The 144,179-nt window shown below is 36.6% G+C and overlaps 1 protein-coding gene across 1 annotated transcript; it reads left to right on the top strand.

Annotated features, from left to right (window-relative positions):
- The first annotated feature begins 33,807 nt into the window (after positions 1–33,807).
- Positions 33,808–68,372, top strand: LOC149548290 (Glycosyl hydrolase superfamily protein). Its single transcript, XM_089792365.1, has 8 exons — positions 33,808–34,174; positions 34,341–34,414; positions 66,208–66,288; positions 66,373–66,457; positions 66,868–66,965; positions 67,060–67,147; positions 67,274–67,661; positions 67,810–68,372. The coding sequence occupies exons 1-8, from the start codon at positions 33,905–33,907 to the stop codon at positions 68,052–68,054; spliced, it is 1,329 nt and encodes a 442-aa protein (XP_089648491.1). The 5' UTR covers positions 33,808–33,904; the 3' UTR covers positions 68,055–68,372.
- Positions 68,373–144,179: the final 75,807 nt, after the last annotated feature.

Genomic DNA, 144,179 nt, shown 5'->3' with positions numbered 1-144,179 from the left:
AAGATCTACGCTTGAGAATTATTACTAACACAATATTGATCCAAAGATTCATAAACATGTACACAATACCATGAAAATGGTCAGTACAAAGAGAAGTGATATTTCTAACAACTTAGATTCGAAAGAAGAGAACCTAAATTGCACGTTCCTTTATTTTTTTTGCACCAAGAACTTGAGAGGAATTTTTTATTACAAAGACAAAATTTGTACACACTTTCCAAATATTATCTTCTGATCAAAATTTTAGCACAGTGTTCCCTTTTTCCAAAGTGCAAAACTTCCCCATTTACAAAACTAAGATGATTCCTTTATGGGCATTAAGTTTAAGAACTACTCCTTCATGTTTAATAACTACTTCCCAAAAATGTGATTTGGATGAGGTTAATTAACCTCTGCAAAAATTAACTTAAATATTACCCAGAATCAAAGTTTGGACTTCTTCAAAAAGAATGTTGAATAATCAATCTTTACCAATCATCTTTTAATCTACAAATCATTTGTCCTAATTACATACTTCATTAATGAACAAATTGTAGACACCTAAATTTGATTACACTACTTTGGTAATCTAATTTAGCCATCTCTAAAGGCATCATTAATTAAATTCTTATTTAATTAATCCTTTGTCATCCCCTAGTTGATTAATTTAATTAATCATCTATATTCCTAATTGATAAATCAAATAATCTATTATTTATCAATTAAATCCTTTTCTCCTATCTAATTCCAAAAATCCCCATTTATTAAATAAATCTATTTGATAAATGAAATCCTCAAATTCAAAAACCCCTAACCTATCTCTAATCCTCCATTTAGCCTAATCCACCCCATCCACCCATACTAACCAAGCTTAGCCACTAACTCACCCACCCTCATTAATGCCATCCACTTGCACATCTCTAACATCCCTAATCTAATCCTAAACCCAAGCCTAATCCACCCCCTAATGTTGTCACATTCCTTAAACAAGTTTAAGACTTTCCTAATCCAAACCAAAGTCTCCCCTCAAAAAAACCCAACCACTAAGTCATGAGTGCTCTTACAAAACATAAAGACTCTTACAAGCCCACTCATGACTCTTACACCCATCTTCCACACTCTTCCCTCTTCCACACTCATTCCTCTTACATCCCTCTTACATACTCAACCCCACTCATCATGACTCTAACCAACCCTTAACCCTACCCTCTCACACTCATCCTCCTTGTGACAAGTGTCACCTTCCCATTGGTGCTAAACAAGCACAATCCATGTGCTCCCCTTTAAGTGCATCTTAGCCCTCCTTAAGCCTTCATCCATCCTTGCATCTAAGCCCTCCATCCCTCTACCCCTTAGCCTATAAATTGAATCCCATCCCAAGCCATTTCATCAACAATCTTTGAGCTAAAGTTATCATGCTATTTTGAGAACCAAAGCCATCAACCATACCCTTATAATGCCAAATTGAGAGCTCACAAAGCTACCAATTTGCCATTACCCATCTCCATTGAAGCAGCTTTTGAGCATCTTGAGCATACATCCACAGCAAAAGGACACATCTACAGAATCAAGAAAGCATGGAGTGTTTTCTCTCGTGAGGTTTGCACTTCTTATTTTCTTTCCTAGTCTAAGCATATATGTGAATTTAGTTTTTGGTTTGTGAATGTTTACTTTATTTGTTAATGTTCTTTGCATACTAATTCTGGTTCTACATTTTGGCACGCCCGGTGGGACCCCACTATGGGTCATTTAATCATCTATTTTCATCTATATGTCATTTTTCTAACCATCTAATGTTTGTTGTTGTTTGAGTGTGTTGTGAGGGTGTTTTGCTTGTTTTTGCAGGTTAAAGAACGTACTTAGGAAGAAGAAATACCATCTAAAATAAAAAATAAAAAATCGCATTTTTTAGCTTTTTTTGGCGCGGTTTTGGCGTCTGCAACCTGTTCTGTCTGCAAAAATCGACTTCTGCGAAAATCTGCGTCTGCGCAAGTCAACATCTGCGAAAATCCGCGTCTGCAAAAATCGACGTCTGCGAAAATTTGCGTCTGCGAAAATCGACATCTCTGCTTGTCACCTGGGTTCTGTGCTGCAAATCTATTTTGTCCTCTTCATATTTTGGCGCCTCTGTAGTTCAGCATCTTCGTATTTTGGCAGACTGTGTTCTCTGCTTGCTTATGTTCCATTTCTGCTTTACTATTTCTGCACTTTGTAGCTAATTAAAAATTAAAAAAAAAATAGTATAAATCAAAATTTGACTTTTAGTGGTTCTGTAGGATTTAGACCGTTTTAAGCATTTTTACGCGTAGAAAAAAACAACAAAAAAAGTTAAAATTTTTTTTCCCATAGTTAAGCTCTCATTTTTGAAGATTTTGGCTAACTAACTAAATTGCTTTTTTTTGTCTCATTGCAGGTTGGAGCACATATGGAACCACTAACCATGCTTCTTGCAGGTTTTCATGTTGCTAAAAAAAATGAACTTGAATGTTTAACCATTTGTCTTTGAATGCATGTTGCTAAAAAAAAAATGAACTTGAATGGTTAAACACATTTTTCATTGAATGAATGTTGCTCAAAAACACATTTTTGAATGTCATGGATTAAAATCAACTTTCTTTGGAATGCATGCTTAAAAAAAAAAAATTCAATCTTGAATGCCAAGGATCAATTAACCATTACAAATCTCTTTTTCACATGCAATCTAGGTAAAGTTGGATTTTTGGACATTTAAGAAACTTTGTTAAGTTAAAATACAAATTTACAAAAATCAATTTGAGTAGTTCCTTGGACTCACCTCTTTTCTAATCACCCATCAAATATTAACCATTGGTTGCAATCTCAGCGCCATTTATGGGGATGGGTCTACTTGAAAAAGGTGTTAAATGTTCCACAATCTAACTCACTCACTTGGTCTTTGAACGTTTGCTTTAACTTTATCAAAATTCTTAAATGGTCAAAACTCTAGATTAAATCGATCACACTTCAATTTTGGGCACTAAAATTGAACAACAACTGACGTGGAGAGCCTCCGGGCGCGCGCTTGAAATCGAATCTCACACACTTTTGTTTTGGGCTTAAAACAAATTCACACTCAATCTTGAATGCCTTAAAGAAAATTAATTGATACTTGACGTGGAGGGCCTCTGGGCGCGCGAGTTTGCTTTTGTTGACCCTAACTCTTCTTATTGTGTGCATTCTTCGATCGATTTACTTTTGTTGGCGCTTCAAGTTGGAATTGAACATTGTCTCTTAAACATGAGTGCTTGCAAAGTCTAGATTAGCACACATAAGAGTCAGTTGGTAAAAGAACAAGCGTGTTTTTTAGCCCAAGGTCATCCGAGTCTTCTCTCCCCTTGTCGTCTTTCGAGGCCATCTTGGGTGCATAAGATTAGGATCCAAAACCTTGTTTCTTTTTTAGGAGGCCTGCTTGAGGATTTCATCACCCCTTGGACGACCTCAACTCCAGCGTTCCGGCGGAGTATAAGAATCAGGAGGTGAATCGAAAGACACCTCTCTTGGGATCAAGATTTTGTCATTCGGGCTAAGCCTCAAGGAACTTTATACCCTTGAGAAGTGAAAGAGGAGAAGTGGGTTACCCCTCCTCTCGGTTGTGTGACATCCTTTTGGTCTCATCTACGGATTTGGGCCTCACGTACCTTGCGTATATCGAGGACTCCCTAGCTAAACCAATTGTCTGCCTTGCAGAAAACCATCTAGGATGTTAATGTGTTTGGAGTGACTGATCGAAACATTTGTAGAACATACACACTCCTTGGCGCAAGTACCACATTCTGAGAACCACAAACTTCTATCTGGGTGTTCCTATCTATTGCTTGTTTTTATTTTACTTGTTGAATGAATGTTTGCCAAACTTGGTCAATCCTAGCTTAGGGCACACTTAGCGTAGTCACTGCCTATTTTGGAAGTTGAACAAGTTGAAGCAAAACAACTGAGATTTTTCCCAAAGCCAAGCAGATTCAGGAATTTATGTCGGAACAACCCAAACCCAAACAGAAGTTTCACAAGGTCAAACTCAAGCCATCTCTAGCATACCAAGAACTTTCAGCCAAGAGAAAAGCAATAACACCAAGCCCACGAATTTTCAAACTCCACAAAGCAGAGGACAAAGCTACCGACGAAGCACTTCAAGAGGCCTGGTTAGAGCGCACCATCAAATTTAGCCAACATCCAGGAGTTAATCCTGCTTATGCCTTACCAACTAGGCATGATTTCTATGATTAGACACCCTTGTTTCTCCACATCTTCTTGGATAAGCTTCACTCTAGAGTCATCTTTGTAGAAAAGCCAGCCATCTTAGGTTATCCCCTTAAGCATTATTAGCTCATCCATCTCATTTAGAATCATACCATCTAGCCAGTAATCAAAATTTTGCATATCTAAGCTTTCAAAATTGTTGTCACCTTGCTAAAAGTTTGCCATTCCTAAAATCTTCCAAATCCACCAATCTCACCAAGGTTATCCCTTTGACATAGCTTTGTCTAGGGTAATCTAGCTTTGTCACTTGTTATCCCTCATCACCTTGAGCTAAAGGTTGGGATTCACAAGTGGTCAATCTCGTGTTCTTCCTAAAGGATCATCAGTCTATCCTTAAGTTGACACAATCACCACCAAGCTTCCACATAGGAAAGCAGACCTTTTGTACTTTGACAACATATCTTTGAAGTTAGAATCCCCAACCCAATCCTCCTTAGGTTTTGTCATATAGCTTTGCCTCAACCTAGGAAATTATTTGCATAGAAAAACCTTCCCCCTTTTGCATCCATCAGCATTATTGCATCTCATCCCTAGGAGCATTTTTTCATGCCACCCGTCACTCGCTTAGCCAAGAAGAAAGAAACAATGGAGCCCTATCATTTAGATCGAACAGCCTCACCCCCCTTGAGCACTCAGCCATCCTTCAGCCCAGAGCCAGCTATGCCATCACCTACTGACATTGAAGCTTTCATGAACCAACCAGGAAATGCAGTATTGGTAAACGCCATTATAGACAAAAACAAAGAGACAATCATGGCTAATTTTCGAAGGGACAATGTAGGAACCTTTGACTTTGGAAGACCCCCTCCATTATCAGATCCATCTCACCCATTGTTTGGGCAGCTACCACCACCCATAGGCTCTTATGATCCAAATTATCCTCAATATATTCCAAAAGAAGAGCCTCCAGCCAATCCATATGACCCAACAGACCCAAACATACCATCATCCACCCAAGTTGAAATCTCCATGCCGCAAGCCAACCCAGCCACCACCACTCCATCCTTGGTTCATACCTCTTCGCTCCAAACCCCCTTTACCCAAAACACCTCACCATTCACCCCCTTCACTATTGCTGCTGCTCCCGAACCTAGCCTTCCCAATCCACCCATCTCCCAAATCAGTGCTAGCATCTTTGGCCAACCTCAGCAATATACAACAGGGATGCCACCCATGGGGCCAAGTAATCAACCTTTCATCGCCCCCAGCTTGTTCACCACAGCCCAAAGCACAATCCCATCATTTCCATTAGGTCTTGGGAGCTCAATACCACCAGCCACAAATCCACAAGCTACTACCTTCACTCCACAAAGCTATCAAAACCCACAAGCTACTGCCAATCTTCTACCAAGCTCCCAAGTGAGCCTAGCTCCCACCACCCCTCTACCAAGCTTCCAAATCCAGCCACAAAGCTATCAAACCCCATCAGTTCCATTCCCAAGCTTTCGATTCCCACCACCTCCACCACCAACTAATCCATTACCTCCAATTACCAACTACTTTTCAATGCCACTTCTAGGAGGTAATCCACCACCCCAGCCAACCACCAATTATTTGCAGATGCCATCCCAAATGGGGGCACAACCCACATACATTGGTCAAACCCCACAAGCCCTCTGATCCTTTCCCCAAGCCTCACAACCATCTTATACCTTACCTCCAAAAAGCAATCCATTTAACCCACAGCCAGCTTATGTTCCTCAATCCCAACCTCAAATCCCATATCAACAGCAAGCCTCGCAGCACATGCAGCAATATGCGCCACCTCCCCCTCAACAACCCGTCATCCACCATGCAGCTGCCCAAACAATGTACAATCTCTATCAGCAAATCCCCCATAACCATCCATATTCAATGGCCCCATCCAGCACATACCTACCTCAAGGCACTCCTACATTGGGGGCACCCCAACCATCACCTATCAATTCAGACTGGGAGCAAATGAAGACAGCCCTGAAAGCCATTCAAGAAGGGAATGATCCAAAGACATTCAAGTTTGAGAATGTGTGTCCTTACCCATTTGACAGAGCCATTACCACAACACCATTTCCCAAACACTTTGAGGTACCTAAATTTGACAAATTCAGAGGAAAAGGAGACCCTGTCACACATATCAAAGAATTTTACATGCATTGCCAGGACGTGGCATACAATGATGTCTTCCTCTTGCGCCTTTTTCCCAAAAGCTTGGCTGGACCAGCTCTTGAATGGTTTTATAGAATCCCCTATGGCACAATTAAGAACTTTGCTGAATTATCTGAGGCATTTGTAGCCCAATATGCCCATCTTGTTGAAACAGAGCTATCAATAGTTGATCTTGTCCACACCAAGCAAAAAGGTGGAGAAAGCCTTGCCGAATACCTGCAAAGATGGCAAACCCTTACCACCCACATATCCTGCACCTTGCCAGAGCGCCATGTGGTGAAAATGTTTATTGATAATGCACATCCCAGCTTGGCTCACCACATGACCATGAACTGTTTGCAGACCTATAAGGATATCAAAGAGAAAGGAATGATCCTTGAGCAAGGACTCATCAAAGATGGTGTGGTAAAGATTTACAAAGAGGCCAACCAAAATCAATCACATTCCAATGACAAGTCTAGGTATTGGAACAAAAACAAGCATGTTGCAACAGATGGGGTTACTGACACCAGACATGTGAATATCATTGGTTCTTCTTGAAACCAGTCTAACCCACCATATCAAACAAACAACCAACAAGCTACCAATTACCAACAACGAAATAACCAAAGCTATCAAAACCACAATACAAGACCCAACTTTCAAGGGTCTAACAATCAAGCTAATGCCATCAATGTAGCTGCAGGGCAAAAGCCCAGATTCCAACCTGCACCTAAAAACTATACACCCCTTGGTGAGCCATTGGATGTTATTTTTGAGAAATTGGCTAAGGAAAACCTTATCAAATTTCCTCCTACCCAGCAAATTGATCCAAGCCAATCCAAAGCTGCATGGTACAAGGACAATGAGTATTGCAAGTTCCATAGGGTAAATGGTCACACCACCCTCAGATGCATGAAACTGAAAGACTATGTGCAAGACCTCATTGATCAGAAGGAAATCACTGTTGGTGCCCAAAACTCTCCCAATGCAGGCTTACAAATTTATCAAAATGCTTTTCCTCCACACAACAACCAAAATCTTGGAAAAGCACCTATCCAAAACAACACCAACAACCGCCAGCCAAACCAACAGCATGGGAAGAACAATGACCACACTTCATCCTATATAGACTATGGTAGCCTTATAGGTTGTATATCTGAGAAAGAGCCTTCAGTCAATGTTATCAATATCCGAGGACCAGACAATGAGTGTGCGGTCACCACTCGAAGAGCGCGATTTAACATCGCAGGCCCACCAGTTTCATCAACACCATCAGCTCCATCAAAAAGCCGGTACAATATCTTGGAACACCTTGGGAACATGCTAGCCCAAATATCCATTTTAGACCTTCTCCGCACTAGTCCTGTGTACAAAGACATCCTTGACAGTGCTCTCATAGAATCCCGTGTCCCTTCTGATATCAATGCTACTGATTTTCGTAATCTTGTTGGACACCTTTCATCCTCATGTGCCCTATCTTTCAAACCCACCGACATACCCGCGGTTGAGCCAGATCACACCCTTCCACTTCGCATAGCCATCATGGTATCCAATTTTGCCGTGAAAAGAGTAATGATAGATAATGGATCAGCCTTGAACATTTGCACCCTAAAATTCATAAAACAAGCTGGGTATACTGAGGCAAATATGATCAGTGAGGTTATCACCATCAAAGCTTATGACAACTTGGAAAGGACCACAGAAGGGACTATTTTGCTACCAATCAAGGTTGGGCCAGTCATTCAAGAGATAGTTTGCCATGTTGTTGATCTAAACCTACCATTTAACATCCTCCTCGGTCGCCCATGGATTCATGCTATGAAGGCCGTTCCATCCACCTACCATCAGTGCATCAAATTTTTGCATCAAGGCACTGAGGTAACCATCCATGTCGATCCAGAACCCTTTGCTTACTGCAATGCAGTTGAAGCTTCATATACAAACCATTGCCCTGGAATAGACATCGGCACAGCCATCGCCAGCTCATCCCACACTTGTAATGACGCAGAAACCATCCTTGCCTCTACCCTATCTACTGTAAAGATCAACAACAAAGGATGTGGAGAATATAGTCTATCAGATGCATTTGCTGTCGGAGCAATTCCACTTGATCCACATACCCATGGACGGCCAACATATCACAAAGCTAAGGAGATTCCACCTCCTCGATACAAACAGTTTGGCCCAACCACCTTTGTGTCCTCAAAAACCCCTCTTCATGAGGAGCTCACTCCAGATATCAACAATTGGCTACATAAGGATGCACCTCCAAGAAATCAAGCGTGTCTTGATCACTTCAGCCAGAAGTATCCCCAACAACATAAGCTTGTCACTGAAAAATGGAACTATCAAGGAGGTGGACTAGGACCAAAAGAAAGGGGCATGCAATGTCCCATCGAAGCACATGATTGGTAAATAAAGTCAGGTCTTGGCTTTGGCATACCCACAACTGGGGGCACCAACGAGAATGGTCACGCTTTTTCGAACATCCACCGCGACCTTGTTGAAATTGGAGACATCCTAAGGAAGTTGAAAAGAGAGCCTACGACGATATCCCAGACCAAATCTTCCTAGGAGACTCTGTTCTCCGAGAACTATCCATCCATCTCATTGACCTACCACTTGCTCATCCACAACTCATAGATTGGGACCAACCAAGTGTCATACATATTGATGAGTTCGCATCAGAGGAAGCGCTTCTAAGATTCATGGGAGCTGAAACTCCTCATAAGAAGACAAATCCAGATTCTGCCTACATCTACAAGCTAGATCCCAAGGGGTATTTTGGAAAAAATCCCCAACCTAGTTTCGATACACCCAAAACTGGAACTAAGGTAAAACCGGGACTAGCTAAGGTAGCAAAGAGAACCCCTCAGCAAGAAAATCTAGAGCCACAAGCAGAACATGAGGATTTAGTATTGCCTCCTCAAGATAATCGACCAGAGGTGTCTTCTATTCTAATAGAGGATACTAGAGAAGTCAACATTGGTTCTTCAGAGATCCCTAGAATTGTTCACATTGCTGCATCCCTATCACAAGACCAAGATGACCTCCTCTTTGAGGTTTTACAAGAGAACATTGGCCGATTTGCATGGTCATATCAGGACATGCCAGGACTTGATCCAAAGCTTGTAGTTCATCATCTTGCAGTTGATCCAAAGATCAAGCCCGTCAGACAAAAGCTTAGAAAAATGCACCCCAAGGTGGCATTACTAGTCAAAGCTGAACTAGAAAGAATGTTAGCTGCTAAGGTTATCCGACCTATCGACTACTCAGAATGGATCTCCAACATGGTCCCTGTCACTAAGCCTTCCGGTGACATCAGAATCTGCACTGATTTTAGAGATCTTAACAAAGCTTGTCCAAAGGATGATTTTCCCTTGCCCAACATAGATATGATTGTAGATCTCACAGCTGGACATGAAATTCTGTCCCTTATGGATGGATTTTCCGGGTATAATCAGATCAAGATTGCAGAAGAGGACCAGCATAAGACAGCATTCACTACCCCTTGGGGAACCTTTTGCTACACCATGATGCCTTTTGGCCTAAAGAATGCTGGGGCTACCTATCAAAGAGCTATGACAGCCATTTTCCATGATCTTATCCATAGCATTTTGGAAGATTATGTGGACGATATCCTAGTCAAATCTCACACCTTCATGGATCATCTTGCTGACCTGGAAAAAGTCTTTGATAGGTTGGCCCAATATCATCTCATGCTAAATCCCAAGAAGTGTGTCTTTGGGGTCACATCTGGCAAGCTTCTAGGCTTCATAGTTTCTAAATGAGGTATAGAGATTGACCCCAAAAAGGTCAAGGCTATCTTAGACATGCCTCCTCCCCAGACACTGCGACAGCTTCGCTCTCTTCAGGGGAAACTTCAATCCGTTCGGCGCTTCATCTCCCAACTTGCAGATAAGTGTACACCATTTTCACACTTGCTAAAGAAGAATGAGAACTTCAAGTGGGATCTTTTATTTCAGCACAGCTTCGATCAGCTCAAGCAGTATCTCACCAATCCCCCTATCTTGGTTCCACCAGTTCCTGATCGTCCCTTGATCTTGTATATATCAGCAACACCTACTGCTCTAGGGGCACTTCTAGCACAACATGATGATTATAGCAGAGAGAGAGCCATCTACTATATCAGTAGAACCCTAGTTGGTTATGAAATCAATTACACTCCTATGGAAAAAGCTTGTTTGGCAGTTGTTTTCTCAACTCAAAAGCTTCGCCACTACATGCTAAGTCATACCATCCAACTAGTCTCCAAGATTGACCCTCTCAAGTATATGCTCTCCAGAACAGCACTTACAGGCCGTTTGGCCAAATGGGTTATGCTACTAAGTGAGTTTGACATCCAGTATGTGGACAGAAAGGCAATCAAAGGGCAAGCTATAGCAGATCACCTAGCTGATGCACCTCTAGTAGATGCATATCCTTTGCTCACAGAATTTCCAGATGAGCATATTTGCCTAATTGAAGAACAGCCCCCATGGAAGCTTTATTTTGATGGCTCATACACCTCTCATGGATCAGGGGCAGGAATATTATTAGTTACACCTCAAGGAGATTACATTCCAAAAGCCTTCAAGCTACAATTCCCTAGCACCAACAATATAGCAGAATATGAAGCTCTTGTAGCAGGATTAAAGATAGCTGCAGAATGGAATATCACCAAGTTACAAGTCTTTGGTGATTCCCAACTCATCATCAAACAAGTCTTAAATGAATATCAAACCAAAGATGAAAAGCTATTACCCTACAAAGAGCTAGTTGATCAGTTGACCCAGCATTTTACAAAGCTTCAGTTTACACAAGTGCCTCGAATGCAGAACAAGGCAGCAGATGCCATGGCCACTATCGGCTCGCTCTTGGAAATTCCCCAAGAAGCTACACAGTATGAGTTTTTAGTTGAGCAGCTCCTCACACCTGCCTATGCGAATGAGGATTCAAACCGTGTTTGTATCTTGGTTGGTCCCCAATCCCCTTGGTACCATGAAATTCACGCTTACCTTAATGATGGTATCATATCCCCTCACCTCACATGTACCCAACGCCAGAACCTCATCCGAAAATCATCCCGCTATGTTATCATAGCCAATACCCTATATCGTCGGGGTTATCACGATACTCTCTCTCGATGTTTAGATGAAAATGAGGCCGCAATGGCATTAAAAGAAGTACATTCCGGACTTTGCAGTGCCCACACGAGTGGTATTGTCCTAGCACGAAAAATCCTTAGAGCAGGCTACTATTGGCCTACCATTGAAGAAGACTCTTGTGACTTTGTCAGAAAGTGTCTCCCATGTCAGCAGCATGCAAATCTTGTGCACGCTCCAGCACAGGATCTATAGCCTATTGCACCACCTTGGCCTTTCGCTTGTTGGGGCCTTGATCTAGTTGGAACTATCACCCCTCTCTCATCTGATGGACATAAATGGATAATAACAGCTACAGACTATTTCACTAAGTGGGTGGAAGCAGTCCCCCTAGTCTCAGCTACAGGAGTTCAAGTCTCCAAGTTCATCTTGTACCACATTGTTTGCCGTTTCGGCATCCCATCCACCATATTCACTGACCATGGAGGTAATTTTGAAAATCTCAACATGGAAGAATTATGCACTTCCCTCCGCATCCATCACCGCTTTTCTAGCCCATATTTCCCACAAGGTAATGGCCAGGCAGAGGCAACTAATAAAACTCTCCTCAAAATCCTAAAGAAAGTTGTCAATGATTCCGGCCGTGATTGGCACCTTCAAATAAATCCGGCTCTATGGGCCTATTGAACTTCCTTCCGTACATCCACAGGCACAACTCCATACTCCCTAGTCTATGGTGCCGAAGCGGTATTACCTATAGAAGTTGAACTTCCCTCACTACGCATATCTTTGCGAGGGCAAATCTCAGATGAAGAATACAGAGTAGCTCGACTCACCCAGCTAGATCTCTTAGACGAGAAGAGACAACAAGCCTATGACCATCTCACAGTCTATCAAACTCGTCTCAAAAGGAATTTCAACAAGAAGGTGCTCCCACGACACTTTCAGCCAGGTGACATGGTCCTCAAAGAAAATATGAAAGTCCAAGCAGATCGAGAAAAGAAAGGCAAGTTTGAACCTACATGGCTTGGTCCCTATGTGGTTACTGCCTCCTTTGGCTCCGGAGCCTATCAATTATCTACACCAGAAGGAGAACTCTTGAATGATCCCACTAACATCATTCACCTCAAGAAGTTCTATGCTTGAAGATCCTTGGTATACCCAGCTTTTGAAAAAATACAAAAAAAAATAGTAAAGAGAAATAAGCGTCCAATGGTGAAAACTTGGCAATTCAAGCGCCTTGGATAGGTACCTTGGTAAAAACCTGGTAATTTAGGCGCCTTGTGTGCTAAAGACTAATCCATTATCTATCACTATCCTATCCCTCATCCATCGACCCACCATCCCATAAAACACCTACTTGTTCCCTTGGTGTTCCAATCAAATATCCAAAATCTGATGGAGCTTGTCAATACCTCCTGTACAGCTTGTAAATCTTGTACCAAAGCTTGTATTATACCTTGTAAATCTTGTACCATACCTTGTATATATCCAAATCTTGTCCAAAGCTTGTACCATATTCCAGCTTGTAAATAATCTTGTACCCTAGCCCGTATCCTATCACATGCACACACAGAATCCCATTTTCCTTAAGCTTTTCACAAACCATCTACCTGTCCACCTATCAACTATTATAGACATCCCATCCTTCACAAACATTTCCATCTCACAAAAAAACAAAACATGAACAAACTTGTACATTTGTAACATATCTTGGTCTATCAGCTTGTATATCCTCTTTAGCTTAGTATCATTGTATCTATCCAGCGTTCGTGTCAGTTTGTCCTTGATCAACATCTTGCACACATCACACACATTGGTTAGCTATTCCAATGCATCCTTTAGCTAGATCTCATGTCACCAAAGTGCTATCCTTCTTAGTTCAGCTTGCCAGATGCATTACTCATCCCGATCCATCAGCTTAGGTGCTCTCCGATAGGTCCTTGCAGGATATAGCTTTCCTCATGTCTAATCTTGGTCCGTTAGTACCTCGTCCTACCCATCTCGTTGGCAAACAGTTCTCTTTTGGATTTTCGCTTTCTTTTGGTTTGGGATCTTCCCTTTTGGGTCTTGAAATATCTTTTCCAAGCAATCTCCTTGTTCCCTCCTCAAGGTTGCCACGATCTTCCATATCATGGTATGCTGCGAATGGGGCAATTAGAGTGTAAGGTCTTGATCAGGTCTTTTGCTTGTTTTCTTTTTTTGCTTGTGGGTTACCTAGTGTCATTTCCACGTTGCTTCCTCTGGGATTCATGTGTGATACTGGAGCAATCCTTGTGTGTTTGTTTTGAGTCAGTTCGTCAGTCCTCTGGACAGTTGGTGAAAAGGCCTTGATGTTCTTGGTAACCTTGGCAATTAACCAACAGTCCTATAGAAAATCTAGTGCTCAACTACATGGTGGTACTTCTCTTTGAAGTACCCCCCCGCTCAAAAAGCTTCAATGGATTCCTTTTATAGCGCTCCGCTCCTCCATCTCCCCCCCCAATCTTGGAAAGTCTTAAGCTTGCTTTACTATTGTGCCTCTGATTTCCCTTTATCATTCTCCCGTAGTGAGAGTTTGAGCTAATTCAGCCCCTTCTCTTCGCCAACCAGCGTCTCAGCTCATCTCAATTTCTTGTACTTTTCAAGAAGTCGTCAAGCCTCATTTCTCTCCCCGCCGCCTTCTTGAGGGGGCATCATCTAAGTCTAGTCTCTCCTCTTCTTATCCGAGACTGGGGCAACATTGTTGCTAAAACATCTTCCTCATGTTGTCTTCATTCAAACTTCTTTGAAATAGTGTTGTCTCGACACTATGTCAAAGAGGGGCAAAATGTAGACACCTAAATTTGATTACACTACTTTGGTAATCTAATTTAGCCATCTCTAAAGGCATCATTAATTAAATTCTTATTTAATTAATCCTTTGTCATCCCCTAGTTGATTAATTTAATTAATCATCTATAGTCCTAATTGATAAATCAAATAATCTATTATTTATCAATTAAATCCTTTTCTCCTATCTAATTCCAAAAATCCCCATTTATTAAATAAATCTATTTGATAAATGAAATCCTCAAATTCAAAAACCCCTAACCTATCTCTAATCCTCCATTTAGCCTAATCCACCCCATCCACCCATACTAACCAAGCTTAGCCACTAACTCACCCACCCTCATTAATGCCATCCACTTGCACATCTCTAACATCCCTAATCTAATCCTAAACCCAAGCCTAATCCACCCCCTAATGTTGTCACATTCCTTAAACAAGTTTAAGACTTTCCTAATCCAAACCAAAGTCTCCCCTCAAAAAAACCCAACCACTAAGTCATGAGTGCTCTTACAAAACATAAAGACTCTTACAAGCCCACTCATGACTCTTACACCCATCTTCCACACTCTTCCCTCTTCCACACTCATTCCTCTTACATCCCTCTTACATACTCAACCCCACTCATCATGACTCTAACCAACCCTTAACCCTACCCTCTCACACTCATCCTCCTTGTGACAAGTGTCACCTTCCCATTGGTGCTAAACAAGCACAATCCATGTGCTCCCCTTTGAGTGCATCTTAGCCCTCCTTAAGCCTTCATCCATCCTTGCATCTAAGCCCTCCATCCCTCTACCCCTTAGCCAATAAATTGAATCCCATCCCAAGCCATTTCATCAACAATCTTTGAGCTAAAGTTACCATGCTATTTTGAGAACCAAAGCCATCAACCATACCCTTATAATGCCAAATTGAGAGCTCACAAAGCTACCAATTTTCCATTACCCATCTCCATTGAAGCAGCTTTTGAGCATCTTGAGCATACATCCACAGCAAAAGGACACATCTACAGAATCAAGAAAGCATGGAGTGTTTTCTCTCGTGAGGTTTGCACTTCTTATTTTCTTTCTTAGTCTAAGCATATATGTGAATTTAGTTTTTGGTTTGTGAATGTTTACTTTATTTGTTAATGTTCTTTGCATACTGATTCTGGTTCTACACAAATAACCATATTTCTATGAAATGATGAGAAACATGAGGCATATGCATGCCCATCATATGATGACTTTATGTTCACCATGTCTCCAATTTGTGTCTATATCTACCAAGTGCATTTTCTTGAAATTCTGAGTATGTACATACATACATACATACATACATATATATATAAGCTATATTGATGTTTTCTCATTCAAATATTTTGCATTACTTTTCTCTTGAGTCTCGCATGAAATATCTCTCATTATTGCTTTGCACTTGTCAAATAACTCACATACTGACTGATTTGTGTCTCCATGCTACTATTTCTTTCTTTGACTAGTATCTGACATACTATAGCTTCTTATTCCCAAACTTAGTGACTTGAGATCACCTTGAGCCATGTTTCTCAAATATTTCTTTCCTACAAGTTGGAGATAAGTCATGGGCTTTTTGTCAAATAGATCACGTGCTTTATATATGCTTCCAACAATTCACACACCTTGTCTTAGCTTACATTAATGCATGCAGGTAATGGTATAGCTCCATGACATGTTTAGTCCCTTTAAACTCATATGGAGTGGTCAAATCATTAGTGAAGCTAGATACCAACTTCCTTCTACCTCTCCATTGAACTCAAATAATGGAACAGTTGTCTATGATGTTTGAATACCTCTTTCAAGGTTCAACATCTTTGTGACATCTATATTGGAACATCTAGTTGTATCAAATTGCATACATGCTCTGTCTTCACTAAAGAATGTTGTTCTTTTATCAATCCTTTTCATGTGGGGTGTCTAAGCATTACAAATGTCCTTCCTTCAATCTCTCCAAGTCAATTTGGTAGGTGAAGGTGCATTGAGCAACTAGGTGTGATTGAAAATTTCAATTCAACCATATCATATTTTCTTCTTAATTGCAAGTGCTAGAAACAATGTATCAATATCCTTTGTAGATGGGCTAGAAGATTTGAATTGATGGCCAACTTGTCTATGATGATTGGGGCATTTTGTCAAATAGTTCCCACACTTTCTCTTTTACATTAGAGAAATGTGCCATCCTAAGAAAAGTCAAACTAACCTAAACATAATTTCATGAGATGGTATGAGGTTTTTTTTTAAAAAATGGGTAGGTTGGGCTGATTATAATGTTGTTGTCCACACAATACATTTTATCAAACACTTTGGATAACTTCCATCTTAACCTTATGTCAAGCATTTTGTTAACTTGTAAATTGTATCCATCCTTATGTCTATTGCACATTGATAGATATACATGCCTTGTTCCACAAGTTGATGGTAATTGATAAGGGTATTTTTTGTGTTTGGCATTAAACCTATCATCTTATGCATATCTGAAACTACTTGCAGCCCATTAAAAGACATGCTTTGACCTGTGGATTTGATTAAATTTTAGATTCCCATTTTCTTTGAGGCACTTTGTAAGATGATCTAGAGGACATTACACAAGATAAATCTTTCATTGATGATCTCACAATCTAGAAAATTTGAGGAGTATTTGATCCAAACACCTAAGTATGTCATTCACTTTCCCATAGTTAACTGAGACACTCGTCCTTTCCTTATCTTGGCACTTGCCTTTGAGATGATTTAGTTCTCAATTCTCATTTTTATTACTTACAAGAGGTTAATTATGGTATTCAAAATACATGTTTTGAGCCTCTAATCTTAACCTTTTTGGATGAGAGGTTCAGGTTAATTGTTCGGAATACATGTTTTGGAAATTTATCTTAACCTCTTTTTGATGGGGACGTTAAGATTTCAAAGTGAAAAACATGTTTTGGACCCCATACATTAGCCTTTTTTAAGGTTAATGGTCAAGGTAATGGTTCAAAATACGTGTTTTGGACTTGAACCTTAACCTTTTTAAAGGTTAATGGTTAATGATTTGATTGAAAATACATATTTCATTATCTTTCATTAACTATTGATAATTTGAGACTCAAGAATGAGATTTCAGAAATTCAAAAGGTAGAACAGAGATAAGAACAAGCCAAAGATATTTAAAGGGCAAAAATGCCTAAAAAGTCAAGGAGAAGAAATCATTTTAACCTTTAAAAAGATGTGCACCCAAGGAATAACCATAGTTTGACATGATGAGGATTTTTATAATTCGAAGTAATTTTGATATTTGGGAAACAAAAAGTGAAAAGGGTGACTAAATTTGCAGACAAGACTATTAGTGTTAATAATAATTATTTACACATTACTTAAGTTTACTTAGGAATTGAGAAATCCATTAAATAAAAGAATTAAATTTAAAGATATAGTTAAAGTTCTAATTGGCATATTTATATTTATTTATTTAAAAATAATTTATTTAGGACTTTCATTTTACTAATAAATTCTAAATAATATTATCAATTGAATTAATAAATATATTATTAAAAATGTCTCATGGATTAATTAATGAGAGAAATAAATTGATTTAATAAATATATTTTAATTAAATTACAAAAAGGTTGCACAAGAAAATTAAAATATAATAAAATAATAAAGGAAAAAAAGGATTTCATGTGATTGCTAAATCAAAGCTCTAATTTGGAAAAAGCTTTTTATTAGAAAATTAGAGCTCATTTCTCCACACACAGGTTTAGAGGGGCTAATTTTTGAGAAGGGGGTTTTCGAAAGAAAAAAGATTCGCTGGCAAGCTCCATGTGTTCATTGTTTTAGCATAAGATCTAGGTAGAATCTTATGAGTTTTGCACAATAGTTCTTTCATTGAAAATATTTGTCTTCTCCATGTTTGATTGAAATTGTTTTAGATTATATTCAAGTTGAAACTCTGGTGTATGAATTTGATTGTTCTTCATTTTCGAAAACTTTTGTTAGCAATTTGATGATTTGAAACCCTTGTTTTATAAGTAGAGATTTGTATTTTGGTTATGATAAGATTTGATAAAAGAAATCAAAATTTGATATGGTTTAAATTCAATTGATTGTTTGTATTATTCCTATAAGATCTAGTATGTAATTTGTTTACACACACACACACGAACACATTGAAATTTACCAATTTAAAATAAATTGGGTTATGTGTTTTTTGTACAAGGGCATGCATTTTGTTTGTTTGTATATATATATATATATATATATATATATATATATATATATATAGTTTGACAAACTTAGTGAAACTTTAAGTTTATTTCTTTTGGGTTCTCTAGCAGGGCGTTACATATGATATCAGAACTCGAGTTTCTACCTTGAAAGCTCTGGGTATATTGAAACGCCACTAGTTGTCAACTAGTTAAACATTATGAGCACAATGCACTATAAATTACATAATTGAAAGCACAATCAATACATATCAATCAAATCTTAAATTGCATTATTCATCAAAATCCATTAAAGGAAATGATTTTCTAATACACAACATAAATTTCTCATTTATTTGCCATTTACTATTTACAATTTATTTTCTATCAATAATTTTGTACTAACAATTAGTACAACAAATTTGATACATATATACAATGTTTTTTTTTTTTTTTTTTGCAAGAAAGGCTCATGAACTAGAGATTGTTAAATATCATTTCAAAAATTCCTTCCACATACTAGCAATGAGCAATTTTTGCTATTGTATAAAAGAAATCACTCTTTTGAAAACAAAACACCTATCAACTCCTAGTTGGAGTAGTCCTGGAATTTGATGGTTAACCTTGCCTATTATGTGAAATTTTAATGATGGTTTGGTCATTTTAGTGCCTTTCATTTTATGTTTTTAGGAAAAACATGATTATTAATTTTTTTAATTAATCAACAATTTAATAAATATTTTAAATTGAAATATTTTATTAATATAATTTATTATATATATTATTCTTAATGAATCAATACAAATAATTATTTTACTACTCTAAAACACGTATTATTATATATAATTGAAACCAGTTAATTTTAAATAGAAATTGTAATGTTTAAATGTAATGCCCCGCCAAAGGATCCAAAGAATTATACTAAGTTTGACAAACAATTTTTTTTTTTTAAATATGAAAGATAAAACCATTCATAACATTTGCGGAAGCAATAGCAACAATTCAAATAAAAATAAACATAACATATATACATAACAGGCTACATTCTTTAAAGATCCCTTAACGTTGTATCACATCTAAATTAACTATTCATCTAACATCCCATTCTTATGAAATAACAATGATACATCCAATGTACTTAAACAATATACAAGTGTCCTTTTCTAATTATATTTTAGTTTAGCTCAGTCATCCACTGTACATATCACAGGGTATGAAAAGCTTAAAAGAATAAACATCCAAGTAAATAAAGTACATCATCATCATCTAATATTAATCCATGATGCAATAACATAAATGAAACCACATATCATACATGATACATAATCACAAAAGATATAAACATCCATCACAAAATATAACCATATATCACAAACATAAATAACTAAGTGCACGGTTTCTCCCAACCGTAAATAGCATCATTAGACCATCATGGATCCTAGCCATCCCTCTGTGCGTAACATTCCAAAGCACTAAAGAGATCATCAGTATTATCATAGTAGGAATGTCACTCCTAAAACATCCTACTAACATGTAAAGTAAAGCATAGGATACCATCATCTAACATATGCAAATCATCAATGTAAGGAACATACCAGCAAATACATCCATCACAAGGTATATCATCTGTCATAATGATCCAAGAACATAATGAAGATAAATATCAATCAAGAATACTTCAGCCATGGTGTCTCGAACGGATCTCAAATGATAAGAGTGAAAAAGACACTACCACTCGACCGCGTGGTACCTAAGTGGTCCACTCCCACCGTGCTAAGGAGATAATCTCAAGTCCCATACAGGCTATCCAAAAACACATAGCACAAATCTCTAGAAGTTCAGGAATCTTAAAAGTATACTAACCCAAAGGTTCCATCACACAAAACTAACATCTAATTCTCAGAGGCACACAATGACATGTAGGAAACCTACTATGCAAGCAGGAAAGTGTCATCGCAATTATCATGTACAAGTTACCCTGATAGTTAGCTAAACTCCACGGGTCCATACTGATCTCATGCGGCCACTAGTATCCTCTCATACTGACGAGGCATACTACGGAATGCACGGTCGCAACCATGCGTTCTCACTACTCCCATCCTAGCCTGTACAAGCGCTCAAGGCATGGGCGAGAACCAAAACAATTATCTTTTTAGGTTCATTTAATCCCCATGTAGTGTGTAAATGTTATCACTTATTAACAAAACTTACAATGAGTTACCCTGGCAGACACTTAGGGCCTTGGCCCCCATTGCAAGCCACTTCCCGACACTACAAGTAGATTACCTACCCTAAGCTCATGGAATCATAAATCACCACAATCCTGTACAAGTGACTGTAAAGAAAATCCAAAAGATAATCCATAAAAATAATCATCAAATAACCATGATAAAAACATCAAAAATTCATAATAAGAAGAATCATCAAATCTCCATGAGCATCTGAAAAAACATCCATAGAAAATCATGACCACAACAGTTCTCTATTGGCAACTGAAGGCATCACTGATAATCATAATAATCATTGGTTCTCAATAACCAAAATATATCTCAAAATAAATCACCATATCCATTGGTTCTTAACAAGCAACTAATAATATCTCAAAATCATACTGATCGAAAATTCCAAAATAGTTGAGTCAAACATGTCACAACATGACATCATCAAGAAATAAATTCACATTTCAGTCCCATCATGGTGACTAGAAAATAAACCAAGGATAACTGATCGATAACTCAAAAATGATTAGTTCAAGTGTTTCATACAAATACATCTCAGCTTCACACATGAAGACTGATGAACAATAACAATCAGTAAACATTTCATAGAGCATACGATCACATTACCATGGTTGAGCTTATAAAGATCGAGACCAAATAAAATCAACATGCCATCACATCTCATAACCTCCGAGCCTCTGGTAACAACCTAGGACTGGTCAACACTAGTTAACCCAAAACCCAAAACAAAAAGCATATAGAATACACGATGCAAACACATGTTTTGGTTTTGCTATATTACATAGTTGAATCAAGTGTAGAGGTTTCCAGTTTTCTGTTTGCAAGTATATTTTCAAGTGTCTTAAGTTTCGTCATTTGACCTACAAGTCAACCCATTTGTTCCCCGATAGCATTATTCTTCCATTAATTAAAAAAAATACTTTAAGAATAACTTAAAGATAAATATTCACTAAACTGATTATCATTGACCTTTAATTGTTCTCTTGATTTAACTATGATCTATATTCTAATTGATTAACTCTTCTTTAAGGTTACTTCAACTTTTCAAGATAATCAAAGATCATTATTCGCTCATAAAAGAACCAATTATCAATCTTCGAATAAGAAGATTATAACTTAATTAAAATGATCAATCTAATCCACTAATTAACTTAGGTGCACAATTCCATGATCCATTAACATTTTAATGGTTAAAACTCAATTAAGTATCTCTAACACTTAAGCCTCTTAATTATAATCATTATTAAATTGTCACTAATAACCGTTAAAATATCTAAGTCATTATTCAAGTTATTAGAATAAAACTTATCAACTTTGATATCAATATTTTTTTTTACAATCTTGTTAAAAGAATTATATCAATTAAATCTCTATTACATAATTTAATTATTAATTAAATCTAATTAACTCTAGTTAATTGATTTAATTAATAGTTGTATAACCATAGCATTGTTCCAATTAATATCAGTTGACTAATAACTAACTAGAATTCTGTATGATAAAAGTCAACTATAATCTAGTACACAAATATTCATATTCATATTTCAATAATAATAACTTGTTAATATTTAATAACAAGCTATGTTGAGAATCTTATCTATAATGACCACATTCGTCATTCTTTTCAAATAACTCTCTATCACACAACTTAATTATTAATATCATGGTTATGATATCAGCTCAATGAATATCAATTGATCAATTATATTTCAAATCCCAAAAACTAATATCTTTTTACAAAACTTTAATCATTAAATAATCTTCACTAGATTAACTCTAATCAGATTAGTTGATAACTAATTAAACCATTTATACTATTATTTATTAATAATTTGTTAGATCCAACCAACATTAATAAATAATAAACTCATCAAACTATATTTCCATAAGCCTCATTAGTTAATATTTAACTAACCTTTAAGGCATATCAATAATTTATAACCAATATAATAATTCAAAACGTAGCTATGTTATAACAATGTTATAATGTAACTATGACTCCTTGTTAATATAATAATTCTTATTTAAATCTAAATCCAATATCATTAAAATTTGAGTCTCTTAATAATCATCATTAAACAGTTTTATAAATTACCACCTCTTAACTATATATTAAATAGTATTTAATATACATTAAATAATTAATATTAAAAGTCATCCATTCTCTATTGAATTCAATATCTCTATCCATCAACTCTATCCACAAACTTTCCATTAAAAATCTCTATTAATTCATTTAGAACATTCTTATTAGTCTTTAGACTAATTAAATAATTATTAAATTCTAATTATATTACTTTGATATATTATTTTTGTGAAGTTTAAGCTTAAAGAACTCTTGGTTATGGAAAATGGAGAAATATTCGTCTTTGAATAAAATAGTCTCAGTACGACGGCCATATCTCCCTAATGAACCGTTGGATCGAGCTGAAATTTAAATATGTTGGAGAGAGCCAAGTTGCGCCAATTCTAACCGGAGCGATCGAATAAATTCAATCACGATAAAAAGTTATGAATGACTGAATTCAGGTTTATCCAAGGGGTAGCGACAAGACAATTTTATGATGAATTAAGAATTTCCTGTTAAAATAATTGTTCTCTAAATTTAACCATAAAAGAGTTTGTTCATATGCATCTAAAAAATATAATTGATAGAAAGATTACATCTAATCATTTGAATTTTCACCATAAAATTTCTATTTTAATTCCAAATCTTGTCTTTCTAATTTAATATAAATTCGAACCCAAACCCGATTAAAATCTAATTTCTTTCTCATTTGGAACTAGGGTTTTTCTATTGTTTTCTTCTCATCCAAATAAAATATCTAGATTCCAATTTCAAATAGTAGATTCAATCACAGAGAGTATTCAGACACATAAAACAGATATGATGAAGACAGGAAGAGAAAGAGTGCAAAGGGAATATAAGAATATCACGAGTGCACCTGGACACTGATGCTAATTTTTCATGCCTCAGAAGTCCATAGAAAATCCCTTCCTTCTTCATCATTCGCAATTCTTTCAAGAATCCAAGCCGATCAAATCCTCCAAGTGATTATAAGTGCTAGAAAGAGCATAGAAGCAAGTAGAAAATATATGAGCATATGAATCTTCTCCCATGCATATAAGCTTTGAAGCTTCTATTTTAGCTTGTAGCTCGTGGCTTCCATTAAGCTTGTAGCTTTCATTAAGCTTTTCATTTAAGCTTCTATGAATGCCTGAATATTAAGAGCTCTCAAGAAACTTTTGGAATGCTTCTTGAAACCATTGAAAGGTGTCACCAACTAAGCATGGGTCTTTTCCAATCCTTTTTGATGAGTCATAGAATTGTAGACACCTTGTGCTTAATTGATGCACTAACCCCCGTGTTGTTGACATATGTTAATTCTCATGCAAGCTTATAACTCTAATTTACTTTACTCTTTCCAATTTAATTTATTTATTTATTAAGTCTCATGCACTAACTTTAATATCTCCACTTTTCAATCTTAATATATTTATATTTTAATCATATGAGATTTAGAATCTTTTAATAATTTAAAATATATTTTCCACTTTTAAATTTTATTTTTCAAAACTTTATTGCTAAAATATTTATTAGCTTTAATAATAATATTATTTAGTCATTTATTTAAAAATGAACTCCAAATATATTATTATTAAAATACATTCCAAATTTAAACTTTTAACTTTTATTTTCAAATTTAATTAATTTCTCAATTAATTAAATAAAATAAATATTAAAATATCATATTAATTTTCTATTTAATTAAACCATTAATTAAAATCTTTTTAATTAGGCTTAATTAATAGAAAATACTCCAAAGACTCACAAAGGTAAAAATATGAAAACTTATCATAGCCAAAATATATACAAATCAAACCAAGGGGATTATATCACGAATTACATCATCTGACACATTCGGAGGGTACTCAACTTAGATACTTGTCCTAATTTTTCAATTAGAACAAATGGCTTAAAGGGTTGGGATTTGGACTTGAGAATTTATCTCCCCTCTCTTATCATTGAGATAATGTGATAGGGTACGCTCATCCTGACAATTCAGAGAAGTCGATACTCGGTACCTACAACCTGCATAAAAACTATCCATGTACAAGCACAATATATACTAAACTAAACAGGCAATGGCAGGAAGTGGTGCATCGTGTAGATCCCGACTAGCAGGTGACTACGACTCCCTTCTTTAACCACATCAGACACACCATACAAAAGCACACACACAAAGCAAACATGCACACCATACACATGCAAGTATGGGGTAAGTATCCATAAGAAAACACATATGATAATAAATCATCTTACTAATCATCATTAATAAATGAAAGCAATGTAATGATTATTATGCATACGTGAAATATAGAGTCTAAGTAATCTCATCACATATCAATTGAATCCATAGCACAATATTTGATAATCTCATAGTAATGTTACTAATCATCAACATGAAACTAGCTCTAAAAGAGTTTAGTAATGATAACAAAATGCGAACCAGGGGTAGGCACTACATTAAAAAAGTTTCTTAAAAGTAAAATATTTAAATTCTAACTATCTAATTTTTTAAAAAAATTATTTGAAATTGGGATACAACAAAATGTAATAATATTTAAACAAATAATATCAAAGGTAAGATGTAATGCCTACCCCTAATCAACTTTTTATATTATATTGTTGAACTCTTTTAGGCTAGCTTTATGATTATATTTTATGATTATCAGTACTTGGTTACCCGATTTGATTAGATATTATTTCATATTCAATTGATATACTGATGAGTTAGTTATTTCATGTGTTCTTGATTATGTTTTTGATGTTGATATATGTATGTTCATATAGTGATTTCATTTATTTCATGATGATAGATGTGTGATTTATATGCAGTTCTATGGTTACTTACCCCATACTTGCATGTATATGGTGTACCTATAGGTTTTACTTTATATATAATGTTTCTGATGTGGTTAACGGAGGGAGTCATATTGACTTGCTAGTCGAGATCTACATGATGCACCACACCCTGCCATCACTTGTTTAGTTTAGAATATATGAGTATGTACATGCATGAATTTTATGCAAATTACAAGTACCATGTATTGACTTCCCTGAATTGCCAAGATGAGTGTGCCTTATCGCAATATCTCAATGGTAAAAGAGGGGATATAATTCTTGAGTCCAAATCCTAACCTTAAGCCAATTGTCCTAGAAAGTAGAACAAGTATTTGAGTTGTTTACCTTTATGAATTCATCAAGTGACGTGAATTTGTGGTTTTGACCCTGGAGTTTGAATTTGTGCTTTGTCTTTCAATTGAATTTTTGTATTTAGTTTTGTGGGTCTATTGTGATTTTCAATTATAATTAAATCAAATTAAAAGAGTATTTAATGATTTAATTTAATGAAAATGTTATAAATGAAATTCAATATTTAATCATATTTAATTAATTGAGAAATTCATTAAATAAAAGAATTAAATTTAAAGATATAGTTAAAGTTCTAACTTTGGTGTATTTATATTTATTTTATTTAATAATATTTTATTTAAGAGTTTCATTTTAATAATAAACTTTAAATAATATTATTAGTTGAATTAATAAGTATATTATTAAAAATGTCTTGTGGATTAATTAATGAGAAAAAGAAATTGATTTAATAAAGATATTTTAATTAAATTACAAAAGGGTTGCACATTAAAATAAAAATATAATAAAATAATAAAGGAAAAAAGGATTTTACGTGATTGTTAAATCAAAGCACTAATTTGGGAAAAGCTCTTTATTAGGAAATTAGAGTTTATTTCTTCACACACAGGTTTAGAGGAGCCAATTTCTGAAAAGAGGGTTTTCGAAAGAAAAAGGATTTGCTTGCGAGCCTCGTGTGTTCGTTGTTTTAGCATCAGATCAAGGTAGGATCTTGTGGGTTTTGCACAATATTTCTTTCATTGAAAATATTTGTCTCCTCTATGTCTAATTGAAATTGTTTCAGATTATATTTGGGTTGAAACTCTTGTGTATGAATTTTATTGTTATTTGTTTTCGAAAACCTCTATTAGCAATTTGATGATTTGAAACCCTTGTTTTATAAGTAGAGATTTATATTTTGGTTCTAATAAGATTTGATAAAAGAAATCAAAATTTGATATGGTTTAAATTTGATTGATCGTTCGTATTAATCCTATAAGATCTAATATGTAATTTGGTTACATACATACATACATAAATGTAATTACTTTGAAATTTACCAATTTAAAATAAATTGGGTTCTACATTTTTTGTATGGGGTTATGCATTTTGTTTGTTCATAATAATATTAAAATATTATATATATAAAGTTTGACAAACTTAGTGAAACTTTAGGTTTATTTCTTTTGGATTCTCTGGTGAGGCGTTACATCTAGTATCAAAGCTCGAGTTTCTACCTTGGGAGCTCTAAGTATATTGAAACACTGCTAGTTGTCAACTAGTTAAATTTAAACAAAACTTAAATAGTTTATGTATCTTTTGCAACTTGAGAACTTTTAACTTTAGACTTGATTTCTTGAACCATAGAAAAAGGAAAAATTTCTATAACTCTTGAGTTGGATTTCAGACATATTTTCTTATGATTGTACTTTAAGGTGGTATGCCTTTGATTGACTATGTGAGCATCTTTGTTATTATTGCTTGCATGTTTTTAGTGGAGTCTTATCCTTCTATAGGGGGAAAGGGTTCAATGGGGCCCACATTTAGAGTGCTTTAGTTTTATCTTTCTTGTAGTCTTCCATGAGTATGCCTTAGTCTAGGGGAGTGGCTATAATGCCTACCCCTAGTTGACTTTTCATAATATATTGCTGAACTCTTTTAGGCCAACTTTATTATTATATTTTATGATTATCAATACTTGGTTATCAAATTTGATTAGATATTATTTCATACTAAGTTGATATATTGATGAGTTACTTAATTATTTCATGTGTTCATGATTATGTTTTCAATGTTGATATATGTATGTTCATATAGTGATTTCATTTATCTCATGATGATAGTTAGATGTGTGATTTATATGTAGTTCTATGGTTGCTTACCCCATAATTGCATGTGTATTGTGTACTTGTATGTTTTACTTTATGTATGACATTTCTAATGTGGTTGAGGGAGGGAGTCGTAATAACCTGCTGGTCAGGATCTACATGATGCACCACTCCCGCCATTTCCTATTTAGTTTAGAATATATGAGTATGAACATGCATGAATTTTATGTAGATTGTAGGTACTTAGCATTGACTTCCCTGAATTGCCAGGATGAGTGTGCCCTATCGTAGTATCTCAATGTTAAAAGAGGGGAGATAATTCTTGAGTCCAAATCCTAACCCTAAGCCAATTGTCCTAAAAAGTAGGACAAGTATCTAAGTTGTTTACCTTTTCGATTTTGTTAAGTGACATGAATTCATGATTTTGACCTTGGAGTTTGAATTTGTGCTTTGTCTTTCAATTGAGTTTTCGTATTCGATTTTATGGGTCTGTTGTGATTTTCAGTTATAATTAAATTAAATTAAAAGAGTATTTAATAAAAATGTTATAAAAAAAATTAATATTTAATCATATTTAATTAATTGAGAAATTAATTAAATAAAAGAATTAAATTTAAAGATATAGTTAAAGTTCTAATTTTGACATATTTATATTTATTTAATTTAATAATAATTTATTTAGGAGTTTCATTTTAATAATAAGCTCTAAATAATATTATTAGTTAAATTAATAAATATATTATTAAAAATTTCTCATGGATTAATTAATGAGAGAAAGAAATTGATTTAATAAAGATATTTTAATTAAATTACAAAAAGGTTGCACATGAAAATCAAAATATAATAAAATAATAAAGGAAAAAAGGATTTCGTGTGATTGCTAGATCGAAGCCCTAATTTGGAGAAAGCTCTTTATTAGGCTATCGAAGCATATTTCTCCACACATAGGTTTGGAGGAGCCAATTTTCGAGAAGAGGGTTTCCAAAAGAAAAAGGATTCGCTTGTAAGCTTTGTGCATTCGTTGTTTTAGCATTAGATCTAGGTAGGATCTTTTGGGTTTTACACAGTAGTTCTTTCATCTAAAATATTTGTCTTATTTGTGTTTGATTGAAATTGTTTCAAATTATATTCGGGTTGAAACCCTTGTGTATGAATTTGATCGTTCTTTATTCTCAGAAAGCTCTGTAAGCAATTTGATGATTTGAAACCCTTGTTTTATAAATATAGATTTGTATTTTGATTCTGATAAGATTTGATAAAAGAAATCAAAATTTGATATGGTTAAAATTTGAATGATTGTTCGTATTATTCCTATCAGATCTAGTATGTAATTTAGTTTTATACACACACACACACATAGGCATATCTGTGTGTGTGTGTGTGTGTGTGTGTGTGTGTGTGAGAGAGAGAGAGAGAGAGAGAGAGAGAGAGATAAAATTACCATTGCAAATAAATTTACTATGACAATTATATATATACATTAAAATAGAATTACTTTGAAAATTTTCAATTTAAAATAAATTGGGTTCTACATTTTTTGTACGGGGGCATGCATTTTGTTTGTTTGTACACACACACACACACACACATATAAAATTACCATAATAAATAAATTTATTGTGACAATTATATATATACATTAGAATAGAATTACTTTGAAAATTATCAATTTAAAATAAATTGGGTTCTGTGTTTTTTGTACGGGGGCATGCATTTTGTGTGTTTGTAATAATAATAATTAAAAAAAAAAGTTTGACAAACTTAGTGAAACTTTAGGTTAATTTATTTTGGGTTTTGTGGCAGGGTGTTACATAAGAACTCCTCTTGACTTTGTGTTCTTCCATATCTAATATACTTCATTTCAATTTACATCATAGATTGACCTAAGGATACTTCATTAATGTATCTAGCACATCTCAACCTAACTTTAATTTTTTAGACATCTTTGATGACATTTTATTTTGAAAATCTTCTTTCACAATCAACATTTGCCATAATTTTATCATATGTGTATAACTTCTATGCAAATATTATTTATTACAGAAGACTCTCCATGCATCTTTTATTTTTTTATATTGGTAAAAAGATTGATTATTTTTTGGATTGGTAAGAGGCCGGAGCCAAATTAATTATTATTATGCATTGCGATTAATTATTATTTTTATTTTTATCAAGCTTGAGTAGACTTGAACCCAAGACCTCCCATATAAGAGGCTCACAATTTACCATTGTGGTGTAGGATATTGCTTGAGTAAAAACATTAATTTTATTAAATAAGAAAGACATTCCATAATTTAAGAGTAACAAATTAAAATTGAAATTATTTGGATGAGGTCCATGTATTGAAACCTCCATCCAAAGAGAAACCCTAGCCTTTATCATCCTTGCAACCTCAATTCAAGATATTTTCCATTGCCATTGTAGTTATAGAGATGTTCCATAATTATTTACAACCGAATTATTATGGAGAACAAACAAAGAAGAAGAAAATAATTAACACTTCCACAAGCAAGCCTGATAAATAGAGATAGTAAAAATATTTTCCACAAGATCTATTGTAATAAAAATGAAAATAAAAAGGCCTCATTTTTCCTTTCTAGTTGAACCTCATCTCACCATTTGCATTGTCAAAATAAAGGGAAATCGTTGCTAAGTTTCTCTTATTCATTGGGACATTCTATTACCCCTTTTCCCCATTTACAAACCAAAATTGTTGGTTCCCCCTACCGCCCTAAAGAGTGAAAACTCACAAGTGCAACCAAAATTGTCATGCTTTCCCTCTCAAACACTAGAGTAGAGAGACAAGCAACCCACATAAAAAAATGGAGAAGTGAAGCAAAACCTTGCTTCATCTAAGGACATGCAAGATGAAATCTTAAATCCTTTCTCTTAACATTGCATTTTTTTTGGCTTTTGGTCAATTTTTTTTCCTATTTATTTTCTTCTTCTAGTCTAGCTCTCTGTAATACAACCAATCATTCCTCATCAACAACAATCTACCCATCCTGAGCTTTTATCTAAGTTATGCTCTTGTCAATGGTGTGTTGCGTGACTAGAAGCTTGAGAATATAGCAAGCCTTTTTTTGCCTCTTTGAACTTTTTATGCCTCAAGTTCTCATCAAATCTCCATAGAACTATAGTGCAATTTGTACCTAGCATTTTTCAATTCCAATTTGCTTCTCTCCCAAATTTATTCCAATTCTAGGGATTGAATCATCTAAAATCTCCTCTAAACCTAATAAAGCATCCTCAAGAACCAAATGGAGCATCATGAACTTAATAATGTCCTTACCTTCTCCAAGTTGTAACACCCATGCTAGAATCATTGAGTAGATGTCTGTGTTGGTGTGATGTCTATTTTCTAAGTAGTAGAACATTTCATCGAGCAACCAATCTAAAATATCCACCAATCAATGATAAGTTAACTTGAACATTTTGTCTACCCTAATTCTTCTTCTATGACTATGAAATGGGTGTTGGATACAATTGTTCAATTGTGTGTTGTCTTTGTCTTTGATGTTACGCAAATGTCATATTAGTTATCAAACAGAGTCTACTGAGCTCAATTGGTCAACAAAGAAAATTACAAAGTCTACCAAGCTCAGTTGGTTAGCAAAGCAAATTCCAGAGTCTACTGAGCATTCCTGAAAGTTACTCTGTGGAAACAATTTTTACTGAGCTCTCTTGGGCATTGAAGGATTTTGTGGTAGAAGTCAGTGGTAACAGAGCTCACAAGGTTATTGAAGGAAAGTCAGTGTTTACTGAGTTCACTCGGTCTCCAAAGGATTTTTCAAAGTTTGCAGTATTCATCGAGCTTCAGTTGGTTAACACTAGAAATCATTTCTAGAGTAGCGTCTACCGAGCAGGGTTGGTCAATGAAGGAGTTCATTGTTTTGGAAAATAAAGTTTAATTATTTCATGTAATGATTGTAGCCGACTGATGTAATGATTATTGATAATTGTAACTTGTAAATGAGCCAACTTGACAATTTGTAAGGTATAAATAAAAGGTCAAGTTGTGAATTCTAAAGTGTAATGAACGAGCATGCAAGTGTGTGAAGAGGAAAGTGTGAGGGAATTTTGAAGAAGGATTAGATATCCTCGAGGAACAACAAAGTTGTATTTGGATCAGAGAGGAGCTACTGAAGTAGAACAGAGATTTGTATCAGCAATTTAGTTGCATCTCATTCAGGTCAACTCGTTGTTACTTTCTCACCATGGTAGCAGTGATTTCTAAATCTCTTAACATAGTTGATTTAACAACCATTTTGTAAATCCTCTAACAAGGTGACAATTTTATTGAATTGTTCTAAAGTCCTCTAGCAAGGCCACTCCTAACAAGGTGATTAAATCCTCTAACAAGGTCACACCTAACAGTGTGTTTTGTAACCTTTAACTAGGTTGGCTCCTAATAGGGCTCATTTTAGAAGAGTGAAAATCAGTAGTTAGTTACTTAGTGGTTTTTCTCATATTTGGTTTTCATATTAAATCTGGTGTCTCATGTGTTCATGTTATTTCTTTTATGCATACATGTTAATCACTGTGAATGTTTAAGTTCTGTTAAAGATAACATACACTGCATCTACTGAGTTACAACATTTTTCTCTATGTTTACTGAGTGACAACATTAACTAGTTTTATAAGACATCTAAGGGATTTGTCGATTTGTTTTTGTGGTAATTGATTCAACCCCCCCTTTTAGTTACTCCATCTATATTTCCAACAATGGGTTCTGCTTCTTTTGACATTGAAGGGTGAAAGTTGATTCCATTTTCAAAGCACCCAAAACACAAACCTCTATTGAACCTTTGCAAATGAAGAGACATAGGGCACACTACAAATTTTTAAGGTGGTGAATGATGTCATGTAATAAATGTATTTTACATCAACGTTGTACTTAAGGGAAATGCAAACCTCTTAGCATCCCCATTTGCATGCTTTATTTATGAGTTGAGAAAGGCATCTTGATGAGGGAAAGAGAGAGTGATTGTTAAGTTGGTTTTTTCTTCCCAACTAACATCAGAAAAATTCTCCATGACAATTTTAGAACTGTTGAGATTTAAAGCCCAGTTTGACATTGTGTTTGCTTCTTTATTACCCGATCTTTTAATATGTGTGATCTTATATTCCTCCAAGGATGATAACTCAATCTTGATTCTGTAGATGTAATTGTGAAGGCGCCAGGCCTCCATGTCACCTTTGATAATGACATTAATAATAATTAGTGAATCACCTTCAACGTGTAGCTTTTTCACCCCTAGTTTTTTTGATGCTCTAATAACCAAAAGAACAACTTTAACTTCATACACATTGTTTGTTCCATCTTGAAGACATTTACCACCACAAGAAATGGGGTCCCCCCTAGCATCTCTAATTATGAATCTTGCCTCCAAAAGGTCCAAAATTCCCTTTAGAAGCACCATCAAAGTTACATTTCCACCACCCTTCTTGGGGTCTTTCCCATTGGATGAACTCCTAAGTTGAGAGGGGAGAAGGATGAACCCCAAAAAACCTATTCAAGGGTAAAAGAGTTTGTGATAATCTAGGTGTGACTCAAACTAGAGTTAGCTCACTATGCCTCACGACTCGTCTTCACACCAACTTGGCTACAAACTCCCCTTTTCCATGCATCTTTTATTTCTCGTTTAATTTATTGTTCCTTCTCTTTGAAGGCATTTTTGAGGCACTTATAAAAATCAATAACAAACATAATAACTATGTGTAAAACATTATTCTATACAATCATTGGAAAAATATATATAATAACTATGTGTAAAACATTATTCTATACAATCATTGGAAAAATATATAAAATAATTTAGAATCTAATAATATAATGGAATTGTTATTTTAAGTCTATGGTTTGATTCAATATGAAGAAAAAAAGAGATCAAAATTGGAGTAAAACTGAGATGCAATTAGTATATTAACCAAAAATAAAAATTCTCGTAAAAAATGAGTGAAATGCAAAAATCTCTCTAAATTCATATATTTTATTTGGAAAAATTCTAATACTAATATATAAATAATTATAAATAAATCATATATGAAAATAGATAAAACAGCAAAGGCAACGATCAAATTTCAGATCCGGTTGCATGTACAAAACAACTTAGCTCCTCAATGTTCATAGTTCCTTTGCCATAACAATGCCAAGGAAACGAGTGAAATCTTCTCACGCTTCTGATCAGCCAGTACACTCGGCTCCCAAATCTCCCATTCGCAAACATAACTCTTCAACCTGTCTTAAACCTCTCGTGGTTGCTATCATCTTTATTTTTGTACTCTTTACCGTGCTGACTTATCATCACCAAGGGCTTCGTCAGAGAATCTCTACTGTCGGCGAGTCAAACTCAGAGCTTTCTGTTTTTGAGCGGGGGATCGTAGGGCCCCATATCTCCTATGAGCAAGTGGTGGCTGTAAGTTCTATCAACGAGTGACTCATTAGTTAGGCTTAATCACAAATAAAAGTTTGTTAATTGATTATGAAGGAATGATTTCTGATTGCATTGGATATTGATGTTGGGTGCTGACGGTTAGGTTTAAAATAAGCTTAAATTGGCCTTTTTTGGCTGAAAATTGCAGGAAGCAGAGAGGTCCTGGATCAATAGGACTCACAGGCACTTCAATTCTATGGTTCTTGCATACGTGACCCCTTGGTTAGTCATTTTTCTTTCTTTATAGCTTAGCATTAGACTAGTAGACTTTTGAACCTGCGATTCATAAGTCCATAACATTAAATAGTAAGCCGAATTGTTTGCTTTTATTTTTATTGAAATGGTTTTAATTATGTTCATGCAAGTCAGCTGTTTATTACTTTATAATTATGTGTACAACACCCAGTTCTCTATGAGCCCACGAATATTCCATCTGTCTTCAGCTTGGAAAGAGGCTGAATTCAGGGTACCGTCTGGTTGTTCTTCTATTGTTTTGGATTACAAATTCCCCTAGATCTTTCCTTGTAGGATCTTCAAAGATACTTTCACATAGCATCTTGAAATGGTTCCATATCCTGACCTTAAGATTATAAAAAGCTGGGAAATCCAGGATGAAATCATTTTGTTTCATCTGCTCCTATGGTATTTAATATATATTTTTCTTTTCTTTTTATTTCTCCTCATGTGTTAACCATTTGTATATCTTATGCCTGATTTTGCGTCAGTTAGTCCTTGCTTGGGGCTGTAAATATATTCTCATCCTGGTTGGGCTGTAAATTACAAATATATGCGCATTCTAGTTGGACTGTAACTATTTTCATTTTTCACGACTATTCTAATTTTTTCTTTAACATGATATTTGATTTGTTTGTTAGCATTTGTGCGTTCTCTGAACATCCCTGACCTCATCCATTTGTTTTTTTGTTTAAAATCTAATCCCAATGCCCCTTCAGAAAGCTATTCTTGTATTATTGCCTTTGGCCGATAGGTCTCCAGGCTTCTGTAGTAGTTTAGTAACAAGGCCATAGCAGCTGTTTCTAAAATGAAAGTGCCCAAGGTCCACTAGTAGTATCTCGTAGTGGAATGAAGGCTTGAATTTAATTTTTTTGTAATTAAATGCTCGGAATCTTTTCTATCAACCTCCATTTCAAAGAACTAATATGTTGCTGGCCCACACCTCACATCAGTAAAGCACCACTGGAGTAACATGTAACCCAAATAAGAGCCTACATCTCTTATTCAGTGTATGCAATTCTCTTCATCTTGGTATTTTATTAGCTCTACATATTTCCTAGCTGAGCTACTTGTGAAAATTCTAGACTGAGGCATTGGTATTCTATTTGTTTTACCACTTCTAGAAGGTTCTTTCAATTTGGAGATTAACCTTTCCTGTTTTAAGGGAGAAGATCAGTATCTTGGTTTTGTTGAGGTTTTACTTACATTCCTATTTTTTGTACAAAATAGTCAGAATAGTATGAAGAGGGGAATTAGAACCCCCAAAGAGCATTGGTTGAGGAACATCGGAGATCATCAAGTATCATTTTTCAGACTAGAAATGGTTAACTCATTGGTGCCATCATTAATCATTGTGAAGGATTGGTACAAAATCTGAAAATCCTCATTGAGGAGTGTTGAGGCTTGGGAGTCTCCATCAGGGTACCCTAAGGTTCACACTTAATACTAGTGAAAAAGCTCATAATATGCATTTGGCCTTTATGGTTGGGTAGCTGGCTCAATGGTAGATTTATATTGATGAGAAAAAGTCGAACTGCACTGTTAGGAAGAAATAGGACCACAATGTGGAGGAGGAACATGTTGAGGCAGAAGTTGAGAGAGATGCCATCTCATAGATCTATTTGTGTCTATACAAGAAGCTGTATCCAAAGGCCATCTAGAGTTGTTAGTCTCTTAAATGTGTTAGATGGAGGTTGTTGGTGTTTCAAAACTACCAAGCAACAAAATACTTGATACCAGGATAATGAAGAGCAACTTAGTCTAAGGGTTAGCTATTTCCTATGTTCAACTAAGAAATTTTCAGATTTGGACCCAATTTCAACAAAATCACAAGGATTTTCTACTCTTCAAGGTTTGCAAAACCAAGGCGAGTGCACTTGAGGGATAAAAGGGCTCACAACTTGATATTATCTTCACACTTTATTCACTCACTGATATTCTTTTACAAAACTTATCCCCTATAGCAGATATTTGGTCACAATTCTTCTCAGATTTATAGATAATTCTGAGTTACAACAGCTTACTACAACATAGAGATTAAATGCAAACAAGTGCTGACCAGCAATTAGATTCTTCATACATTAAAGTAAAATTGATTTGATTTTTGAAACTTTGCTTGATGCAAATCTATGATCTCTTCATATGCAAACTGAATAAATGATCAGTGCCTTATCCATTAGCATTCTGAATCTACCTAGCCATTTTGACCTAATCAATTGCATTACAATCAATATTATCAGCAATTTTCCCTAAACCTCATTCTTATGCATATCCTTTTTACTGACTGGAGATCCTATCATCTCACTGAAGCGTTTAGTTAATTCTTTGAATTAAAAACAATAACAAACTGATATACAACCTATCCTAGTTGCATTAAATTGAATAAACCTTGCTCATACAATCTCAAGATAACTAGCTAATAATAATGGAGACAAGATTAAGAGAAAATAGATATAGGTGTAACTCTCCTTTGTATTAATTTTCATTGAAAATCATTCAACACTGATGTAAAACTCAAAACTATTCTGCACAAGACAATGTGATTTTTCAATGTTAATGTACTCTCAGATTTGCAGGGAAATATACATCACCAAATTAACATCAAGAAAAACTAGACCAAATGCAAGACTAGCAGAATACTAAAAATTACATAAGAGTTTGGACCCTTTCTGTAGCCTTGGGATCTCATTTATATAGCATGAGATGCAACAAGCTTCAAGCTAAGAGAAAAATGACAGCTGTCCTTAAGATAGAAAGATATTACATACAAAGTCACTGTCATAATAAGACAAAAATTTGTGCAACAGAATATTTACATCATGTATCTTCTTTTTGTGGGGCCAATTCTATTGCATCTTTTTGTTGTTGAGGAGTTTCACTTGATGATTGGCCTAGATGTAATTGTTGTTCCTCGGACTGTGTGAACATTTGATTTACCTATGGTGGACCGTGTTCGGATATTTAAAAATTGATTCTAATTCGTGGTTCTCCCTCTAGGTCATCATGCACTATCAAGCCAACAGTTACACTTGATTCCTTTGCTGCCAAATCATCAGTTTGACTAACTGCCTTTGTCATTGCAACAAGCTGATCTTCTTTTGTCTCGTTTGGTGCATCTACTATTTGCAATTCATTTGGATCAATACTACTTTCATCGGTTTCCTCAGCTATCAATTGATTTGATTGGGCAAGATCTGCCATCCATTTGTTAAACAATGAGTCATTTGCCCAGTTAAAATTCAGAATTTCTTGTTATTTCCTCAAGATTTCTTCTCCCAACTTTTCAGTTTCAACAAAATCCCTTTTAAAAGAATTAAAAAATATCTGAAGCTGAACAACTTTTTCAGTTGTTTTAGCAAACCATATGTGGCCCTTTTCACTGATGACTTTATTCAATCTGAAACACATCAATTCATCTAGCTCTTTAGCCCACTCCTCTTTATCTTTCAACTTATCCACGGCCTTGAGTGCATGAGGGAAAAGTTCACAACTTTTCTTTAAGATACTTTGAAAAGTAATTAATGATTCTCCTCTGCAATGCAATCCTCTTGTTTTCACAATCAGAGAGGTTGTTAGTCATGTCAAAGGTCTTCTCTATTTGCTCACAAGAAAGACCAATGACTAAACAACATAAAATCGTGACATCACTGTCTCGGCTGTTCCACTTTCTGACAATTGGCTTCAAAATGTTTTCATTATCTTTTAACTCATTCCAAACATCCATTACTTTTGACAATTGTCCATAGAATATAGGCCATTCAACCCTATCTACCAGATACATGATGGAATCTCTTAATTTATTTTCATATTGGACATCCAATTCAACATGCATTGCCCACAATGTATTCTTTTCTTCCTCAAACTCTTCAGTTGTATATGATTGAGGTTTGTGTGGGGTGGCTGTTATCTCTATAAGGGGGGTTTGACTTGAAAGGTTCAATTAGAGGACGAAAAGGCTAAGTGATCTTGGGTTTGCTAGATTGTCCTTTATACCCCGCCATATTATTTTCAAGCTCAATCCTCTTCTGGACTTCCTTGTTGCAAGCATCTAGAACCTGTTCATACTTTTCTTGTAATTCCAATTTTTGTCTTTTCTCCTTCCTAGCAGTGGCTAATGTGAGGTTAGTTGTTTCAACATTGAATTCTGCTGCCTCTTCATTTGGAGTATCTTCTACCCTCTTTACAATCAAATTTCCAATCAATCCAGTATCATCAGGTTGAGAAAAACTGGTTCCTAATCCTCTTCTTAAAGACCAGATTACTAAAACAACATGATCTTCATTGAACTTAGCACCTCTAAGTCCTTTTCTCACCTTTTCCTCAACACTTAGCTTCTTGGTGATAGTATTGAAAGCCATGGCATCCACAATATCCCAATTGGGCAAAAGCAAAACTCCAGATGATCTTATCATTCTTCTTCCCTCTTCAGGAGTCAAACTTTTGATTTCTTGCATCATTTCATCCTTTATTTGATCTTGTATAGCCGCCCCCTCCATTTTTGAATGCTCAACCTTTCTCTTATCGCATCTTTCTTCAAATTTTTCAATATTAGTTTTCCAAGCAAATTGGTAGAAAGCTTTTGATTTGACAAAACTGTCATCTAAAAAAAGTTCATGACTAGCTTGTTCTACCACAGAGTCTAATTCTTTCCCTCTATAATCAACAACAGTTAACTCAAGGCTAGGCATGGGAGGTTTCTAAAAATTTCCTTCCTCCGGCTCCGCAGCAATAATAAACACTCCCCCTTGAGATCCAAATTGCTCAGTTTGCTCCTTAGTGAGTGGTTCCTCTCCTATATGTAAGGGAGATTGAGAAGGCGTTTAGTCTTCTATTTGTGACATCTGCTTGTCCTCTATTTTCTGCCTCTTAGGCCTTGGCTCTTCAGACCTTTCTCCGAAAACAACACTAGTTGATTCAACTATTTGCTTTCTTTTATCAACTGCTTGCTTTTTGTTCTTGATGATGTTATAACCAGACCTCCTTTGGATGACCAATTGTCCTGGTCTCACTGCAGGAGTAAAAGACAACTTCTTAATTACCTCCCTTGCTCTGTCAAGATAAGTATTGATAAGAAGAGTCTTCTTTTCATTCATTGTATCCATGATCTCTAAGAAGGTGATCATCAACTTGTTCAATCTGTTTGCTGATGTCTTTGCATCTTTCAAAGGGCTATAATCTTTTTCAAAACAATTAATGAATTATAATACCCTAGAGTAGACTCTCCACTTTTCTTTCTTGATTTCTTGTTCTTGGAAGGAGAATTCACTTCTTATTACATTTTCAGGGAATAGAATTGATGCTTACGAGCACTAGTCCTGGCCCTCTATCTGAATATATCAAAAAATCCTTCACTATCATTAAATCGAGCATGGGAGACAACCATTTTGTATGGGTCTAAAATTTTATACAAAAACAACCAACCACCTTTTGTGATTATAAACTGTTGAGCTATTGTGCAAGATGGGAAAATAGAGTCTCTTGACCTACCAGTCAGTTCTGCTTCTTCTAAACCACCTAGTTGCCATAACATCTCAGCTATTCCTACCTTAAGAGTACTTGGTAGGGAAGCGCATGTGGAGTTCCTTGGAATCCATATACCTTGAAAACTATTGACACTGGATATGGTGTAATGTTTGCCCAATTATGGGAAACTTTCAAATTACTAGGGTTATCCATAGGCCTAATGAAATCTAACAATGCTTTGGGTATCCTGGGATTATCTTTTAATAACAAGCTCCTCAGTCTCAAACCCTACAAAACTGGCCTCCTCTGCATCCCAAGTCAAATCTGCACTTCACAATTGGACTGACAGAGATTCTCCATTATGTTCTCTTGTTAACACCATTTCTTTATCAAAGAATGTAACCCCCTTATACAAAAACATGTGCATTAACAAAGGATAAAAACCAAAGCTTTTCTCAATTTTGCCCTTTGCAATTCCAATCAAACCTACATGAATTTCTTCTGCTAGAAAGGATGCAAAATAAAAAATAATATCCACTCCAAAGGAAGAAATCTGCACCATCACATACGTGAACTCTATTGGCACAAATTCTTATTCATCTTCACCGAAAACCTTGCACAAAGCCATATATATATATATATATATATATAGCCCTAGAATTGAAGAACTGTTTCCTAGAAGGCTCTTTGGTTGATGCTGTGATAAAAGTTAAGTTTCCAATTGTGGCTAAGTGTCCTCTTAGTGCTCCTTGCCTAATTTGATCCTTGCAGGACAAGTATTCCTTTTCCAATCCCTAAAAATCAATGACCTCATGATAATCTGTTATAGGATCCATTCCAAAAACATTTTTTTTGTATTTCTTTCGCGGTAACCTTCACTAGGCATTCCCAATCTATTCTCCTTACCATCCTAGCTACATAATCATAATTTCGGGATATAGTAGTGAGGAGGTCTGAATCCATGAAGACTCTGGGAACTACTAACTTGCCTAGGTCAAAATTCTAGATATTTTTGTGGGAGGCAAACAATTTCCTTTTTGAAAACCATTTTTTAAATAATTGTAACCCTGTTTTAGAAGTCATGACATCCCAAATCCAATTTCCCTTGTCAAAGAAGCCATCTGCAACTCGAAGCCTAGGGTTTATGGGAACTAATTTTTTTATTTGGGTGGACTCATTAGTAGATTCACTTAATTGCTCTAAGAAATCATCATGAATATTTCTACTAGCATATTCAACCTTCCCAGAAAAACCCTTCTTTGGAGGCATATTGAAACAAAAATGAGGAGAATACCTGAATTCTTTAATTATATGCAGACAGAGATACTTAGTTGGCCTTTTTGCTTCTTCTTTGAACGCTGCAATGAATCGTTGATGCAAAATTTTTTACGGCTCAACAAAGCAAAATGCTAGGTTCTTCAACAGGTCCAGGCTCCAAGAATTCAAAAAAAACTATTTGCAGGATAAATTTCTCGACCATCTTCATTACATTCCTTGAATTAGCTCGCACGAGAAGCTTTTAATTCCCATAAATGGGTTGCAGAGAAAAAAAGAGTGGCATTCCCCTTTGAGTTTGAAAATGGGCCGTTGATATACAAAAATCTGACGATTAAGAAATGAAACGCACTTTGACTCGGCTTCAACCTTCCAACTTGGCGGTTAATCCAACTGAAATTTGCCATATGTACCCTTTTCTACCTTGATGGCAACTTGCCTACTATTCATTTATGTAACATGACACGTGTCGAGCTCTCGCTATGTCACTTTGGATAAAGGTCGAGCAGTTTCTCTTAGCGACATAACGACAACCTTTAATCTCTTACACATCGGATGATCAAGGATGATACTACAAAACTCCTTTGAAAGTGGGCCACCATGCTACGTGTCAATCTCTTGCTATGTCGCCAAGAGTAAAGACCTTGCAACTCTCGTTGGTGACAAAGTGGCATCCACTGATTAATTTTGCATCTAACGGTAGGAAACACAACAACTATATTATAACTAAGATGGGCCCACCTGACACGTGTCTTTATGTCGCTATGTCACCAAGGGTAAAAACCTTTTAACTTTTTATGGCGACAAAGCGACCTTCGTCGATCTTGAAAAGATCTGACGGTGTGGACCAACATCTCGTCTCTATAAAGTATATCCTTGTGGCAAATGAAAATCTAACATTTGGAAACCCTTTGATGACTTGGAACCTGCGGCATTTTTTGGAAGGGCTGGTCCTGCCATATTCCACTTGTCGAGCTCTCGCTATGTCACTATGGGTAAAGAATAGGCAACTTCTTTGGCGACAAAGTGAGGCTCGTTGATTTACCATCAGATCTACGGTGAAGAACTTGCTTTTGAAACCTTGTGCTTCTTACTGGGTCCTGCAGACAGGTGTCACCTTGTCGCTATGTCGCCAAGGATAAAAACCTTGCAACTTTTGTTGGCGAGCGACAACCTTTGATCTTAAGGAAGATCAAGGGTCATCATGACTTAGCTGATTTTCAAACATAAAACATAACCCACACAATATTGAAACAAAAGCTTGGGTTAAAATTTTAGCGGAAACTTAGGGTAATGTTAGGTAATGCAAACAAATTTAAAAGGTACCCGGGAAAATAAAAAGGGGCGTTCAAATGATTTTTTCCTGCGCATTTCTTTAAAACGCTTACCATGCAAACCTGACTCAAGGGTTTTCTAGGGCAAGATTTAACATTGGAATAACAACATAAAATTAGGGATCTCTCTGGGTCAACAATGATTTAAAAACAAAACCCTAATTTTGAAAAGAAACTGGATTTTCACTAGAATGTTTCAGAAATTTTAAAATGTGAAAAACCAGGCCAACAGAGGTATTTGGAATATATTTATCAGTTTTTTAAAGAGATAATTACTAGTTATAGGAAAACAAAATTTGCAGTCTTCAAGTATTTATATTAAAATTAGCAATTCCAATGCACACATACAATTGACTCGTTCTTGCAATAATATTTTTAGACAAAGATTTCTTTCCAGCTTGCTCAGGTTAAAACTTAAGATAATTGAAATAGGACAATCTTCTTTTTTTAGCATCTAACTTCAAACCAGAAAGAATGCCTGAACACTTACATTTTTCTGGCTTCTACCAAATGGTTGCTATGCTCATTTATGTCGGCTCTTTTCATTGATGAGTCAATTTAGGCAATAAATTTTCAAAGGGCACAACAGTAAATACATCAGCAGAGCATTTTCTCTGATTCAATCTACCAAAATCATTCTTCCCGCACTATATTCTTCTATGAATCGTCCTGCTAGACAGAGGAGTCACTATGATTTATATGTTTAATTGATCTATATCTGTTTTTTGCCCTGTCGAAGACAAAGGCAAAGATCAATCCTCCTGTTAACTGCAATTTCTTGCATACACCTGTATAAGGACTCCTCAGTGCTGTAGAATGTCCCCTGCATGAAATTATGATTTGAGCAGATCCAATTTAGCTGATACAGTTTTCTAAGTTAATTATAATGGTTGAATCTCAGGGAAATTCTCGTAAGGTTTGCATCTCACCAATTGGCACTCCCAAGTTTTTCTCTGAGCAGGCAAGCATCATTTAATGCTGGAAATTGGTGAATTTTTTTGATGCCTATCAGCAACCGAAGGTCCAAACAGATACCTAAATACTAATTTTCTGGCCGGTTAAGGATAATTGCTCTAGCAAGGTTGGTCCAGAATTATTATTAAAAAGAAAAGAAAGAACTTATTTGTTTCTAAATAAAACTCTTAATATTATGTCAGACCAAGAAAAAGACTTTATAAAATATTAATAATTTCATTTATTAAATTTTATCCAGTAGACCTAGGTGACTTTCACAGAAAATTGGGTTATGACACAATTTGCAGGATCAAGGATCCCAAGGGACCTCATATTAGGATTTGTGCTGAAGGATGATGGCCTCCTGAAGGTAAAGGGTTAAACATTGTGGGTTTGGATACTTTAGGAAGTAGAGAGATGGTTGCTTGAGACCCTACAGAGGCTGTAGTATCTCCCTCCGATCTCATAGTAAATGGGGGTACTTGAAGATGAAATGCTCCTTGGTCTCTGGCTCATAGAGGGAGTGAAGACAATTTTTTCTAGGTTAGAAATATGGCGGTGTGCCTCAGTCCATTGTTGCTGCAGACATCCTCAGGCGGTCAAGAGGAAACTTTCAACCATGTTTCCAGTGGCATTAGTGATAGTGAGGAAGACATAAAATAACATCCTCTGCATGGAAGACATGCTTAGCTTCAGGTTGGGTGGCAGAGGAGGGGGGATCGAGGTTGGTTGATGTATTGCTTGTAGATGCTCCTTCTAGTAGATTAGTTGACGTTCTCCTTCAAAAGGATGAGTTGAGGAGGAGCATCCAAGGAATACATGAAAGAAGGTGTTCTATAGATACAGATTCTAGTTGAAAGGAGTGAGCTAGTCACAAAGTGCCAACAATAATAGTGCTGAACTTTAATTTTCCAATTCTTGTATCAGTCATACTAAAGCAGTTAAGTACTTTGTGATCAAGGAGTGACAGTCATTGGAACACCTATTAGTAGGAATAGTAAGTAGTAGCTGTGCTTATATGTTAGCAGAAGAATAAGATATTGGGAAACTGTGAACATTTATAAATAAGATGGTTTCTTTGAGGAATAAGGGATGTTTCCATTTGACGATCACCTTCAAGAAGGATGATGAACATTACGTCAAATATACATCTTCGTTATTCAAGCACCCCATTTTGTATTCAATAGCCATTTAAGAGGGCAGTCAGCATAACTTGCACAATCAAACAAAGTAATAAGTTATAAAACATAGCAACTAGGCTGCCAAACTGCAACCATTTGCTTAAACTGCTTGCTAACAACAATTGAAGCTGCTAGGGTTCATTGATTTACTCCTGATCCTCCTCCTTACAGCCATCACTGCCAGTATTGCCAATGAAATGTGACAGGGCTGGGGTTCATTGACTTACTCTTGATCCTTCCCCTGACATCCATCACTGCCAGCATTGTCAACAGACTGTGGTAGGGCCACTAAGTCCCCCCTATAGGCCAAATTGGGCCATTTTTCCATTGCATAGCTTTGAGTTAGGGTATTGTTTTTTCACAGATTTTTCCATCTGCCCATGTTACCAACCCGAAGGAATATTTTGCATTTATTTCTCATGATTGTTATAACTTGTGAATATGAAGTCAAATTGACAATCTTTTATGAAATTGCTAAACAATCACCAGGAATTAATTTGTAACCTCTGTTTTGAGATAATCAAACCATTTGTTCTGAAAATTGTAGAAATCACTACATTATAAATGGTTGATTTGAGCTTGTCACTTGTACAAATTTCGAAAATTATTCATTATTTTGCTGGGGAGTTGCAAATATAGATTTAATACACATTTTGTTTGCGGCAGGGGGAAAGGACAATTTGTATACTGTTTTATCTTTGTTTTCTTGGTATTCTTTTGCTTATCATGGTTGATCTAGGAATATTGAGCTCCTCATCCCACAGAATAATAATACACGAATGCTAAAAATGGATCAACCGTAGAAGCAAAAGTCTGCAAAAAATCACAATCATACCTGATTAATTGGAAATCATCAATGATGCCAATTGTTTTCCCAAACAGATCATGATTTGTTGGTCAATGATTACCAATAATGTTTTTGTGATTTTTTGGGTCATTAATCAGTTAAAAATTTGCAATTATTCAGCAAAAATAATCCTATACAGTAGTTTTCACAGAGAAGATGCAGACTCTAAAGGACATTCAATATGATGGTCAAGAAAGGGATAAAATTAAAGGTAGGGTTCCATGCATATTCATAAAACCCTAGTCCATGATGGTATTTTTCAGTGTCTTCATTCAAGATTTGTGAGAGAAAAAGTCACATTGAATACGTGATACCTTTCAATGTTTATTGCATTTGCTTAGTCATTTTTTTTAAAGATATAGACAATACCCTTAGATTGATAGTGGGGATCTATTCACTGGTTCTTGAGAGGGACAGAAATCATGGTTCTATTCATAAAGAGTATCCACTGTCTTAAAAGTTAAATAGATTGCTCCAGGTAAGGGTTTCAGCCCCCTTTCAAAATTTTCATACTCCATTTCAAGAGATATTTATGTTTTAAAGGTCTGTGTTATCAATTATCAAATGATTGTTTTGAAGATCAAAGGACTGCCCCATAGGTGAATAAAGAGTGGCTGACTGCTCTAAAAGAGTGATTGACTGTTCTTGAAGAGTTTTTCGTACTGTTTGAAGGTAATGTTCACTGTCTAGAGATAAGATCTGTTCACTGCTAGAAGAAAAAAGAGATCTGAACATATGTTAGGCAATGAATAGACATAGTCATAAAGAGTACCTTTAGTAATATGCATGAGGATATATGTTATCATGACAAAGAGAAGTAATATGCAGGATAAACCTATTGATAATAGAACAGCGGTTCTTGTCAAAAGGTTAAGGCAAATCCGCAATCTAAAGTGTATAACTGATTAAGGTCAATGAAAGTTTCAAGAACAATGATGGGGAAACCATATAATGGGTCAATTTGTAGTCGAGAAGAAATATGCAATCAAATGCAGAATAATGCAATGATACACAATAACTCCAGTACAACACAAGTTTGTGAGACCAATAATATTTTGGAAAGACAGGCATTGAATCTCTGCATTAGATAGCAGCCATCCTCACAGAAAGACTACCAGCTTAGGAAGATCAGAGAAGAAAGAAAATGTAATACATCAGGATCCAAGATTCACTAGTAGAAGTCTTCATGCTTATATACAGTGAGAAACAAGTGAATGGGAGTTTAGACCTTATAGAAAAGTTTAAGTTCTTCTAATTGGATTGTGATGATTAGAGAGAACCACAAGGTAAGGTAGGTACTTAGTGCAGCTTTAGAGTTACTGCTGCAACGAAATGGTGAATCCATTATAGAGAATTCAATGGCTTTTGTACAATCTCTGCTATTCTCTAACATTACTGGGTTGAACTCTATATTTTTTCTATGGAAATGCCCTACAATTAAAAAAAAGTAGTTTTTGTCAGCTTTTCTTTAATTTTTTTACTTTTTTTTGTAAATCCTATTTTCCCTGATTTTTTGCCAATTTTCTCAAAAAACTCTGCACTTTTGGTTTGCCAATTTATTTCTTAAACAATTAATGCTTTTATGGGATCAACTGCTGCAATATAAAAGGTCTTTAGAAAATGTTGAATGATAAACAACTTGAATTTACTAAGGAATTTGAAAAAAATGCTTATAGAAACAAACTATATGAATCCATGAGGTTCATAGGATTGCATGCATTTGATTATTTTTATGTTAAAGTCATTGAGGTCCAATTCCTGCAATTAGAGGCAGATTTGATTGTCATGTCTCCAAATTTTAATCTAATAATTCAATCAATCAATTAATTAATTAATTGGTCCCGAAATTTAAATAATATTATAAAAGGACTTTTAATTAGTTACTTTAATTAATAAATATGAGGCCCAAGTTAATAATATTTGTATTTGTGGTTCCAATTGATTTATGTATATCTCAGAGCCATCTTTTATTTTATTTGTAGGGGTTGCTGTGTCGGTGTTACTTGTAAACCCTTGGGAAGTTTCTTCGTAGGGGTATTTATGACCGGTTGTAGGTAGTTGTTTAGTATGCGATCTTGGATTATTTCTTTGTATTGCAAATTTCTGTTGGAGTTCAGTATTGTTTGCCATTTCGAAAGTGAAAGATTTTCCCTACTTGGCTTTTTGGTTTTTGTGGGATTCAATCCTCACCCTATTCCATTTTGTATTCTTGGCTTGGATATGGTAAGTTTGAGCATTATTTCTATTGCAAATATCATTGTCATCTGGAATATATATTGATTTTGATATATCGTGTTTGTTCTGTGTTTGCATTGATATCTTGGTGATTGGACAACCCTTGCATTATTAATGAAGTATAATCCCTCCAGCCAACCTTTATTCACTCCTCCGCTCTTGAAACTCATCATTCCATATGTTCTTGCACTCTTGTGTACCATCAATCCCTCCATCCTGTATGACCAATAATCCATACAGTCACCTTCTCTCACCCCATATGACAAACTATCCACACTATCACCATGCGACCGGGTACCAGCTCCATATAGCTTCCCTATCTCTCACTGTATGACCTACTTGATCTTATTGTATAGCCTGTTGGTCATCACCATATGACAAACAACTTCCATCATTTGGCAACTGTGCGGCAACCCCAGGTCAATCCTACGTGTTTCCTTCCCTCTCCCGTGCATATGAAACATTACAGTGGTATCAGAGCAGCCGAGATCTCTTTTAGGCCAAGTTTGCCTTCGGGACATTATAGTGGTACCATAGCAATTGCCTTCAGGTTGAGATCCCCTTCGGGCAGAGCTTGCCTTCGGATCATCACCATACGACAGACAACTTCCATTATTTGGCAACTGTGCGACAACCCCAGGTCAATCCTGCGTGTTCCCTTCTCTCTCTTGTGTGTACAAAACATTACAGTGGTATAAGAGCACCCGAGATTTCTTTTAGGTTGAGTTCGCCTTCGGGACATTATAGTGGTATCAGAGCAATTGCCTTTGGGTCAAGATCCCCTTCGGGCAGAGATTGCCTTTGGATTGAGATTGCCTCCAAACAAAGATTCCCTTTAGGCTGAGATTGCCTTCGGGTTGAGATCACTTTCAGGCCGAGTTCGCCTTTGGGACATTACAGTGGTATCAGAGTTGGTGATCTTGCCAGCCTGCTGGGATGATTAAAAGATTTTGGTATTTGGATCACACTATGGTGCCAAACAGCGATGGAGAGTGGTAGTTGAGGGCACTACAAAAGATTGGCAAAGAACTCAGCGAGGGTGTTAATCTTCCATTAGATATACTGGAATCCTCTCGCCGATTAAGTTTTCCTTAAGTCAACCCAAACTTTTGAGACTCAATGACAAGGAGAAAAGGTTGGCAATTGCAGCATGTCTCAGTGAGGTCTTGAGAATTTCGGCTCCTAAAGCACCGTATGATGATAACACCATGATAGAGATATTGCATTTGATAGTTGATAGATTTTAGAATCTTGATAACTTTAGTAGTGACCCTTTTGGTAGGAGATATACAATATTGGAGAATTGTGCAAATGTCAAAGTAAGTAACCTCCTCTTAGATCTTGAATTGCAAAATTTGGTCCATGATATGTTTCATCACTTCTTGGTCACCATTAAGGAAGATCGTGATACCGAGATTTCAATTGCTACGGAGAGTCTTATGATTTCGTGCATTAAAGAGATGGATAAAATATCCCAACCCATCACATCTATGTTATGGGTTGTTCGTGATCTAGAATGTGTCCCCTCTATAGCAACATAGGGATTGGTTAGTAATGTTTTCAAGCATTGTGAAGAAAAACTAATATCTCATTTGCACAAGTGGGAGGAAATGGATGACAACGATAAGGGTGATGCATTATGTGAGGAGAATGAAGGCATGATTACAGGGTTGCTCCAGAAGGGTTTGCTAAATCTTTCTACTATACCAACATGGCGAGAACACCTAAAATATGAAGATGTTAGTTACATGGATCTTGTGAAGACATGGACAGATCAAGTTGTGCCCATCACCGAAGTTGTCCTCAAGGTTGTGCCGATCGTCATGGCACTATCTGTCATGGAGGTTCTATTAGTTGGAGGTTGTGTCCATCATAGAAGTTGTATCTATTGTTGAGGCTCAATCTGTCATCGAGGCTGTGTTCGTCCTCGAGGCTGTGTTCGTCACTGAGGTCGTGTTTGTTGCCAAGGCTATTGTCCGTCACTGAAGCTATGTCCATCACTGTGATCATGTCTGTCGCTAAGGTTGTATGTCCGTCATTGTGACTATATCCATCACCATAGTTGTGTTTGTTGTCATCACCATTGCCGTGTCTACCACTATAGTTGTGTTTTTTTTGTCACCGTCACCATCATTGTGCTTGTCACCATCGCCATGTCTATCATCGTCATTGTGTTTGTTGTCATTATCGCCATTGTGTCCGTTGCCATATCGGTTGTCATGTTCATCACTGTCGTGTCTGTCACCGTCGTTGTGTCCATTATCAACGACGAGGTACTCATGGTCGGGGTTCCCTTTGCTGGGTTACTCTCCGTCGAGGTTCCCTTCACTGAGCTAATCATCGTTGAGGCTCTTGTCGTTGTGACACCCAATTAGAATATATAGTCCACTGATATAACTAAGCAGGGGGGGTGGGGTGAATTAGTTATCCAACTAATATCACAAATTACAATCTTAAACAATCTTTAACCATATGAGTAATGTAAATTGAAACCACAAGAAGATACTCATACACAATAACACTAGATATGTTAACTAGGGAAACCCTTGATCAGAGGGAAAACCCTGGTGGGGATGGTACCCACAAGATGATGTACTACTATAAATATTCTTTGTTAGAGGATAGACCCTATTGGGAGTCTGTTACAAGATTTAGTACATATCATTTTTTGTTAGGAGACTTTGAATCCCTGTTAGGAGATTCCAACCTTGTTAGGAGTTGTGGAAGACAACTGGACCCACTGCCCAAATAGCTTCAAGGGCAAGACCAATGAATCTACTGTCCAAATGATCTCTGTATTATTCCTTGCAGAATAATAGAACTGAATTGTACTTCCTTTGTCTTTGTCCTGTCAATTGGACTTTTGCTCCTTTAGATCTTGTGACTAGATCTCGAACTGCGCATCCAATAATCCCTTGGATCACTTACATGAATTCAATAAGCACTCTACTTCTTTTCGCACTTCGTACTTCAACAATGATCACGATACTTAAACACACACTACAATTAACAAAAACATCTTTCCTTTATACCATATTTTCATAATAATTCCTTGAGTCGGCCTTGAGGCTTTCCCAATTAATTAAAATAAGATAATTAATTAAATTACAATTCCAATAGCACTGTCAGCTCACAATCTATACAAAACTTTACATGTGCAATACTAAGACTTGCGCACTCGCTGACATCATCAACCGAATGTCCTTTATCACTGCCTGATTGTGCATTACTTCATTACATTTGGGATGTAAGATAGACAACAATCATCAGGAACTGCTTTCCCAATACTCTGTCTCTGAATTGCTCTCTATAAATCAAGTACAACTTCCGTACGCCATCGACTTAGACTTTGTGCACTTAACCATGTCATCAGGACACTGTGTTGTACATGTCCATAACTGTGCATGACCAGACAATTAAACCATTGTCCGTATCATCAAGATCTTTGTCTGCTACTTTGTCACTCTTTACAAAAACAATGCTATGTTGACATCAATGACAAACATAGTCATGAGTGCAACATATCAATACTTTCCAATGCTTAGGATACTCCCCCAATGTAGTATCATCAGCATTCAGGCTAACAATCTCCCCCTTTGGCATTGATGAGAATATAGATGAAAATTATCTAAGTTCCAAGAATATCAAGTAGTACTTAGCTGCTGCTTCTGTCCTCATCTCCTACATATTGTCCCCCATACTTTAGGAAGTGTTTTTCATGCATTTTCTCTCCCCCATTGACATCAATGTCAAAGGTGTCAATCTCGATACCAATTGTTAAATACCAATTGTCAATCAACTGCTCCAAGTCATTAACCAGCTCAAGTGTCCAAAGACACTGTTCAATACCAAATACAAAATACCAAGAGTCCTTAATGACTTAGTACATACCGAATACTCCCCCATACAGGAAGCATCACCATTCAGTCTAGTCAAATGATAGTGCTTTGTGCTACTGGATTGATGCACTCTCTGCATCAACTATTTAGAAGTACGCAGGGGCATAACCCTAAGCATACCTCTCAAGTACTCAAATGAATTTTTAGGCAACGGCTTTGTAAAGATATTTGCAATTTGATCCTTAGTACTTACATACTCCAATCTGATCTCCTTTTCTGCTGCTTTCTCTCTCAGCACATGATACTTAATAGATATATGCTTTGTCTTAGAGTGTAATACATAATTCTTAGACATACTTACTATAATGATACTTAATAGATATATGCTTTGTCTTAGAATGCAATACATGATTCTTAGACATACTTACTGTACTTGTGTTATCACAGTAAATGATAATAGGTTCTTTGATCTCAATTCTAATATCCTTTAACATTTGCTTCATCCACATAACCTAATTACAATTATTTGCTGCTACAACATACTCTACCTCAACAATGCTCTGTGAAATGCAATCTTGCTTCTTGCTCAACCAAGAAACCAATCTTCCTCCAAGAAGGAATGCTCCACCACTGGTGCTCTTTCTATCATCCATACGGCCTACCCAATCAGCATCAGTATATGTGCACAGAGTGAAATCACTTGATCTGTCATACCAAATTCCACAATCATATGTCCCTTTCAGATATCTAAATATTCTCTTACTTGCTGCAAAATGATATTCCTTAGGATCAGCTTGGAATCTAGCTACAATCCCAATTGCATTTCCTATATCTGGCCTGGTGTGAGTCAGATATTGCAAACCTCCAATCATTGATCTATACTTCTTCTGCTCTACTGTAGGTGTCTCATCTTTGCTAGATAACTTGTGACCAGTTATCATAGGTGTGCTAACAGGTTTACAACTTTCCAAACCAAATCTTTTCAACACATCTTTTAGATACTTAGCTTGTGAAATGAATATACCACCATTATTCTGCACAATCTGCAAGCCTAGGAAAAACTTCATTTCTCCTATCATGCTCATTTCAAATTCATTTTTCATCTCTTCGGCGAATTTATCACTAGCTTCATCATTACCTCCAAAAATGATGTCTCAACAAATATTACAATGATCAACAAACCATCTTCAATTTCTTTCAGATACAAGTTACTGTCTGCCGTACCTTTAGCAAAACCAAGCTTTGCCAAGTAACTGTCCAACCTCGCATACCAGGTTCTTGGTACTTGCTTTAGACTATAAAGAGCTTTCTTCAATTTGCATACCATGTCTTTATTTTCTGATAAAGGAAATCCTTTAGGCTGCTCAATATAAACCTCTTCTTCTAATTCTCCATTTAGAAAAGCAGATGTTCCTATTCTTGCTACAGGTGCATATGTTTCCTCATAATCAATGCCTTCTTGCTGTGAATAGCCTTTACAAACAAGTCTGGCTTTGCTAACTCCCATGTATCATTCTTTATTATCTAATCCAATTCTTCCTTCATTGCTTGGATCCAACGATTGTCTTTGACTACGTCATTTGTACACTTGGGTTCAACTTGAGATATTAGGCATATCTCCTCATTTACTTTGTTCCTAGTCATGACACCTTTGTCTTTACTTCCAATTATCTGCTCAAGAGGGTGATTCCTTGTCAGATTTATGTTAGGAGTAGGAGTTGACATCTCAACTCTTATCTCTTCTCTAGGTTAAGAACTTTGTTCTCCTCTATGTTCAAAAATTAGCACATCATTCTGCAAGTCATTAACAAAAATCATAAAACACCTTTCACCACAAAATCCTCTTGTTCTAGAGGGACCATTTAGATGATGTACCAATATAAATATTCTTTGTTAGAGGATAGATCCTATTAGGAGTCTGTTACAACATTTAGTACATATCATTTTCTATTAGGAGACTTTGAATCCTTGTTAGGAGATTCCAACCTTGTTAGGAGTTGCGCCAACCCTGTTAGGAGTTGTGGAAGATAGCTGGACTCACTGCCCAAATAACTTCAAGGGCAAGACCAATGAATCCATTGTCCAAATGATCTTTGTATTATTCCTTGTAGAGTAATAAAACTAAATTGTACTTCCTTCCTTTGTCTTTGTCCTATCAATTGGACTTCTGCTCCTTCAGATCTTGTAACCAAATCTCTAACTGCGCATCCAATAATCCCTTGGATCGCTTACAAGAATTCAGTAAGCACTCTGCTCCTTTTTGCACTTTGCACTTCAACAACGATCACAAGACTTAAACACACATTACAATTAAGGAAAACATCTTTCCTTTATACCATATTTTCATAATAATTCTTTGAGTTGGCCTTGAGGCTTTCCCAATTAATTAAAAGAAGATAATTAATTAAATTACGATTCCAATAGCATTGTCAGCTCACAGTGTATACAAAACTTTACACGTATGATACTAAGACTTGCGCACTCACTGACGTCATCAACTGACTGTCCTTTATCACTGCTTGACTGCACATTACTTCATTACATTTGGAATGTAAGATAGACAAAAATCATCAGGAACTGCTTTCCCAATACTCTGTCTTTGAATTGCTCTCTGTAAATCAGGTACAACTTCTGTATGCCATCGACTTAGACTCTTGGCACTCAACCACGTCATCAGGACACTGTGTTGTACATGTCCATAATTGTGCATGTCCAGACAATTAAACCATTGTTCGTATCATCAAGATCTTTGTCTGCTACTCTACCAGTCTTTACAGAAACAATGCTATCTTGACATCAATGACAAACACAGTCATGAATGCAACATATCAATACTTTCCAGTGCTTAGGATACTCCCCCAATGTAGTATCATTAGCATTCAGGCTAACAATCTCCCCCTTTGGCATTGATGAGAATATAGATGAAAAATGTCTACGTTCCAATAATACCAAGTAGTACTCTGCTACTGCTTCTATCCTCATTTCATGCATATTGTCCCCCATACTTTAGGAAGTGTTTTTCATGCATATTCTCTCCCCCATTGGCATCAATGTCAAAGGTGTCAATCTCGATACCAATTGTTAAATGCCAATTGTCAATCAGCTGCTCCAAGTCATTAACCAACTCAAGTGTCCAAAGACACTGTTCAATACCAAATACAAAATACCAAGAGTCCTCAATGACTCAGTACATACCAGACACTCCCCCATACAGGAAGCATCACCATTCAGTCCAGTCAAATAATAGTGCTCTGTGCTACTGGATTGATGCACTCTTTGCATCAACTATTCAGAAGTAGGCAGGGGCATAACCCTAAGCATACCTCTCAAGTACTCAAATGTATCTTTAGGCAACAACTTTGTAAAGATATTTGCAATTTGATCCTTAGTACTTACATACTCCAATCTGATCTCCTTTTTTACTGCTTTCTCTCTCAGCACATGATACTTAATAGATATATGCTTTGTCTTAGAATGCAATACATGATTCCTAGACATACTTACTGTACTCGTGTTATCACAGTAAATGATAACAGGTTCTTTGATCTCAATTCTGATATCCTTCAACATTTGCTTCATCCACGTAACCTAATTATAGTTATATTCTGCTACAACATACTCTACCTCAACAATGCTCTGTGAAATGCAATCTTGCTTCTTGCTCAACCAAGAAACCAATCTTCTTCCAAGAAAGAATGCTCCACCACTGGTGCTCTTTCTATCATCCATACGGCCTACCCAATCAGCATCAGTATATGTGCACAGAGTGAAATCACTTGATCTGTCATACCAAATTCCACAATCAAATGTCCCTTTCAGATATCTAAATATTCTCTTACCTGCTGCAAAAATGATATTCTTTAGGATCAGCTTGGAATCTAGCTACAATCCCAATTGCATTTGCTATATTTGGCCTGGTGTGAGTCAGATACTGAAAACCTCCAATCATTGATCTATACTTCTTATCATAGGTGCGCCAACATATTTACAACTTTTGAAACCAAATCTTTTCAACAAATCTTTTAGATACTTAGCTTGTGAAATGAATATACCACCATTATTCTACACAATTTGCAAGCCTCGGAAAAACTTCATTTCTCCTATCATGCTCATTTCAAATTCAATTCTTCATCTCCTCAGCAAATTTATCACTAGCTTCATCATTACCTCCAAAAATGATGTCTAAACAAATATTACAATGATCAACAAACCATCTTCAATTTCTTTCAGATACAAATTATTGTTTGCCATACCTTTAGTGAAACCAAGCTTTGCCAAGTAACTGTCCAACCTCGCATACCAGGTTCTTGGTACCTGCTTTAGACCATAAAGAGCTTTCTTCAATCTGCATACCATGTCTTTATCTTTTGATAAAGGAAATCCTTTAGGCTACTCAATATAAACCTCTTCTTCTAATTCTCCATTCAGAAAAGTAGCTTTGACATCCATTTGATAAACCTTGAATTTTTTGTTTGCTGCATAAGCCAGGAACATCCTTATAGCTTCCATTCTTGCTACAGGTGCATATGTTTCTTCATAATCAATGCCTTCTTGCTGTGAATAGCCTTTAGAAACAAGTTTGGCTTTGTTTCTCACAACTTCTCCTTGCCCATTCATTTTATTCCTGAAAACCCGTTTTGTTCCTATCACATGCTTGTCTTTTGGTCTAGGAATTAACTCCCATGTATCATTCTTTTATTATGTGATCCAATTCTTCCTTCATTGCTTGGATCCAACGATTGCCTTTGACTGCTTCATCTGCGCACTTGGGTTCAACTTGAGATATCAGGCATATCTCCTCATTTACTTTGTTCCTAGTCATAACACCTTTGTCTTTACTTCCAATTATTTGCTCAAGAGGGTGATTCCTTGTCAGATTTTTGTTAGGAGTAGGAATTGACATCTCAACTCATATCTCTTCTCTAGGTTAAGAACTCTGTTCTCCTCTATGCTCAAAAGTTAGCACATTAGTCTGCAAGTCATTAACAAAAATCATAAAATACCTTTCACCACAGAATCCTCTTGTTCTAGAGGGACCACTTAGATTTATGTGAATGATCTCTAGCTTCTCTGTGGTAGTGAACTTCTTGCTAGGGAATGATACTTTGTTTTGTTTAGCCAAAATACATTCCTTAATACAACATTAGTAGGCTTGACAATCTTAGGCAAATCTCTGACTGCAAAAGTGCTACTAACCTTCACAATGTTATCAAAGTTTGTGTGACAAAATCTTCTATGCCACAACCAACTATTATCCACTTTAGCTACCAAACATGTCATCTCAATTGGATTCAACTGAAATACATTACCTCTGGATCTAGTGCTAGTTCCAATCATGTTACCATCTCTGTCTTTGATAGTGTAGGTCTTCTCAGTAGACTGCAACTGATAACCTTTGTCTATCGACTGTCCAACACTCAACAAGTTATGCTTCAATCCATCAACAACATAGACATCATCAGTGTTAGTTTTACCATTAAGAGTGATTGATCCAATTCCTGTTATATGACAGGTTGCATTATTACCAACTCTAACAATACCTCCATCATGATTCTTCAAGTTAACAAACTTATTGATATCACCAGTCATGTGATGTGAACAACCACTGTCAATTATCCAACTACACTTATTTTCCACTTGGGTATGATAGGTTGCATTATTACCAACTCTAACAATACTTCCATCATGAATCTTCAAGTTAACAAACTTATTCATATCACTAGTCATGTGATGTGAACAACCACTGTCAATTACACTTCTTTTCCACTTGGGTAGCTAGAGCTCTTTCTTCTCTAATTTCTCTATCAAGATCATCTGATAGCCACAAATCCTAATTCATCATCACTCCCACTTTGATCTTTCTCATCAAATTCTTCATCTTCATTTGCATACAAACAATTTCTATCTCTATCTCTTCTAGGGTTAAACTTCCCTTTATACTTTTTCTCTCTTTTAGGAGATTTAGATGCATAATGACCAAATTCATTACAAGTCCAACATTTAAAGATTTTCTTACCATTTTTTTCTCTTCTCACCAGAAGGGCTATTCCTTCCTCAATCTTCTTGTCTTCATCAGCTCTGCTGTTGCTAGCAAAATCTCCATGGGTACTCACACTCCTTGTCAAATTAGGTCGAATGTTTAGGGCACTAAATGCTGTTTCGACTCTTGCAAGTTCACCAGACTGTCTCATATCTGCTTCTGCTGATTGTAATCTTCCAAGTAATGTTTCTTTAGTGAAATCCTTAGTGCAAGCCATTATTGGCTGAATCATCTGTGCTATTGGCTTGAACGGTGCTGTCAAACTTTTCAAGATCTTCCAAATGACTTCATCATCTTCCTTGGTTTCACCATGAGACCAAATACTTGCAACCATTTCTGATATTCTGCCAATATAACTTCTTACAGATTCATCTTCCATCATTCTAGCATCTTGAAATGCGCATATCCAATTCTATAATCTCATTCTTTTTGCATTATCATCACCTTCAAAAGTTGACTCTAAAGCTTTCCAAATTTCATGAGATGTTACAAGTGATTTTACCTGACTGTACTCATTCTCTGGAAATGCTGTTAGTCTCTTGCTCTCATGTTACACATGAATAGATCTCTCTCTTCTTCATTGCAACCTTCAAGCTTTTCTTCTTCAATGATTGTCTTTGAACTTTTTGTCAAGATCCAATATCTTGGACCCATGCACAACAGATGAGTCTTCATCTTCTCCTTCCAACTGTCATGGTTGGCCCCATCAAATCTTGGACTATTCTTCCTGAACATATTCGCCCTTGATCTCCCAAAACTGTTAAGCTTTTCCTTCAAGGACCTAATGCTCTGATACCAATTGTTAGAATATATAGTCCAGTGATATAACTGAGCTGGGGGGGGGGGGGGGGGGGGGTTGCAAATCAATTATCCAAATAATATCACAAATTATGATCTTAAACAATCTTAACCATATGAGTAATGTGATTGAAACCACAATAAGATACTCATACATAATAACACCAAATATGTTGACTAGGGAAACCCTTGATCAGAGGGAAAACCCCAGTGGGCATGGCACCCACAAGATGATGTATTAATATAAATATTCCTTGTTAGATGATAGACCCTATTAGGAGTCTGTTACAACATTTAGTACATATGAGTCCTTGTTAGGAGATTCCAACTCTGTTAGGAGTTGTGGAAAATAGTTAGAACCACTGCCCAAACAGTTTCAAGGGCAAGACCAATGAATCCACTGTCCAAATGATTTCTGTATTATTCCTTGCATAATAATAGAACTGAATTGTACTTCCTTCCTCTGTCTCTATACTGTAAACTAGACTTTTGCTCCTTCAAATCTTGTAACCAGATCTCTGACTGCACATCCAATAATCCCTGAGACGCATTTAGTAAGCACTCTGCTCCTTTTCGCACTTCGCACTTCAACAACGATCACAATACATAAACACACATTACAATTAAGGAAAACATCTTTGCTTTATATCATAATAATTCCTTGAGTCGGCCTTGAGGCTTTCCCAATTAATTAAAATAAGATAATTAATTAAATTACAATTCCAATAGCACTGTTAGCTCACAGTCTATACAAAACTTTACACATGCTATACTAAGATTTGTGCACTCATTGATGTCATCAACTGACTATCCTTTATCATTACTTGACTCCACATTACTTCATTACATTTGGGATGTAAGATAGACAACAATCATCAGGAATTGCTTTCCCAATACTGTCTCTAAACTGCTCTCTGTAAATCAAGTACAACTTCCGTACACCATCGACTTAGACTTTGCGCACTTAACCACATCATGAAGACATTGTGCTGTACATGTCCATAACTGCACATGACCAGACAACCAAACCATTTTCCGTATCATCAAGATCTCTGTCTACTACTTTGCTAGTCTTTACAGAAACAATGCTAGGTTGACATCAATGACAAACACAGTCATGAATGCAACATATCAATACTCTCCAATACTTAGGATACTCCCGCAATGTAGTATCATCAACATTCATGCTAACGCACCCTTCCCCAAGGCTTCTGTCACCGAGGTATCACAGTTGAGCCCCCCTTCACCGACATTCTCATCACTGAGGCTCTCTTTGTCGAAGTTTTGTTTGTCAGGAATATAATAGTGGTCGTTGTGATTGTGTCAATGGCTAAGTTTTTGTTAGCATTGATGTCTGTGTGCATGACCATACCTAAAGAGATTTTTGAGTATAATGACGTGAAAGATTTCATCAATTTGTGTCATTGGGATCCTACTAAAGGGCATGACATTGTATATATCAGAGTGGTGCAACGGACACCTAACAACAATGTGGTACAAGGGAGGTTTGATGACAAGTAACTCATCTCACTTGCATGCTTGGTTTGGGATCTTGGTGTTGACAGCAAAACCAATGTTGAAGTGAACCCCCATAATGCTCTCAGTGTGTAAGATGAGAGCAAGGCTGCTAATCTACAGGAGAGCATGGATAGTAATTTGGAGTCATAAATGGAATCATGAACCTAGAGAATGGGGTGAAGTTTGTTTGTAGGAACTATTGCTACCATTGATTGATGATGCAGTCTATCCTCCAACTGTGCTCAAGGCATGTATAACTGAAATCTTTCTGTGGGAGGGACTTTCGCGTGATAGCAATAGGGTCTGCCTAAGTTATGAGTTTCTAGAAGAGATTGATGAACGTGATGACATTGATGTATTTTATGATTGGCATCTTTGGGATCTTGGTGACTCAGGACATGACAATATTTATATCGGAGTGGCGCAACGAAAGTTTGATGGCAATGTGGTGCTGCAAAGGATTAATGTCATTTCACTCGTCTCGCTTGCACGTTTGATTTGGGACCCTGGAGCTGTTGATCTTTCATCTGATGATGGATTTCTTAAGGGCAAACAATCTTTGGGCAGCGAGAATTTGTCATGTCCCCAAATTTTAATGTAATAATTAAATTAAATTAATTAATGAATTGGTCCTAGAATTTAAATAATACAATAAAATGACCTTTAATTAGTTACTTTAATTAATAAATATGGGGCCCAAGTTAATAATATTTTTATTGTGGTTTCGATTGATTTATGTATATCTCGGAGCCATCTTTTATTTTATTTGTAGGTGTTGCCATGTCGGCATTACTTGTAAACCTTGGGAAGTTTCTCCGTAGGGGTATTTATGACCGGCTATGGGTAGTTGTTTAGTATGCGATTTTAGATTATTGCTTTGTACTGTGAATTCCTGTTGGAGTTCAATATTGTTCGCCATTTTGGAGTGAAAGATCTTCCTTACTTGGCTTTTTGGTTTCGGTGGGATTCAACCCACACCCTAGTCTGTTCTGTATTCTTGGCTCAGATCTGGCAAGTCAAAGCATAATTTTTGTTGCAAATATCATTATCGTTTGGAATATATATTGATTCCGATATATCGTGTTTGTTCTGTGTTTGCATTGATATCTTGGGGATTGGACAACCCCTGTATTATCAATGAAGTATAAAACCTCTAGCCAACCTTCGTTCACTCCTCCGCTCTCGACACTCATCATTCTGTACAGTCCTACACTCCTGTACACCATTAGCCCCTCCATCCTGTATAGCTAATAATGTACGGCCACCTTCACTCACCCCGTACAACAACCTCACCCCATACGGCAGACTATCCACACTGTCACCGTACAGACAACTAGCAACTCTGTACGGCTTCCCTATCTCTCACCATATGACCTACTTGACGTTATCGTACGACCTGCTTGTTATCACCGCACGACTTGTTGGTCATCACCGTACAATAGACAACTTCCATCATTTGGCCACTGTGTGGCAACCCTAGGTCAATCCTGCATGTTTCCCTCCTCTCTTGTGCGTATGGAACATTACAGTGGTATTAGAGCAATTGCCTTTGGGTCGAGATCCCCTTCGGGTCGAGATTGCCTCCAGACAGAGATCCCCTTTGGTCCGAGATTGCCTTCGAGCCGAGATTGCTTTCAAGCTGAGTTCGCCTTCGGGACATTACATTGATCTCGCTTTTTATAGATGTTCCTACCATTTAGGATTGGCTTGCTAGTTCAAATTCCTTTTGTTACAATTGGGAGGATGTGATCTTGACAAGCTAATGATGAACACATCTTCTTTTCCTTATTAAGTGTTTCATTCTCTTTCTGTTCTACTATGGATGCTTTGGGGAAGGATCATAAGATGGCTAGTTTTGAGTTGTTTTCTGATCATTTTTTAAGGAGCAGGCCCAGTAAATTCATATGGAAGCACTTCCTAGTTCTGAGAACCAAGTATTGATGGCTCAACTTTTCAAGGGCAGAGGAAAGAATAAGAATCCTAAGATAAAATTTCCTTAAGGTAGCGAGTCTCTCTCCAAACCAAAGCAGAAGAACAATCAGAAGTTCACTCCAATAAGAATTTATAAGATAAAATTTCCTTTAGGTAGTGAGTCTCTCTCCAAACCAAAGCAGAAGAACAATCAGAAGTTCACTCCTTTTACTTGTTTTGACTCAAGAATCTTCGTCCAAGTCCAAGAAGAAGAAAGGAGATTCTTGCTCTTTTGTGGCAAATTTGGGTATGACTAATTTCATCATTTCAAGAGGCTAGAGGCCTTTGAAGAATCTATGAAGAGACATAATATTTTGATGCCCAAGTCTTCTACACATGCAAAGGGAAAGCTCTTCCTTTGCAGGCTTCGTGTTCATCTATAGATTATTGGATTCCAGATAAAGGCACTACAAGTTGCATCACCAATTCCCATCATCTCATTGATCCTGTTTCCAATAACAGTACTTAGATTGCAGTGGGATACTCTTCGCCAATTCTAGTTTTAGTGACAGGCTCCATTTAGATGCAGGATGGTTCCATTGAGGATGTTTCTTTTGTTCCTGTTAGTTCAGCAAATCTTTTTCCATATATCAGATTAGTCATTCTAGAGATGGAAAAAAAATTGATTTTATTCCCCATGATGTAACTATTTGATGTTTATAGAATCTTGAGAAAGTTGTTGCTACAGGGATAACAGATAATTAGGGCTGTTTGTTCAGGTTTGATGGATTTGAGTCTTCATCAAGCTCATTGCTAGTTACTCATGCAGATGCAATGAGCAGACTTTGTCATGAACGGTTTGGATACGTGAACTTTAGATATCTTCAACAGATGAACAAAAGGACTTGGTGTTTGGTCTTCCTAGGATTTCTTGCATAGAGGGCAATTGTCAAGGTTGTGTTCTTTGTAAATATCACAAGATTCCATTCCCAAGTGCAAGGCCACACATGCTACAACACCCCCAGAGCTGATCCATAGTGATCTTATGTCATTTCCAACTCCACTTTTAGGGGCCAAGTGTTTGCTCATATTTATTGATGATTTCTCAGAATGCACATGGGTGTACTTTTTAAAGTACAAGAGAGGTTCTCAACACTTTTAGGACCTTCAGAGAATCTGCGGAGAAGCAGTTGGATCTTTCTATTTGACAGATTGCATTGATAATGGGGGCAAGTATATAATCAGGCATTTCAGGCTTTTTGTGATGAGAATGGTATTTGTCATCAGTGCATAGTTCCCTATGCTCAATAGAATGGTGTAGTCGAGAGGAAGAGTGAGACTTTATAGGAGATGGCCAATTGTATGATTCAGCTTAGGTCCATGGCTCAAACCTTTTGAGCTTAAGCTATCAATTGTGCAAGTTATTTTTAGAATTGTATGCCTCACAAGGTAGTGCAGAATATGACTCTTAAGGAGGCTTGGTCCCATGTTAATCCTAATGTTTACTTTTTCATATTTTATATAGAATCCCTTTAGGCTTTGTATCTTTATTAATCTCTAAACAACGTGGCCATTCATCTGTCCTGCAAAATGGAGAGCCGCCAATGGATTACTAACATTATTCATACACCATTCCGAGCCAAGAAAAAACCTGTTCAGACTCTCCAATATGCATTTTGAATACAAACACGTGTTTCTCCAAGTAAACCATCCTTCTTATGGGTCTCATATTCATCAATGCTTCCTCACTAGAAAATGAACGACAGTCAAGCATGCTTTGGGCCAAGTTGTTTGCAGTTGCACGTACTGATTTCTAAATATCTAAGACACCATTATAGTCTCCTCCTATATTCCACAATTCTATCTTCTGGTTTGTTGCAAAATTACTCAAATTGTCCCACAGCTCCTTTCCTTTGTTGATATTAGGCCCATATACATTTGACAAATAGGATTTTGCATTACTTAAATGATGAATCCTTTTTAATCCACATGGAACATAACTCAGCTTCAAAAAGTATTTCCTCAAAGCTTTGCTATCCCTTTAAGTTGCTAGCCCCAGCTGAACCATTTGCATCCACTGCACAACACCGACAGGGTTTCCAATTTCTTTGACAAATATTTTTTCTTCAAATCACTGTTAACTTTTGTCTTTTGTAGAAGAATGATGTCTGGTTGCTATCCTATTAGTTGCTTGGGCATTTGACTTTTACAAGAGACATTTAAGCATATGGCATTCCAACTTAAAATGCTTGCTGTTGCTTGGTGAAAGAGCTATTGCCTCTACCTTTGCTAAAGCTAGCCATTGATCATAGAACTCTGTTGATTAGATCTTCCATACTTGTTTTTTGTAATTTACACGTATTAGATTTCCTTCCTCACATGTGGTTTTCTTAATCTGGTAGTTTTCTTATGCAAGAATATGACGAGTGTTGTTATTAATTTCCTCCCCTTTCTCCAAATATCACTTCCCTCCTCTTTTGTAATCAGGATGGGATTATTTGTGAGGGAATTCTCAACTTTTTCTTTTCCCAAACTCGACTCTCTTGCCTTCCCATGTTTTTTGTTGTTAGAGAATTAGACTAAGTCAGTGTTCAGATTGGGGTTCTTTTTCCTGCCTAGTCTCTAGTATTTCTTGTGTGACACCATTTTATGCTAATTGAATTGATAAAACCTTAATTTCGTGCATATCCTTTTCTTTATCGCCTATCCTTCATCTTTTCCCTCAGCATTTGTTACATTTTACTTTTTACCTCTTCTAATGTTTATCTTTTACCTGGTTTTATGCTAGTTTCTTTATAATCCATACTTTTTATCTTTATCAGAACCTATAGATTCTTCATCCTTTTGTCTTGTTTCCGCACACAATTGTAAGCAAGATGACCTATTTTACTATGAGGCAAACATTGAAAGGCAACTACTCATAGTCCAGTTCTTGCTTCAAGATTATCACCAAAGAAGAGAACCTCACTGCTTGCCTAATTGGTTTAGATGAGTTAACCTTCACACAGATTCTGTCAAAAATTGTCAAATCCCTTTCTTTAGGTTGAGTCTGAAGTTGAACTATAAATATGTTTTCCCAAAGAGGTTTTAATTTCTTTCAAAATATCTTTCAACCTATATTCTGTGGGGACCTTATATAATCTGATCCATAATGGCACCTAGCAAATTAACTCTTTGTTTTTTATTATAAACGAATAACCATGTTTTCATATATAATCCCTGCGTTTCCCATAAACCATGGGCCTCCATGAATTGATTTGTTCCTACCTTTCTGTGATTGAAATGTTATTTGAAAGAAATCTTTGGCCAGGAACCTAATTTCTGGGCACTGAGAGCTTCTCCAATGCTGTCCCATTGATAGTTTGATGTGATCTTCTGATGGCTATGTACCTATGTACTTAGCTATTGAAGTCCTCTTTTTAAACCCTCAACTGCATTTGTCATTATATTATTTGCAAAGATGATATTAGGAATGTCCTCTGATATCTGTATCGTCACATTCAATATGTATAATTCCATTGTGTTTCCCTTTCGTTGACGCTCCTCCACTTCATCCTCAATAAAATGATTTTATTTAAAAAGTTAGCCCAACTCTATACCATCATTGATGGGAGAACCAGTCTCCAGTACTTTTGTAATGGAAGAATTTAGATTGTTGTCCAGTTTTTCCATATATTGTGTCCTCTTCACTTCTCTGATTTATCCAACCTCCACCCCCCAGTATTTGCCTCATCCCTTCCCAAATTTCTTGATTTTTCATTATTTCTGCTCAAGGAAATCTTTTGCATGCTTCTGCTGCTGATATTGCCATCCATTGACTTTTATGTTCGACTTGCTTTTCTTGCTGCCTTTGCTTCCACCAAGTATTTTTTTTTTATTCCTTCCTCACATCTCATCACCTTGAACTTGACCTTGCAATAATAGAATAAAGATAATGAAAATATTGAGTCTGTATTTTTACTTTTCACAGTGTTGTGTATTGTAATACTAAATATTTGGAATAAATATGCCTGCATTTGATCAACAGAAGCTTGCCTGAATGAGTATCATAATGTTCTTTGATTGATCATGAATTTGACCCTAATATGCATCAAAGAGTGCTAGTATACGATTCTTGAGCATTCCACTTGATAACATGTTTCCATCTACTAGTCTTGATTCATAGAACTGAACTCTAATAGAATGCCCCAATGATGGGGCCATGCAAATCAAACTATATACCATAGTCCCTGGAAATTGTTTACCTTAGTACCTGGAAACCAATGTCTTGAATAATTTAGGTAGCTTGTGCTATTCTTATTATATTAACTTCCTCATTTCATTGAATCAAAGAAGTTGAATTGGTAGAAATCTTTGAATAACCAGCTTATCGGGTCATTTGTGCAGGAATAGCAAAGGTTATGAAATGGCCAAGAAATTTCGCGCTAAGCTCACGCATGTGTCACCTGTCTGGTACCAATTGAAGAGGTTTTCCTAAACGATGGAGTTGGTTGAATGATTGGCATTTATGCTATGGACATCTCTAATTCTCTGAATGCTGTTGTGTTTCAGAGTTGGGACAGAGCTACAGTTGCTAGGCAGACATGATGCTGATCAGCAGTGGATTGCTGAAGTTCGTAAAGATGGGCATCCTTTGGTATGCCGATCCTGTAATTTTATGCCTTTTCACCGTTGAATTGAATTTCTATAAAAAAAAATCTTCCTGTGGTGTTTTGTTTTTGGATAAATGATATCTTGGGGTTTGTGGCATTTAATTGTTTAAAATGTTTAGTTATATAGTATCTCTTATTCATAGTCCTTCAGTTATCTACCATTTCTAGCTGTTACTAAGTTTGCTGTCCAAAGGGTCTCTAAATTGTTCATGAATGGCATCATTTCTTATCAATCTGTTCTATCTTTTTCACAACATTGCTTTTGAGTTACGTGGAACAGCTTTTTCACTAATTCTTGCATTTTAATTTTTATATTTGATTTTTTAGAATTGAACTTACTTTTGAATTAATGTTTTGTGATGCACTTATGAATCTGGGTGCTAATTGAAAACAGATACTTCCTAGATTTTTATTGGAAGCATCACCTATAGAATTTTTGACAAAGAAAATGCGAAGGAAGCAAGTGATTGATCTTATTGTTTCTGAATGCAAGTAAGTGATTAGCCTCTCCAGGATTGCTTTGACTTCCATTGATATTGAATTCCACTTGGTTTGTCCTTGATGTAATTGTTACCTATGTATTTAGAAACATGGGATTCGATGGTGTGGTCCTTGAGGCATGGTCAGTGTGGACAGCTTATGGCATTCTAAAAGATCCAAGATTACGGAAGATGGTAAAATAATAATGAATCTTAAATTGTTTATTAAAGCTATTAGTGCTTATACTGAGTATTAAATTATACATCTATTCACAGTATTTTCTATGGTAAACGATAGATTTCTTCTTCTCAATATTATAGGCATTACAATTTCTTGAAGAGCTTGGGTCTATGCTGCATTCAACAAAGGTAGAGTACAGGCTTGATAGTAACTTGCAGTTGGTGTTTGTCATATCTCCACCAAATTCAAATCAGAATAATCCTGACATGATTACAGCAACTGATATAGCAAGACTGAGCAACCACGTTGATGGGTTTTCACTTATGACATATGATTTTTCAAGTGTATATCATCCTGGCCCAAATGCTCCACTTAATTGGGCGCAGGCATGTTTGCATTTTTTGCTTCCTGATACAGTGGGAAAACTGCTTAAAAATGGAAAAATGGATATAGAGACCAAGGATAAACTTGCGGGGAAAATCTTAATGGGTATAAATTTCTATGGAAATGATTATGTTCTTGCACAAGGTATCAAAATTACAGACGTTGATTTAGCTAGTTGAATTGTTAAATGGAAAATGTATTTGATCCATCATAGCATGTGTGCCTTTTATCAGTGGAGATCAGAATCACTACACTGCACACTTTCCCTAATTAATTGTGTTTCTGCAAACAGGTGGTGGACCTATCCTGGGTCATGAATATCTTTCACTGCTACGAATTTATAGGCCAAAGTTACATTGGGATAAGCAGAGCATGGAACATTATTTTGATTATGAAGAACATTCAAAGAAGCATAGAGTATTTTACCCATCTTTGGAGTCAATTTCTGTAAGGCTAGAAGAGGCACGAGCATGGGGTGTTGGTTTATCCATCTGGGAAATAGGACAGGGACTGGATTACTTTTTTGATATTCTGTAGTTTCACAAAATTGTCTGCTCATAGTGTTGGCATTGGAGTATGATTTCTGATCTCTTGGGTATCTCTATCAGGGTTTTAATTTCAATCGAAGAAAAATAAATTTAAAAGCAAGGTTCTCTAACTTGCATAAAGTGTAATGATTCAGAATATAGTAGTGTGCAGACATATTTTTAACATAATAAGACTTGGGGTAAGTCATACACCCTTGGCTGTATGTGAGAGATCAATGCACTTAGTGTAAGTTAATTGATCCTTTACAAGTAAAATGTTGTTATGATACGATGACCGGCCATAGTACTAAGAAATAATTTTGAGCAATTGTTGCTGTGATTATTTGTCAGTGCACTTTAAACAATCTGTCACAGGAGGAGGACAGTGGATTCTTTTCAAGATCTCATGCCCATTTGCATGCAACTCATTCTGCTTTTGATGATATAATAGAATAATATTACTAAATAGTATAAAATTGCAAACATGGTGGTTGCCCACCCGCATTGTCCTATGGATGAAAGAAAAATCATTGAATATTTTAAACTAAGTAAATTACTGTCTATATGACAACAACAGGAGACCTACATCTGGAAACTGCAACATCCAGACAATTTTGGCTGAAAGGCATTACAAGAACTTGTAAACACATTTATTGGCTTATAGGAACATGATTCAGTCGGGAGTACACTACATAACTGTGTAAATGTTTTTCCAAGCATCAAAGGCAAGATAAATCTTCAGAACTCGATGTGCTCAATTGCTATGATGTTATTTTTTATCAACAGACTTCTCAATATGTCACAATACTTGATACAGTTATCGGTGCACTTCCTGTCCAATTTCACAACTAAAACAAACAGCTAGTTCATATTTATTGATATAATTCTGTTTCAATGAATCTGGTAAGCAACTTTATGTATGCAAGGAGATAAAGGCAAGCAGATAGCTAATAGATGGATATCCCTCAAAAGACAGCACCATCCGTTCTGATTACAGCTAAACAATTTAGTGAAGCATCGCAGTCTTACAACATTCATGTCTGTGACAATTACCAAACCAGAAACATATTCTATGCGCATCCGTCTGCACTCTACATGTTGGCATTTTCGAGTCCCTCCAAACTCTGAAATAAGCAAAGAAAAGTGCACTGATGCAAGCCCATATATTCTCTAATGATGCAAATACATATTGAGGTGTTCAGCAAATGTTCTCGGATCCCATGGAGATAGTTCTACAAACTGAGGTAGGGTGTAGAACCTATTTACAGGAAAAAGTACATAATATTTTTTAATATCTGCCCAAAAGAAATAGGTGGCCTCTTGGGGTTGTTCGATGTGAATTTTGCTCTCCATGAGAGAAAACCAAAGATTCTTACTGTATTAAGGATAGCTTGTACATTCATAAATTGTTTTTGAGGTCAATGCACAAAACTTTTACATAAATTGTACAGTATGTTGAGAACTCATTATTTCACAACATATGTTTACTAAAGGGTAAATTACTCTCAAAGATGGAGGCCTTTGTCTAATATTCTTAGAGGAGTCGAAAGTAAAGGGAAGAAAACAAAGAATGGTTTGCAAAACTTTCAGACATGATGAACCCTGTTGTTTAGAGAAAGATTGAAGACTATTTTATTTTTTTTGGTTAAAGAGTCAAAAGTTTGAGGAACGTGGCTGATTGAAATGACTTCATTGTTGATGCCACAAGTATCATTGGCATGAAGAGTGAAAAAGGGGGTTGTCATTGATTGGCAACTCGTCGAAGGAAGGAGAAGTTACAAGGTAACATGGTCATCGATTGAAGAATAAACTGATATTTGAATATATGTTATGCCACCATCGACATATAAGTGTGAAGGATAATTGATCCAAATCATTGATGGAGTGAGTCACCATGGACGTGACAAGATAGAAGATCAGTTCGAATGGATTTGGCAGAAGTAAAGAGCAAAATGACAGAAGTAGGCAAGGATGAAGGCTACAAGATAGAAGATCAGTCATAATGGATGTGATAGAAGTAAAGAGAAAAATGGTGGAAGTAGGCAAGGACGAAGGCTACACATAGGCTCACAATTGGATTGGCAGCGCTACCGATCTAGACCCTAGGAGGAGGGGTCATTAGTTTTCTTTGAACAAGTCGAACATGGAATTCAAAATTTGAATTTGAAGTCGAGTGGGATATTTTTGTTATGGGCAACTGTGCCCTGACATCACAGAGTGCATACAAGTGCTCATATTACATTGTGAAAAAGTGTGAAGCAAAAAAGAAGAAGAGAAGTGTGCATAGAAGAACACAAAGATTGTTGCTAACATGGTTGTTGAGAAAGGGTGATTACCAAAAGGGTAACAACAAAAGAGTTGTTCGCAGTGCAAGCTACAGAGAGAGGCAGTTGCAGAAGAGTGATATACTAACATGTTGTTCCAAACAACCAAGGTAAGAAGTGAGATTGAATGACTCAAAAAGTAAACAAGGAGATTAGTGCATCTTTGAGGATATACAATGAAAATTTACAAGGCAAAATAGTGTTATAGTTAGATCACATACATTAGATTGCGTTGTTACCTTTGCATCTAGTTGTATCTCTTAACAAGGCAAGCTTCATTAGTAAGCTTATGTAAATCCTCTAATAAGGTGTCTCTTAGAAGGAGATTTGTAAACCCTCTAATAAGACAACTTTCACATGCTTCTGTAACCCTAACAGGTTATAGACATTCTTAACATGAAGTGTTTCTAGAAGAAATAACTGTAGCTCTTAACTGAGCAACACTTTACATGCATTATAAGGGCAAGTGGTTATATTGTCTCCACTGTGGTTTTCATCCTCTAATTGAGGGTTTCCACATATAAATTTTTGTCTCATTTGATGAATGTTTTTGTTTATAAGCTTTTATTTCACTCCATTTATCATTGCTTTAGTTGTTAAGTGGTTCTTGTTCAATTTGTTTGGAATGGTCAAGGTAGTAACCAATTTAAGAAAAGGTAGTAACCAATTTAAGAATTGGTACTAATTCCTCCCTCCCCCCCCCCAGTATTGGTTAGGACCAACAATTGGTAGTAGAGTACAATCCCTAGTAGTAACAAGTTTGACAGCTTGAGGGAAGATCTAGTGATATCTCTCAGATTACAAAGACAACTTGAAGAAGCACTTGCCACCATTGAAGATTTGAAGGACAATCTTAGGATGTTCTCGACTAAAAGGAAGAAGCTAGTGAGCAAGCTAAGTGAAAGTCAAGAGGTTATTGAACAACTGGAAGAGCATAGCGGTTCTGAAGAGTCTAAAGAAGCCATAATTAACTTGAGAATGAAACTCTGACAGACACCATTGCTCAAATGAGAATTGGGAAAGAAGACATGTTAAGAGAAGTGAGGAAAGCTAAAAATGAGTGAGACAATGTCGTATTAACAAAAGATGAAGCTGAAGTAGTGGTCAGAAGAAAGGATGCACAAAAGACCGAGGAGAGTGGTCATCTTCACATAGAATAGTTCTCGTAGCTTATATATCAGGCACTTAAGCTAACATAAGAGCTAAGGAGTAGAAATGAGTGGAATGAAAAGTATGAGAGCTCAAAGAAAATAGATGAGCAACTAAAAGCCTAAAGGAGAAACAAAAGCATAGCTGATCTTGCTTACAAAGGTGATAACAAGATTGAGAAAGGTGAGACCTTAGGAGAAAAGAACCAGGACAACAGAAAGTTAGGAAGCACATCTCCAAAAGGTAAGAGTATTGCTAAACCCACCTGTTATTATTGTGGTAAGAAATGATGTACATCTAGTGTGTGTTGGTTTAAGCAGAGAACACTTGCTAAACAATGTTTATTGAAGGGTATTGCAATAATTGCCATCTTTACGACCATACAATAGAACAATGTATATCTCATTTTAATGAGAAAATAATAGATGGACATTGTTACTATTGCAACAAGTATGGACATAAAGCAGATGACTGTAGAGCAAGAGCTAGAGACAACCAATTGTCTTTAAAGACAATGAGTCCCACTGGGAGGGGCAGGTTTCCCACACCGGTTTGCACGACCTATGGAAACAATGGCCATCTAGGAACATGATGTAGACTAAGGATGAACCAAAGAAGTTGCATCAGACCATGGAAAAATATTGGAATGACTTGCTACATATGCCAAAAGATTGGTCATCTTGCAAGAGATTGCAAAAGCAATACAAGACCAAACAATAAGTCTCATGTTGGCAAAGGAAAGAGCAGAGCTATTAAGCAACATGAAAATGACTTTGCCAAGACGTGGGTGAAGAAGAGTGAAGTGGTAGAGGCAGTAAAGCTTGATGAGGTCATGTTCTCATCGGTAAATGGTGAGACCTCATAAACAAACTACGTGTAGTGCCTCTTGTGTTTGCAGTCTGTACCTTGCTATATTTTGATTCGAGAAATTGAGATGACCTAAGGGTCAGATGTTATACTTTGATTTCAATATCATAGATGTTAGATTATTATGTTGTTTAGTTGATCATATTTGCATGATGATGCCATTTTGAGATGACAGTATGTTTATGATGATATTTAGTTACCCAATATTTGGACATCACTGATAATGTTAGATGTGGATTTAATACTATGGTGATTTACTTCATTCTTGCTTCGTTATGCTTCATGCGAATGTGAGTGATGTAAATGGATTGTTTTGTATAATTGAATAAATGGTTAAATTAGGTATTTACTGCATTTATTGTTTCAACTATGTTATTTTATGCAATTGCACTTGATCATGTGTTTTAGTGTGCATTATTTATATCCCTAGCAGTGGCACATTGAGTTAGTGATTTAGCTATTCATATTTAACCAATGTCGTCCCTATATGGTTAGCATATCTTATTTAAATGTTTAAATTAAACCTTCCGGTGATTTTATTAAATTCAAACTCATTTGCATTATGTGATTAAACTTGTGAACGTGTTTGTGCATTTATAGGTTCGCATTATCGTGAAAGTTGTTAAGGAAATTTTTGTGATTTTGAGTTTTCAGGCTTTATTTTAATTGATTCTAATTTCTAGCAGCTTTGCCATAGATGAATTCCAATTACTTGGAATACCTTGTTTTCATTTGGGTTGATTAAGGGTTTAATTAGGTTACCTAGTTAATTACCCTAATCAATTATTCACTTGAAAAGTGAATAAGTATCCAAAGATGAACTTAATTCCCCACTTCTCACTTTTGAAAATTACAAATTTGAGAGCTTTTTCCAATATCCTCTTTTGGAGGATTGCGTTTCTGTTTGTTGTGAGAGCTACAGGCATGGGATCTTCGCGAGATCGATCTCGTTGGATCCAGCTCGAGGAGACCTTGCTTTGTTGAGACTTTTGGTAGCTTCCGCGAGATATTTATTTTATCTGGCTAATTCCCATTCTAGCCCTTTTGGCTCTCAAGTAGGGCTCTCTTGTTTTTGTGTTTCAACTCTGTTTCTGCTTTCGTTTTTGATAGTTGTTTGTTAGGAGGTTGAGAACTAGTGTTCCCCTCTGTTTCTGATTACTAGTTTTGCTCGGTTGGTCGGGTATGAATGTTTTTCTATCTTTCGGGATGAGGATTTGGGGTTTCACATTGTTATGTTGGCCGTTTTTGGCCATTTTTGCATATGGTGTCTGAACTTGAATATTATTGGATTTTTGGCTTCTATGCCCAAAGACCAAATCAGTTTTAATTTTGAAGTTTTTGAGTTTTGAATTTTTTACCTCGATTTGTGTGCCACCCAGTTTTCTTGAGTTTTCTTGGTATGATGTTGGTCGTGGACTTGGATCATCCGCATGATGTCAATCCGACCATTGTTGCACTTTTATGTTGCATTGGGATTGTGCCGCATCCGTTCTCTTGAGCTTGGTATTCGGTTGAGTGTTATTTTGCTTGTGTTCTCAACCAGCCTTGTTTTATGATCATCGTGATGGTGATATGCCACACATGAGTACATACACGTGCATTTGTTGGGTGACTTGTGAGGCCCAATCTCCCGGTTGTGTTTCGATTGAGTTTTGTTCATTGGGGTTGGGTTGGGAATATGCATGCCTACAGGCACTCATCATTGTGATGAGCATGAGTATGTAGGGTAGCATGGAGGGGCTTCTCTTGTAACCTTGGTGACTATTTCCTAGAGGGTTGACAGAAAGAAGTTCTAAACAAGTGATAACTAAATAAATTAATTAGGTAATAAATTAAGATAATAAAATGTTGTGAGCACTAGTTAAATCCGAAGACATAGGATGTGCTCCTTTTGTTGGGAAGTGTGAGCTACCAACACTAGCTTGGGCTTTTCGATGCCAAGCTATTTACCCTCCAACGAGTCCCTACATAGTGACCCATAGAGTGTCTAACTAGGACCTGATCCACTTGCATTCTCTCATGATCTTAGTTTCAGTCATCTTTAATGTCTAGTGTGAGTGTGCCATGGGCATTTTCTTTATGTGTGTTTGTGGTTGGATCGTTATCTCCATCAAAATGACAGGAGTGGACCTACGGGTTTCATGTAGTTGGGAGGCATAACTACCTTCACCATTGCTGGGGACCGGTATAAAAAGATAGTCTATTGTTCCAGTGCAGCCGATGCTTGATGTTCACTTGGTATTTCAGTTTATCCAGAGTATGTTTCCTTGTGGTCAATGCTTTCATTGGAATGCTTGAATATCATGTTTAGATGATGTTAGTTTATTTGACACATTCCTTTATTATGATGTTTAACATATGATTAGATGATGTGATTTGAGTAGTTCAAATATCTATTGCTTTACATGTTAGTATGTTAGATTTCCTTATTCTTATGATGTTATTACGCTCTAGCAGTGATGCCCTCATAAGACAACTCTAATTATCTAGTTGGCAGTTTGGGATGTTACACGCGGGGGATGGCCAGTACCTTTGAGGTCTCATGATGCTATCATGATTGGGAGGAACCACACATGAGTTTTTTATGTTTGTTCATTGCAGTGTTTCTTTCAAAACATTTCCTTTATTGTTATGTTTCAGATGGTTAGATGTAGTTTCCATCTTGGAGTTATTGTGTTGGAGTGTCTATGCCTCAATCTATGGATCCGGTACTCATCGGTTGGAGGAAATGTGTTTTCCTATCTTTTCTTCTTTGTTTCCTAGCTTGTTGTGGCGAATCCTCATGTGAGATTGTATTCTTTCCTATGCGAGATTATACTCTCTCCTACGCGAGACTTGGTGTTTTCTTGCATGGCATGTTGCATTTCTTCACGTGCTTCCTGATACTTCCTCGCGCGAGACTTGACATCAGTACAAAGGTTTTTGGTGGCTGGGCCAAGCATTTCTTCGTGTGGGAAGTGTTCCACCTCACAAAAGCTGTGTGATAATCATGCCCAAAGCCTTACTTAGGAATAATATATTCAATCTAAGGATTATTCTCCCCACTATGAGGTGCATTTAATTTGTTAACCCATGGATGTATACTTGAAATGGTCAACACGGTATGTGCACTAGGTTTCTTAAAGAGTCATTATGCTTATGCTACAAGAAAGTAAAATGCAAGGAAAGAACCTACATTAGTGCTACAGGAAATTAACACACTTAACTCTTTACTAAAATGAATGCTAGAAATGCAATTAAATGCTAACTTATATTCCAATTCAGGTTAGTTATGATGGAGAAATGTTTGCAAACAAGCATAATCAAATTAAATCCAAATATTAGAACACACATTCTGATGGTTATATGAAATACTGCATTATATGTATAGTCTTGGAAAAATATGACATACTATCTACCCATAGGTTAACGGTTCTATCTGGACTTAATCATAAATTCAACTAAACATAAGTTCACAAATGTCTTGGCAGTGTTAAAACAGAGTATTTAAAATTATCATAAAATAGAGGCAATAATTAGCCTCATCATTAGCCCCCTAGTAATTTTGATGCTTGTCCTCAAACATTGCATCTTCTAGTCATTGATAGGAAATCTTCAACTTCAGTCCTCCCTCTCCTGCAACTTTTGAAGGTGTAGTAAAATCCTTGTATTGTCTCCCAGACTTCCCTTCTATGGTCCTCCTGAAACCTGTCAAGTTGTTCATAATTGATATCATATAGGAGCCACATGAGCATTGGCGACTGCATTGGTAGTAGGCACCACAGTTCTAGTCTAGTTTGCCTTCCCAACTATATGTATTTTGGAGCTCAGTGAATGATTGCCTCTAAGTTGATAGGACTATGTGGCTTTGATCTTTTGAGTCCTTCAGGTAGTCTCCCCCATTTTCTTTTAACACCACCCATGGCTCTTTGAAAGGTAAAGTAAGGTAGGTTATCATATTCTGCATTTACCTTTGTTCTAGCCTCAAAGATTCATTTTCTTATCTCCTTGTACTCATCCCAATAGGTCAGTTTGAACTAATCCCTAAGGATTTCTTCTGGTTTATCATTCTCGGCTCTTAATGATAGGGCTTTTGTTCTTTCTTCATCTCTGTAATTGTTCAATTGTCTATCATAATTAGCTTCATTATGCATCCAAGACATTAGGGCCTTGAGATGTATATCCCCTATGTAAGGTAAAGAATTCTATTGAGTTTCTACAAGGTTAATGAAATTGTGCACATACAATTCACAAAGTGAATTTTGCTGCCAAGATGGAAGAGTTTGGTATAAACCATAGAATTCTTGAGCTGATTTGAATTTTGCATTTATGTCTTTGAGGGTCAGCATAAGCTAGAATAAAACGAATTGTTCTTTTAAACAAATAGCATAGATCCTAGGTAGTGGTCTGCAAGTAATTATTTGATCAGCCAATTTGAGGGCATGATCCATCTTTTTTTTTTTTTTTTCTCAATCGCTCTCTCAATTTTGCAATTTCTTCACCTTGATATGCTATGACCTTCTTCATCTTCTTTTTCTCCTCTTTCCATGGGGCTGTTGTCAACACATGTTTATTATACAACTAGAAAAGAAGTATTTGTAGGGTAATTGGGCCACTTTCTTCCTCATAGTTATTTTTCTTCCTCTGTTCCCTCCATGATTGTTCTAAGAAATTTGTAAACCATGTTTTCTTGTAGGGAACTAGGCCATTGTTTGAACAAGTTAACTAATGCATTATTGGGGCTTTTTCATCTTTACGGTCTATAGTATCTTGTTGGCTTGCTGGGGAATTATTTTGGCTTTCATTCACCTCAGCTCTACATTCCTCATCAGGGTTTTGAGGAATGTCTAGAATTTTAGGTTGATTGGGGGAATCATCCGGGACAACTTGTACTAGGGATTCTTCATTAGATGGTTTTCTTGAAGTTTCTACTAACACTTTAGAAGTTTGTCCTTTCATTCTAGGGCTTCTTTGCATAGGGGTTTCCTCAAGCACCACAATTTTTGGTGTCTCTTATGTAGCTACTACCTCTTTTCGATGCCTTTGCTGCAGGACCCAACTTTGTTTTCTTTTGCTTTGAGACTGTAGGGTTTTGTTTTTCTGCTACTGAAGCTGAGGTTTCTTCTTGTAATTTTCGTTTCCTCTTTACTCAGGCAGGGGTAGGTACATTGCTCTTTTGAGCAGGTAAAGGCACATTTTCTTGCACATTTCCAGTTTCAGCACCTTGGGTGCTTTGTTTAGTAGTTGCGTCAATGGGGACTGCATTTTCCTCGTTGGGCTGTTCATTAGGGGTAACCTGAGGTTGCAAGGTTTTAAACTAGACAAATTCTACCCATGACATGGTAGAGGCATCCCTAAGAAATCTCTCTATGAGCAATTTGATTAGGGAATGGTGAGGAACAAAGTGGCCCTTCCCTTTCTGTGTTTCCTTAGCACTAATGCATAACATATTGTATAAGAAATTGGGAACATTCATTGAAGAATTATGCCTTACATAACTGAGCAACTTAAAATGATGTGAATGCAAATATGAAAATCTTCCTTCACAGGTAAAATACTTAATAATATGTACAACCAACTCATTGTATGATAGAAAAAGAGACGTTCTTTTGCAACCTTGCTTAGTTATATCCAATGGAGGGTTGGTATGAAAAACTAGGCCCTAGTTGGCCTTGCATCATGTGCATTAGGGTAGTGTTCTCCCACTATTGGTAACCTGATTACTTTTTCTATCCGCTCTTTTGTGGCAATGACTATCAATCCCCATACTATTGCTTCACCTTCCTCAAATGTATGTATAAATTTAGTGGCTGTTTCATCATCAAACTCTATTAGTTTTAAAAAATACCCTAACCAACCACATGCATTAAATCTTCTCACTGCCTCTACATCTGAAAGTAAAACACTATGCTCCACTGGTTCTTGTCGCTGCGATTGTCCTCCCATTTGTGCTTTCCAATTTCAATCTCTACTTTTCTTGCACTATTACCTTCTTCCCTTCTATAAATTCAATATTTCTATAAATTGAATTTGGATCACATCATAGCTTGACAGTGAGAAATTATTCAGGAATAAGGGTACGACACATGACACTTGCATACTATGGCAACTGGGTTTTAATCAATCAAAGAGAATGCACAGATTTGAGGATATTTAATAAATAAATATAAATGTCATTGGGAATTAGTAACCTTCCTTGCCCCCTACGAAATATGGACAAGTGTCCTCACTTGTCATAATTGGCACGAGGTATGGAACTGACATAACATCGCAATAATATATATAATGCAGTAATATATATAACCAACAAAATCTATGTACTATAAATGAATAAAATTTCGAAAAGCTTATACCTGCTAATTGATCATTGCATGTGCCAAAAGGTGGTGAGAGTTGATGGTCAATAGTGACAACATATGCTAGCAAACTCATCGCGTTATTGAAAGCATTGTAAAATGACGACATGGAAGATGGGTGGGTGGTAGAGAAAGAAATGAGATGAGTTGAAAAAAAAGAAATTAGAAAGTGAATGAAGAATTTGAACTTTATGTTGTCATAAAGTGTTTATTATGGGTATGCTTGAAGGAGTTGTTATTGAAGAGCTATAGGTAGGAGTTCGACGCCTTCTGCTGCAAGAAGTGGCTCAGTTGGAAAACTATGCAGTTGGAACTATTGTAGGAACTCATCTTTGGTCTGTGGTTTATGATAGAGGTGTAACCTATGGCCATTTACAAGAAATTTGAAGTGGACATGATCAATCTTAGTCAGCTAGATTGCTCCATTATCAAATACATTTTGAATTTAATAAGGCCCTGGCCATTGAGTCTGCAATTTCCCTGGATTCTCTTAAAACCGAGAATCGTATAGGAGGGCCCAATCTCCCACTTGGAATTGTTTATTACTGATATGCGCATCATGCCACTTCTTTCGCTACTATTGAATGAGCTCTTTTCTTTCTAATGCTATCTTGCACATTTCATCTAGTGAGTTCAAGTGGAGAAGTCTCTCTTGTTGCGCTGCAAGAAGACAACCCCTAGCCCTATAAATTTTAGGTATGGATATATCCCCATAAAATTATAGGGGTCTAGGTGGGCGGAATAATATGTTTGGGGGTGGCCATAGCCCTACCTATACTGATTAACCGAACCATACCTACAAGGTCTCAATTGGTCAGTGATCAACTGTCCAAGCAAGCAATCTCACCATCCAAATAGATATATAGATAGGGGTCCGTCCCTACTATCTATAGGGCTCCCTGAATCTAGGTTTCAATTCCAAAGCAATGTGTAGGGTTTTATGTTCAAATTCAATAAGCAACATTGCTGCTTTGCCATACACAAGTTCAAATGGAGTAAATCTAGTGGTTGTCTTCCATGTAGTTCAGTATGCCCATACAACTTTAGTTAATCTGTTGCTCCAATCCTTCCTATGTATGTGCACTGTCTTAGTGAAAATGACTTCAATTTCTCTGTTGGTGACCTCGGCTTGCCCATTTTCCTAAGGGTGACAAGGATTGGATTTTTGGTGCCTTAGTTGTGTTCTTTCATAACTTCAGTGATCAAGTTTGACTTGAACTAAGCGCCTTGATCTATGACAAGTTCTCTGGGAACTCCATAGTGTGTGAATATTTCTTCATATAAGAATTTAGCTACTTTCTCATCTCTTGCATTTTTCATTGCCATGACTTCCACCCATTTAGTTAAATAATCTGTGCATACTAAGATGTAGGATTTACCATTTGATGGTGGGGCAATTGGACCTATAAAGTCCATGCCCCACTTATCAAAGGGTGTTACAATAATCTGTGGATTGAGTGGCATCTCATATGACTTGGTTGGTCGGCCCATCCTCTGGTATTTGTCACACTTGGTAGTATAATTTGTTGCATCCTTATGTAATGTTGGCCAATAATGTCCAGTAGTAAGTAACTTTAGTGTTGTTCTCTTTCTTGCAAAATGGCCTCCACATGGTTCATCGTGACAGGCATGTAGTATGTCATATATCTCATCCTCTCTGAAACATCTCCTCATGACTTGATTTGGTCTAGTATAGAAGAGATTGTTATCTATCCATGGATAATGAAAATTTTTCTTTGCTACCTTCCTTTTCTCCTTGTGAGAGAAGTGTGGAGGCATTCTATTTGTAGCTAGATAGTTTGCTATGTCTGCATACCATGGTGTATGAGTTGCTATGTGGAACAAGTGCTCATTTGCGAAGGTATCTTCAATTGGAGTTGGATCTTCATTAGCAATGTGCAGTCTAGACAAATAATCAACAACTATGTTGGACTTGCCTGGCTTATCAATAATGGTAATATCAAAATCCTGCAACAACAAGAGCCATCTTGCCAATCTACTCATTATGGTAGGTTTGTTCATTAAGTACCTTATAGCTGAGTGTTTAGTATGAACAAAAATAGGATATCCAATTACATAATATCTGAATTTGTTTAATGCATAGACTACAACTAAAAGTTCTTTTTCAGTTACTATGTAACTCAGTTCAGGACCATGAATGTTTTTACTAATATAGTAGATGGCATTTTCAAGATCAGCAGGCTTTTGTCCTAATACAACTACAACATAGTTTGATGCATCAGTCTGGATATAAAATGGAATTAACCAATCAGGTCCCTTTAAAACTAGTGCCGTAGTGAGGAGTTTTTTAAGCTGCAAGAAGGCTTCATGACATGCGGGTGTCCAATTGAATTCAACTTCTTTAGTCAACAATGTATACAAGAGACTAGCTGTTTTACTAAAATCTTTAATGAAATGTCTATAATAGCCAACATGCCCTAAAAAAGATCTCATGTCCTTTGGTTTTGTAGGCATGGGTAATGTTATAATTACTTCTATCTTAATCGGATCCACTTGTATTCCTACAGCTGATATAAAATGACCAAGCACCACTCCTTCCTACATGAGCATGAAACATTTCTCACTATTGAATGATAGATTATGTTCTTTGCATTGGACAAGAACCTTTTCTAGATTTATCAAGGCATCCTCAAAGGTGACTCCAAATGCTGTGAAATCGTCCATGTATATTAACATGCAATCATGTGATATATTAGCAAAAATGCTAATCACAGCTCTTTGAAATGCCACAGGGGCATTACATAGGCCAAATGAAAAGACAAAATATGCAAAATTACCCCATGGGCATGTAAATGTGGTTTTATCTTGATCTTCAGGAGCTATATTTATTTGATTATAACCACTATACCCATCTAGGAAAGAAAAATATTTCTTACCAGCTAGAGTGTCTAGAACTTGATCAATGAAGGGTAAAGGAAAGTGATCCTTCTTGGTTACCTTATTCAATTCTCTGTAATCTACACAAATCCACCATTTCCCTCCCTTTTTAGGCACTATGACCAAAGGTGAGAGCCATCTACTATTAGATATAGGGTATATAAAACCACCATCAAGCAACTTTTGCAGTTCAGTTTTAACTATTTCTCTGAGTGTTGGATTAACCCTCCTCTGCGGTTGACGAAGTGGTAGGCACCCTTCATTGATATATATTCTCTGAGTGCATAATGTAGGACTTAACCCTTTTATATCCCCATAATCCCATGCAAAAACCTTTTCATGTTTTTGAAGAAGCTTTGTTAATTGTTTCATCTTTTTGGGAGGCAGTTTGTGATTGACATGGAGATTATGACCTTTTGACAACTCAATAGTAGTTGTGAGATCAACCATAGCAGCTTCAGAGATTGGACTTGTATCTAGTTCACATGGTAAAAGCTAATGGATAATATTTGGTTCCTTAGGCAAAGAACAATTCTCATTAAATTCCTCATATGTACTTAATTCCAACATAGAACTATCAGATACATCTTTTTCTACCACACATGTATTAGTAAGAATACTCTGAATTACTAAATCTTCTTTCTGCAACTTCAGAAAAGATTGTGAGTGTAATATCATAAGCTGTGCTATAGAGTTTAACTCTTCTTCTCGATCCCTTAAATCGGGCCATACAAATGTACTTAAATCTGGTTGTGGTTGTGCTAGAGGATACACATTAAATTTCTTTGTTGCCTATCCATTTGATATGGTCATACTCTCTAACCTACAACTTATATTTGCATCAGTTGTAGCTAACCATGGTTGTCCTAAAATGACAGGGTAATCGGATAAATTGACTTTTGGGGATAGAATCATGAAATCTGTAGGGTACTATAGAGAGTCTTGGGTTACTACTATATCTTCTATCATCCCATCAGGTGTGACAATAGAACTATCTACAAGCTGCAAAATTATTGGGGTAGCTCTTAACCCTTCTATATTCAACTTTTTCATAGAATCCTTAGTGATAATATTTATTGCAGCCCCAAGATCAATCAAAGCATTTATAACAAACTAACCATTTATAATCACATTTACAATTGGACTTCCTGGATTAGAGTATTTAAGAATAATCAATTTTCCTAACATAATGTCAGCCAATTGTCCTATAACATGGACTGTAGTTGGGTCCTTTTTCTTTTTCCTAGTTTTTTTCAGACAAGCTTCTCTAATGGCTTTTTCATAAATAAGAACAACTTTAATGGTTTGGAATAAAGGAATTTGAACATGCATGTTCTTTAGCTGATCGATGATGTCAAAGGATTGTTCCTCTATTTGTGCGGTTTTTCTTTATATGAGCTTTTGTGGAAAAGGAGGTTCAATTGCTGTTTGAGTTTGAGCTGAGCTAGTTATATTGGTTGGGTCAACCACTTGTGGCTGAGAAGTTGTGGGTTTTGATGATGCAGGAGTATCTAGTATTTCAGTTATGAGAGGCAGTTTAGGTGCTCGTAGGGTTGTACCAGATCTCAAATGTATATATACAACATTTAGAGCATAAGTAGGGTATTGCTGAGCATCAACATAATACATGGGTTGTTGTGGTTGCTGGTCATTTGGATTTGGCTAAGGTTGTGCAGGCAACTGAGTCTGCTTTTGAGGTCCATAATTTGCAAGTGGTGGCATTAGTGCAGGTTGTTGGACTGGAAGTGGTAATTGTGGATTACGAGTATTTTGGTTAGGCCATTGCTGAGGTCCTCTCCATTGGTTTGTAGACTGCCAATTCCCTTGGGGTGGTTGCCATTGGTTCTGCTGATTCTACCATTGATTATTTTACTTGTTAGATCACTGGTTGTTTTGTTGGTTTGGCCAGGAAGGTTGGGAATTCTAAGGCTATTGAGGCTATTGTGGATTATTTTTCCAAACATCATTCCAATTAGGTTGACTATATTGTGGAGGACCCTGGGTACTACGGTTTTGCCATTGATTACCATATAGATTTGAACTTTGTAAAGGGTCTTGAGGTATACCTTGACGCGAAGCCCATGGCCGACGTTGAGCAACAAAGAATACTTGCTCATCCTCTCCTTCTATCTTGTTGTACTCAGTTGGAAGATGCTGGTTCTCCACGCTAGCAACCAATTTGCACTGACAATCTTTGTTCTGCTTCTGATAGTGTGGACAGTACTAAGCTAATTATGCGTTAGCCTCTACATGCTTCTTCTTTGCAGTCATTGTATCAAGATGTGTAGCAACATGATTTATGATGTCTTGCTTAAAATTCGAGAGTAGATTAGATATCTCGAGCTTTGAAATACCCCGATCGATTCCTTTAGTGGCTATGGTCCGGTGTCCTTTGCCTTTCTTCATAGTTGACCTTGAGTAGTTAAGACATATTTTCTTGAGGTCATCCCAAGAAGATTGATATACATCACCACTAGCCATCAAGCTTATTGCTTCTAGACAATTATCATTCACCCCTCTCAAGAAGACTAGTTTATGTGAATCTTCTGCTAGTACATGCTGGGGGTTCTTCTACAGTGTATACAAGAAGTGTGAAACATAGTCTTCCAATGTTTCATCCTGCTTTTGTGATATTTGTATCATCTCCTTTTGAGTCATTTTCCTTGCAATACTCTTTGTATTTCTCCAAAAAAAGAGTTTGCATTTCATCCCAAGTACCTGCTGCATTGGCTCCTAAGCCCACAAACCATCATAAAGTTGATTCTTTAAGTGTTTCTAGAAACAACTTGACCTTATGGGCATCAGTGTTATAGTCAAAGCTATGACATAGTATGTCAAATTCAAACAAGAAAGTATCAAGATCTTTAGTTGCAAGGCCATAGAACTTTGGAAGAGCAACTGCAGGTATATTTTTGAGATTAGCATTGATTATGAGGCTTGCGAGAGGAAATGAAAAAATAGGTTATGCCATTACTAGAGGTATTTGATTGTGGGGTTGCTACTGAAAAGTAACATTGGGTACTAGATTGTTAACAACAGGTGGATTTGGAGTAGAACTACCAAGAAAGTTGGCCAAAATTTCAGCAAAAGGTTGAAAACCACTTGTGTCCAAGGGTTTTGCTCTAGAGGAAGATTCTGTAGGAAAAACAGGGCTTGCATTTTCAAAAGGCAATTCAACTTATTCTTCAATTTCTTCATTCAAATTAATAGACACCCATCGAAGAAATCTTCCATATTCATCTTGTTGTCTTCCTCTTTGGTGCATGCAATTTAATTCTTCACACTTGTGAAGAGACTTTTAGGACTGCAAATCTTTATGAAAAACTTAACTAAAAAAAAGTATGACCCAAAAAGATGTTTCTAGCTTGATACCATCCTTGACAATGATGCCAAAAATGTTCTGCCTCATAATAGGTGTGTGATAATCATGCCCAAGGCCTTACTTAGAAATAATATATTCAATCTAAGGATTATTCTCCCCACCATGAGGTGCATTTAATTTGTCAACCCAGGGATGTATACTTGAAATGGTCGGCATGGTATGTGCACTAGGTTTCTTAAAAAATCATTATGCTCATGCTGCAAGAAAGTAAAATGCAAGGAAGGAACCTACACTAGTGTTGCAGGAAATTAACACACTTAACTCTTCACTAAAATGAATGCTGGGAATGCAATTAAATGCTAACTTATATTCCAATTCAGACCATCCACTATAACCGTTCTCACAAATGTTGTAGGAACACTCACAAAGTATGATACTCTATGAAGAAACTTACAACTTCTACTTGAAATACTAGAAATGCTAGAAATAAATCTACACTACTCTAGTCTAATCCACCTCCCAAGTGGGCTCCTTGGGTCAGCTTTTGCTAATCTACTAACACAAAATGTAAACCAAGAATTATTTCATTATATTCTAAAATTCCTTACATAAGAACAATACATAAAACTATAAAACAATTCACTATGAGAGTCAACTATTTCTTTTCATAAACTTTCTTTCAACTTTCAAAAACTATCGATCTAATCCCTATAAATAGAGGATCGACACTTATTCTAAAACAAGAAAGAAAAAAAACTGACTACAAATTTGCTAAAGAAAAAGAAGGAAATATAACAGTTCACAGTACAAACAATAAAGTCTAGATAACCAATTCGAAACAATAATTAACACAGAGGGAATATAGCAACTTTTCATCCCTACATTCTTGGAATGATAGCTCCTCCTTTGTAGCAGCTATGTCTCTTGATACCATTATGGTTCTTTTACTGCAACTGGACTTTAATGTTCCTCCTTGAATGCTGTCGAGCATCTCCAGCTTCTTCCTTATCAAGTTAGTTATGATGCTGAAATATTTGCAAACAAGCATAATCAAATTTAATCCAAATATTAGCACACACATTTTGATGGTTATATGAAATATTGCATTATATGCATAATATTGGCAGAATATGACATACTATCTACCCATAGGTTAACTATTCTATCTAGACTTAATCATAAGTTCAACTAAACATAAGTTCAAAAATGTCTTGACAATGTTAAAATAGAGTATTTAAAAGTATCATAAAATAGAGGCAATAATTAGCCTCATTAGGAAGCTACTTCCTCGCATGGCTTAGCGCACTTCCTCATGCAAAATTGTCAATGGTGTTTTCTCGTGTGCAAAATAGGGGGTATCTCCACTATTTTCCAGAGAACACAATTTGGCATTTTGAGTACCCTTTAGGATTGCTTAATTTCCTAAGCTTTAATAGATTGAAAATTATTCATTCTATTGTCATCTTTGGCTTTCGTCTTTCTGTTTGATTGTGTTAGTTTGGTAGTGGTGTTTGGAGATTTGTTGGGTACCGAGATTGTCAGTTAAGTCTTCCATTGTGATCTTATTGATCCTTATATGTTGAGTGTCGTGTACATCCATACTTCTTTAAAAAAAAAAAATCTTGGCTTGCATTGAATCCTTGTTCCAAGGATCTCTAGGTAGGGCATTACTCTTAGCTCCTCAACCTTAGAGGGGTTAGAAAATAAAGGAATGAATCATACATCGATCCCCTAGTCTAAATAGGTAGAACACAAAGTGAAAAGTGAAGATGCTGATTCAACAAGCAACACAACCTATTGATAAAAAAACAAAGGGTGAAAAGTAACTGTTGCAAGGTGGATCAAGAGCATTAATGAAATATGTCTAGTGGTAGGTGAAGCTTTTGCTAACTATTCTTGTAATACCCCAAAATTGGCACATTGCCATGTTAACCAGTTCTGGTCTATTTGATCAACCCTAAAGTCCTATGTCACTAGGCAATTCTCATTACGATTCTCACTACTTGACTTAATTGTTAGATGCAGAAATACCCTAATCTGCATTAATCACACTATTTATTTAATTCCTAAAGTATCGACTCGAATTAGCTACATTAAACCTATTGATTAGATTTAATTTAATTTAAGTGTTTATACTTTGGTTAAATAAAATTATCTCCTAAAGCTAATGTACTAAGGAATTAAATTTATTTAATTTAATAATGTCCTTATCTTAATCGTTGGGTTTAATTACTCAGTTAATTAAAATATACATTTATGAGGTCATATCTCCTTTTATTAAATTAAATAACCTTCTAAATTCTTCTCTTTAGTTCAGGAATGAGAATTCTAAGTGATCTATCTCTCAAATTGGAAAATTCACTTATTTTCACACTCAAGATTTGAGTTAGTTAACCTCACCTACACTAAGAATCTTCCATCCTGACTGGATCTCAGCTTCAATGCTGACCATTCATTCAAGTTGATCTCAACCGTTGATTGATTTAAGGAATTCTATTTAAGAGGCTTCTAATTCCTCATTACAGAGGTTGGTATTTGAATTGTATCGAATTACTGTCGAATTGCATACTCATTTGCTTAATATTCTCATAGCTTTTCTTGCTTAGCACTAATATCATATAGATTAAAATGCGATCATATAGTTTAATTTGCTTTACCTGTTATTAGATTAATTGCATCTCTCATCTAGATTGACTGCATTGTCATATAGCTGCATAAATCCTTTGAACTAAAAGGTCTGGTTGCCTGCTTCTTGGTTTGAGAGCAAAGGCAAAATCATTCTAGTTAGAAGGCAACAGGTCACACTGATTAGATTACTCAGATGAACAATTCAATGTTCATTCTAGGATGATTTCTCAGGTAAAGACTATGTTGAAGTGTGTGTGAGAATTCGAGGCCCACTATTCACATATAAATTTCTGGCACCCAGCGTGGGGTGAAGAAAAATCAATTTTTTTGGCCTCATCTGCTTTGTTTTCTATTATTTTAATGTTTCTGTCAGACACATCTGTATAGATTTATAGATTTTCACATGAGAAATCTCATTTTCACACGAAGATTTGAAGATTTCTCCTCTTTCTTCACACTTGCACGAAAAAGTGCATAATTGCGCGGTTTCTCGCACAGTGCACAACATTTTCTCGTGTGGGCTTGTGCATAATTTCGCACAAAATTTTGCAACAACACATGCAAAATGTAGTTTTTGTAAAATTCAGTTTTTCATTTCATTTGACTAACAATTTTCTCTGAAGCATTTTCTTTTGGATTTTTGGTTTTCTATAGCATAATAGTTGTTTGCAGGTCATTTTGATGAAGACACCTTTATATAAATACTGTAAACACATACTAATTGTGTGATTGCAGGATGATTGCCGAAGAAATGCACATCAAAGACCAATTTTAAACCCACTTTAAACATCATGTCTTCTTTTCGCTTTCCACACATAGTATAATTAGGGCTTGTGAACTTCGTAGGGTGCAAGATAGGGGAATAAGGGAGTATGCTCTTTACCACTTGGAGGTCATGACCAAGGGTAAATCAGAAACCTAGAAGCCTCTAAAAGATGGCATCTGAGGGAGGCAAGCAAGTTAATGGTTCTCTAGTATGAGTCCTCTTCTATGAAGGGATGATGATTTCCTTTTAGGGAATCAAAATCTTGAGAAATGACAAGTTTGGATCGATTAAGCTAACTCGGTGATTAACATGTCTTGCGTGTTTGGGTGAGGTGATGAGGTAGAGGAGTATGCTCTTTCCTCTTGAGGGAAATTAGAAACTCGAACCCTCAGATCCAAACCACCAGTCCGAGTCAACCCTTAGAGGGCTTGCCATAGTGATCCAACCTCCGAGAATGACCCAAGTGAGCAGACTCCTTTTGCCAAAGATTTTAACTCACTATAATAAAGAAGCTTTGTAGAGCGAACAACTCCAAAGCCATATTAACTTCCTCTTCTTCATTCTGATATCGCATATTAAGAAGAGGCTCTGTAAACTGCATTGGCCGGTGCTGGCCCAAGTCTTGCTAGTCAGGTATGTGCACTTATAGATGTTGGTGTGGGTTGTTGGCCTCAACTTCGCTTGTGAAGCCACTAGGGTTTAATGTGAATGGAAGCCAAGTAAAAACCTTTTAGTTAGTTGTTGCCTGGTTTACCTCCGAAAGGTGGCATAATATTTGTTTAAGGAGGGGGAAGAATCTCTCTTGTAGAACTCACCATAGGCATGTACCTAGGCATTGGAAGGTGGTATACACGCTTGAACCTTGCCACAAGGGTGTTCATTCAATGTATATGTTATTGAGCCCTTGGAATACACTAAAAACATAGGTGCCCTCTAGTGGGGCAACATGGCTGTGTGAGGTGAACACATGCACATAAGTTGTGGGACAAAGGCTATGCTTCCTCTACCATTTTTTTGTTATAGGGATAAAGTGTGTTTCTTATCAAGTCTTAAACTTGTCCAAACCTATCTAAACAAACTGAAAGTCAAGACTCCCCCATCCCTCCGAGTTGCTTTGTCCTCAGTTGGATTGTATTCGACTAGTACTTGATTCCTGTGTCTTTCTGAAAAAAAACTTGTGTTGTTCAAAACCAAATGCTATCTAACAACTTGAAAACCAACCTTGCTATCTGTTTAAATTCTGTCAAAACAACCAACAATCTGTCCAGAATAGTCTGAAACCTTCAAAATCCCTTGAAAATCTAGTCTTAGTTGTCAGTTTGTTCCCTATTTTTGTGCTCAATTTTGAGAAATTTCGTGTGAGCACCTTTTGAGTTGGCACTTCTTTGCATGGCCCTATACATGTTTTCATGTGGCCTTGTGCAAATCTCCACATGAGATCTTGCAACCTTGTCCTTTTTCGATTGAATCCTATCTTTTTGTTAGTTTAGCACATCCTCACACAGCTTTGTACAAGTCGTCGCATGAGAAACCTAGTCCAAATTTTCTGTTCTAAGTCTTTGCTTGGTTCTTTGTACTTTCTTGCATAGTTCCCTAGGAATTTTTGTGTGGTACCTTGCCTTAAAATTGTCAAAATTGTTTGTCAGAGCTATCTGTGCTCTAAGTTTGGTCTGTACCTACAACTTGTTACCTCTTTTCTGTTTGCAAATAGTCTCAAACAATGACATCTTTCTTAGCTAATGACTTGTGACCTACACTTCAGCTAGTCTTTTCTTTTAGTTATCTTGTTCTTGTATTTAGTGCTTTTCATACTCAGTGTCACAGTAGTCATAATTTTTGGTTGTTCTAGCCATTACTCAAATGACTCGTACCTTAGTATACAACACTCTTATCTTGCTTTTTTGAGACTATGTTCTAGTGTGGTCCTTGTCTAGGTTTTTCTTTTTGTCCTTGTCTATGACTGTGGCAACAAGAAGCGAAAATGTGTTTTATCCCATTAGACTTAGATGAGGTAGAGCTAGGGGTTGTAATCATGGTAGAGGTTGCTTTCTAGTTCATACACGGTCTATGTCTGGTTCATCTAGTGAGGAGTCTTTATGATCTCCTTCACCTATTAGATCACCTCATGTCTAGAGAACGTTCTCTATTAACTTACAATAGACCAAGAACCCCTTGTATCAAGAGGATCCGAAAACTAGCAAAGGTCCTACATCTCCAAACAACACAACTGAATTCTTATTTAGAGGACCTTGCAATCAAAACATACTGAAACCATTCACATTCCTACAATGGCTAATCATGAACCCGAACATAGTGAACATAGTAGAGACCAAGATCAATACAGAACCAAATGGCATAAGGAAGCTCTCTTTACTGATGAGAATGAAGAAGAGGTAGAAATACTCTTTGAACACATTGAAAAGTGTTTTAAAGACAAAAACTTCCAAAAGATCATGGAAATCCTGCTTAATGAAGAGAAACAGAAATATTTTCTCAAACTTGTCCAAGAGGGAGCCAAGCTACCTCATCACTTTAACGTGGAAACTATCATTACACCTGAAGAGGAAACTAAAACTTCCAAATTGCAAAAACAATTGAAGATCATGCAAGATCAACTAGCCTAAATGATGTGTGATAAAGATAAACCTGCAAAAACATACACTTTAGATGCTCTTTGTCCATTCCCATTTGACAAGAGTATGGACATGCCTCCTTTTTCCAAGAGGAGTTGAGTTACCTAAGTACGACAAATAATTTGGAACTATCGATCCCCAAGATCATTTGTGGGAATTTGGGGCATTGTCTATGAAATTTATGCATAATTAGACATATCTCATGCATCTATTCCTAAGAAGTCTAGGTGGTCAGGCTATGGAGTGGTTTTCACACTTGCCTACTAGTATCAAAATGTTCAATAAGATTGCTAACCTATTTTTCCAATAGTATTCTCACAACATACAACACTCGATTAACATTTGAGACTTGTGAAACCTAAAACATAAAGTTGGGGAACCTTTCCTCACATTCCTTCAGAGATGGAGACAATTTTACACCAAATATTTAAGAAAGATTTCTAAAACGGAAAAGCTTGATATCTTCACTGATAACTTCCTACCTGATTTTGGGTATAGAGTTTAACTTAAAGGTCCACACACCTTTGAAGACATGGTCACACAAGCTATCCGTGTAGAGGAATTCATGGTCAAAAAGGGTGAACTTACCCTTCAAAAGTGCCCAAAACAAGGATCCACCTCTAACAAAGACAAACCCAAGTACGTAAACAAAAATTGAGAGGTTGTAGATGATGGGGTTGTTGACAACATCACTCCTAAACCTGCTAAGGCAGTCTTTAATCTTACAAAATATCTCAAAGCATCCAAAGGTGTTGAGAAACCTTCTTCTAACAATAAGACATTTGTAAACAAACTGAAGAACACCTCTTGGGTCTCCCGCCCAAAACAAGAGTATACACCTCTTGGTGAACCTTTGGTTGTGGTCTATAAGACCTTGCTACAAAACAAGCTCATTTCTCCATTGGACAACTCTCATCCTTACAATCCGCAACCACAACCACCATGGTGGAACGAAACCACATTTTGTGAATATCACCAAAACAAGGGTCACAAAACTAGCAACTGCATAAACTTGCATCACAAATTCCAAGACTTGATTGATGATGGTGACATTTTTGTGGACCGACATAACAAGAACTTGAATCACAAGGATTTCAAGGAGCCATTCCCATCTTTTGAAAAAGGAGAAACCTCAAAATAGAAATCTCACAACAAGATCAAATATATGTACTCTAATGATGATGATGAGATAGTCCACATGGTTGAACTCATGAATGTCGAGTATTGTGATGTCATCACCATCAAGGGCAAACAAGATAAAACTAAACCTAAGACACCACTTGTCTTAAGGGGCCCTTCTTCCAATATATCTGACAATGAACCATCACAATGTCATGCCAACATTGTTACATATTCTCGTACCAAGTTGGTACTTAAAGGTCTTGTGCCTTCTACTCCTGATCTCAAACAACACAAAGACAAACCTCTTGCTAGTCTTGCTGGCAAAGGAACCAAAATCTCAACAAATTCTATGGCTACAAGCTATAGTATGCTCAATCAGTTACAACGAACTAATCCTCAAATCACAATCTTTGAGCTACTCAAAAAGTCGCCTACTCATAGGAAGATTCTTGAAAAAGCACTCACTAAGGCAAACATACCTCAATATCTTGATCCTGAGAGGTTCCAATCTATGGTAGGTCATCTGACCTCACCTTACTATATGTCCTTCTCTGAGGAGGACATCAATTCAATGAGTCATCCGCATAATCAACCTCTACACATTGAGGCTATGATACACCATAAACATGTCTGTCTTGTGCTCATCGATAATGAAGCTAGCTTAAACATTGTCCTTGCTACTCTGCTCAGACAATTGGACTATTCTAAAGAGTCCATTGATTCCTGTCGCAAGATCACTATCAAAGCATATGATGAAGTTGAAGGAAAGTCTTTAGGTCTTGTGGTGTTGCCTCTTCGCATTGGTCCTATAGAAAGGGATGTCACTTGTTAGGTCCTCGACATTCCCGTGGCTTATAATATTCTGCTAGGAAGACCATGGATACATGAGATGCACACTGTGCCATCCACTTACCATCAATGCATAAAATTTCCATTTCATGGCTCTGATGTCACCATACCTACAAGTACTAGCTATGCCTATAACATTCTGAAATTTGTTGAAAAATTTGTGCCTGCTAATAGGGAATCTACGACTATCATGATAATAAGCTGAAGCAAATTGAGCAATCACTCAAGTTGAAGGAAATTGGAATGAGTGAATATCACATGGAACCATTTCTGTCACTGACATCTATTCCTAAGTCTCCTCATCATTATGGGAGACCATCTGAAATGAAGAGACCTTTCGTGTTAACACCTCAAACTGAGTTTGATAGTACTTTTGTCAAGCTACTGTTCCTCTTGAGAAGGAAGCTTAAAACAAAGCTATTACAACATGGATCTACAAAGAGGAGGCTCCAATTGACCTCACCGAATAGTCTCATAAAGTTACTCTCAAGAAGTATGGTCCAGGTCTTAGACTTATGAAATGCTTTGGCTACAAGGGAACTAGTCATATTAGATGCAAAAAAAATAGTTTGATTGATCCTGTCAAAGCTATAGCTCAAAGGAATCAAGATACATCTGGTCTAGGCTCTAAGAAGATTCCCTTCCATCTAAGAAGTAACAAATTCATACCAGAACTTGAGAGTTCATCTAAACATGAGTCACAATGTAAGTTTGATGACCATGAAGACAATGTTATGAGGATCCTTATCCTTATCCAATTCTTGATGATCTAGCTAAATTCTTTACAGAACCAAATGACTTTGTCCCACATGTTAACGCCATGGATGGTGATAGTGATTCTTTTGAGGATACTACTGGTGCACATCATACCCAACAAGAACAAGGAGAGTCTAGTCATGCTTTACACATTGAGTACCTTTGTAAAAATCTAGATGATGGAGAGTTTGTTCCTATCACTGTTGGGGAATTCTATAATCTGTCTCCATGTAGTATAAATTCTTGAGAGTATGAATTTGACTCTCTCAAAAGCAACTACATACAAAGACATAGATCAAGTTCATGTCTATGAAAACCTCCTTGAAGTAGGTGAATAGTCTAGGGTTAGGTTAGATGAGTCCTATCCAACTAGTGCCCTTGAGTCTTCGATTAATGACGTCAGTATTTAGAGGCATTCAAACACACTTGTGGATGAAACTACTCTAGGTCTCAAATTACTTGTCCAAGCATTTAATGATTATACCGTGAATGCAATCGAACCCACCACATCTCTTTCACTCACCTATCCTGAGCTCATAGACTGGAATTCCAATGCATCTAGTGAAGTCCTTACATCCCAGAATGACTATGCTCTTGCCCAATACTTAAATGTTGTCAAACCAATAACGTCTTCCACTAGCAAACAAAGTGTCAACATGATTGAAGTTGACATCAAATATCTTAGTCATACAATCAAAAAGAAAAGAAATAAAAGGTCTAATGGTGAAAACCACATTGTGGCAACGTTGGAACCTAAAAAAGTAAAAATAAAAGACATATTCAAGGGTGAAAACCTCTCTCAGGTGCTTGTGAATGAGATATTTGATGCACACTTCCTAGTCATTTTTAGGAAAGATCATTAGTGTTGATAGAGCCAACAGAGCCGATCAACTTGGGAACAAAGGAACAACCTCACATGATACATCTTGCATAGTTGCTATCTCCATAAGAAAAAGAGGAATTCATTGCTTTCTTCCAAGAGAAAAAGATAAACTTTGCGTGGACATATTCAGACATGCCAAGATTAGACCTTGATCTCAATATGCATCACTTGTCTATTGCACCAGGAGTTAAACCAGTCAAACAGAAACTTAGGAAAATGCATCCTCATGTTGCATTGCTTGTCAAAGTTGAACTAAAGAAGCTCTTGAAAGCTGGTTTCATTTGCGCTATTGATTATGTTGAATGAATATCAAACATTGTTCTAGTCTCCAAGCATGAAAAATTTATTAGAGTCTGTAAAGATTTCTGAGATCTGAACTTAGCATGTTCGATGGATGATTTTCCACTCCCTAACATTGATATGATAGTGGACATGATGACCGGATATGAAATGTACTCACTCATGGATGGTTTTTTCGGTTATAATCAGATCAAAATTGCAATAGAAGATCAGAAAAAGACTACTTTCACTTATGCATGGGGAACTTTCTATTGGAACATGATGCCATTTTGTTTGAAAAATGCTGGTGCTACATATTAGAGGGCAGTCACTACAATTTTCCATGACATGATACATAAAACAATGGAAGACTATGTCGAGCGCAAAACACCACACTCACCTTCAAGATTTGGGACCTATCTTGGGTTGTATGGAGAAATTTAGTCTGAGACTCAATCCCAAGAAATGCGCATTTGGCATAACATTAGGGAAACTACTTGGTTACATTGTGTCTGCAAAAGGAATTGAGGTTGATCCAAAAAAAGTTCAAGCAATCATGGACATGCCTCCACCTCATAATATTAGTCAGATGAGGGGCTTGCAAAGAAGACTCCAATCCATTTACAAATTTATCTCACAGCTGGTGGATAGGTCACAACCTTTTACCAAGACTTTGCATAAAGGTGTGAAATTTAATTGAAGCCAAGATTGCAATTAGAGTCTAACATAGATAAACCAATACCTTGCTAATCCACCAATTTTGATGCCTCCTATTCATGGTAAGCCTCTTATTCTATACATCTTAGCAATAGAGACATCTTTAGGAATCTTGCTAGCTCAAGAAGACAATGACAACAAGGAAAGAACCATCTACTATCTAAGTCGCATGTTGATCTCTTATGAAATGAATTGCAGTATCATTGAGAAAGCTTACTTGGTAGGTCTTTGCTTCCCAAAAGTTGAGACACTATATGCTCACCCAAACTACACGATTGGTTGCTAATATTGATCCATTGGAGTACTTACTCAACAAAGCAGCTCTAATAGGAAGGTTGGCTAAATGGGTCATGATAATAAGCGAGTTTGACACTCAGTATGTTGAATGAAAGGCTATCAAGGGATAGGCAATTGCTGATAAGCTAGCAAAAGCACCAATGCAGAGTCTTCTCCCACTAAACATTGATTTTCTTGATGAATCAATTTTGATGCTCACACATCAAACTTGGATGATGTTCTTTGACGGCTCCTTCACACAACAAGGATCCAGTGCTGGGCTACTATTCATAACACCACAGAGGTATTCACTTCCTAAGGTGTACAAGACCCTGTTTCATTGTACGAACAATATTGTAGAATATGAAGCTCTCATTAATGGCATGAAGATTGTAGTTGAATGGAGAGTCGATTAGTTAAACATGTTTGGTAATTCACAACTCATAATCAACCAGGTCAATGATGTATATTAGACTTTAGATGAGAAATTGATCCCTTATAAATGCATGGTGGATGATTTGAAGAAATGCTTTGTTCATATCACTTTTCAACAGGTTTCTCAAGAAAACAACAAAGTAGCTACTCTTGCTTCCTTGTTACAGATGCCAGAGAATGATTTATGACATGAGGTCTTGGTGGAAACGTTACTCTACCTTGCCGATGATACTCCAAAATCTTAGATAATCTGTTCTATTGTAGGACATAATTCATCCCACTACCACCACATATACTCCTATCTGTGTGACCTAACTATTCCAGACGGTCTAGTCTGGAATGAAAAATGTCACCTTATCTGCAATGCTTCACGGTATGTCATTATTGCTAATGACTTGTTTAGGAGAGGTCTCAATGGAATACTCCTTAGGTGTCTAGAACTCGATGAGTCCAGATGTGTTTTAATTGACGTCTGCGAGGGCATTTTCGGATCTCACTCAAACGGCTTGACACTAGCTCGTAAACTTATGAGAGCTGGTTACTATTGGTTGAATATGGAGCAAGAGGCAATCAAATATGGCAAGGCTTGTAAACAATGCCAGCTCCATGGGAATATGATTCACGCTCTAGCTAGGGAGCTAATTCCATCTATCACATTTTGGCCATTCCATCAATGGGCCTTCGATCTTGTGGGTTGGATTCACCCATCTTCTTAAAATGGACAGAAGTTCATTATTATAGCTACAGACTACTTCACTAAGTGGGTGGAGGTAGTCCCTCTCTATAGAAAATGGAAAAACTATAGCTCTATTCAACATGAATTACATCATATGCAGGTATGGTGTACCTTCCTCCATTATTACTGACAATGGAGGATAGTTTAAAAACAAATATCTTAAGGAGTTATGCAAAAAGTTTAGAATCATGCAACACTGATCTTCTATCTATTGCCCCCAAGGTAATGGCCAAGCAAAGGCTTCCATCAAGGTGATCCTTAAGATCTTTAAGATCTTGTATCTCACAGTTAGTAAATCTGGAAGGGACTGGCACCTTTAGATTAATCCAGCTTTATGGGCTTATAGAACAAGTATCAAAACTCCAATGGGTACAATGCCCTTTTCTTTGGTCTATGGAGCGGATGTTGTGCTCCCAATTGAGGTTGAGATTCCTACTCTGAGAATCTCCATGAAGGGCCTCATTACTAACGATGACTACAAAATATCTCAGCTTCAAGAGCTAGTATTGTTTGATGAACTTGGACAAGTGGCGTGTGATCATCTTTGAGCTTATTAGCAGTGTATGTCCAGAAGTTACAATAAGAAAGTTAAGCCATGTGACTTCTAATTGGGTGATCTTGTTCTGAGAGAAAACCTTAAGAATAAGCTAGAATAGGTACAAAAAGGGAAGTTTGAACCCAACTAGCTTGGTCCCTACATAGTCACTATAGTGTTTGGATCTAGTGCTTACCAACTTTCTACAGTCGAGTTAGAGGTGCTCAAGGAGCCCATCAACACTCTTCACCTGAAGCTGTTTTACAACTGATCTAGTTTTAAAAGCTCTTAATATATATCTAAATGACCTAAAAAAAATCTAAAATTTGCAAAAGTCCTGAAAAAAATCATTACTTTGGTGAAAACCTAACAATAGGTGCTTTGGTAATACTAAAAACATTTGAAAAATAAAAAAATACAAAAAAATCAAAAAAGAGAAAAGTACAAAAAAATTGAAAAATTGGAAAATTACAAAAAAAATTGAAAAAAAAAAAGTACCATTGATGAAAACTTGGTAAACAGGCATCATGGTAGCAAAAAAAAAAATTTCTACCAAGAAGGTGAAAACGTGGTAAATAGTCGCTTCTTGTTTCAAATGCTATATCTTGCAGCACAACCTTCTAGCTTCATATACAGTTGCTTTCCTACTTCAGTTTCCTACTTTCGCTCATGTATTCATGGATTGAATCTTGTTATAACTTGGTGGCAACACCCTACAGTGTCATAGGAATCTCTTGCTACAGTCACCAGTTGTTCTAACTATGTCTACCTACTATCACTATAGTCACTTTTCAAGATTCCTCTCATGGACGATCCCCCACAATAGTCACCAGTTGTTCTAACTACGTCTGCCTACTATCACTAGTGTCACTTTTTGAGATTCCTCTCATGGATGATCTTCTACAATAGTCACCAGTTGTTTTTGTACACTTGAAAGTGTCCCACTCTAAACCCTTCTATCCAAATGATTCCATGAGTTTGGAATGCTTAGATGCCAGCTTAGAGCTCCCTATCCACGAAGTGCAAGAGAGTGTATTTCAAGTTCAAGAGCTCTCAGTTGAGCCTTAGAAATACTCTTCTTGCTAGTAAACCATGCAATGGGAGGTTCCAAGGACAAGATGCAAGAATGCAAATGTCTCAAGGAGTTCCTCAAGAATGCAATGCAAGTATGGAAACTAAGCTAAGATGATAATGCAAAATGCAGCTATGCTAAAACATGTGTGAGAGTGTTACAATCCAACTATTAGACTATATGATTTAAGCTACATGTAAAAATGAAAGCTAAGCTAAGCTAGAATGCCATGGATGAGAGAATGTAGACAAGAAAGATAAGTTCTCCACAAAGCTCCAAAGAAACTTGTTAGAAAACCTCCAACATAACAATACTCAAAAGATGGATGCTTTGAGGAGGAAAACCTGCAGCATAACAAATCTCAAAAAGTGAACCCAAGAATGATCCATCTTTTGAGTATTACTTAGGATAGCATAGTCAAACTATAGGTTATAATCAAATAAATTGATTATTAGCAATTTGGTCTAAGTAAATGATTAAATTAATCTAGCCAAAATGCTGAGAAGGGGGCTAATAGTCTAGACAACCATTTTTAGATGATTACATTTGCCCCTCTTTGACTAATGTGTGATCGATCTGGGAACACATTTTGTCAAAGAAAATAGCAGCCAAGTAGGCATCAATAGAAATAGATATCTGATTCTGAAGAATGAAATGCATAAATAGATAGCAAGTCCTAAATGCACAGCCTGATAGCGGTAGTACTGAACACTAGGAAGATGATATTAGGATCCGAAAAGAATTCTAACACCTAGCAAAGAAAATAGATCGAGAGCAACTGGTAAGGTCAAACAAATGCTCCTAAGAAATAGATAGCTATAACAATCAGCAATAGCGTATTTCTGCCCCCTTGGGATCGAAATCGAAATGAGGTAAGAGGATGCATAAACTAGCTAGACACGAGAAAATCAAGATATAGCAATGTCTGATATGAAAAATAAATGATTAGAGCCCAAGAATGACTATAAGAAAGTGATAAAATGCCCCAGTTTGACTAGAGTTGACCATGAAGGATATAGCATAAAAATTAGGTCAAAACGAGTAGAAAGGTGATTTTAGACATGAAACAATGAATTGAAGTAGATATGAAGTATGGAAATCATGAAGACATAAAGAAATGAAGATGCCCCAGTGATGATTCAGAGATTAGACCTCAAAAGGTCAGCTAACTACTCAAAAGAAAGTAGAATTTTAAAAGACAATTTTGACCATCAAGATGAACTCGAATTTGGATTTCGATCTCGAAAATGAATCCAGGACGTCAAAATTATTTAAGAGGTCAAAACTTTATATAATGTGATGATAAGATAGAAAAGAGATGAAGCGAAAGATTAAGAAGGTAAAAAGACATGAACAAGAAGAAAGTAAAGAAATATATGAAAGGAGTTAGCCGATATGTTTGCGAAAAGATGAAGAGAGAACTCTCCCCATATGCAAGAATGCAAGACTAAGCTAGAAAATGAACCTAAAATGCAAGATAATATGAAAAGTGGTTTACCAACAAGAAGTGCATAACATTTAGACTCTTAATTTCATCATTGAGCATTTATTAGGGACGTCATGAGATCATACAACCATCACTAGTATAACCATGAGGATATGAATATGATCGATATCAAATAGGTATGTGGAAATCCAATCTAAGCATCAGAGACATGTAAGTCAAGATAACTACGAGATTAGATTCCTTAAGTTTAATTTAGCAAGATTACACTTGTATAAGCACCAGGATAACCCCCGAGTGCAGTCTTGCGAAATAGTCAAGGATGATACATTTGTAAGTCAAAATGTTGAATAGGTCAAGCATAAATGCTTACCACACTATAGACAAACAAAGTATACCCACAAGTAGAAATCAAGAAAACATGCCCCATGCCCCAAGTCTTCTAGTCAATGACATCCTTGAAAGACTATTAGGGATGGAGCATAAAGAAATCGTCATAGACAACACGCAAAGTAGATAAAGATCAACATAGCTCAGTTGTTTAAGTGTTAAAGTGCGTGTGTGTAAGTCACTTGGCCATTTCTTCGAGACTTGATTCTTATAGTGAGAAATATCGCAACATCAGGGATTGTAGGTAAACTTATCTGAAAAGTGTTGAAAAACACTTGATGTCAAGGTGGGGGAAGTGTTGAGAAACACTAGTTTGTGAGTTGTCAAAGAAACCCTGATGCACAAGAATACCTCAATAGGCTAAGCAGCGGTGTCCCTGAGACAAGGACAAGAAACAATCCAAGCTAGGAAATGTGTAGCGAAGTAGGTGATTGAGACTGATAGATATAGGTGCAAGGGTTTCAAGTAGTGCCTGTTTCTAGGTTTTCACCACTTGACAAATTTTTTCAGGACTTTTTTTCAATTTTTTTTTATTTTAAATTTTTATTTTAAATTTTTTGGTGATACATCAAAGTGCCTATTGCTAGGTTTTCACTGAGATGATCATTTTTTCTGGGCATTTTCTGATTTTTAGGATTTTTTTCAGCATCGTATATAATTTTTTTTTTTAAAATTTTTTTTAGAATAATTTAGAGATTACTAGTTCTCAAGAAAGATCACATCATTTTCTCCCAATGTTTGGGAAGGTATAGGACATGATGGAGAAACAAGCTAGTGGATAACCAGAGATGGATAAGAAAGGAATATGAAGCAAGTGAAAGTGATCCTTAAGGACACACTCCTCAAGAGTACCCAAGCTAGGGAAAGATAGCCATATAAAGTAGTTTTTGGATAAGCAATGGAAGAAATGAGCAAGATAGCGTGTAGGATAAGCGGTGAAGCCAACAAGTGCGATAACATATAAGATAAGTGATGGAATCCAATGAGTAAGATAGCATGAAAGCATGCAATCCAAGAGAGTAGACATGTCAAGAAGCCTATGAGAACCATGTTTTATTTATTGTGATTAAGACTCAGGGGTCAACTAGATAGGATAGTAATGGGATAGAGCAATAAGAATAAAGCTCAAGATAGAGGCTATGAGTGAATGGGAGAGCACAATATAAAATCTCATGGATAAGATAGCCAATATGCAAAGATAACTCAACATTGTCAAGATCAAAGATAGAAGAGGGGATAGATGGATGATGGAAGAATTATGCATGATGCATGTTTGCCAAGTTTTCATCATGATACTTATCCAAGGTACCACAAGATGTAGTTTTCACCATAGGATGGATTTATTTCTCTTTACTTTTGCTACCAAAGTGCCACAAGAAGTGGTTTTCACCAAAGCACATTTTCATTTTATTTTTATTTTTATTTTTTTCATTTTTTTCATTTTTAGAAAGAGCTCAAGCTTTTTGAATGTAGATAGTGCTCCTATAGGAAAGATAAGTCATGATAAGCCAAGACCATAGAAAGGTATGCTCAAAGATGTTGATAGAGTGATGAAAGAGAAATGGTAGTAGGAAGAATATATTGAGGATAAGAGTTCATGTATAGAAAATAAGTGTAAGCTTTAGAGGATTTCATGAGGGTAGTTGAAATATTGGGCAAGATCAACATTGACACACACCTTGAAGGATATTGGAACAATGGAGGAATCATGGATGAAATAGCTTGAGATTTAGATGTATGAGGTGGTAGAAGAGATTTGGAAAAAAGTGGAGTGGAAGGCTTTGGAATATTTTTAGGAAGATTTTTGGAAGAAGATGGAATGGAAGCCTTTGGAAGCTTGAATCTCAACTTTGAAGTATTTTCAATATTCAAGTCTTCTTAAAGAGACTTGGGAATCCATATAGCTTTAGGTTTTCCTTTAGATACTTCAAAACACATTTCTTCAATAATGGGTTTACGAACCCATATTTTTTTTGATTTAGCTTTTTTAATAGTGGACCTTTGCGGTCTTTTTTGTGCATTCTCCTTCTTAGCATTCAGAAGTCGATTAGATGGGACATAGTGATCTTTCTTTTTCAATGGATTCTTGTGTTTATTCTCACTTCCAAAGGATTTTGGATTTGTTGATGAATAAGGATAATATGTCTGGTTTAGATGTACAGATGGGTGAAAAGTCATCAAAGATGAGTGTCTTTGTTGATCTTGAGGTATTATAGGAGAGCTAGGGAATGAGCTAGTTGTGAATGTAGGAGATGGAGGAACATAAGGCCCCAATATGGATGGAAGGTTTGAATGCTTTAGCTTAGATGGATAAGGATCAAGGATAGATTTAAAAGATGCAAAGGGATAGTGGGAAGGGATATCAACATCTTTAGAGTGAGCAACATGGTCAAAGCCATCAATAGACTCATGAGTACCTTTGGTAGGAACAACATTTTTAATAGAAGTACTTGAAGCTTGAGCACAATTTTGAAGTGGAACATGAGGGGATGCTTTGATCTTGACAAGTAGCTTTGGATAGCATATGAATAGAACTTTTCTCATAATTTTCAGTAAGCTCAAGGGAGATAATGGAAGTGGTATCTTCATCATACTTAGGAGGTGGACAAGATATAGGATATGTGGGGGAAAAATCTTGAAAGAGATGAAAGGGTGCTTGATCTTGATCTTTATTGACATTTATAGTTCTTTCTTTTTGAGAGTCCTCTTGACATGGAGCCACTTCTAAGGACAAGGGAGAATGAAGAGTGAATGAAGTAGTGCATGGATTAGGCATAGTAGTGCATGAAGGTTGAGGATATTTAGGATTAGTAGCATGGAAAAGGTTTGCAGCCAAGTGAAGGTTAGCTTGAGTTTCTTTTAGAGGTAGCCCTTGAGGGTACGCATATTGCATATGGAAAGCACTAGGTTTTTTTATTTTTATGGAGGCATGTTGGAAAGCTTTGAAGTGTTGGGAGATGCATGAGTGTTGGAAGAAGTGGAGGTATCAAGGAAACCATCACTAGACATAGGTTCATTAATATGATCTTTCTCAAGAAAAGTATCCTCATCACATGAATCATTAGAGGTATCTATAATTCCATTATCAATAAGATCTTGGATTTTATGTTTTAGGTCAATGCAATCCAAAGTATTATGCTCATTATGTCGATGATAAGCACAATAGATATCCAAGAATGGGTTTCCATATGAGCTAGACTTAGGTAACATGATGACCTTATTGCCAAGAAGTTTTTGCAAAGTGTCATCATAATAATCTTCCAAGGGAGCAAAAGTTCTATTAGAAGTATGTCTAGAGTCCTTTTTCTGTTTCTCAAGTGAATGGTATGCATCCATGTCTTCATCATTAGCTTTGTCAAAGATAGGTCCATCATGAAATTTTAGCATAGGCTCAAAGGAGGTATCACTTGCTTGTTCTCTAAAGAGGTCTTTAGATCTAGAAGATGAAGACATTTGATGTCTTGAAGTAGAGCATGTAGACCTAGAAGAAGAGGATGACCTCAAAGAAGGTGACTCACATGCATGTAAATACCTTAAGGAAGATTCATGTAATGATGCAATCTTCTTCTCTAACCTTTTCTCAAGTTTAGACTTCATTTCTGTCATTCGCTTAGAGAGATGAAGGTAAGAAAGATCATTTGTCTCTTCTAGTTCTTTGTATTGCACATATAGATCTTGAAACTCTTTAGTGACATGAAGGATATCATGATCATCTAGATATGGTTGAGGTTTGGTAGCACAAACTTTGAATTCCATAGTGGTAGATAGATAATCAAGCATGAAGGAGACTAGAGGAAGCTAATAAGGTGACACAAGATAACTTGATGTCCAAACTAGAGAGGTAGATTATTCACTTGCCAATATAATAAAGATAGAGTAAAGTGACTTGTCAAGAAAGTGTCCAAGTTACTTATGACACTAGTGACTCAAGTCAAGAGCTAGGCAAGAAGCCAAATAGCCAAGTAGATAGAGCAAGTGGGGTAACAAGTGAACAACTTTGCCAACCCAAGAGTGTAGTCAAGAAATCAAGGTAACCATTTTAGCAAAAGGATAACTAGCAAGTAGACATAGACCATGAAGACAAAAAGACCAAGAGCACTAAGACCAAAGAGCCACTTTAATCATGTTCAAGAACTAGAGACATAGAAAATAAAAATCAAATGATGAGACTCCTCTTAGCAAGCAACACAAGAAAAATGTTAAGACTTGATGTTTTGACTTGGTTGACAAAGTTTGACATAGTTGATAGCATAGCAAGTTTTATGTTCAAAAACAATTTCTTTCCAAGCAAGATAGTGACACATGGAGTAGTCTTCAAACAATCAAGGAAGTGAAAAAGCAACCTTGCATGATACAAGCATATTTGAGGTCTCAAAAGAAATCCCTAAAATTATCGTCATGTGTATGTTCAAAAGATTTTCACAGGTATACCACATTCGAGAATACATCAGCAATATCTACCTAAAGGACATGGTTCATTACTCAACAACTTGGCTCACACTTGATGCTCCTTCACCTCACACCAAGTGGTTGCCCACAAGAGATATTGGCTTTGTCATGGAAATGCCATAAGCATAACCAAGGGAACACAGATGGTGAGTGTAAAATCTTGGGGTGATTTGGGTAGTTCACTAGGATCAATCCTTGCACCAAGAAGTTGAGCGGCTAAAAAAGGTAGTTACTAACTTAGGGTGTTTAGATAGGGCTTCCGTTCATAGTGTTCCTCTTGCTCTCAATTGTGGGACACCTCACCTTGCAATGAGTAACCGATCTTGCGAGCACAAGAGTACCTTAAGAATTCTTGCCTAGTGATCTCCCTATGGTCAAAATTCCATAAGCGATCACATTAGGTGAAGACAAACACTACATCTACCAAGGTTTTGTGTCTTTCATAGCTTTGAGTTTATAGTGGGTTGGAAGAGCCAGGTAATCTGCTTGTCCCTACTTGGGTCGTTCCTCTCAGGTTGTCCAAGAGCATGCCCTTTAAAGGATTCTAAACCACACAAAGAGTGGATCAAGTTTTGGAACACAAGATTTCTAATTCAGCACAAGGGTGAAGAGCATACTCTCTTATTCCAATCATTTTCTTCCAAAAATGCCAAAAAGATTCAATTGCCTCTTACTCTTGAAACCAAATGGTAAGTCAAGATTTTTGATTCACCACAAGGGTGAAGAGCATACTCTCCTATCACCAAAAGATCCCAATCGTAAGTTTTAATGTGCCTAAAAAACAACTAGTATATGCTGCACTTGTAAAAGTAAAGAACAAGCAAAATTGGGTTTTTATGCATTGGGCAGCCCTGCAAAAAATCGTTAGTAGCCCTTGTGCATTTGAAGCTTTGACATGCGTTCTTTTTATTCAATGTTTGAATTTTTTCACAAGGATGGCAACCTAAAATCACAACTTGTTAGAACCAATAGTTAGTGTGATATATCATAAAAGTCTGGAATAAAAAGTGGTTAGTTGCCTCAAAAATCCAATTTATCTTCCAATCAAGTGCATGCAAAGAAAGTGCAAGTTAATCACAAATGCTCTCATTTTTACTCTTTGATTTTGAACTAGTTAACAAGATTGGACTTGTTTGCTATGATTTTGGACCCAAAAATAGAAATGAGAAGAAAAGACCCCTGCTAAAAATCTGAGGGCTTTCCTAAAATACAAAAAATTCAAAAAAACTCTTCATTTGTGCTCTAGAGACCCATTTTGTCAAAACAGGCCAGATTTATCAAAGTGAGTTTTTGATCCCTAATACGACCTCAAAAGTCAAAACACAAAGAAAGTACCTCCCTTAGAATTCAAAAAACTTTCTGAAAATGTAAGTTTTTCCAAAAAATACGCTGGTTTGCGATCAGAAATGACTTTTTATGAAAAATAAAGAAAAAATCGCAACTTCTGCAAATCATGTCAAAATGCTCTGAAAATTGGATTGAGATATGTTGGACACATACCGAACTTTCCAAAAAAAATTTAGAACCAAACTCCAAGCGGTTTAAAAGATATGATCAAATATTTAAACCAACTAGATTTTTGGCCTTCAAACCAATCTACTTATGGGTTTTCCTTAAAACCAAAGTGATAATTCTACAAAAGCACTTGATTAGATCCAATATGCTGCTGTAAAAAAACTAGAGATAAGAAATGAAAGCAAATGGAGCTAGAAACTTGATTCATGCCCCATGCTGGGCGCCAAAAATGTACACTCGAAAGTGTCCCACTCTAAACCCTTCTATCCAAATGATTCTATGAGTTTGGAATGCTTGGATGCCGGCTTAGAGCTCCCTATCCATGGAGTGCAAGAGATTATAGTTCAAGAATAAGAAGACTCTCAGATGAGCCTTAGAGATACCCTTCTTGCTAGTAAACTATGCAATGGGAGGTTCCAAAGACAAGATGTAAGAATGCAAATGTCCCAAGGAGTTCCTCAAGGATGCAATGTAAATAACGATTCAGCTAGAATGAATATGAAAAGTGCAGCTATCCTAAGCATGGATGAGAATGTTACAATCCAAATATTAAGCTATGTGAGATAGATTATTGCAAAATAGAAGCTAAACTAACATGCAACATGAATCTAAGCTAAAATGCTATGGTATGAGAGAATGTAGACAAGAAATAAAAGTTCTCCACAAAGCTCCAAAAAAATCTGTTAGAAAACTTGCAGCATAACAATACTTAAAAGATGGATGATTTGAGGGGGAAAGCTCTCTCCCTTTTAAAGTCGTATGAACAGTGGAGATCAAGATGAAGATGGTGGATGATCAACAATGGAATTTAAAAAGAGGAGTGATCCATGTGCACACACAAATTAACCAATAGAATATAAGTTGACTTGTCATATAAGACAAAAGTCACAAAGCATTTTCTTTTAATTGCAAAATAGAAAAAGGACTTTATGTGTGCACTTTAAGTGGGTTAGAAGAATGTGGTCTTTTATTTAATTAAAAGGGGACATGTTCTTTTAATCAAATAATGAACTTAGGATAACATAGTCAAACTATAGGTTATAATCAAATAAATTGATTATTAGCAATTTAGTCTAGGTAAATGATTAAATTAAGTTAGCCAAAATGCTGAGAAGGGGGCTAATAGTCTAGATGACCATTTTTAGGTGATTACATTTGCCCCTCTTTGACTAATGTGTGATCGATCTGGGAACACCTTATGTCAAATAAAATAGAAGTCAAGTAGGCAACAATAGAAATAGATATTTGATTCTGAAGAATGAAATGCAGAAATAGATAGCAAGTCCTGAATGCACAGCCTGATAGCGGTAGTACTGAACACTAGGAAAATGATGTTAGGATCCGAAAAAAATTCTAACACCTAGCAAAGAGAATAGATCGAGAGCAAATGATAAGGTCAAACAAATGCTCCTAAGAAATAGATAGCTGTAACAATCAACAATAGAGTATTTCTCACTATAAAAATGGCCAAGTGACTCACACTCGAAAGTATTACTTAGGATAGAAATTAGCGATAGAGTATTACAATCCAGCTATTAGACTATATGATTTAAGCTACATTTAAAAATGAAAGCTAAGCTAAGCTAGAATGCTATGGATGAGAAAATGTAGACAAGAAAGAGAAGTTCTCCCCAAAGCTCCAAAGAAATCTATTAGAAAAACTGCAGCATAACAATACTCAAAAGATAGATGCTTTGAAGGGGAAAGCTCTCTCCCTTTTAAAGTCGTACAGACGGTAGAGATCAAGATGAAGATGGTGGATGATCAACGGTGAAATTTGAAAAGAGGAGTGATCCATGTGCACACACAAGTCAAGCAATAGAATATATGTTGACTTGTCATATAAGACAAAAGTCACAAAGCCTTTTCTTTTAATTGAAAAATAGAAAAAGGACTTTATGTGTGCACTTTAAGTGGGTTAGAAGAATGGAGTCTTTTATTTAATTAAAAGGGGACATGTTCTTTTAATCAAATAATGAACTTAGGATAGCATAGTCAAACTATAGGTTATAATCAAATTGATTGATTATTAGCAATTTGGTCTAGGTAAATGATTTAATTAATTTAGCCAAAATGTTGAGAAGGGAGCTAATAATCTAGATGGCCATTTTTAGGTGATTACAATTCTAACTGTGTTTGCCTACTATTTCTAGTGTTACTTTTTGAAATTCTTCTCAAGGAAGATCTCTCTCACGACAATCACCAATTTGTTCTAGCTATGTCTATCTACTGTTGCTCAGTCTCATACTAAAGTTCTTCTTACTGAACATTACTCTTTGACTTCAGTCACCAATTGTTCTAACTGTGTCTATCTACTGTTGTCACCCTACTGAAGAGATTTCTTTCATCCTTATTTTGGACATTGACACTTGACATCAATCCTATAACACAAAAATTAACTTAAAACAATAAATTTGTGTAGATACGTTGAGCTTTTCTTTGCTTGTTTTGCTTTCACTTTATTATGTCTCTTTGAGCAACTCGATGATGTCTCTCTCGACTAGAGAAGCGGGGACTGGGCGAATGATCTTTTCTTTTCTTTCTATTTGTGGTTTAGTTCCAATGATCTAGAGCGTCCATATAAGAGGAGTGTCCACTATAAGAGCCTCCATCTCATATTGGATGGCCATGTGTACCTCAACTCTTGTAATATGGACTCTTCATTGAGGTTGGTTCTTCTCCTTGCTTGTTGGAGTGAATTCTCTATGCTATAGTAAATACTTATACTCGTCCTGCTAAGTGAACGTATGGGTCACTACGAGTATACATAGCACACTTCTGTCTCAGGTTATGAATGCAAGGGTTGTTGCAGACATAAAACTTATTGATAACTTAGCATATGAAGAATCCCTCATGTGTCTGGTGTGTCTGCATGCAAGAAACATTTTGGCCATCCTAGCATTTATGCTTTGCTGCTTATGTTAACTTTTTGCTATAGTAAAAGGGACAAATGTTTTGGTAATTCTGGCTTCTTGTGCCTCAAATGCTTACATTTAATCTCGAAAAATCTAGAACATGTGTCATATTCATATTTCTATGATTGCAATGTCAATGGGAATTGTATGACTTGTAGGATTTTTCTATAGGCTCAATGATGATAATATTTGAAGCTTGATAACCAGACCTAGGGTTGCATCTAGCCTAGGAACTGCATCTAATATTGGCTTGCATTACATAAGTACATGGTTCGATGACTAATTCACTTACATCCTTTGTGATGAGGGATTATTGGCTCCATCAAAGTATCATGTTTCTTCATGGCTACACAAGTGTTTGGTACTTTGGTTCGTCCTCTTGCTCGTCAATGAATACTTGTCACTATCAACAAAAATAGGGAACACTACATGAGATATTAGTGCATCAATATTTTTTGCATTTCATATATAATTTCATAATCCTTCTCATCTACACTACATTCATACATCAAATCAAAATTGCATCCATACATCACATCATATTTGCATTTCATAATCATAGCATAAACATCTCAAGTACAATAAGTTGTAAAGACAAAAAGTGATACATGCAAATAGTACTTGACTCATAATCTCATATTTATATATATCAAAAAGTGTACATCTTTGCAAAATTGTATGCTACTTGAGTGTTGTCGATCAAAAAATGGTGCAAAATGGTGCTGGCACACCAATGGATACAGAGCTAGATCAAAATCAGAATAAAAAAGCATCGAACTTTCTCCTTCCCCCTCACCTCCCAATGGTGGAGGAGGAGGTGGAGGCATATTCAGTCTTGCTTTAGGGTGTGCACCTCCTGACTCTCATGCATATCATGAAAATCTAGGAACCTACTTTGCCTCATCTAGCACAATTGCTAAATAAGCCACAAAATAATAGGTTGCTTGGGTTGATTGCAAGTGGATCTTATCCTGCTGCTACTTCGATCTCTGTGTCACTCACTATAGCTACTTTCATAGCTCTCATATCTCACACTCCTGGTCTGTGATCTGGGAGTCTCTAATAGCTACTTGGATCTGTAGTTCTCCAAGCTATCACTATGCAACTTGTATCCTCTCTCCAGCCCTCCTCAATGCATCCTAGGTCTGTACAAGGAGATCTCTACCCTAAGCTCCCATAATAGGCTAATCCTGCATCTCCTCATCTCCCTACTTAGCTGGCTGCTACTCCTCTATGTGAGCTCTCTGCCATCGCCCCTAACCTATCTCGCTCCCACCAGCATCTGAGTCTAATCCCATCTATCTCAACAGAATCTGAACCTATCTAGTCCGATGTCTCACTTGCAGTGGCTGCTTTGATTGCTGTGGTGGTGCCTGGGGATTCTGCATTAGCTGTTTGGGAACTGCCATCCCCACTAGATGTGTAAAGCATGGAAAGGGATGACTCACAAAATATGCCTGGTAAGTTGGCATCATCCCTCCATCCACTATGGCTAGTAGATAGTCCTATTATGTTACAACCAAGTTGCACACATGTATCATCAATCTGTTGGGATCTAATCTTTGTGACCGTCCATGTTCCTAATCTCTAGCTACTCGCGCATAGGAGTAGTACTCCTATGAAATAATCCTGTGGCCTCCCATACTACCAACACACACAAGTAAGTTGAAATATCTCCACTATCTGTACAAATTGACCTATCAGTGGTCATGACATGAGCATGTGCCCTAGCTCCTAGGGCACATCATCCCAGTCCCCAATCTCTCTCTAGGGCCACAATACTATGAACACCAAGTCATCGAGATGAGCCCTCCATTGCTTAGTCTTCCCTAGATCTATCTATGTAAGCTAGCCTCTATATTTGCAAATATAAGGCTTCATAGGTTGCCTCTCATCTTAAAAAATGGGCCTCACAACTGACAGATGCTCCCTTGCCTAGATCTGGAGAACATAGACCTTGGTGGCCATGCTCTTCCTCTCATGATACTCTATCTTGTACATCTCGTGATACATATGTGCAAGCATGCATTGACCCAACCCATATCTCTCTAGGGTCTCTAACATCATCTAGAGCATCTTGCCCCATCCGCACTCTAATCTGTGCTGGCCTCTATCCAACATCAAGAAGTAGCTAATAAATATCCCCAAAACTGATGCCAACCTATGAGTGTGACCATAGGTATGCACAAGCTCATCCCATGTGATCGCTCTACCCATAATCAATTCTTGTTGAAGGATGGCCTACAATGCCTCTATACCTACCTACGGAACTATGTCATAAACCACTCTCCGCCCATGGAATGGTATGTGAAGAATCCTATAGATGTCCTCTGGTGTCACTATCATCTCTCCCTGGGCCAAGTGGAAAGTGTTCGTCTCTAAATGGAAACACTCCACTAGTGTTGTTAGCAGGCTGTGATTCACCAACATTGGTGGAATTTGGTATAGTTATGACAAACCCAATCTATCTATATGTGCCATATTCGCATCATTGAGTTGCCACAACAAAGCTCCGGATGGCAGGTAATGAGATTGAAATTTGATATCCTTAAAGGTAACCTACACACATGAACAAATACAACATGCAAACGATTAGTCTCCACTTGACAAACAAGCATGATGAAAATAAGCATAAAAATTGCAATGAAAAATCAAAATTACAACTTTAAAACTTTTAATTAACACCAGGATTTCACATGAAATCTCAAGACCTCACGCGAGTTTGCACATCTTCACGTGAGGAAACAACTCTTCGTGTGAGGAGCGATGAAGCACTTAGCGAAGAATGCCCAAAATCTAGGGTTTCTCACATGATATGTGGGCATCTCCCGTGTGAGAAAACCCACTACACCAAGCAATGAAGTACAAGCCTGGTACTTTTTCACATGAGAAGAGATTGGCTTCATGCGAGGAGAGACATCCTCGCACGAGGACCGACATGAGAATTTTTAAAATGCCCTAAGTCATGCTAGAAACACCTCGTAAAGCATGAAAAACTTATTGCAGGGCAAGATTATCGACCACTCACTAGATGCCCATAGTCTGTCGGCTGGCTATGTCATTGGGAGTGCTTGAATTGATATGTAGACAATGGGATCACCATCTTTGCCTCAGAGCTCTCTTCTTCACTAAAGACAAAAGTGCAAATGATTTGAAAATAACCTTGTGGGCCCTTATATAAGTTTTGACCTAATTTTTCAAAGTGCTCCGATTGGTGTGAAAATCACTCCCTAGGTAATTTGATTGTTCCAAATCCATTTTTGGGATCAAATTTGAAATTTGACACCTTTAACAACACAAAATCACATTTTAAAATTTTGGGACGATGCAATCAAATGCTTGCACAGTCTAATTTTTTTGATACTTTGTGAATCTTGGAATCTTTTCAAATCATAATTTTTTTCAAATTTCTAAAAATTCTAGAAAAAGGCAATTCATGTCATCTATGGCCAACTTTGGTCAACCTTTGGTCAAACTTGGTCTTCTGGACCTCAAAATCACTCTGGATTGACTTCAAATTTTCTCTTGATTGTTCTAATATCTTCTATATTTTTTTCAATCTCTGATTTCTTCCATATTTCTCTATATACTACTCTACATCATATTTCTAGTGTGTCATCTTTCAATTTCGCTCCTGAGGGGGCAGGATGATTACATCATTAAATCTGAATCTTGACTCAATCTGAATCTTATGTCCTCATCAATCAGGGCATCTCAATCACTCGGGGCATCTTGTTCCCCTCTATCTGACATCTACGTCATATATCTCATCTTTTGATCAATTGATCACATCTTATAACAATCTTTATCAGAGTTTGATGGATAGGTATCAAGATAGCCTAAACCCCAAATTGTGAGGGTCAAACCTCGTTCTGGGGATGATTCTATGACTCATGATGGGATCTTTCTATCTTCTATGGCCAGGTATCTAGGTGTTCTATCTAGATCCCTTAAGATTAAGCTCCATTCTGGAGATAATCTTTAAAAGCTTATCAATCTCGGTATCTAGGTGTTCTATCTGGATCCCTTATGGTTAAGCTTTGTTCTAGAGACAATCTTTAAAAGCTTATTTGGATCCCTTAAGATTAAGATCTATTCTGGAGATAATCTTTAAAAGCTTATCAATCTAAGTATCTAGCTGTTCTATCTAGATTCCTTAAGATTAAGCTCCATTTTGGAGATAATCTTTAAAAGCTTATCAATCTTGGTATCTAGGTGTTCTATCTAGATTCCTTAAGGTTAAGCTCCATTCTGGAGACAATCTTTAAAAGATTATCAATCTCAGTATCTAGGTGTTCTATCTGAATCCATTAAGATTAAGCTCCATTCTGGAGATAATCTTTAAAAGCTTATCAATCTAGGTGTTCTATTTGGATTCCATAAGATTAAGCTCTATTCTGGAGATAATCTTTAAAAGCTTGTCAATCTAGGTATCTAGGTGTTCTATCTGAATTCCTTAAGATTAAGCTCCATTTTGGAGACAATCATTAAAAGCTTATCAATCTCGGTATCTAGGTGTTCTACCTAGATCCCTTAAGGTTAAGCTTCATTCTTGAGATAACCTTCAAAAGCTTGTCAATTGGTCTCCATATTATCAATTTTGGAACCAATCTCATTTCTTGATCTATGCATCATACTTATGATTTTCTTTGAATTGAACATGCTGCTCACACATTCATTCAAAGAGGGGCAAATGTAATACCCCAAAATTGGCACATTGCCATGTTAACCAATTCTGGTCTATTTGATCAACCCTAAAGTCCTATGTCACTATGCAATTCTCATTCCGATTCTCGCTACTTGACTTAATTGTTAGATGCAAAAAAAACCTAATTTGCATTAATCACATTATTTATTTAATTCCTAAAGTATCGACTCAAATTAGTTACATTAAACCTATTGATTATATTTAATTTAATTTAAAATGTTTATACTTTGGTTAAATAAAATTATCTTCTAAAGCTAATGTACTAAGGAATTAAATTTATTTAAGTTAATAATGTCCTTATTTTAATTGTTGGGTTTAATTACTCAATTAATATGCATTTATGAGGTCATATCTCCTTTTATTAAATTAAATAACCTTCTAAATTCTTCTCTTATGTTCAGGAATGAGAATTCTAAGTGATCTATCTCTTGAATTGGAATTCACTTAATCCACTTATTCTCACACTTAGGTGAAATTCAGTTAACCCTCTATCACACTTAGGATCTGAGTTAGTTAACCTCACCTACACTAAGAATCTTCCATCCTGACTGGATCTCAGCTTCAATCCTGACCATTCATTCAAGTTGATCTCAACTGTTGATCGATTTTGGGAATTCTATTTAAGAGGCTTCTAATTCCTCATTACAGAGGTTGGAATTTGAATTGTATCGAATTACTGTCGAATTGCATACTCATTTGCTTAATATTCTCATAGCTTTTCTTGCTTAGCACTAATATCATATAGATTAAAATGTAATCATATAGTTTAATTTTCTTTACCTATTATTAGATTAATTGCATTATCATATAGCTACATAAATCCTTCGTACTAAAAGGTCTAGTTGTCTACTTCTCGGTCTGAGAGCAAAGGTAAAATCCTTCTAGTTTGAAGGCAATAGGTCATGCTGATTAGATTACTTGGATGAACAATTCAATGTTCATTCCGGGGTGATCTCTTAGGTAAAGACTATGTTGAAGTGTGTGTGAGAATCTAAGGCTCACTATTCATATCTACATTTATAACCCTAACATTACAAGTCCACAACATAAATATGTGCATACTAAGTCATTTATCACTTTGTAAATTAAAATCATTTCTGCTTTCATACTCTAAAACCCTAGGAGCTCAAGAGTGAATTTGTAGAAATATTATTTGCAAGAAGAACCTCACACAATGTAGCACAACGGTAAATAAAAAATCGAGCAAGGGAAAAATGGTTGAAGAAACTAATGAGGTAAACCTTATCAACAACATACAAAGTGATCATCCAAATTATGAGGGCATAATATTAAAAGGAAAGGATGTGGAAGACAAAACATGATTGTCATCACTAGATGATGATGTTTCACTTACATGACGTAAGTGCATATCTGAAAGATGAGGTACAAGATGTAGGTGACAGAGAAATATGTGAGCTGTAGAGCTCATTCTACTCAGAAGTTTTGAAGGATGAACACAAAGACCTGGAGAATTCTACTCTAAGCAGAGCTATAGACATAACTAATTTCTTCCAAGAAGAATGGGTAAGGTTTATTTTGGGCCAAATCCATGAACAATACATATGGTTGGATAAACCTTATAAGATTACAAAGACCTTGATACAAAAGGTAACTAGTTTCAATGCAACTAGAATTGACCTATCTATGAATGTTGTATCAATGAAAAAAGTGACCACAATCACTAAAGGGAAATTGACTTAGGATGCAATGGGGTACAAAATGAACAAGATCCCTGATCCAAAGATAGGATTTGTGGCCATGGTAATGGTTTACAAAATGTGCCACACTAGTAGGGAACACTAGATTCCTAGCAACATAGCTTATGGAGCATTCCATGCCATCCATAACTAGTCCCCATTGACTTATGCAGATATCTACATAGGCAGGTGATGGAAAATCTAGGAAAGATCATGAATGATGACAAGAATAAAACTCTAAGATTTGGTCAATATTATTTTGTAAATTTTTTTATCTTAAAGGAGAATTTCTAGGGTCCTTACTCTACGAATTGAGTGAAGACCAATTGGTCACCACATAGATATGAGGACTCTATAGAAAATTGGAAGGTAGAAGGAATGTCATGTTGTGGGACTATTATAAGAATTTCTAGAAGGAAATGAGGCAACAAGAAAGGATACACACTAGTCTAATGGAAAAATTCAAAGATAACATTTGTTTTCTTTCAAGCACAGATAAGTGTATTGTATGTGCAATTCAACCAAGAACCCACTAGTTGAGACCATTTGGATATGAAGTGAGAAGAAGAAGAAAATCCATATATAGAATGACTATTGGTGATGAAAGAAAGGTCAATCCTACCAAGATTTGGCACATGCATTGAAATAAGGAATATACTTCTTATAGAGAGGAAGAAAACTGAGGAATGAACCCCACATAGGATAACAAGAAGCCAAGTCTCTAAACCATTGAAGAAGACACATGTTAAGGTGATGAGTATTGAAGATATGGAAGCTGAATTGGCAATGAGTCCACCTCACATGACTTAGGCACATGTAGAAAAAAAAACAAACACCACTAGCACAATCAAACAAAGACTCATTAGAGACAAGACTGATGATGAAGCAACTGAAGCATTAGTAGTCATAGAAGAAATAAAGGAAGTTGAAGTTGGAACATCAAGGATACCAAAGAAAAGGTAAGAGAAAATCCAAACCACTATCTATTGATGAAATTGTAGATACAATTGTCAAGAAGCACAATTACTCAATTTTGAAGAATAGATTCTCAAAATTCTCAAAGGAAAATAAGAATAAAGCCACAAGGGTTGTTCTCACAAGTACGAGAGAAACTAATGAGAAATCACATAATATTGGGGTATGGATACTCAAAGAATTAAGAAAGACGATGAGAAATTAAGAAAATGTATAAAAAATCACGGGAAAATTGTACAAGAATACCTAATTAAAACAAGATTGAACATGCATAAGACAATGTGTATAGAAGTATACAAGGGAAAGTTCAATTCTACCAAAGATATGATTGATATCATCACTAGTCGTATCAATCAAGCCCAAGAAAGCATAGATCAAAATTGGTGAGAAATGGCTCAAGAGATAGATACATAAGTCACGGGTAATCAACAAGGAAGTATCAAGGAATTGACTTACTCCAAGACTAAAGATGCATATAAGGAAAAATAGACCATTGAAGAATAAAGTGCCAAATCTGAAACATGATTAGGTAAAGAAGGAAAAAGAGATGAAACTCGTAGTCCTCCGAGAGAGAGAGGAGAGAGAGAGAGAGAGAGAGAGAGAGAGAGAGAGAGAGAGAGAGAGAGAGAGAGAGAGAGAGAGAGAGAGAGAATTAGAAAGAATGCAAGAGGAAACTGATGCAACTGAAGGAGAGTCAACTAAACCTCAAGTGGAGGAGAAGGCACCAAAACCTAAAACTATGAACATTGGACAACTTGTAGGTGCTCCACTAGTCATACATGATACTGCACTAGGCACTAGAGAAAAAATCAAGACACCTACATGTATGACTCAACAAAAGATTGATGATACCATAAGGGTCGCCACCATCATTGTTTATTCTTCCCTAGAGAAGAATAAAGCATAAAAGGAGAAGTCACCTAAATCTCATATAGGGACAAGATGATGAGCCCGTATAGAAAAGGTCTCAAGAAATGGAGTAATAAAAACAAGAGTTACCATAGAAAGAAGGTGAAGAACCTACATAAGAAGAGGAGAAATGAGAAGAGAAAGAAGCTATGGGTGTAGGGCCAACATCCTTAAGATCTAGATTGTTTGAGAGCATGAAACTTGAACTAAAAAGAAAAAGAAGACTATCAATCATATCAAGGGACAAGAGGTGGATAGGAAAGGAAGAAAAGAAGACCAAGTAGATACATGAAAAAATCTTAATCGTCATCATCATTATCATATTTGAGTTCTAAAGATAAAGGAGAATTCTTTGAGAAAGACATGGGCAAAATTCAAGAGAACCAAACACTAGATGCCATCATTGCAAAAAAAAGCCAATGATAAAGGACATGGATCTAGATGAGCTTAACAAATATAGACCTCTATTGAAAAGACAATAAAATCTCAATGAGGTAAGCAAGAAGCAACAAAGAGAAATGACATTGGTAGTCACCGAGATATAATTGCAGAATTAGCTTCTGATGTCACATATGATCTTGATATGGATCTCATTAGATAACTCACTACTTTGGTTGATAGCACCAAAGATGAACTAGGGAATGTTGAAGACCCAATGGAGGAAAAATTGGAATCCATGAGAATAGAGAAATTGGTAAATATGGTAGAACTCAAGAAGGCCATTCTACAAGAGGCTAAGGATAAAAATAATTGAGACACTGATGCAACATGAATTTGAATGTACCCCAAAATAGGTGATCCTAAATTTAACAAACCAACACACAATATAAATACAACAAAATAATAATAATACAAGATTTAATACCAAATCACAACTCTTTATTCATTGATATAACTAATTACATGCAATATGCCCAGCTATAAGGCCTTCTGGATTAGGGCTAAATACAAAAAAAAATTACAAAATCAATTTTGCAAGATCCAACAAGATCCACTTACAAACTCTATTCTTGCTAGTCTAGATCCACAACTAGATAATAACACCAAGAAAATCCACACTTGTACCCTTAGGTCCACCAAGCAATCCTCTGGTTCTTAAGCTATAACCTTAGCTTTTCAAATTCACATCTACACAATCCCCTTCACTCCTTCAAATAAATGAATTCGCCAGATTTGCTAAAGACTCCACAAAACCCTTTACTTATACCCAACTAAGCCACAAGTCAGCCTAGTTCATTACAAACTAAATTAAATCCCTCACGTTAAATATATGTTGAGGCACAAGTTGATCACAACACAAATTAAATACCCATACATAAATTAAATACCAAAAGTTAGCTCATAGACAACTCATCATGAAAAAAACCAAAACCAATATTGACACTTGACACATATAGGTACACTCAACACCAACATGTTCACTCAGCAACCACTAAAAGCTATAGTAATTCAACACCCACTAAGAGCTATAGTAACTTGACACCCCCTAGGAGCTATAGTAACTCAACATCCACTAGGAGCTACAATAACTCTACATCCACTAAGAGCTATAGTAACTCAACCTCCACTACTAGCTATAGTAACTTGGCCTCTAATAAACAACTTGACAACAACAAAAAATTGGAAACCTTTAGCACTCGGCTCCAATAAATAGCTCGACATCAATAGAAAATTGGAAACCACTAGCACTCGACTTCAACATGCATGATTTCAAGAAAGCCTAGGATGCTCCTACATTAGACACCCCAGGTTCGAAAAGATGTTCTAGTAATTGGAAGAACATCTTTGGGATTCAACACATAAATCCCAAACTGGTTCTTCACATATATATCTTCCAAATCTTTAACTCGTACACTATTTACCTTGTTCTTCTTCTAATTCTTCACATCCATCTTAGGTGTGCTACAGGTCTGCTTTCCACATTGATCTCCAATCTTCTTAGAATCTACTAACTCAACTCGGCTACCAATACTTAGGTTCCTCCTACCAAGCTCTTCATTCTACAAAGGAATTAGGGAAAACTTCTTGCCACCTTTTTCAATAGTAAACACATTCTTGACACAATCATGCACAACCTTACAATCATATTGCCAAGGTCTACCAAGCAAAACATGACAATTGTTCATGTCCCCAATATCACATAAAACTTTATGCTTATCTTGCCCAATCTAGAAATGAACAAGGCATTGCTCCCTCAATTCCAAAGCAAGTTCACCTCGCAACCAGCCAATCTTATAAAGATAAGGATGTCTTACTCTCTTCAAACCAAGTTTTTGAATAATCTCCCAAGCAACAAGGTTATTAGTACTACTACCATCCACAATCACCTTGCAGACTTTACCATTAGACTTAGAACAAGTCCTAAACAAACTAGTCCTCTGACAAGAATCCAATGTCCTCTCACCAACTAGTACTCATTAAGAGATCAAAATTTCTCCTTGCTTAGGCTGACCATCTTGAACTACAAAATCATTCAATAATTGTCCCACTAAGTGGACATTCAAGAGATCTATGCCCTTCTTTCCCACATATGAAACAAATACCTTTGAACTCACCTCTACCTATCCTCCTTTTCCGATAAGCAGGTTTTGGTTCACCTTCAACACTTGATTTATCTTGTGCCAAGCTATTTGGCTTCTCCTCCCCTCTAGCATTACCTTGACTTTTCCTCTTCAATTTATCTTATTCCTTCAAAGCATACTGATAAGCATCCTCCATTGAAGAAATATTCAACATACCAACCTCATCCTAAATATTGAATGTCAAACCATTAAAGTACCATGCTACCTTTTCCTTTGATGATTCTCTATGACTAGACCGAATTGTCAACTTGTAAAACTCCTTGGTATAATCTTTCACAAACATATCCTTTTGTTTTAGACACTGCAATCTCTTAAATAACTCAAGTTCATAATCAGTAGGAATGAACTTAGCCTTCACCTTAGTCATCATCAATCTCTAGCTAGTGATCTACATTTCACCTTCCTCTTCTCCATCTCTCTATAATTCTTTCCACCAAAGAGAAACATGTCCTTTCAACTTAGTTTGTGCCAACCTCACTCTTAGTGGATCCTCAATATCCTCAAGCTCAAACTAGTCTTCCAATTCACCAATCCAATCAATCAGGTCTTTAGGAGTCAAAGTACTTGAGAAATTAGAAACCTCCATCTTATGCCTTAGTGCAAACTGAGATCTAGGTCTTGCAAACTGACTAGCCCTAGTTCCAATAGGTCTCTCCACACAATTAGCTTTTTCCCTTGCCACTAGATGCAACGACTTCAAAGCCTTCAACGATTTTCTCATAATTAGCTTTAGTGCCCACATGCCTAGGTACACCACCTAAAACACTTACAAATTTAGCAATCATGTCACTCTTCATCAATGCAATCTTAGATCTAAACTTTGCTCTTATCTTCTCTGAGATCCCTTCTTCCACAACATCACAAAGATCATCAATTTTCGTAGGGTCCAATCTTCTTGGAGAAATTTTCAAAACAAATTTAGCAAACCCAAAGAAATAGATCCACAAATCCAGAAGATCAATTAGCCACAAGATCAATTTGCTCTGCAAGTCATGGTGTAAACTGCCACAACTTTGGTGATCTATCCACATAGTCAAGAAACAATGTGCTCTGATACCATTCGATATAGTGTGAATCTAGATGTACCCCAAAATGAGGTGATCCAAAATCCAACAAACCAACAAGAAGTGAAAATACAACAACAAAATAATAATGCAAGATTTGATACCAAATCACAACTCTTTATTCATAGATATAACTGATTACATGCAATATGCCTAGCTGTAAGGCCTTCTGGGTTAGGGCCAAATACAAACAACAATTATAAAATTAGTTTTGCAAGATCTAACAATATCCACTTACAAACTCAATTCCAACTAGTCTAGATCCACAACTGGCTAAGAACACCAAAAAAATCCACACTTGTACCCTTAGGTCCACCAAGTAATCCTCTGTTTCTTAAACTGCCACCCTAGCTCTCCATATTGCATCTACACAATCCCCTTAACTCCTCTAAATGAATGAATTCCCGAGATCTGCTAAAGACTCCACGAAACCTTTTACTTATACCCAACTAAGCCACAAGTCGAACTAATTCATTACAAGCTAAATTAAATCCCTCACATTAAATATATGTTGAGCCACAAATTGGCCACAACACAAATTAAATACCCATATATAAATTAAATGCCAAAAGTTGGCTCATTGGAACTTGGCACATACATGAACACTTAGCACCAACAAGAACACTCAACACCAATAGGTTCACTCGGTAACCACTAAGAGCTTTCATAGGAGATTTGTAATCCTCTAAAATGGTGTCTCTCGGAAGGAGATTTGTAAATCCTCTAACAAGGTAGCTTTCATAGGCTTGTGTAGTCCTAACATGCTATAAACATTCTTAACGAGATGTATTTCTAGAAGAAAAATTGTACCTCTTAACCAGACAACCATTGACATGCATTATAAGGATAAGTGGGTATATTATCCTCTAATCAGGTGTTTCCACGTATAAATCTTTGTATCGTTTGATGAATTATTTTTTGTATGAGTTTATAAGCTTTTATTTCATTGCATTTATCATTTCTTTAGTTGTTAAGTAATTATTATTCAATTTGATTAGAATGACCAAGGTAATAACCAATTTAAGAATCAATACTAATTCACCTCCTACTCAGTATGGGTTCAAACCAACATTCCATCCAAATATAAAACTAGGGTTTGCATAAAAAGGTGCAATTATTAGGTTGATAGTAATATATTTTATATAATATATTGTAGGAAAAATAGTAAGGAATGTGAAAGTTGAATAGGTACACAAAAATATATTTTATATAGTATATTGTAGAAAAAGATTAAGGAATGTGAAAATTAAATTTTAGTATGGTATTAAATATGGTCATTTGAAGTGACCATCTTAGGGTAGGTGCATGTATGTATCCTTGGTGGTAGGATCTTTTGCCTTTGGAAAGTGTTAATGTGTCCTTGCATATGTGTGTTTACTACATATTGCTTCTAAATATTTTTATTTATAAGTAATTAATATATAGGTATACAAATTTATATTAATATTTTATTTATATAGGATGCATTTCAAATTTGAACATATGAGAAGTTTGTGAAAGAAAATTAATTCAATACTTTTTTATATTATATTATAAGAAGTTTAAATATAAAACAATCAACTAGATAAATAAAGTAATATGCAATTTTATTAAATTTTGATTTTCTCCCTACATTTTAATAAACTATTACAAATTTTTTAGTAAAAGTTAATTTTTTATTATGGATAAACTTGTAGAGTTACACTTGTAAAATATTTTTCTATCGTTAGATTTTATTTTTCTTTGTAGACTTTCAAATATAATATTTAATTTCTTCAAAGTATTATTTAATCTTATCAAATACTTTTCATTAATATTATTTATATTCAAAATGATGAATAAATAAATACTATTAATATTTATTTCATAATTATAAGAGCATACTTCTTCTAGAATTATTATTAAAATTAAATATAGAAAACTTAAAAAGGACATGTAACTTTTGACACCCACTTATCAATAGCTCCTTGAGAGATATGCAATATAGCAAACTTTCAATCTTTGAAACTTTTACATTGTCAAATTTGAGTCCCATTTAATCATGAACCAAAAATATCATGAATGTATCGAAGGATTTGCAATTTTTTAAATTTTCTATCTTCTTCCTTCAGGTGCATCTCACAATTTGAATCTTTGTAGAGATGTTTCATATAACAAGAAACTTTTTTCCCCTTGTCTTGAATTGTTTGGCACATAAATTTTCATTAGATGGAAGGAATATGTCTAGTTAAGATATCACCATTGAGCTCAAAGCATTCAAAAACCTCCATTTCCATATAGAATACATCTAGTTTAGATGCTGTTAAAATTTAAGGCAAATGTTTTTGTACCCAAACCATTTTGACTTGGGCACATAAATTGAGGCAAGATATTTTTTGATTTTTTTGGTTAAAATAAATTTATTAAGCCAAGAGGCTTTCTACAGTGGCAGAAATCTTCAATGTAAACATTTTCCATTTTGAAAAAACAATTGAAGTTCATTTACATTTCAGAAAAATAAAATAGAAATAGACTAAATATAAATTAAATCACGAAAATTACAGAGAGGAAATGGAAGTAAAAATGAGGTAGATCAAGAGTCTTATCATTTCTTCACGCCTCTTAGACTCACATAAATATGTGATGATGACAATTATGGGATTATTGTAAATCTCTTTTTGTTTTTGTTTTGCAAAAGTGCATGGAGAAGTGTTTGGATGAGCATGAACCTAATGCATGCTAGTGACTTTCTTTATTGAGCCCATGCTCATTAGTGAAGAACTTTTTAGGAGGCAGTTTTTATTACATTAAAGGTACACAGGTACATGCACATGTAGGCTTGCAAGCCCCATGTCCCCATTGGTGATAGCTCCATCTCACATTTCACACCATCAAATTTGATTGGTCTGTTTTGGATGGGCATCTATGGTTTTGCATGCACCCAATGATCACTGGTCTTCATAGTACATGGGCCTTAACTAGCATTTGAAAGAGTTCCAACTAGTGGAGGAGGAGTCGAGGCAGGATTGGAGCATGAGTATGATATTGAAGCAACCATGGATGGTGTCCTTCTCCTTGGCATTGTCTTGGTATATGATGGAGTTCATGGAATCCTTCTTCTAGCTTTCCTTACCTGCCAAAGGATCCTTAGAATGTTACTCACTCTTAACAACTTGTGAGAATTCAGGAACACCTTCAACTACTCTGACGGGAAATATGACGCCAAGGGATAATCTGCCAAGCACTTTCTCCTTTGGTATTTGTATGTAGCACACGCCTATCCGCTCTCACTTTTTCCTATCATATTCAACTTGCTCTTGTTTGATCTTTTTATGGCATTTGAGCTTAGTGAGTGGCTTTTTGTATGGGTGATTGGCATCGAACATACCTTAATTGGAAGTCACCTTTTGCATGCCTGATTGGCTAGCTAGTTCAAACACATAGATTCTAGTTTTACCTTCCCTTTTGAAGTAGATCATTGATGTATTTTTTAAAGCATGGTAAGTGGCATTCTTTTTGGGACACAGTGATTTCTTAGTGCATTTAGAAGATTTTCGTTTGTGTGGGCATTTTTTGGCTCTTGAGAAGAGGTTTTGAGCCTTTTCTCACCACTATCACATTTGTTTGGCCTTGAGGGCACTCCTGTGGCCAATTTGTGTAGTTTGTGGAAGTGTTGGTTTTCTTGGGAGCTATGTGGGAGTCATAGCAAATTTTGTGGGAGGTATTGGTCTATGTCCCACACATCACATGCTTAGCCTTGGGGTCTCCACCTGTGTTGTCCTCCCACCTTCTTAACTGTTGTGCATAAACAGATAGGTATAGTCACATGCCACATCCCATGCTTAGCTGACCTTTTTAGAGGTTTGGTGTTTGAATGGCCTTTTTTGGTGATCTATTATTTGGCCATCTTTTGGGCCTCACGAGATCCTTTTTTTTGTGCCCTCAAACTCTAGTTTCAGGTGGATGATGCATTCAATGGGAAAGAAATTCCATCTTCTCCATACTTATTTTGGACCTGCCTTTGTGCATTCATTTTGGCATTATTTATTGCCACGTGTGAACTCTTTAATAAGGAGTTTTGGGGCACTTCTATGGACTCCAGAAAGACTTTTCTGACCTATGCTTTCCCTATTCTGACACATTGATTTTGGCTCCATCAACATTGGTAGTTTATGAAAACTATTTCTTTGTGAGGATTCAACATGTTAAATTGTTCTAGGACATGTTGAAATGACTTGGCCACCCATTTTACATCCAACACCAACCCTTTTTTTTAGAAAGGGTCATTTTTTAGGCACATTTTTTGCCTCGACAACTATTTGAGCATCAAATTTGGGCTCTTCAGTTGCTAATGTCAGCACCATGCGAACACTACATCATCTTTCCTGTCACCTTTTTAGGCTCTGTTTGGAGCTACCTTCATATTTGTGCTCATTTCTTGGGCATATGGACTCCATTTTCCAAAAATGAGATATTGTTGAAAAGATGGTTCTGAGCCCATCATAATAGTATAGGTGTTTTTGAGTTTTGATGGCATTTTCTTCTATCAAAGTTAGGGGTACAATTTTTCCCTCCAAAAGACATATCTTGAGCATCCAATCTCTGATTTAGGAATTCTTTATATTGTTGGAAAGGTCTTCCCAGTGATGCTAGTTGTTTTTCTAAATTTTGCTCCAAGCACATTCTATTCAGTCTTTTGAATTTTTGGATTCTAGTGGATATCTTGGTTGTTTCAGGTTTGAGGATCAATTTCATTACTTTAGATGATTTGCCATGACTTGTAATATCTATTGTATTGGTCTTATGTCTCTTCTAGTATATTTAGACATTATTTGTATTCATTCTTGTAAACACACCGAGATAAAGTGCCATATTCCATTTGTATTTTCATTTCAGTAGTTTTTCCTTGTTTCGCCTTTTGATTTGAGCAGTGTCATTTGATGACACTTGTGCAAATTATTGTATTCTTGGGATTCACCATATCTTGTGTCTTATTGTACATGCACTACTCATGATTAAAGTGCCATGGGGGTTTCATGTTTTGACTTTATTTTCCATCTTCCTTTATTTAGTGAGTTTCTCTTTTGTGACATTAGTCTCATGACATGTTTGAGATTGATCACCTCAGTACACACATATGTACTCATTTGTGCATCTTTATCGTGGTTCCTTGACATGCAATTCTTTTGGCCCACTTTTCTAGTTGCTTGTCACCTCACCCTTCTCTATATTAGGAGGGTTCCTCTGTTTTTTCTCATGCTTCATTGTTTTGATGGACTGAGGTATGTATTTAACATTTTTTCCTATGTACTAGACAGATGTAGTGGCTGGGTATGTAGTGCCTCTCCCATTTGACTTTTGTTAGTCATCCTGATGGATGCAACCTTGCCGATCTTTTGTTGTGATGGGATCATGATTGTGACCCTGAGTGGTCTACACCGTCGAGGTGTTTCAATTTATGTTTCTGTATCAGTTGCTTTGATTATTCTTTTGACTAATCTATGAGATTATGATGTGATTTATGGTTCACTGAGGTTTGTGCCAGTGGTTACCAGGATCGATGTGGTATCATGAGGTTGTTTCGTGATTACCTTGAGATGTGTAAAGAGATTGCACTATGTTCTATTACCATGCTACACTGGACTAGGTTCTTGTAGTAGTGGTTAGTCATGTTTATGACTATGTTTGCTCATGTATTTTAAATGCCTTTTTAATGCAGAGTAATCAATCATTATTAAATGCGTAAGTAATTAAATGGATTGTTCTTGTGAGATTATTTGGTTATGTGCTGCGGACATTTACCTTGTTACATTTCTGATTAGAGAGATATTTGTTACTCATGTTATCTTTATATTTGAGAGGACCTGAGGGTCAGATGTTAAATCTTGATTCTAGTATCATAGATTTTAGACTACTATGCTGTTTAGTTAATCATATTGCATGATGATGCCATTTTGAGATGACAGTGTGTTTTATGATGATATCTAGTATTTGGACATACCTCTAATTTTGTTATGTGATGGATTTAATGCTATGGTTATTTACTTCATTCCTGCGTTGTTATGTTTTATGTGAACGTGAGTGATGTAAATAGATTATTTTAATATAATTAAATAAATGGTTAAATTAGGTGATTTAATGCATTTATTGCTTCAACTATGTTATTATATGCAATTGCACTTGATCGTGTTGTTTAGTGTGCAGGATTTATATCCTTGACAGTGGCACATGGAGTTAGTGATTCAACCATTCATATTTTACCAATGTTGTCCTTATATGGTCGACGTATCCTTTATTAAAATGTTTAAATTAAACCTTTCGGTGATTATTAAATTCGAACTCATTTGCATTATGTGATTAGACCAGTAAGCGTGTCTGTGCATTTAGAGGTTCACATTGTCGCAAAAGTTGTTAAGGAGATTTTTGCATTTTTTTGGGTTTTCGAGCTTTTTAATTGATTTATTTTTATTTCTGGCAGCTTTGCCATAGATGAATTTCTATTTATAGGAATAGCTTGTTTTCGTTTGGGTCGATTCGAGGTTTAACTAGATTGGTTGGTTAAATGCCCTAATCGATTATTCACCCGAAAAGTGAATAAGTATCCAAAGAGGAATTTAATTCCTCACTTCTCACTTTCAAATTGGAAAGTTGGAGAGTAAAACCCAAAATCCTCTTCATGAGGATTTACTGTTTTGTTCGTTGTGGGAGCTACGGGCGTGAGATCGTCGCGTGGTTGAGCTCGTTGGATCCAGCTCAGGGAAACTTTGGATTGCCACAATTTTCAGCCACTTTTGCGGGCATTTTATTTTCTGGTTCAATTTTTTGTTTTGCCCTTTTGGCTATGAGGTAGGGCTTTCCTTTTTTATTGTTTATGCTCCATTTCTGCTTCTATTTTTGGTAGCTGTTTGTTTGGAGGCTGAGAATTAGTGTTCCCCTCCATTTCTGTATGTTAGTTCTACCCGGTTGGGCGGGTATGAACATTTCCCTATTTTTTGGGATGAGGGTTTGAAATTTTATGCCGTTATGGTAGCCATTTTTGCATACGGTGTCCAATTTCATTTATTTTTGGATTTTTGGGGTTTTTGAACCCAAAGGCCAAATGAGTTTTAATTTTGAAATTTTCTTAAAATTGGAGTTTTTACCTCGTTTTGCGTGCTGCCCTATTTTCTCGAGCTTTCTTGGCACAATGTGGGTCGTGGACTTGGATGATCCATTTGGATATCAGTCAGACCACTTCTGCACTTTTATGTTGCATTAGGATGCGTGTTGCATCCGTACTCCCGATGTTGTGTTTGGTTGAGTGATTTTATACCTGTTATGGTTTCTGTTGGACCTTTGCTTTTGTTTCGTGAACGTTAGGATTCGTGTAGAATCCATACTCTCGGATTGAGGCCGATTGAGTAAGTTCATGACTTTTGGTCTTGTTGCATCATTGGGATTCGTGTAGAATCCATACTCTCGGATTGAGGCCGGTTGAGTGATTTTATGATGTATGATTTTTTGGCTTTGGGATTCGTGTAGAATCCATCCTTCCTGTGTTGCTTTTGGTTGGGTGTTTGTTTCTTTGCATTGTGTTCTCATTCGTGTCCTTGTGTTATGATCTTCATGATGGTGCTGCACCACACACGAGTACGTGTGCGTACATTTGTTGGGTGACTTGCGAGGCTCGATCTTTCGTGGAGTTGCTAGAAGTTATGATCATTGGGGTTGGGATGGGAGTATGCATGCCCACGGGCACTTGTCGTAGGATGAGCATGGGTAGGGTAGGGTAGCATATGGAGGGAGCTTCTATCTCACAGCTTGGCGATCATGACGCCATGGGTATGGCTGAGAGGAGCTTGTTTAAGTGATAACTAAAGAAAATGTGTGACTGGTAATAAAACTTAAGATAATAAAATATTTGGGGTGCAAGAGCCTTTCCGTTGAGGGATGTTGAATCTGCGCAAGTCCTAGCTTGGGCTTTTTGATTCCAAGCGACTCTCCATGATGTTAGTCCCTACATAGTAGCCTATTAAGTGTTTGACCAAGACCTATACTCCTTGCATTGTCTTAGGTTCTTGGTTCAGCCATCATATTGTCTGGCGTGAGTGTTAGCCATGGATGTTGTGATTTTTGTGTGTTTGTGGTTGGATCTTTATCTCCATTAGCATGGCGGGTGTGGACCTACAGGTTCCACGTGGTTGGGAGGCGTAGCTACCTTCACCACTGCTAGGGATCGGTGTACAGAGATTATCTTTTGTCCTAGTGCGACCATTGCTAGATGTCTTCACTTGGTACTTCAGGTTCTGGAGTATGCTTTCTTGTGATTTATGCTTTCATTGGGATGCTTGTATATCATGTTTAGAGGATGTTATTTTATTTGGCGCATTCCCTTATTATGATATTTAGCATATGATTAGATGATGTGATTTGCTTTAGTAGTATATCTGTTGCTTACTGCTGTTTAGCATGTGATAGGCGATGTTATCTACAGTAGGATTATCTTATGCGTTATCACTAGCATGTTAGATTTTCTTATGCTGTTATTGTGCATGTTTTAGTAGTGACGTCCCTATTATGACAGTACTGACAATTTGGTTGGTGGCTTGGGATGTTACGCGCGGGGGATGGCTAGGACCCACGATGGTCTTATGATGCTATTGACGGTTGGGAGGAACCACACACTTAGTTTGGTTGTTTAGCTCTCTATGGTGTTTATTTCAGTGTGTTTTTTGCTTTTATATTTTAGATGGTTAGATGTTCCTCTTTCCTTGCTATTTGTGCTCTTGAGTGTTCATTCCTCAATTTACGTGGATCCGGTACTCCCTGGTGTAGAGGCTCTTTGCTCTATTTTGGTCCATTTTGCTTCTGGAAGTGTTTTTGTTTTCTATGGGCGACATTTGTTCAGCATGGTGCAACACTTTAAAAAGTATCGCACGCCCATGCAAACAATGTCGTACGATACTGTAAAGCACGCCTTCTTGAGAAATGTCATACGACACTAGAAGAGTGTCGCATGCCTTCTTGAGAAATGTCGTACGATGCTGAAAAGTGTCGCATGCCTTCTTGAGAAATGTCGTACAACACTGGAAGAGTGTCGCACGCCTTAAGGAGAAGTGTTGCCCTCCCTTAGTAAGAAGTGTCGCATGGTTTTTGTGAAAAACCTATGCGTGCCGGTAGCGGGCACTTTTCTTTGTGATCCGATCTTTTTGTGAGTTGTTTTGGATACCCTTTTGGGCGTTCTTCGGCCCTATGTTGTTGCATTCTATATTCTGGTGGTTTTCATTCAATGCAATTTTTCGTGTTCTGTTGTTGTCTCTTGGGGTTTAAAATATATCGTTGAAGTATAAGTTGATGTATATTTAATTTCTTATACTTAAGATATTTTAATATATGTGACGAATCTTTTGAGATAGGTTTCAGACCTCTCGGAGATAAGCTATGGATTCTAGGAAATTCTAGGGCTTCAGAAATGTAGACTTAGCCAATTTTTAGGGCTTCAGGATTTCAAGCTTAGCCAAATTTCAGGTTCTTGCATTTTACCCCAGCTTGGTGTTTTTTTGATGAGTGGTTGTTTCTTGTGCCCTCATCAAGTGCATTGTCGTTGTTGGCTTTGTTTGCGTGTGTCAGTTTGGTAGTGGCGTTTGGAGATTCGTTGGTTGTCGGGATTGTGGCAAAGTCTTCCGTTGCGATCATTGTGATCCCTGTATGATGTTGTCATGTGCATTCATACTTTAAAAAAAAAAAAAATTCTTGGGTTGTATTTCATCCTTGTTTCCAAGGATCTCCAGGCAGGGCATTAGAGGGTACCTATGAATTTTGGTGAGATGGATCATTTACCATATAGGAACTCTTCTTTTAATTCCTACTTTGGTTGCATCCTTCCATGTTTGATTGATCAAATTTCCAGGATTTGGTGTTTCATGCCATCTATATCTTTAAGTTCAATTGTTTGCCTTTGTGCGCCTCCTAATTCAATGCAGATTATACTCTTCTTTACCTGGTCTGGTTCTATTTCTGTGGAGGTTCTTCAGATCAGTAGTTATTTTTGACAGAGCTTTGTAGCTTCTACATGCTTTAGTGGTGTTCTTCATGATTATCTTTTGTTCCTATCTTTTGGGACAATCCCTAGTTTGGAGGCTTCTTTAGTCATTCACTAGTTTCTTTTAACATGTTTTCCATCTCTTTTTGGAGTAGGGTTTTTCCCATACAGTTTTCTCTATTTCTCTTCTTTTTAGAGATTTGGTTGTGCTTGGGTACCTCATTTAGGCTTTGTTACAAGGACCCAAATCTACTTTTAGTAGTAGTTTGTACGTTTTTAGCCACTCTGCAAGTTTATCTTAAGGGAGGGTGTTAGAGTAATTATATATTTCTTAATTAACTCTAATCTTTTTAAGCTAAGCTTTGGGCATCTAATAATTAATTTTTTTATTAATTATTATGATGCAACCTAGGTTAGACCTTTTTTGGGTTTTGATCTCATTTATAAGGATGATCTCTCTTTGTAATCATTAATTCATTTTTGATAATAGCAATATTTCTTTTTGCTCATGGAGAATGTCTCATCTATGGATCTAGAAATTTCAGCCTCCATAGTCTTTTGCTTCTCTCTTCTATCACAAGTGTTTGCATGCAGGTAATTCTTAAGAGCCATGGGGTTGATTTTTTGTCAACTTCAAGATGTAGGTTCCTCTTGCAAGGACTATGGGGTAGTCCTATATTCCTATCACAATACGTAGACCCCCTAATAGCTTAAAACCTCATTTCCCCCCTTTTTGTTCTTTTGATTTCTATCCTCTATATTACAATGATCATACTTTATAAGACAACCTAACCACTAAATATGACACTTTTGTGGTTTAAAATAATGATGATTCATATCATGAATATTCATGAATAAGGTATCAAAAACTTGAACATGCATTATAACAAATTATCCCATGAGTGAGGGCCAAAAAAAACCATTACATAGTTAAATAGTGGAATTGGAGTACCATTTTTAGTTAGTGTAACATGTAATCAAAATTACCAAAATATACCATATTATAGGGTGAAAGTAAAAGATACTTGTGCTTAGGATCTACCTATGCAATATTAGATAATGAAAGTGAAATATGTTTGTGTAAAGATGAAAACATGCATGTGAAAAAATAAAAGGAAAGGTTCTTTATAGTCCACAATACCAGTCATATGTTTTTGGGTCTACATATGGTGATAACAATATGGGAATACCTCATACACCTTTTGAGAGGTGCCTAAGCAAGCTACAAATGAGATATACATACCCTAATCTAGTGTAGTTTTGAACTTGTGAGCTCTCTTTGAAGAGTACATGGTGTAAAAGCACCAAGAGGTCAAGGTACACCAAGAGGAGCCTATAAAATTAAAGACATGGATAAAGACCATTTGGGTCACTTGGCATTGTATTAAGACGATTAGAGGTCATTCTTGATGTGTTCATGGCCATTAGAGCCATAGTGATGTAATTAGGACAATGTGGTGTCAAGTTGGCAATAAGGCCTATAAGACCTAATTATGTGATCTATGAGTTTAGTATTTAAACTAGGGTGATATGGTCATTAAAAGACCATAATAATGTAATTAGACCAAGAATTTAGAAGAAAATGATGTGTGATTAATCATGGAAGTAAAATACAAATGAAAGCTAGTCAAATTTGTCAGGTTACTAAACATGGTATATTTAGTAACCTGTCAACACCAATCAAGTTATGTACAGTCGGGTTTTTTGAAAGTTGGAAATGGTTTTGGGTGGTTTGGTCAGATTTTGGGGATCTCAATATGTCTATCTAATATCTGAGGCATGATACATGGGTAATAAATCGATGTAAAGGAGTTTTTGAACTTAATAAAAGATTGTGTTATGCAAATTTCCATGTTCTAGAATTTATAGCAACTTGTAGGCCAAATAGCATTGGTTGAACCTATATTTTTGAGATTTCATTGCCCAAATATGTTAGTATTTTGAATTTTCTATAATTAAACATTTGAATCATCAAATTCGAAGTTGGACATAGAAAGATATCACATTTTTAAGATTGACTAGTAAATCTCAAGTAAGGTGAACTAAGAGCACCAAAAATGTAATTTTATTGCATGATTATGTAGAAACCTAGTTCATTCATGAATAGGAGAATGAGGATATAAATGTAATATAAATTCATGGAGTGACATTAGTCCATGCAAGATTTTTTTCGTGGTTTCATGAATAAAGTAGGTGACAGTGAACAGTCATAGTGAGGTTTCAATAATAACAATGTGGAAGAATGACTTTGTCCATAAAATTGAATGATGGAGATTGTTTTGAAGCATCTAAAGCATGAAAGGGTGAGAGTTCTTAAGGTGCAAAAAATCCTTCAGAGATTTGTGAGTCCAATGGTAGGGTTGAACAAATAAGGTTTACAAAGGTAAGTATGATTGTCATAGGAACAATGATAAAACATTTGAATTGTTTATATCTTTTAGAAGTTTTTAGTTGATATGGTAGTGAATTTATTGTGTATGAGAGCGTCGATAGAGATCAACAAGAATCTAAAGGTTTTTTCTATTCCTTAGGTGTGAAGGGAAAATTATTGGAGGTTTTTAACTTGTGATTGTCTTAATAGTGTGTTGGTAATTGTCTTTGAGATAATGAATAGTTAATTTGAGATGTAAATGATGAATGAAGAGTGAGAATTTGAATATGTGGAGAAATGTGGGCTTGAGTTGTAGAGTGACCATTGGAGGGTCTTATGAATGAATGAGTTGGAAGATTGACTAAGGGAGCCATAATGTTGTGCCTTGGTGAGAGATATTGTTTGGTGTTTTGAGTAAGCCAATTTCATGTGAGTTGTATCTCATTGTGAACTTGCAGAATGTTTGTTCTTATTTGCTAGTTGTTTGGAATAAACCACTAATCTCTACATAATAATGCTATTAGAGAGAAAAGATCTAGTATTCAAATATTTTGGAGTCCTAGATATATGATAGGATAGATTTTACAAAGTCAAAAAGGGAGTTGGAAAAGTTGTTGAAATAGTTCTTGAATCATGAGAAGAAAATAGATGAAGAAAAGAGGAAGCAAAGAGAAGAGGAAAAGAAGATGAAGAAAAGATGATAAGGATGGAGAAAGCATTAGAGGAGAGTGAAAATAGGTTGAAGGCACTTGCTGAAATCCTAGAGCAAGAAAAACCATATAGTTACAAGGTTCAAGATGTGGTAGTAGTGGAAAATGGTAAAGAAGATGAAGAAACTAATGATGAAGAGGTTAAAGAGTCTGAAGAAAATATGAAGAAGATTCTGATGAGTACAACAATGAAACTGTATATGAGCAATGTTAGTATGCTAATAGAAACCAAATTTAAATAAAGCTTCTACAAACTAAAAAAAATTCATAAACTTCAAGATAGACTAAGATGAGCTCTCAATTGAGAATATGAGCCATTAATGGGCTCTCTCAATAAGAAGCTCTCTTGTTGAGTGGCTTTGTCTAAATAGATAGGATGTATGCTCAAGCTTATGCTTCAAAAAAGGCTTCAAATGGAGTTGTAATTTGGGTGTGAGTGTATGGTTTTGATGTAAAATGACTTTTTAAAATGACATTATGACTTTACTTCATGGATTGTGTTATTTTGCAAAGGGGAAGGATCCAATTTATAGGCAAGAGGCTTGAGGGATTGAGGGCTAAGATGCAAGGATGGGAAAAAGCTCATGGAGGGCTCAGATTGCATGAGAGGAGAGCACATGGATTGTGCTTCCTTACAGCCAATCAAAGAGTGACACATGTCACATGGTAAGAGGATGGAAGAAAGGGGAAGGATGAGTCAGCAAAGGAGGCTCAAGGGATAAAATCTTCATAAAGACCCTCATAATGGCTTGTAAGAGCAATAAAAGGGCTTGGAAGAGTCATTTATGGCCTAGTGGGCTTCATAAAGTTTTATGGTTGAGATATTTTGAGGGAGATGAGAGCAATTTCGACTTGGGCTTGATTAGGAGGGTTTTAAGCTTGCTTAGGATTGTGCAAATGATTAGAGGATGGAGTAGGATGGTTTAGGATTAGCTTAGGGATAGGCAAGTGGATGGAATTTAATGAAGGTGGGTGAAGGAGGAGATATTTGTTAACTTTGGCTTGGGTTAGTAAGTCTTAACCCATGTTTAGAGAATGTGACAAGGTTAGGAGGGGATTAGGATTAGGTTTAAAGACATCTTCTAGAAGAGTCTAGACTTTGGATGAGGATAAAGACTTTCTAGAATAGTCTAGAACTTCCTAGGATGAGGATGAAGACTTTCTAGAAGAGTCTAGAACTTCTTAGGATGAGGATAAATTAGATTTTTAGGAAATAAATAAAGTTTTATTTATTTCAAGGGTTTGGGTTGAGGAGATATTTATTAAATTTTTTTTAATAAACATGAGGATTAATATTTAATCTTAATTAAATATTTTGAGTTGGGATTAGGGGTAGGAAATGATGGGATTAGCCTTTAATATAAATTAAAGAAGGATTAGAAGATTTTGGAAGAGGTTAGTGGTCTTAAAGAAATTGGCCAAGTTTTGGGCAAAAAATAAATTTTTTATTTATTGTGGGTTTTTTGGTCAATTTATTAATTAAATAGTTAATTAATAAGGAAATAATATTTAAATAAGATTTAAACATTTTTGGGAGGGATTCCTTAATTAAATATTTTTAAAAGATAAAGGGATTTAATGGCATAAAAATAAATAAATAAATTAAATAATTAATTAATTAATAAATGATGATGTCATCAGAAATTTTTCAGAAAATAAAAATACTTTATTTTCTAAAAGTTTTTAGGTGTCTACATTTTGCCCCTCTTTGATGTGATGCCGCAAGTGGCATGACATCAAAAATAAGAAAATAAGATGCCCAAGGCTAGAGCAAAAGAGGAGAGAATGGACTGTGAGATGCCCCCTCAAGAAGGCGGCGGGGAGAGAAAGCGAGGCTTGATGGCTTCTTTAAAAGTACAAGAATCTCAGATGAGCAAGGAAACTCAGATTGGCAAAGAGAAGGGGCTGAATTAGCTCAAACTCTCACTATGGGAGAATGATAAAGGAGAATCATATGCACAAGAGGAAGCAAGCTTAAGACTTTAGAGAAGGTGGAGGATGAAGGAGCAGAGCACTATAAAAAGGAATCCAAGATAGGGAGATGGATGAAGGGATTATAAAGCTGATGCAATAGGATTTCAAAGAGTCAGATTGGCGGAAGATGGGTTTCAGAGATCCCTAGGACTAGGATTGTGGATCTCGAAAGATGAGGCTTGGTGGATTGATTTGGATTGGTGGATCCCTAAGACTAGGATTGTGGATCCCTAAAGCTAAAGGTGAGGAGTGATTCAAAGAGATACTGATGCATAAGCTGGGGTAGGAGAGACAGATGTTGGATATGGATGGGGGATAATGGAGATGAAGGAAAACCATTGAAGCTTTTTGAGCGGGGGGATACTTCAAAGAGAAGTACCACCATGTAGTTGAGTACTAGATTTGCTATAGGACTATTGGTTAATTGCCAAGGTTACCAAGAACATCAAGGCCTTTTCACCAACTATCCAGAGGACTGACAGACAGACTCAAAACAAACACACAAGGACTGCCCCATCATCACACATGAATCTCGAAAGAATCAGAGTGAAACTGACACTGGGTAACTCACAAGCAGAAAAGAAAAACAAACAAAAGACTTGATCAAGACCTTACGCCCATATTGCCCCATTCGCAGTATACCATGATATGGAAGATCATGGCAAATTTGAGGAGGGAAAAAAAAGATTGTTTGGAAAAGATACTTCAAGACCCAAAAGGGAAGATTTCAAACCAAAAAAAAGTGAAAATCCAAAAGAGAAACATTTGCCAACGAGATGGGTAGGACGAGGTACTAACAGACCAAGATCAGACATGAGGAAAGCTATATCCTACAAGGATCTATCGGAGAGCACCTAAGCTGGTGGATTTGGATGAGTGATGCATCTGGCAAGTTGAACTAAGAAGGATAACACTTTGGTGACAGGAGATCTAGCCAAAGGATGCATTGGAATAGCTAACCAAGATTTGCGATGGGTGCAAGATGCTGATCAAGGACGAACTAACACGAACACTGGATAGATACAATGGTACTAAGCTAAAGAGGATGTACAAGCTGATGGACCAAGATATGTTACAAATGTACAAGTTTGTTCATGTTTTGGTTTTTGTCAGATGGAATTTTTGTCAAGGATGGGATGTCTATAATAGGTGATAGGTGGATAGGTAGATGGTTTGCGAAAAGCTTAAGTGAAAATGGGGTTTTGTGTGTGCACGTGATAGTATACAAGCTAGGATACAAGATTATTTACAGGCTGGAATATGGTACAAATTTTGGACAAGATTCGGATATACAAGGTATGGTACAAGATTTACAAGGTATAATACAAGCTTTGGTACAAGATTTTACAAGCTGTACAGGAGGTATTTACAAGCTCCATTAGATTTTGGATATTTGGTTGGAACACCAAGGGAACAAGTAGGTGTTTTATGGGATGGTGGGTGAATGGATGAGGGATAGGATAGTGATAGATAATGGATTAGTCTTAGTACACAAGGCGCTTGAATTACCAGGTTTTCACCAAGGTACCTATCTAAGGCGCTTGAATTGTCAAGTTTTCACCATTGGATGCTTATTTCTCTTTACTTTTTTTTTTTGTATTTTTTGAAAGCTGGGTGTACCAAGGATCTTCAAGCATAAAACTTCTTGAGATGAATGATGTTAGTAAGAACATTCAAGAGTTCTCCTTCCGATGTAGATAGCTGATAGGCTCCGGAGCCAAAGGAAGCAGTGACAACATAAGGACCAAGCCATGTAGGTTCAAACTTGCCTTTCTTTTCTCGATCTGCTTGGACTTTCATGTTTTCTTTGAGGACCATGTCACTTGGCTGAAAGTGTCGTGGAAGCACCTTCTTGTTGAAATTCCTTTTGAGATGAGTTTGATAGACTGTGAGATGATCATAGGCTTGTTGTCGCTTCTCGTCTAAGAGATCTAGCTGGGTGAGCCGAGCTACTCTGTATTCTTCATTTGATATTTGCCCTTGCAAAGATATGTGCAAGGAGGGAAGTTCAACCTCTATAGGTAGTACCACTTCGGCACCATAGACTAGGGAGTATGGAGTTGTGCTTGTGGATGTATGGAAGGAAGTTCGATAGGCCCATAGGGCTGGATTTATTTGTAGGTGCCAATCACGGCCGGAATCATTTACAACTTTTTTTAGGATTTTGAGGAGGGTTTTGCTAGTTGGCTCTGCCTAGCCATTACCTTGTGGAAAATATGGGCTAGAAAAGTGGTGATGGATGCGGAGGGAAGTGCATAATTCTTCCATGTTGAGATTTTCAAAGTTACCTCCGTGGTCGGTGAAGATGGTGGATGGGATGCCAAAGCGAAAAACAATGTGGTACAAGATGAACTTGGAGACCTGAACTCCTGTAGCTGAGACTAGGGGGACTGCTTCCACCTATTTAGTGAAATAGTCTGTAGTTGTTATTATTCATTTATGTCCATCAGATGAGAGGGGTGTGATAGTTTCAACTAGATCAAGGCCCCAACAAGTGAAAGGCCATGGTGGTGCAATAGGCTGTAGATCCTGTGCTGGAGCGTGCACAAGATTTGCATGTTGCTGACATGGGAGACACTTTCTGACAAAGTCACAGGAGTCTTCTTCAATGTTAGGCCAATAGTAGCCTGCTCTAAGGATTTGTCATGCTAGGACAATACCACTCGTGTGGGCACCACAAAGTCCAGAGTGTACTTCCTTTAACACCATCGCAGCCTCGTTTTGGTGTAAACATCGAGAGAGAGTATCGTGATAACCTCGACGATATAGGGTATTGGCTATGATAACATAGCGGGATGATTTTCAAATGAGGTTCTGGTGTTGGGTACGTGTGAGGTGAGGGGATATGATACCATCGTTAAGGTAAGCGTGAATCTCATGGTACCAAGGGGATTGGGGACCAACCAAGATACAAACACAGTTTGAATCCTCATTCGCATAGGCAGGTGTGAGGAGCTGCTCCACTAAAAACTCATACTGTGTAGCTGCTTAGGGAATTTCCAAGAGTGAGCCTATAGTAGCCATAGTATCTGCTGCTTTGTTCTATATTCGAGGCACTTGTGTAAACTGAAGCCTTGTAAAATGTTGGGTTAGCTGATCAACTAGCTCTTTGTAGGGTAATAGCTTTTCATCTTTGGTTTGATATTCATTTAGGGCTTGCTTGATGATGAGCTGAGAATCACCAAATATTTGTAGCTCAGCAATGTTCCATTTTGCAGCTATCTTTAATCCTGCTACGAGGGCCTCATATTCAGCTATATTGTTGGTGCTAGGGAATTGTAGCTTGAAGGCTTTTGGAATGTAATCTCCTTGAGGTGTGACCAACAATATTCCTGCCCCTGATCCATGAGATGTGCATGAGCCATCAAAATAAAGTTTCCATGGGGGTTGTTCTTCAATTAGATAGATATGCTCATCTGGAAATTCTGTTATCAACGGATAAGCATCTATTAGAGGTGCATCAGCTAGGTGATCAGCTATAGCCTTCCCTTTGATTGCCCTTTTGTCCACATACTGGATGTCAAATTCGCTAAGGAGCATAACCCATTTGGCCAAACGGCCTGTAAGTGTTGTTCTGGAGAGCATATACTTGAGAGGGTCAATCTTGGAGACTAGTTGGATGGTATGACTTAACATGTAATGGCAAAGCTTTTGAGTTGAGAAAACAACTGCCAAACAAGCTTTTTCCATAGGAGTGTAATTGAGTTCATAACCAACTAGGGTTCTACTGATGTAGTAGATGGCTCTTTCTCTGATGTAGTCATCGAGCTGTGCTAGAAGTGCCCCTAGAGCAGTAGGTGTTGCTGATATGTACAAAATCAGGGGACGACCAGGAATTGGTGGAACCAAGATAGGGGGATTGATGAGATACTACTTGAGATGGTTGAAGCTACGCTGACATAAAGGATCCCACTTGAAGTTCTCATCCCTCTTCAGTAAATGTGAAAATGATGTACACTTATCTACAAGCTGGGAGATGAAGCACCGAACAGATTGAAGCTTTCCCTAAAGAGAACGAAGCTGTCGTAGTGTCTAGGGAGGAGGCATATCTAAGATATACTTGACCTTCTTGGGGTCGATCTCCATACCTCGTTTAGAAACTATAAAGCCTAGAAGCTTTCCAGATGTGACCCCAAAGACACATTTCTTGGGATTCAACATGAGATGATATTTGGCTAACCTATCAAAGACTTTCTCCAGGTCAGCAAGATGATCCATGAAGGTATGAGACTTGACCAAGATATCATCCACATAATCCTCCAAAATGCTATGGACGAGATCATGAAAAATGGCAGTCATAGCTCTTTGATAGGTAGCCCCAGCATTCTTTAGGCCAAAAGGCATCATGTTGTAGCAAAAGGTTTCCCAAAGGGTAGTGAATGTTGTCTTATGCTAATCCTCTTCTGCAATCTTGATTTGATTATACCTAGAAAATCCATCCATGAGGGACAAAATTTCATGTCCAGCTGTAAGATCTACAATCATATCTATGTTGGGCAAGAGAAAATCATCTTTTGGACAAGCTTTGTTAAGATCTCTGAAATCAGTGCAGATTCTGATGTCACCAGAAGGCTTAGTGACGGGGACCATGTTGGAGATCCACTCTGAATAGTCGATAGGTCGAATAACCTTAGTAGCTAACATTCTTTCTAACTCAGCTTTGATCAGTAATGCCACCTTAGGGTGCATTTTTCTAAGCTTTTGTCTGACGAGCTTGATCTGTGGATTGACTGCAAGATGATGAACTACAAGCTTTGGTTCAAGCCCTGGCATGTCCTGATATGACCATGCAAATTGGCCAATGTTCTCTCTTAAGACCTCAAAGAGGAGATCAGCTTGGTCTTGTGATAGGGATGCAACAATGTGAACAAGCCTAGGGATCTCTGAAGAACCGATGTTGACTTCCCTAGTATCCTCAATTAGAATAGAAGATATCTTTGGTCGATTATCTTGAGGAGGTAATGCTAAATCCTCATGTTCTGCTTGTGGCTCTAGATGTTCTTGCTGAGGGGTTCTCTTCGCTGCCTTAGCTAGTCTCAGATTCACCTTAGTTCCAGTTTTGGATGTATCGGAACTAGGTTGGGGATTTTCTCCAAAATACCCCTTGGGATCTAGCTTGTAGATATAGGCAGAATCTGGCTTTGTTTTTTTGTGAGGTGTTTCAGCTCCCATGAATCTCAGAAGCACTTCCTCTAATGTGAACTCATCAATGTGTATGACGCTTGGTTGGTCCCAATCTATGAGTTGTGGATGGGCGAGTGGTAGGTCAATGAGGTGGATGGATAGTTCTTGGAGAACAGAGTCTCCGAGGGAGATTTGGTCTAGGATATTATCGTAGGCTCTCTTTTCAACTTCCTCAGGAATGTCTTCTATTTGGACAAGGTCGCGGTGAATGTTCAAAAAAGCGTGACCGTCCGTATTGGTGCCCTTAGTTGTGGGTATGCCAAAGCTAAGACCTGACTTCGATTCCCACTTGTGTGCGTCAATGGGGCACTGCATGCCTCTTTCTTCTGGTCCTAGACCACCACCTTAATAGTTCCATTTGTTAGTGATGAGCTTATGTTCTTGGGGATACTTCTGGCTAAAGTGATCAAGTACCAATTGTTGATATCTGGAGTGAGCTCCTCATGAAGAGGAATTTTTGAGGATACAAAGGTTGTTGGGCCAAACTATTTGTATTGAGGAGGTGGAATCTCCTTAGCTTTGTGATATGTCGGTCGTCCATGGGCATGTGGATCAAGTGGGAGTGCTTTAACAGCAAATGCATCCGACAGACTATACTCTCCACAACCCTTGTTATTGATCTTCACGGTAGACAGGGTAGAGGCGAGGATGGTTTCTAGGTCATTACAAGTGTGGGATGAGCTGGCGATGGATGTGCCAATATCAATTCTAGGGCAATGGTTTGTATATGAAGCTTCAACTGCATTGCAGTAAGCAAAGGGTTCTGGATCAGCATGGATCGTTACCTCAGTGCCTTGATGTAGAAATTTGACGCACTGATGGTAAGTGGATGGAACGGATTTCATGGCATGAATCCATGGGCGACCGAGAAGGATGTGAAATGGTAGGTTTAGATCAATAATATGGTAGAGTGTTTCTTGGATGACTGGCCCAACCTTGATTGGCATCAAAATAGTTCCTTCTGTGGTTCTTTCCAAGTTGTCATAAGCTTTGATGGTGATAACCTCACTGATGATATCTGCCTCAGTATACCCAGCTTGTTTTATGAATTTTAGGGTGCAAATATTCAAGGCTGATCCATTATCTATCATTACTCTTTTCGCAAAAAAAATGGATACCATGATGGCTATGCGAAGCGAAAGGGTGTGATCTGGCTCGACCAAGGGTATGTTGGTGGGTTTGAACGATAGGGCACATGAGGATGAAAGGTGTCCAACAAGATTACGAAAATCAGTAGCATTGATATCAGAAGGGACACAAGATTCTATGAGAGCACTATCAAGGATGTTCTTGTACACAGGACTAGTGCGAAGAAGGTCTAAAATGGAGATTTGGGCTGGCATGTTCCCAAGGTGTTCCAAGATATTGTACTGGCTTTTTGATGGAGCTGATGGTGCTGGTGAAACAGGTGGGCCTGTGATGTTAAATCGGGCTCTTCGAGTGGTGACTACACACTCATTGTTTGGTCCTTGGATATTGATAACATTGACAGAAGGCTCTTTCTCGGATATACAACCTATAAGGCTACCATAGTCTATATAGGATGAAGTGTGGTCATTGTTCTGTCCATGCTGTTGGTTTGGCTGATGGTTGTTAGTGTTGTTGTTGTTGGTTTGGATAGGTGCTTTTCCAAGATTTTGATTGTTGTGAGGAGGAAAAGCATTTTGATAAATCTATAAGCCTGCATTGGGATAGGTTTGGGCACCAACAGTGATTTCCTTCCGATCAATGAGGTCCTGCACATAGTCTTTCAGTTTTATGCATCTGAGGGTAGTGTGACCTTTTACCCTATGAAATTTGCAGTACTCATTGTCTTTGTACCATGCAGCTTTGGATTGGCTTGGGTCAATTTTTTAGGTAGGAGGAAATTTGATGAGGTTTTCCTTGACTAATTTCTCAAAAATGACATCCAATGGCTCACCAAGGGGTGTATAGTTTCTAGGTGTAGGTTGGAATCTGGGCTTTTGTCCTGTAGCTACATTGATGACATTAGCTTGATTGCTAGACCCTTGAAAGTTTGGTCTTGGATTATGGTTTTGATAGCTGTGGTTATTCTGCTGTTGGTAGTTGATAGCTTGCTGATTGTTTGGTTGATAGGGTTAGTGATGCCATCTGTTGCAACATGTTTGGTGTTAGTGACACCATCTGTTGCAACATGCTTATTTTTGTTCCAATACCTAGACTTGTCATTGGAATGTGATTGATTTTGGTTGGCTTCCTTGTAAATCTTTACCACACCATCTTTAATGAGTCCTTGCTCAAGGATCATTCCTTTCTCTTTGATATCTTTGTAGGTCTGCAAACAGTTCATGGTCATGTGGTGAGCGAAGCTAGGATGGGCATTATCAATAAACATTTTCACCAAATGGCGCTCTGGCAAGGTGCAAGATATGCGGGTGGTAAGGGTTTTCCATATTTGCAGATATTCGGGAAGGCTTTCTCCACCTTTTTGCTTGGTGTGGACAAGATCAACTACTGATAGCTCTGTTTCAACAAGATGGACATATTGGGCTACAAATGCCTCAGATAATTCAGCAAAATTTTTAATTATGCCATAGGGGATTCTATAAAACCATTCAAGATCTGGTCTGACCAAGCTTTTGGGAAAGAGATGCAAGAGGAAGACGTCATCGTATGCCACTTCTTGGCAGTGCATGCAAAATTCTTTGATATGTGTGATAGGGTCT

The sequence above is a fragment of the Cupressus sempervirens genome, chromosome 7 (genome assembly GCF_028749045.1).
Source record: "Cupressus sempervirens isolate cs-2001-9-10 chromosome 7, ASM2874904v1, whole genome shotgun sequence".
NCBI classification, from domain to species: Eukaryota; Viridiplantae; Streptophyta; class Pinopsida; order Cupressales; family Cupressaceae; genus Cupressus; species Cupressus sempervirens.
This window is presented reverse-complemented; position numbering and strand designations above follow the sequence as displayed.

Bases quoted from the DNA above. Each gene is read 5' to 3' on its own strand.
- LOC149548290 (XM_089792365.1), top strand. From the start codon at position 33,905: ATGCCAAGGAAACGAGTGAAATCTTCTCACGCTTCTGATCAGCCAGTA. The intron at 34,175-34,340 runs GTAAGTTCTATC...TGAAAATTGCAG, and splicing joins CCTATGAGCAAGTGGTGGCT to GAAGCAGAGAGGTCCTGGAT. The intron at 66,458-66,867 runs GTATGCCGATCC...AATTGAAAACAG, and splicing joins GTAAAGATGGGCATCCTTTG to ATACTTCCTAGATTTTTATT.